At 45.1% G+C, this 144179-nt stretch overlaps 1 protein-coding gene across 2 annotated transcripts; it reads left to right on the plus strand.

Annotated features, from left to right (window-relative positions):
* Window positions 1-10592: 10592 nt before the first annotated feature.
* LOC145359219 (SH3 and cysteine-rich domain-containing protein 2-like) lies at window positions 10593-118157 on the plus strand. 2 transcript variants are annotated; one of them, XM_080213699.1, is made up of 11 exons: window positions 10593-10795; window positions 71213-71513; window positions 77481-77578; window positions 81647-81731; window positions 85263-85375; window positions 86937-87015; window positions 88052-88113; window positions 92729-92826; window positions 96158-96209; window positions 106599-106736; window positions 114695-118157. In XM_080213699.1, exons 1-11 carry the CDS (start codon window positions 10706-10708, stop codon window positions 114791-114793), a joined length of 1215 nt encoding a protein of 404 aa, XP_080069825.1. In that variant the 5' UTR covers window positions 10593-10705; the 3' UTR covers window positions 114794-118157. The 2 variants fall into 2 exon arrangements, with proteins under 2 accessions (XP_080069825.1, XP_080069826.1); XM_080213700.1 differs by lacking the exon at window positions 96158-96209 and having other exon boundaries at window positions 114695-114797.
* Window positions 118158-144179: the final 26022 nt, after the last annotated feature.

Here is a 144179-nt window from a genome sequence, read left to right on the forward strand (position 1 = left end):
TGTTTCTAGTTCTATGGGCCCTATTTTACCAGTTTGATTCTAAGTGTTGGGCGGATTTGAAACTGGGAGTGTTTCAGATCTGACTTTTAGATCTGTTCTCAGGCGCCCCCATACACACTCTGCCTGAAAATATATCAGAAATTCCGAATCGCACTGCAGAAGTCTATGGGTGGGGCTTAACGTGCCTGAAATCCTGCAGCTGCGATCAGCATTTCCAACTGCACACGCGCAGACAAAAGACGCACTGGATAGGTGCATCGGCCATGCGAAATTCTCCCTCAGTGTACCTGAACAGGCACCAGACTGTGGCGACGAGGGGATTTTCACAGTAATTTCATTGCAGTGTTAATGGAAGCCTACTTGTGAAACTAATAAATAACCTTAAACTTAAGAACTCTGGAATTCTCTCCCTAAACCTATCTCTTCCCTTCATTAAGTTGCTCCTTAAAATCAATCATTTGACTAAACCTTTAGCCGGCTACCCAATTATCTCCTCATGTGGCTTGAGGTCAAACGTTGCTTGGTGAAAAGCCTTTTATTACATGAAAGAATTATATCAATACAATTGTTTTCCCTGCTACGGTCCATTACCTCAAACCAGAGGGAGGGTGGATGGAAACTGAGCATGGGAAGAATATATATTATTAAACTCTATTTTGAGCCATTTGTGGGAAGCCTCTTTAACTGGCCTTTGCTTTTAAATTAGCACATTATAAAATGTGACTAAGCTACATTATCATCCATAGAGGACAGAAGGTCATAGAAACACACATCCAAATTTTTCATGTACGTTGCTGCTAAACCAATCCCAGTGTTGGGTCTTTTTAAAACGTAGAGCCCGATTTTACCATTGCATTGCACCCGATTTTGGCTCTCTGCTTGAGATCAGTGAGGGGGAAGGAGGGTCCATTGCCACTCTGCCTGTGATCACTGAGGGGGAAGTGGGGGACAGGCCCATGGTTGGTCTGGGTGGTGGAGATGGTGGGGGGATAAGGGGATCAGTAATGTTGTGGAGCTGGGTCAGTGTCTGTTGGGGCCAGGCATTATTCAGCCCGGGAGCGATGTGGCAGGGGAGCCGCATTCTATCTTTTCTTTCTCTGCGCGTGCGCAATTGGAGGTGCCGAGCGGAGCTGCAGGATTTCAGGCACGTTTAGCCCCACCCACAGGCTTCTGCAGCACAGTTCGGAATAGCCGATATTTTTTCAAGCAGAGTGCGCATGAGGGCGCCTGAGAGCGGGTCTAAAAGTCGTATCTGAAACACTCCCAGTTTCAAGTCCGCTCAGTACTTAGAATCAAAATGGCCAAATAGGGCCCATAGAAACCAGAAGTAGGAGTAGGCCATTCGGCCCTTCAAGCCTGCTCCGCCATTCATTCTGATCATGGCTGATCATCAAATTCACTATCCTGATCCTGTCTTCCCACCATATGCCTTGATCCTTTTAGCCCCAAGAGCTATATCTAATTTCTTCTTGTAATCAGACAGCATTTTGGCCTCAACTACATCCCGTGGCAGATTCCACACATTCACTACCCTCTGGGTGAAGAAATTTCTCCTCACCTCATTCTAAAAGGTTTACCCCTTATCCTCAAACGAAGACCCCTAGTTCTGAACGTCCCCGCCATTGGGAACATTCTTTCTGAATATCTGTCATAGAAACATAGAAAATAGGTGCTGGAGTAGGCCATCCAGCCCTTTGAGCCTGCAACACCATTCAATATGATCATGGTTGATCATGCACTTTCAGTATCCCGCTCCCATTTTCTCTCCATACCCCTTGATCCCTTTAGGCGCAAGCGCCACGTCCAGTTCCCTCTTGAACATATCTAACCGACTGGCCCCAGCAGCTTCCTGTGATAGAGAATTTCACAGGTTCACAACTCTCTGAGTGAAGAAGTTCCTCCTCATCTCAGCCCTGAATGACTTACCCCTTATTCTTAGACTGTGACCCCTAGCTCTGCAATTCCCTAACACCAGGACCATTCTTCCCACATCTAACCTGTCCAGTCCCATCAGGATTTTAGCGATGGGATTCTCCAGCACTGTTCACCACAAAACCGGAGAATCCCACCCGAGATCAATGGACCTTTACATGGCCTGCGCCCCACCTCCTCCCCCACCCCCAGCCCTACAATTCCTATGGTGGGCAGGTTGGAAGAATTCCAGCCTATGTGTTTCGGTGAGATATAGATAGCCCCTATCAGCAGGCACTTGGCTAAAAAGGAATTTTAAAAACTTTTATTTAGACACAAGAAGTGACCTACAAAGTGTCCCTTATTTCATAAGCGCATCAACTCTGTGCATTCAGCACGCAGACACTGACTTTCAGCTCCAGCCCTCTTTCTTGGTAATCGACTGTGGATTAGCACTCAATAAACCCACTGCGATTACACCATAATCAATAATCCTTCATTGTGGTCCTTGTCAGGCACTGACTTCACAGAGCTCAGCACTCCCATTGCACTGACTCCTGCAAAAAATAAAAGATCCAGCATGAGATACAACCCGTTCAATCAATTACACTGCAGATAGCATCCTCCCCACTTGTGCTAGGCTTATCATAGACAAATGGCTATATCAGGCAAATCAGACAAACCAATTGCCTTTACCATAGGTGTCAATTACAAAAGCACCAGCTATTAACATATTAAGTGTGACATCTATTTTTGGGCCATTCAGTAAGCTCTTCACATCTGTGAATCGCCTGTAGTCACTGATGTAATGATACATTCCATGCTTTTCTTTGCATAAGAGAGGGTCTGTATAAAATGTTGGACGGCCTGGTTTGCGCAGGTGGTTTCCTGGTAATGAACATGCTGAGCTCAGAGATGGAATGACATCCCAGCATCAATAAAAGTATTGTAATCATCTATATTGCCAGTGTTATCTCTGAGAATGCAGCAAGGGTGAACATCCCCAGCTCAGATCAAGAGTTCACCTCATGTTTCTCAAAGTGAAAGAGTTTGAGACATAAACGGCAACAAATGGAAAAAACAACAAGTGCATTGTTCAAAGCCAGCAGGAACTGAGATTACCAGCTACACTCATTAAGTGTGCGGTTCTTTCATCATTGCAACCTTTTACTGTTTACCATCCATCCCGTAGAGCAGGCAAATGGTACGGCTGCCAACGTACCTGTTTTCTGCAGTGGAAACCGTCCATGAAACACAGTTGGTATAATTTAAAAGGAAATGTGAGTGTCTCTGGCAAGGCTGGATATTGTTGCCCTGACTTAATTGCCTTTCAGGAGGTAGCGATGGTGAGCTGCTTGATTGAGTGGTTACAGTCTCTGTGGTGTGGGTGCACCCACGGTGCAGTTGGGTGGTGGGGATGGGCAGGGGGAGGGGTGGAAATTTCAGGGTATTCAACCAGCCACAGTGAAGGAACTGCGATAGGTTTCCAAGACAAGATGGTGTGAGACTTGGAGGGGAAGCTGCAGGTGGCGGTGATGTTCCCATGCATCTTTTGTCCTTCTAACTGGTAGAAGCCACAGGCTTGGAAGATGCTGTTGAAGGAGCCTCGATGAGATGCCCGTGTTGATCGTGGGGTTGGGGTGGTGCTGCTGGCTTTGAGTTTGAAGGAGGTAGGCCATTGAGATCTCCCTGGTGGGATTGGAGGGGGGGGGTGGGGTGGGGAGCAGTGGTGAGGGAGGCTTTTTTTTCCTGATTGGAGGTGCAACCTGATGTCAGGTCCACTAGCTTTACCAATGTATTTAGGCCCCACCCCTTAACACGACACCATGAAATACGTCCCCTGTTTCTTTTTGACAAAGTGGCATAAGATCTGGAGAGAAACCTGCTTGTTTCTCTGGGAAAAAAACATACCGGTTTTCAGTCAGACCTTGACACTTTATAAGGGGGAATTTTCTCATCCCACCCTCCATGGGAACTATAGCAGGCTGGGGGAAGGGATGGTGGGGGGGAGGTGGGGGGGGTGGGTGGTGAACCATGCAAAGGTCCATTGACCTTGGGTGGGATTTTCTGGATTTGGGGTCAGCATGGCCTGAAAATCCCACCCTTTGTCATGTTTTTGGTAACATTTCTCCCTGAGTGTACAAGTCATGGTGTTAGCGTTGAACCTTGAGCTCAGTTGGCTGGATGGTTGGTTTGTGATGCAGGGCGATGCCAACAGCATAGGTTCAATTCCTGTACTGGCTAAGGTTATTCATGAACCTTCTCAACCTTGCCCCTCGCCTAGGGTGTGGTCATCCTCAGGTTAAATTATCACCAGTTAATTCTCCCTCCTCAAAGGGTGTTAGGTACCAGACTAGAAACTCCTAGGTATATTAGCCTAGACCCCAACTTTTCCCTTTGCTTTTGGCATTAGGGTCAGCATAAGATGTTTCACTCCAGGTATGATTCCAATGACCCACTAGGAAGCTTTTATCAAAACAAACTATTTAAGATCAAAGTTAGAATGTAGCAAAAAGAATTAGAATTATTTTTACCAATTAAAATACTTAAACATGATAAAGTATAATTCTTAACAGCTATCTATCTCTATTGTTCCAACTTAGCAAATCCCCTGTAGATATAAACACTTCTTCAGAATTACTTAGCACAAAAAACGAGTATGCTCACATGCTGCTAGATTTTCAGCCTTTTAACACCTCGGGACAGAGATCTAGACAGCAGTTTCCAGAGAATGATATATCCTCAAAACAGCAAAGATTCAGAGAAGTAAACCTAATCTCTGGCAGCTCCCAGTCTCCAGACATCAGAGGCAGAAAGAGACACTATTCTATCTGCAGATTCCAAAACAGCAACCCACAGAGAAAGATGCGCAGCCTTCCATCCATTGACTCTGTCTACATTTCCCACTGCCTCGGCAAAGCAGCCAGCATAATTAAGGAACCCACGCATCCTTGACATTCTCTCTTCCACCTTCTTCCATCAGGAAAAAGATACAAAAGTTTGAGATCACTTATCAATCAACTCAAGAACAGCTTCTTCCCTGCTGCTGTCAGACTTTTGAATGTCAGATTTTGATTTCCCTTGCATTAAGTTGATCTTCCACTACACCCTAGCTATGACTGTAACACTACATTCTACACTCTCTCCTTTCGTTCTCTATGAACAGTATGCTTTGTCTGCATAGCGTGCAAGAAACAATACCTTTCACTGTATACTAATATATGTGACAATAATAAATAAAATCTCTGAGAAAGTGACTTATCGCTTGACAGATTACAGTCTCTAACTTCAGAGAAGGGAAAGAGAGATAATGCTCTCCCTCAACTCAAAAGCGGCATCTCAAACCCAACTAAGCCGAATTTTTTTTTGTAAGCCTAGCTTCACCCCAAAACATGACCGTACCTGAAAATCATCCTAATCAAGCCCCACTCTGCAAAACCCCAGGAGAACATCAAGAGCAGCAGAACAGCATCAGTTCAGATTATAGCAAACATTCTAGCAATTAGAAGCAATTATGCTGCTGCAGCAACAGTACAGGATGCTAGTTGGAGACAGAATGGCTCCAAGTGTGTTGAACTGCTACAACAGATCCTGCACAGGAATTTGGCTCAAATACATTTCACAAAGGCACAATATATGGGGCGAGAAGTCAATGGTCATCTGGGACTATAGTGACTTTATCTTTGCCTTTTGACTTGGGGCAAGAGCAATACCAACGGAGCTGCGACTGTTAATTTGCAAACAAAAATCTCCCCCTTTCCTCTGTTGAACTGTGGGTGGCACCCTGGCACAGTGGTTAGTACTGATGCCTCACAGTATCAGGGACCCGGGTTCAATTCTGGCCTCGGGTCACTGCCTGGGTGGAATCTGCATGTTCTCCCCGTGGCTGCATGGGTTTACTTTGGTTTCCTTCCACAATCCAAAGATGTGCATTGGACGTGTTGAATTGACCCTTTGTGTCGAGGGATTAGCAGGATAAATGTGTGGAGTTATGGGGAGTAAAGTAAAGTTTATTTATTAGTCACAAGTAAGGCTTACATTAACACTGCAATGAAATTACTGTGAAATTCCCTTGGTCATCACACTCCAGCACCTTTTCAGGTCAGTGCACCTAACCAGCACATCTTTCAGACTGTGGGGGGAAACTGGAGCACCCGGACGAAACCTGCACAGACATGAGGAGAACGTGCAAACTCCACACAGATGGTGACCCAAGCCGGAAATCGAACCCAGGTCCCTGGCGCTGTGAGGCAGAAGTGCTAACTACTGTGCCACTGTACTGCCCACAGGGATAGGGCTTGGGTGGGATTGCAAGCAGTACAGCTTCCTTCTGTGCTGTAGGGATTTTATGATTCTATAACTCCCTTTGTGCTATGGCCAGCCATAGTTTAAAAGAAGTTGGCTTCACCCTATCCCTTTGCTAATGTTTAACTGAGCTGCCAAGGACTGAGTCATGAAGTGCAAGATTACTCTAACTTCTAAGTTTCACACCGCTCTGTAGGAAACTCGATGTTTTACTTATCCCCACATCTACAGCCAGATTATATAAATCAACCAGTGGAATCTTGTGTTTCATGGCTCCCCAAAGTAATAATCCCATCCCAGGGTTTGGATGAAGATTAATGAAGGCATTTGCAATGCCCATTGAAGTTATTGTCTTCTGTTTTCTTCCCATTTTAAAAAAAATCACAAAATGTTCTATAATTCTCTTAATCATTGTGCTCACAAAATGTTATTTTAAAATATATAATTGGGTTGATGACTATACTAGGATTAAAGATGGGAAAGAAATATTTATGAATCATAGAATCCCTACAGTGCAGAAAGAGACCATTTGGCCCATGTGTCTGTACTGAGAACGGTCCCACCCAGGCCTTATACTTGTAACCCCATGTATTCACCCTGCTAATCCCCCTCACACTAAGGGACAATTTACCAAGGCCAATCAACCTAACCTGCACATATTTTGGAGTGTGGGAGGAAAGCGGAATATCTGGAGGAAACCCACGCAGACACGGGGAGAATGTGCAAACTCCACACAGCCAATGACCCAAGCCAGGAATCGAACCCAGGTCCCTAGCACTGTGAGGCAGCAGTGCTAACCACTGTGCCACCATGCCATGTTACAGTACGATTCATGTATGATTGCACACTCCAGTTACACGTGCAAACCCTTGAGGTCTTTTGGGAGGTTGCCACATTGTTGAATTTATATAGGAATTGATGTTAAATATATCAGCATTGACAGAAATATAAATATTTGTTGCATTTTATTGCTATATTTTGCTCTGATGTCAACATCTTTAATCAAACACTGGAGAGGCTACAGATTAAATCTGAAATGTCAATCAGCTGATGCAAAAAAGAGACAAGTATGAAATGAAGGACAGAAAATGTAGGAATTTATTCAGCACATACATCAACATTTCAAAAAGGCAAAATGTAAGCATCATAACTTACTGGATCCAAAATATTAATGTCTGTCTGTTTTCAGATGCTGGGAAATCCCGTAATATGTTTCAGGCTTTTGTATCGATCAACAATTATTTTTCTCTTTTATCATAGAATCTCTCAGTGAAGGAGGCCATTCAGTCAGTCTGCATCAACTCTCCGACAGAGATTTGATTTGATTTATTATTGTCACAGGCATTAATATACAGAGAAAAGTATTGTTTCTTGTGTGCTATACAGACAAAGCATACCATTCATCAAGTACAAAGGGAGAAGGAAAGGAGAGGGCGCAAATTATAGCGTTGCAGTCATAGCCAGGAATGTCTTACCCCGTAACCCTGCATTTACCCCGCTAATCCTCCTAACCTACACACTTTAGGACGCTAAGAGGCAACTTACCATGACTAATCCCCTTAATCTATACATCTTGGGTTACTAAGGGTGGCATGGCAGTGCAGTGGTTAGCACTGCTACCTCACAGTGCCATAGACCCAGGTTCAATTCCCAGCTTGGGTCACTGTCTGTGTGGAGTCTGCACATTCTCCCCATGTCTGTGTGGGTTTCCTTCTGGTTTCCTCCCACAGTACAAAGATGTATGGGTTAGGTGGATTGGCTATGCTAAATTGGTCTTTAGTGTCAGGGGGACTAGCTACAATAAATACGTGGGGTTATAGGGATGGAGCCTGCGTGGGATTGTGGTTGGCGCAAACTCGGGCTGAGTGGCATCCTTCTGCACTGTGGGATTCTATGAATTTTATGGCCAATCCACTTAACTTGCACCCCTTTTGGACTCTTTTCTTCATCTCCCACAGAAGGCGCTGGTCCCAGGTAAATTCCAGGATTGACAGCTTCCCCTCCTGTATCTCATCCAAGTTATCACTCTTTAAGCGTGGGCCAGAAGAGTGTTGGCAGCCTGGTTGAGTGTGGAGTCAGCTGATGATTTTTTCCAGCTATGTCCACTCGCAAACATCTTTCCCCTCTGAATAGTGATGAGACTCAGGACCCACTGAATTTAGAAGATCAGAGGGCAATTATCCAGTCGGATTATTACGATCAAAGGTTGCATTGAAGTATTAAGCCTCCACCAGTTCAGGTTAGTTTAATTGGCCTTGCTAAATTGCCCCATATCATTAGGGGGATTAGCAGGGTAAATATGCGGGGTTATGGGGATAGGTCCTGGGTGAGGTTATTGTCGGTGCAGGTTTGATGGGCTAAATGATCTCATTCTGCACTATAGGGATTTTATGATTCTGTTATATGGCTTCAGTGTGAGGAAAAAAAGTTTAATTATCTCATTAGTGTTAGAATAGAATCATTAGAATCCCTACAGTGCAGAAGGATACCATTCAGCCCATCTAGTCTGCACTGACAACAATCCCACCTAGGCCCTATTCCCACATATTTACCCTGCCAGCCTACACATCCCGGGACACTAAGGGGCAATTTAGCATGGCCAAAGCACCTTACTCACACATCTTTGGACTGTGGGAGGAAACCAGAGCACTGGTGGAAACCCACGCAGACATGGGGAGAATGTGCAGACAACGCACAGACAGTGACCCCAGCCAGCAGTCGAACCCATGTCCCTGGAGCTGTGAGGCAGCAGTACTAACCACTGTGCCGCCATGCCCCCTATATCAAGGTAAGAATTTGATCTCTCAATTCCCTTCTCTTCACATTTGCATCTCTACTATACCCCCTTCCACCAATTTCTAAACTCTCCTCCAATCACCCCAGACACTTTTCTCCCTCTCTTAGGACTCATATTTTAAAGTCAATGTCATATTCTGAGCACTCAGTGCAATACTTGTGGCACAGGACATCATATTGAACTCTGGGAGTGCACGTTTTGCATCAGTAATGCAGCCAAAACATGACCATATTTCAAATAAAATGAATGTCCTCAGAAGGCCATTGAAAGAAGGTTATCAATAGGTTAAAAGATAATGAGTGACATTCATAGCGAGAAATGATAATCAAACATTAAGGCTAAACTATGGGGGTGACATGGCCAGGTTTGTTAGGCCGAATGCACAGATGTTATATAGATTATTCAACAACAAAAACAGAAAATGCTGGAAAATCTCAGCATCCGTGGAGAGAGAACAGAGCCAATGCGTGGGATTTTCCAGCCCTGCTCGCCCCGAAGCTGGAAAATCCCGCCCAAGGTCAACGGACCTTTGCATGGTCCACCCCGCCCGCCTGCTACATGGCAGGTGGGAAGAGAAATTTCCCCCCAGTGTTTCGAGTCTGGATGAGCCTTCGTCAGAGCGCCCTTTGTCATCCAGACTTGAAACACTGGGGTTATTCTCTCTTCACAGATGCTGTCAGACCTGCTGAGATTTTCCAGCATTTTCTGTTTCTGTTTCAGATTCCAGCATTAGCAGTGGTTTACCTTTATCTTATCTCTGATGTTTAATTGAAAGACTTGGTCTTCTCCTGAATGTGCTACATCACAGTGATATACCCTCATTGTGTATTAGAGGTACAATAAGTAGTCCCACAACTCCAGGTTAAAATCCAGCAGGTTTATTTGGTGGCACGAGCTTTCAGAGTGCTGCTCCTTCAGGTGAATGAAGAGTTTGGTTCACAAACAGGGCATGTATAGACACAAACTCAATTACAAGATAATGATTGGAAAGCGAGTCTTAACAGGTAATCAAGTCTTTACAGGTGCAGGCAATGTGAGCGGAGAGATGGTTAAGCACAAGTTAAAAGGTGTGAATTGTCTCTCGCTAGGACAGTTAGTGAGATTTTGCAAGCCCAGGCGAGTCGTGGAGGTTACAGATCGTGTGACATGAACATGACATGAGGTGAAAGAGTAACCTTTCCCTATTCAGTTAATGAATCCATCACAGGCAGCTTTACTCAGTGCAATACTTTCACAGTGTGGTGGGGGCACATATCCCAGTGGAGGTCAGTGAAGGAAAAGTGGGATCCAGGGGCAATTCCCACCCCCTCTACGTGGTAGTTCAGGGGGCAGTGAGGCTATAGACCCTCCCTCCCTGTCCCCCTCGCCTAAAAGAGAAGCCCCAGTTCACAAGGCAAGGATCAGCCCCAAGAGGACAAAATACAACCGAAATAACATTGGACACGCCCACAACCCTGCCGTGCCCAATCACCGGCCTCCCTCTGCATGTCACGTGGGGGCAGAGGCGTATGCTAAATGGGTGGTGACCAATCAGCGGTGGAGGGGTGTGGCTCGGAGGCTGGTTTGTTACATTGGGAAATGTAGCAAAGTTGTAGAGTTGGTCAGAGCGCACTGGCCGCTTGTACACAAACCCACTCAGTAACTGGGCTTGAGAGCGGGGGGGGAATTTAAAGCCCTGAATTCAGCGGGAACATGACAGAAAACAACGAGACAGAAAGCGAGCCACAGAACACAGAACTCCAGAGATCACCCGGTTCTGTGTGCAGCCACCAAGAAACCAAGGTGAGGCAATTTAACAGCAGGTCTTGAGGGGGCAGGAATCCAAAAAGCCCTGTCTTTGGGTTGGAGTTGTCAAATTGGACAGCTCTTTTAAAGAGGAGGAATGGGCTGCTGAGTAATACGAGTCCAGGTTTAAAGTGTGTGTGCGTGTACAAAATAACCCTTTCCATAAATAAGATTCTGAACTTAAAACTACATCTTTTTTCCCCCCGGGTAAAAGCAATGACTGTATCAGATGCAGTAGCAAAGTGTGTGGGGAAATGTGTTCTTTTATTTTGAAAGTGACACGTTACCCAGCTGTAAGGGGTCGGTTGACTTTTTGCAACGTCGCTGATCTGAAACTGAGGTGAAGTGGAGGGACCACCCAAATAAACTACTCTTCCCCCACCACCCTCTCAATATTGCAATGAGAGCTAAAGAGAAATAAAGACTCGAGGGCAAGATGTGCATCTGTCCCTCCCAGTTTGCGATATCTACAGCTGCAGAAATTCGCACATGAGATGTGCGATTAACTAATGTGCAAAGGGAGGATGGCTGGAAAGATTTATTTTACACTAGTCGCTGCCGTCTCTTGTGCTGATGTCTTTCTCAGAGTGAATGAAAATAGGGACGGGCAGGGATGACATTCATCCCTGTAGCCACTCACTCACTCGCCCCTCAAGCTTGTTACAATGTGTTATATTGTGGACCGAGTCAGGCTCCGCATTATTCCACCCCCCCCCATTCAAACCGGATTGCGGTCAGTAATTGCTTACCTCGCACTTGCTATCTTTGTCCGGTTGCTGCCCCCGCATAGTTGGCGAAAGTGTGCACCCCTTCTCGACCTTTAGGCTAAGAGCTAGCCCAAAGATGGTGTGCAGGGTCTCATCTTGTCAGCTTGGATCTGGTTTGTGTCTCTTGTGGGGGGACCATGAATTGGATTCAATTTAGTTTTTTGGAGCAAGCAAGGGATGGGACTTGGGTTTGCCCAGTCCACTCTGAGTATTGGCTTTAAGAGTGGAGTAAAACATGTTCTTTTTTTCAGAAAGTGGCTGAATTTCTCCCAGTTCAGTCTCACTTCTGAGGAGTTAGGTGGATTGGTCATGCTAAATTGCCCTTTGGTGTCCCAAGATGTGTTGGTTAAAGGATTAGTGGGGTAAATACTTGGGGATATGGGAAACAGGTCTGGGTGGGATTGCCCTTTAGTGTCGGGGGATTATGTGGGGTTACCAGGATAGAGCCTGGGTGGGGTTGTTGTCAGTGCAGACTCGATGGACCGAATGGCCTCCTGCACTGTAGAGATTCTATGATTATTATTCTTAAATTGTATGATTTGGAATTAATCTGTGCATTTCCATGGTCTTGGCTGTTTTAAGTAGCTGAATGTATTCAGAAAGATGTATTTGAGTTAAAGATGAAAATTACTGGGGGGAAAACCACAGCAGATCTGGCAGCATCTGTGGAGAGAGAATCAGAGTTCACTGGTGAGAGAATCATGTTAGACTTAGTCAGCATTTATTTCAGATTTCCAGCTTCCACAGAACTTGGATACGGTCCAGATGCTGCGATGGCGGGCATCAAATACTAGATATTATTTTGGTTTGAAGTTATTTTTATGTAGGACATGGACTGATCATGTGACATCAATTGATGAAGTCATCATCACGTGCGACAAACTATCGATGCCCAATTTTGAAATCTGCTTGGAACTTTGTCTTTGCTTTTTAAAGTGTGACTTTTAATGCGTGGCTTTACTCCACATCATCATCTCTGTTGCTTGAAATAAATAAATATTTGTTATTTTAACATGCTGGTGTTTATATTCATCGCCAGTTCTGTTAAAAAGCTTGCAAGTGCTGAACTGTTGAGGACATTAGTGACTGTGAGTGTTATGTATTAAATTACATCTTGCAGATATAAATGTGATGTTACAAGAGATTTTTCTTAATCTTTATGCTGCCAGTATTAGGATTGCCAACCTCCTCGCGATTGGTCTTGAGTAAAGGCACTGCCATGAGCAGCCCATGAGAAGGATCATTAGACCATCCAACTTTTTTCTCATCATTTTCTTTGCCATTTGTTTAAAATATAGGGGAGGGCAGGGTAAAGGAGAGCGTGTACCTGGGAATGGCAATGGAGGTTTACAATGGAACCACCAGGTACATGTCAAACTAGAGAACATAGACCATTGAGTCTGCTCAACCATCCATAAGATATGGGAACATAATTTGGCCCATTGAGTCTGTCCTGCCATTCAATCATGGCTGATATGATTCTCATTCCCGTTCTCCTGCCTTCTCCCCATAACCTTTGATTCCCTCATTGATCAAGAACCTATCCATCTGTCTTAAAGACACTCAGTGACCTGGCCTCCATAGCCCTCTCACTGTGGCAGTGAGTTCCACAGATTCACCATTCTCTGGTTGAAGAACTTCCCCCTTATCTCAGTTTTAAAGGAATGTCTCTTCATTCTGAGGCTGTGCCCTTGAGTTATAGTCTCTCCCGCAAGTGGAAATATCCTCTCCACATCCACTTTATCTAGGTCTCTCAGTATTCTGTAAGTTTCAACTAAACCCCCTCTCATCTGAATTCCGTTGAATATTCGATGGAGGCAGAAGTGATAACCATTGTGCCTGCCCAAATAGAGCAGCATTGTGGTACAGTGAATAGCACTGCTGCCTCACAGCGCCAGGGACCCAGGTTCAATTCTGGCCTTGGATAACTGTCGATGTGCAACTTGCACATTCTCCCTGTGTCTGCGTGGATTTCCTTTGGGTGCTCTGGTTTCCTCCCTCAGTCCAAAGATGTGCAGGTTAGGCCATGCTGGATTAGCAGGTTAAATATGTCAGGTTACGGGGATGGGTGGGATTGTGGTCGGTGCAGTCTCGATGGGCTGAATGGCTGCCTTCTGCACTGTAGGGATTCGATGATTCTGTGAATGTAAACTTGCACTCCTCAACTGATTCTTTTATGACAAACCCTTTATTCCTAGTAACATTCTCGTGAACCTCCACTGGACCCCTTCCAAGACCAGTGCATCTGTTCAATGAAATTATGACTGATGTGATGTGATCCTCAACTCCACTTTCCTGTCTTATCCTTAAACCTCGATTCCCTTGAACCAAGGAATCCCTGGTGCAGAAAGGGACCATTCAGCCTATTGTATCTGCAACCAATTCTCCAAAAGAGTATCACCACCAGCAGCAAAACAACGCCCACCTCCACACATTTGTCATGGCTAATCCAGTCTACATATCTTTGGACACTGGCCACAGTGAATTGTTCCTTAATCTTCTTACCCTCCACATATTTGGAGCGTGGGAGGAAAAACGTGCAAACATGGGGAGAACGTGCAGACCCCACACAGACAGTCATCCAAGGCCAGAATCAAACCAGGATCCTGCACACTGTGAGGCAGCGGTGCTAACCAGTGCCAACATGCCATCTTTACTGATTAAAAATCTGTCTGAGCCTTGAATATATCTAATGACCCAGCCTCTGCAGCCCTCTGTGGTAAATAATTCCACAGATTCACTATCCTCTGAGTCCTAGACTTTCTCACAAGGGGATACAATTTTTCCAAACTCTGTCAAGCCCCCTCAGAACCCTACATGTCTCATTCTTCTAAACGCCAGTGAGCACAGGCCCAGCCTACTCAATCTCTCGTCATGAAATGACAACCCGATGCAGCGTACACCACACTATCTACACAGGTTAATGGGGTCCCTGATGAAACAAAGGAAGGCATCTCGATACAAACATTTGAATATGGTGGTGGAACATTTGAGGCCCGTGGAAAAGATAAGAATAATTACAAACTTTCCAAGTATTGATCAATGAGTGGTAAAAGTGGGCGGCACAGTGGTTAGCACTACTGCCTCACAGTGCCAGGGACCTTGATTTGATTCCTGGCTGGGGGCACTGTCTGTGTGGAGTCTACAAGTTCTCCCTGTACCTGCGTGGGTTTCTTCCAGGTGCTCGGGTTTTCTCCCACAGTCCAAAGATGTCTGGGTTAGGTGGATTGGAAATGCTAAATTGCCCCTTAGTGTTGGGGGGACTAGCTAGGGTAAAGGCATGAGGCTATAGGGATAGGGTTTGGGTGGGATAGTGGTCAGTGCAGGCTTGATGGGCCAAATGGCTGCCTCCTGCACTGTAGGATTCTAGGACAAAATATGCATCATTGTTTAAAATAGAATATATTTGCACGTACCACATTCGTGTGTGTGTGTGTGTGTGTGTGTGTGTGTGAAATATAAATGTGTATTACAAATACATTCCTCCTCCCCCCCTCCTCTTATCACATCATCTTTAACAGGGCTAGCTGTCCTCTAGTGACATTTTCCAAGTGAGCCCTGATGTGAGGCAGCATGGTGGCACAATCGTAAGCACTGCTGTCTCAGCGCCAGGGACCCAGGTTCAATTCCAGCTTCAGGTGACTGTCTGTGTGGAGTTTTCACATTCTCCCCGAGTCTGCATGGGTTTCCTCCGGATGCTCTGGTTTCCTCCCACAGACCAAAGATGTGCAGATTAGGTTGATTGGCCATGCTAAGTTGATCCCAGCGTCAGGAGGATTAGTAGCAGGGTACATATGTTGGGTTACAGGAATAGGGCTTGTGTGGAATTGTGGTCAGTGCAGATCTGATGGGCTGAATGGCTGCCTTCTACGTTGTAGTGATTCTGTTCTATGGATTCTATGTGAGCCTCAGCAGATTGTCAAGTGTAGAGGACACTACAGCTAAGCTTGATTCTGTTCTGAGCTGATAATAACACACACACACCTCCCAGTTGTAGCGAGAGGTACCAGATCAGAAGTGAGAACCCTGATTTTTGTTTTGCTTTCTTAGCCATGGAGCTTCAAGACCAATTGTGAAAGCTAACCTGAAATGAGTTAATTCCGATGTGACCTGGAACCCAGGTGGTTTTGTGCTAAGCTGCACCCACTCAAAGGGACTACATTTTTCATTCTTAACTTATTGAGACATGTATTTAATTTTTCAATACAATCTTGCCTAAGCTGTGTTCACCCACTTCATAAAGATGCCCGAAGATAAAATCCTCTAGTCGCTGCACTCCAGCACCTGCTGGGGTATACTGAGGGAGAATTTGGCCAAAACACCTAACCAGCACGTCTTTTGGACTGTGCTAGGAAACCGGAGCACCCGGAGGAGACCCACACAGACAAGGGAAGAATGTGCAGAGTCCGCACAGACAGTGACCCAAGGCCGGAATCGAACCCGGGTACCTGGTACTGACAGGCAGCAGTGCTAACCGCTATGCCATCGTGCCTTGGATTAGGTTGACTGGCCATATTAATTGGCCTCTTGGTGTCAGGGGGATTAGCAAGGAAAATACATGAGGTTACGGGAATATGATCTGGGTGGGATTGTTGGTGCAGACTCGATGGGCTGAATGGCCTCTTTCTGTACTGCAAGGATTCTGATTCATCACGTTGTAGTTTGGTTGCTATAACCGGTCTCTCTTCCTGAGCAAGCAAGACGTAAAATCAGTTAGTTTTACCACTTTCTATCTCTGATTCTGCTGGAAAACTGTACACATGGATGTCAGTAGTGTTGCCATCTTCTCCCTCTACTTCACTATCCCAACACCACTCCCTTGCCAGTCTGTCCAACTCAACATTGACTATCCTCAATGACCCAGCCTCCCGCACTCTGGGGAAGAGAATTCCAAAGTCTAAGGACCACTTGAAAGAAGACATTCCTCCTTATCTCCGACTTGTACTGCACACCCTAGTTCTGGAATTCCCCTTGAGAGCCCCTGTCGAGTCCCTTCAGTAAGATCACCTTTCATTCTCCAGCCTTCGATGGGTATAAAGCCCAATCTCAACCTTTCCCCAAAAGACAACACTAGTATGGATGTTCTGCGGTTCACAATGTTTCTTCCAAGGATGGGAGAGTGAGATTGTAGAAAGTATCCAGGATCTTTCCTCAGAAGATTTAGGAATTAGAGCAAGCCATTCAGGGCTTTGAGTCCATCCTGCCTTGGCTGGTCAGCACTTCAATTCCAATCATCTGCTTTATCTGAAGGGCTTTAGATATGAGGAGAGGTTGGATAAACTCGGATTGTTTGCATTGCAAAGACGGGACGTGGGGGGAACTAATAGAGGTCTACAAAATTATGAAAGGCATCGACAGGGTGGATAGTTAGGGGCTTTCTCCCAGAATAGGAAGCTCAACCAGAAGAGGTCACAGCTTTAAGGTGAGACGGAGTAAGTTTGATGGAGATGTGCAGGCAAAGTTTTTCACACAGGGTGGAGGATGCCTCAAATGCACTGCCAGTGGAGATGATGGAAGTAGGCATATTAGTAATGTTTAAGGTGTATCTTGATAGACTCATTAACGGGATGCGATCAGAGGGATAATGTATTGGCCCAGGTGTGGGCTGAAGGGCCTGTTTGTGTGCTGTATTGTTCCTTATTCTTTATTTCTATATTCGTTTTATCATAGAATCTACAGTGCAGAAGGAGGCCATTTGGCCCATCGAGCCTGCACCGGCCACAATCCCACCAGGTCCTCTCCTATCCCCTGGAACCCCACATATTTACCCTCCTAATCCCCCTGACATTAAGGTGCAATTTATCATGGCCCAATCAACCTAACCCTCACATTTTTGGATTCTGGGAGTACTCGGAGGAAACCCACACAAACATGGGGAGAGCGTACAAACTCCACAATGACAGTCACCTGAGGCCGGAATTCAACGCTGGTCCTTGACGCTGTGAGGCAGCAGTGCTAACCGCTGAGCCACTGTGTTGCCCACACAATTACCTAACCAAAAAAACCCCTCAAGCTAGGATTTCACCATCCATACCCATCACAGGAATCGGAGTGGACGAGGGCCGGAACGTGGACCATTGACCTTGGGTGGGACTTTACTGTTTTGGGGGGGTGGGGGCGGGGGGTTGAGCGTGGCTGGAACGTCCTGTCCTCAATCTTAGCCTTGAAAGCTTCAATTGTCCCAACACGCTCAAACTTTTGGATCTGATTAATTCCAAATTCCGACTAGGCCTCTGTGAGGAGAAACCCACCGTGATTTAGCTGCTAAATGGCTTACCCGTAAATTTAAGATGATGTCCCCTCACTTATACGGGTTGGACAAATGATTGGTGGAATGAACAGCACTGCTGTGTTGAACAGTCTTATTGCATTCACAGGAAGGTGATTGGGGCCTGCTTATTGGCAACGCAGAATGGCTTTTGCAATCTGGCACGTTTTCGACAGGGAATTAGAAAAAAAAAACACTTCAAAACGAAAAATATCAAATGCAAGAAAATCGGATTATAGAGCTCCAGCTAAACTAGAGCATTGGCAAGAGCGCACCTTCCTCTTTGCTGGAGAGTCTATGATGCTGTAATGAGAAACGCAGTTCCATTTACTTGAATGTTTTTAATACAGTGACACTGCAATAATCCAATCGGAAAATAAGTTATGTGCAAATGACATCATGGTGTAAAATCACTAGGCAAAGTAAAAATGAAGAGATTTTATGTGTTGGGAAAGCTAGCTTTAAAAACACAGAATTGTAATTGGCTTTACTCCCTCGGTCAAAAATAAATGACTTAAAGGGGAGGTTTCGTTAGATCAACTTAAGAATTAGGAACAGTAGTTGGCCATTTGATCTCTGGAGCCTGCTCTACCATTTAATGGCTGGATCGCTCTCACCTTGCCCACCATGGAATCAGAGTGGGCAGGGATCCAACAATGGAAATCTCCGATGACCTCAAGCACGAATTTCCAGTCTCGTCTGAGCGAGGCTGTAAAATCCCACCCATTAAGTCTTTTTTAATTCATTTGTGGGACATGGGCATTGCTGGCTGGGCCAACATTTATTGCCCATCACTAGTTGCCCTTGGAGGGCAGTTGAGAGTCAACCACATTGCTGTGGCCCTGGAGTCACATGTAGGCCAGACCAGGTAAGGATGCTAGATGTCCTTCCCTGAAGGATATTGGTGAACCAGGTGGGGTTTTTTTTGACAGTGGTTTCATGGTCATCACTAACTTCTTAATTTTTTTGTTGAATTCAAATTCCACCATCTGCTGTGGTGGAATTTGAACACGGGTCCCTAGAACGTTAGCTGAGTTTCGGGATTAATAATCTAGTGATAATACCACTAGGTCATCGCCCCTGCAGATTGTGGCTGATTTAATTAAAGTCATAAATATATAGAGCACGGAAACAGGCCCTTCAGCCCAACTCATCCATGCCGACATGGTTTTCTAGGCTGAACTAGTCCCATGTGCAGTTTAAACATAGAAGCTAGAAGCAGAAGTAGGCCATTTGGCCCTCTGAGCCTGCTCTGTCATTTATTGTGATCAAGGCTGATCATCAGGTTCAATATCCTGATTCCCTTTTCCTCCCATATCCCTTGATCCCTTCATCCAATATCTAATTTCTTCTGCCAGTCCCAGTGACATCCTTGTAAATCTTTTTTGCAGTACTCCAAATGTGGCCTTATCAATGTCTTGTACACTTGTAACATAATATCCCCAACTCCTGTACTCAGTGCTCTGACCGATGAAGGCAAGTGTGCCAAATGCCTTCTTCACTACACCTGTGATAACGTTTTCAAGAATTGTCGCCTTAACTCCACTTTCCTGCCCGTAACTTCTCTTTTTGTAGGTCAAAAATCTGTCTAACTCAGCCTTGAATAGATTCAATGGCTCGGCCTCCACTGTTCTCTGGGGTGGAGAATTATAAAAATTAGTGATCCTCCGAGAGGAAAAAAAAACCTCCTCATCTTCATCTTAAACTGGAGATGTACGAGGCAAATTTTTTTAGAGGGTAGTGGGTGCCTGGAACTTGCTGCTGGGGGAGGTAGTAGAAGCAGATAAGATAGTGAGCCATGTCCAAGTTTTTTATTCGTTCATGGGACATGGGTGTCACTGGCTGGGCCAGCATTTATTGCCCATCCCTAGCTGCCTGAGTGCAGTTGAGAGTCGACTACATTGCTGTGCCACTGGTGTAACATATAGGCCCGATCAGGCAAGGACAGCAGATTTCCTTTCCTAAAGGACATTGAGGTGTCTGGGCAAATACATGAATAGGATGGGAGTAGAGAGATATGGTCCCTGGAAGGGTAGGGGGTTTTAGTTCCGTTCTGCAGCGTGGCCAATGCAGGCTTGGAGGGCCGAAGGACCTGTTCCTGTGCTGTAATTTTCTTCTTTGTCTTTGGAGATACAAGGGGCACACTTGCTAAACAGGTTTTAGATTCCCCCATGAGGGAAAGCATCCTTTCAGTTTCTACCTTGTTAAACCGTCTCAGAAACTTCTCTGACGCAGAGTTATCCAGACTCAATGTTGGCTCTATTTTTTTCTCCACAGATGCTGTCAGACCTGCTGAGATTTTTCCAACATTTTTTGTTTCAGATACCACCATCTTCACAGTGCCAAAGACCCAGGTTCAGTTCCCGGCTTGGGTCACATATCTGCGTGGGTTTCCTCCCACAGTCCAGAAATGTGTGGGTTAAGTGTATTGGTCATGTTAAGTTGCCCCTTGGTATCAGGGGAAATAGCTAGGGTAAATGCATGGGGTTATGGGAATAGGTCCTGGATGGGATTGTGGTTGGTGCAGACTTGATGGGCTGAATGGCCTTCTGCGCTGTAGGGATTCTGTGTATTCTGTGAAATGAAGAATGTTGCTCCTTCCTTTCTGCTTCACCTCGGAGGAGTGCCTCTGCCTCCCATTCTTGCCTCTGAGTGAGAATGCCAACCACAAGCAATCTTGTGCTATGGTCTTGGGTTATTCTTGTGTTATTCAAGGGGCTGAAAAGAGACAACCTGAGCTGGGGAGGCGATGGCTCAGTGGTATTATCGTGAGGTTATTAATCCAGAAAACCAGCTAATGTTCTGGGGACTTGGGTTCGAATCCCACCACAGCAGATGGTGGGATTTGAATCCAATAAAAAAACTGGAATTAAGAATCTACTGATGACCATGAATGAAACCATTGTTGATTAGTGAACCAGATGGGCTTTTCCAACAGTGTCCTTTAGGGAGGGAAATCTGCTGTCCTTACCTGGTCTGGCTGACATGTGACTCCAAAGCCACAGCAGTAGATGTACGAGGCAGATTTTGTACACAGTGGTGGGTGCCTGGAATTCGTTGCCAGGAGAGCAAATGGAAGCAGATACAGTAGTGACTTTTAAGGAGCATCTTGACAAATACATGAATAGAATAGAAATAGAGGGATATGGTCCCCAGATGGGTAGGGTGTTTTAGTTAAGTCAGGCAGCATGGTTGGTGCAGGCTTGGAGGGCCGAAGGGCCTGTTTCTGTGCTGTAATTTTTTTTTTTGTTCAATGTGGTTGGCTCTCAACTGCCCTCTGAACAAGGGCAACTAGGGATGGGCAAAAAGTGCTGGCCAGCCAGTGACACCACGTGGGAATTGTGGAGCTAACATGTGACTTTCACACCTATCTGCGTTAAAAACCTGATTCCCAGTCAGTCACTTACCCATTAGCTAATCTCTTTATCCACAGATCACTTAAGAGAAGTGATAGTTAGTGATCCTGGGTGTTGACATTTCATTGTCACTGTCAATGTCCATAGCACCAGCTTTTGTAATGTGGGTGGCGACAAACAAATATAGGCCACCATTTTCTGGGCCCGTTTGCTGCAAGTGCCGATCCTGTTATAACAGCTGACTCTCACGGCCAGCAAAGACGTGAATTCGATTACTGTCAATCTGCATACATTACAATGCACTTAAACTGTTTAATGCCGCTACCTTCCAGGTCGTCAGACGTGACGTCACATTGACAGGAATCAGTACTGGTTTCCCAAAACAGAAGCCAGTTGTAATGACCACGCTGGGGGCTTGGAGGTGGTGATAGCCCCCTGGGTGGTGACGGACTGGCTCCTTGGCAGTGGCATTGCCAGGGGACAGTGCCTATTTGGCACCATCGGGGATGGTGCCCCTAGAGAACTCCAGTGAGGGAGGGTGGTGATGGTGGAAGAGGATAGTTCCCACCTGCATTGTGGTGGGGGTATGGACACTGATGCCATGATGGGGGGTTGTGGGGTCATTCTAATGCCTGCATAGTGTAATGGGGATGGGTGGGGGAAAGGGGGGGTGGCCCAAACATTGAGTAGTGAGGGATAGGTTGGGCATCTGTTGAGGGTTGGAGGTGTTCCCCATGTCTGCCAGGATCCTAATGGCCGTGTTGTGGGGGGAAGCAGGCTGGGTGCTTTCACTTTCACCCTGAGATCAAGGTACCCTGATCTCTGTGGAGCTGGCCTCATGTTTAGTATCCTCCCCTCCTTGAGAACAATAACACAAAACCCCTCCTCTGCTCTTTGTTGATCAAGGCCCTGATTTTCACTGGCATGACTGCCCTGAAATTGGGGTAGGTGAGGTTCGCAGACAGCATTACCCATTGGACTTGGGTGCGAGCCTTGGGCGGACGTGCCAGTAAAACTCCAGCCCAAGTGTCTGAAGATCTGACTGTGTTTCTGGGGAGAAATGCACCAATTTTCCTTCAGAACCTGACATTTCGCCATCTTTTAGGAGAATTCCGCACATAACTTTTCCACCCCCTCAATCAGAAATACTTCTCTTTTGTGTCGTAGAACCCCAAAGATTTCAGGGAACGGGTTCACAGATTCTGCTTCTCCTCCTTTTAAAAAGTAGATTTGTACCCTGTAATTTACATTTTTCAAAATCATTCGAGTCTATGACCAGCATCAAGTGCTGGCTTGAAATAAATTTTGAACAGAGGAATTGTCTCTCACAATCAACCGAATTGGTGTAATGTGTCTTAATTTGTATATTGGGGGATTAAGACATTGGATTTATCTATAAGTTAATAGTTTATTTATTAGTGTCACAAGTAGGCTTACATTAACACTGTAATGAAGTTACTGTGAAAATCCCCTGGTTGCCTCACTCTGGCGCCTGCTTGTGTACACTGAGGGAGAAATTAGCACAGCCGATGTAGCTAACCAGCACGTTTTTTGGACTGTGGGAAGAACCCAGAGCACCCGGAGGAAACACATGCAGACACGGGGAGAACGTGCAAACTCTGCACGGATACTGATCGAAGCCTGGAATCAAATGGGGTCCCATTTGTGTAGGGGACCATATTATGCTTAATACAGTTAGGGGGACTGAGAGATTGGACAATCTCAACGTCACACATAAATCTGCACTGGTCACAGTTTTACACATCAGTGAGGACTTTGAAGCTTTACTTAAACACAAAAATCTCAATCAAGACACGTGTAATTTGCAAGACCCAAAGTGGAATACACTTTGTTTTTACAAAGTTTTATGTGAGATTCGCATTTACATGCTGAATGGAAGCATATCTGCAATTAGGAGACAGTCAGTAGGATGGAATTCAAAAATACACATTTAACCAGAGACATTGATTATGGAGAAATTTCCTGCTTTTATTTGTGAATTTTGGGCCTTTGATTCCATTTCCCAGCAAATACGAATGAGGCAATGCAGCAAACAGGATTAAACACATTAGATAATCTGAGCAAGAGAAACATTAAATTTATTTGTGATAAGTAGAAATCTTAGAATCCCTACAGTGCAAAAGGAGGCCATTTGGCCCATCGAGACTGCACCAACAACAATCCCATCCGGGTCCTATCCCTGTAATTCTATATATTTACTCTTGTTAGTTCCCCCTGACACTAAGGAACAACTTAGTATGGCCAATCCACCTAACCCACACATCTTTGGAGTGTTGTAGGAAACTAGAGCATCTGCGGGAAACCCACGCAGACACGGGGATTCACACTAAATTATTGGGGTGTGCTGCACAGACTACATCACACATAACCCACATCGTACAGTATTTGATCAAAGTTAAAAGGATGGTGTAAAACTGACATGTCACCCCCATTAGGAAAGTGCAGTAAGAAGTCTCCATCAGGTTAAAGTTCAATAGGTTCATTTGGTATCCCGCGCTTCCAGAGCGCTGCTCCTTCATCAGGTCAGTGACCGGGAACTTGGATTCATGTCACACTACGTGTAATCCCTACCATTTGGCCTGGGCTTGCAAAATCCTACTAACTGTCCTAGTTTGAGGCAATTCGCACCTCTTTAACGTGTGATTGAGCCTCTCTCCACTTGCATTGTCTGTAATTGTAAAGACTTGATTACCAGTAAAGACTCGCATTCCAACCATTGTCTTGCAATTTTATCACTATACGTTGAACTCTCCACTCACCTGATGAAGGAGCAGTGCTCTGAAAGCTCGTGATTCCAAATGAACTTTTTGGACTTTAACCTGGTGTTGTGAAACTTCTTGCTGTGCCCACCCCAGTCCAACACCGGCATCACCACATCATTAGGAAAGCAAAAAGGGGGGAAAAAAAGTCAATTGAGCTCCTTCGTTTGCAGTTGGACCGAGGGAAACAGTATGGTGGCACAGTGGTTAGCACTGCTGCCTCACAGTGCCAGGAATCTGGGTTCAATTCCGGCCTTGGGTCACTGTCTGTGTGGAGTTTGCACATTCTCCCCGTTTCTGCATGGGTTTCCTCTGGGTGCTCCAGTTTCTTCCCACAGCCCAAAGATGTGCAGGTTAGGTTCATTGGCCATGCTAAATTGCCCCTTAATGTCAAGGAGATTCACAGGGTAAATGTGGGGATAGGGCCTGGATGGGATTGTTGTTGGTGGAAGCTTGATGGGCCAAATGGCCTGTTACTTGACTGTAGGGATTCAATAATCTTAATTCTGAGAATCAACTTTTGGATTGGGTGGGGATAAGGTGCTAATGGTGTCCTGTGTGTTTAATTTGCTTAACATCAAATGCACCTGAATACAGGAGGAGGGAAGTTTGAACTTTGAAGAAGAACAAGAGAACTAAATCATGATAATAGTTTAGGGCCTGGGGGCTTGCGTCAAGAAATGAGATTTGTGAAGCTGGCTTTGCAGCTGCCTGCTTGCAATCTGGCCAAATTCCTAAAGCAATTAACTCTTTAATTTTTAATGTCTGACCTTGTGAAACGCTGCGTCGTTCTGATCCCAGAGGAATTCCTCCTGTTAAAATGTTGGCTGAAGTGCATTAAAAAATCCTTCACTTCTTCTGCGTGCTGATTTGTCAAGAATCATTGGCTACTTCCTCGGAGCGTTGGTAAAAAAGAATAAACACTCGCATCTACATAACACCGTTCCCAGCGCTGGGATGTCCCAAAGCACTTTATAGCCACTGAAACGTTTTTGAAGTGTTGTCACAGTTTGAACATGAGAAATGTGGTAGCCAGTATATGAACAGCAAGGCTCTACACGCTGCAATGTGATGGTAGCCAGACTTTACTCAATGCTTTTGACTAAGGGATAAATATTGGCTAGGACACTAAGGAACACTCCCCTGCTCTTTGGAATAGTGCCATGAAGTCTTTAGCATCCATCTGAGCAAGGGTATAGGACTTTGGTTTAAAGCCTTCTTCACCTCAGACAGTGCAGCAGTTCATAAGATATAGGAGCAGAGTTAGGCCACTCAGCCCATTGAGTCTGCTCCACACTCACTCATGGCTGATATTTTTCTTAACCACGTTCTCCTGCCTTCTTCCCCATAACCTTTGATCCCCTTATCAATCAAGAACTATCTAATCCTGACGTAAATACACAATGACCCGGCCTCCACAGCCTTCTGAGGCGATGAATTCCACAGAGTCACCACCCTCCCGCTGAAGAAATTTCTCTTCAACTTGGTTCTAAAGGGTCATCCATTTACTCTGAGATTGTACCCTCAGATCCTAGCCTCTGCGACTAATGGAAACATCTTCTCCACATCCACTCTATCCAGGCCTTTCAGCATTAGTAAGTTTTAATGAGATTCCCCCCCTTGTTCTTCAAACCCCCAACAAGTACAGACCTAGAGTCCTCAAACACTCCTCATGCATCAAGGATGGTACAGTGGTTAGCATAGCTGCTTCACAGCACCAGGCATCCAGGTTCAATTCCTGACTTGGGTCACTATCTGTGTGTGGAGTTTGCACGTTCTCCCTGTGCCTGCATGGGTTTCCTCTGGATGCTCCGGTTTCCTCCCACAGTGTCAAAGACCTGCTGGTTAGGTGCATTGGCCACGCTAACTTCTCCCTCAATATACCCAAACAGGTGCTGGAGAGTGGCAACTAGGGGATTTTCACAGTAACTTCACTGCCGTGTTAATGTACACCTACTTGTGACACTAACAAATGAACTTAAGTCTCTCTTCGTTGTACTGGGGTGTCGGCTAGTCTTTTGGAGTGGAGCTTGAACCAAAGATCTTTGGACTCTGAGGCAAGAATGCTATCCACTGAGCTATGGCAGACAATAGGTAGTGAGACTGAGAACTGGAATAAGTTGAATGTGAGTCGCCAGTATTAATTGGCGAGCTAAATCACGACATGGGATGAGTCACAAGCAGCCAGATGCAGAGAAAACTCCCATAAATTAGAGATTAATTCTGCTCTGCATAAGGATTTTTTTTTGTTCAGGATTTCAAATCTTGTTTATTAGGATTAGAGAGGCAAGATTTATAGGCTTAATTGTCCAAACGTAGAACCGCAAACCAGTTGTTTTCTTATTAAATTACAGTACATGATGTTTATAATTAGTTGGTATGTTACTAGACCAATAATCCAAAAAATCAGTCCACTATCCTAGCATGGAAGTTTTAGTTTTTTTTGTTCCATTTATTTGAAAATAGAAAAATAAAATCTCAACAATTTTATGCACTTTATTTTTAGAGAAATAAAATCTGATTCTGCTGGCTCTACATCTGACTGTGGTTCCATCATGGAAGGGTTAACGCTTTTCTGTCTCCTGAAGTGACCTAGCAAGCCACTCAATTGCTTTAAATTGCTAAGGAGACGATGACCGAGTGGTATAATTCCGCAGTATTAATCCAGAAACTCGGCTAATATTCTGGGGACCTGGGTTCAAATCCTGCCACGGCAAATGGTGGAATTTGAATTCAATAAAAAATTAAGAATCAACTGATTGTCAGAAAATCCCATCTGGTCCTTTAGGGCAGGAAATCTGCCATCCTTGTCTGATCTGACCTACAGCAATGCGGTTAATTCTCAACTGCTGCCTAAGGGCAACAAGGGATGGGCAATAAATACTGATGTGGAGATGCCAGCGTTGGACTGGACAGTAAGTAGTCTGACAACACAAGGTTTAAGTCCAACCGATTTACTATCAAATAAATCGGTTGGAGTTAAACCTGGTGTCGTCAGACTTCTTACAATAAATACTGGCCAGTGAGCGATGCCCATGTTCCACAAATGATTAAATAAAATTTGGGGGTAAGCATTATGAACCTACTTTCCTCTTGATACCCCTGTCATGGTACCCGTACAGCGCAGAAGGAGGCCATTTGACCCATTGAGCCTGCACTGACTCTCTAAAAATAATCTCACCTCGACCTTATCCCGCACCCTCATGTTTACCCCACTAATCTCCCAACCTACACACCTTTGGACACTAAGGGAGGATTTACCACGGCTAATCCACCTAACCCACACATCTTTGGAGTGCGAGAGGAAACTGGAGCACCTGGTGGAAACCCACGCAGACCCGAGGCAAACATGCAATCTCCACACGGACAGTGACCTGAGACTGGAATTGAACCCAGTGCAGTGCGAGCTAGCAGTGCTGACCACTGGGCCACCGTGCTCCCTGAGCTATCCAGAGAATGAATAAAGGAACAATTGTTTAAAGCAACTTTAAACTTACTACTTTTCAGTTTTCAGCTGACTCACTCCACTGCTTGCCAGGTGCTGGGGTAAATTCCTGGCTACATCACCCAAGTGGCAATTCATAAATGCTCAAGTCTATGATTAGACTTTTCTGTCATCTTGAGAAGCAGTACTGAGCGTGAGACCACCCACGCTGTACGGACTAGCAGAAAACAATGTCGTACAATCACTGACAAAGCCACTAGGGAGCCTTCAGTGTACGTTACTGATGAGATATTGCCACAAAGTTTTGATCCTTATGTTCCCCATAGCTCTTTAAAATGAGCTACCTTCCTTATAATTTAATCTGGGTTGAATCATGACATGCAAAACCCAAAACGAAATTAAAAATGCCAGAATCCTACAGTTAAAGTTTGACTGACTTGTCCTGATATGAATATCTTTAATAAGAAAATAATCACAAGGTGGTGGGTGTCTGGGATTTGCTACTGGGGTAGGCAGTGGAAGCAGATGCAATAGTGACCATGAAGGGGCGTCTGGACAAAGGCATGAATATGATGGGAATAGAGGGAATAGGTCCCCGGAAGGGTTTTAGTTCAGATGGGCAGCATGGTCGGTGCAGTGATGAAGATGATTACGGGTAGGGCAGTGGATGTTGTTTATATGGACTTCAGTAAGGCCTTGACAAGGTCCCTCATGGCAGGCTGGTACAGAAGGTGAAGAGTCAATGCAAGGTGGTGCTGGAGCGAGGAGACTTCTTGCAAGCTGTGCTCAGCATACCTTTTAATTCTGTCTTTTACTTTTGTTCTATGCTTCTAAAACTTTAATCTAACTCTTTTAAAACTCTTTAACAATGCTTTAATTCCCTATTACCATCAGAGTTTTGAATGGTCCTATCTTACATTAAGTTGATCTTTCTCTACACCCTAGCTATAACTGTAACACTACATTCTGCACTCTCTCGTTTCCTTCCTGGATGTAAATTGTCCCATTGGTAAGACGCAGCATGCATTCATGAAGGGCAGGTCATATTTGGCTAATTTGGTGGAACTCCTTGAGAATATTACACGTGCAGTGGACAATGGGGAACCTATGGGTGTGGTGTATCTGGATTTCCAGAAGGCATTTGACAAGGTGCCGCATCAAAGACTGCTACGTAAGATAAAGGTGCACAGTGTTACGGTAATGTATTAGCATGGATAGAGGATTAGTTAACTAACAGAACGCAAAGAGTGGGGGTAAATGGGTGTTTTTCTGGTGTGCCTCAGGGATCAGTGTTGGGACTGCAACTGTTTACAATTTACATAGATGATTTGGAATGTAGCGTGTCAAAATTCGCAAGATGACACTAAGATGGGTAGAAAAGCAAAGTGTGCAGAGGATGCTGAAAGTCTGCAAAGGGATATAGATAGTCTAAGTGAGGGGGCGAGGGCCTGGCAAATGGAGTACAACGTTGGTAAATGTGAGGTCATCCATTTTGGTAGGAATAACTGCAAAATAGGCTATTTTTTAAATGGTAAAGAAATTGCAGCATGCTGCTGTGCAGAGGGACCTGGGTGTCCTTGTGTAGGAATTTCAAGGAGTTGGTTTGCAGGTACAGAGGTAATTAAGAAGGCAAATGAAATTTTGTCCGTCATTGCTAGAGGGATGGAGTTTTAAAAACAGCGAGATTATGTTGCTGCTGTAAAAGGTGTTGGTGTGGTCACACCTGGAATACTGTGCACAGTTTTGGTCTCCTTACCTGAGAAAGGAGATACTGGCACTGGAGGGGATGCAGAGGAGATTCACTGGGTTGATTCCAGAGTTGAGAGGGTTGGCCTATGAGGAGAGACTGAGTAGACTGGAGCTATACTCGTTGGAATTCAGAAAAATGAGGGGCGATCTTATAGAACCTATAAGATTATGAAGGGAATAGATAGCAGGGAAGATGTTTCCACTGGTGGGTGAAACCAGTACTTGGGGGCATAGCCTCACAATAAGGGGGAGCAGATAGAGGACTGAGTTGAGGAGGAACTTCTTCACACAAAGGGTTGTGAGTCTGTAGAATTCCCTGCCTAGTGAAGCAGTTGAGTCTACCTCATTGAATGTTTTTAAGGCAAGGATAGATAAGTTTTTGAACAGTAAAGGAAGTAAGGGTTATGGTGAGTGGGCGGGTAAGTGGAGCTGAGTCCACAAGAAGATCAGCCATGACCTTATTGAATGGTGGAGCAGGCTCGAGGGGCCAGATGCCCTACTCCTGCTCCTAGTGCTTATGTTCTTCTCTATGAATGGTATGCTTTTGTCTGTATAGCATGCAAGAAACAATACTTTTCACTGTATGCTGATACATGTGACAATAAATCAAATAGAAAAAGAGGCTTGGAGGGTCGAAGGGCCTGTTGCTGTGCTGTAATTTTCTTTGTTCTAAACATTTATATTACAGGAGTGCCCAAAAACCGCCTTTCTTGTCATGGGGCGACTTGAGATAATATTACAAATCATCAATATGTGATTACATAATTGTAGCAGTTTTCCCAACAACTTGACAGGGCCCCCTTTAATTGTAATTGCTTGAATTTTATTCTGAATATTTATATGATTCCTGCAGCCAAATGATGAGTAAACAAGCAGCACGCACTGCAGGAGAGGTCCCGCCCCATCTCCCACATCTTCAACATATAAGAAGCTGTGGTGCTTCACAGTCTTGTTACCTTTCACTTGAACCTGATTGACTTTGAAGTCACAGCTCTTCATTTAAGGGCACGATTTGATCTGATTTTGACCGGGTGGGACAGTGGTTAGCGCTGCTGCCTGACAGTGCCAGGGACCCGGGTTCAATTCCAGCTTTGGGTGACTGTCTGTGCTGAGTTTGCACATTCTCCCCGAGTCTGTGTGGGTTTCCTCCCACGTTCCAAAGGTGTGCGGGTTAGTTTGGCCGTGCTAAATTGCCCCTTAGTGTCCTAAAATGTGTACGTTAGTGGGTTGAATTAGTAGGGTAAATATGTGGGGTTACAGGATAGGGCCTGGCTTGGATTGTTGCTGATACAGACTCAATGGCCAGATTAGTCTCTTACCACACTGTAGTGATTCTGTGATTGATTTGATTTATTATTCCCATGTATTGGGATACAGAGAAAGGTATTGTTTCTTGCCTGTTCTACCGATCAGTGTCGGTTCCCTCTATGCAGCAGGGCAAAGCAAAATCAAATACCAGGAGCGGACGTACAATATCGCTACACGGTGCACTGCGAGCGCTGAACGTCTGCACCTCACTCACTTCGGAGTGATGTGAGATTAAAAAAGCAACCATAGCTCGTCAACATTGCTGCGATTAACTATTTCACCTGTGGTGAAACTGAATCGGGGGAAATTGTACAACTAGGAATGTTTGGATATATTTCTCTTGTCGCATTTAATTATATACAAAATTTTCACAACTGATTATTGCAACATGCGTATGAATCAGTTATTCTTAATTAAGATAAAGCTAGTTGTTGATACCAATATTTGGAACATAGTGAAGCACGGTGGTTAGCACTGCTGCCTCACCGAACCAGGAACCCTGGCTCGATTCCGGCCTCGGGTCACTGTCATTCTGGAGTCTGCACGTTATCCCATTGTCTGCCCGGATTTCTTCCGGGCGCCTCCCACGGTCCAAAGATGTGCAGGTTAGGTTGATTGGCCATGTTAAGTTGCCTCTTAGTTTCAGGGAGACTAACTAGGCTCACACGTGGGGTTACGAGGTCAGGGCCTGGGTGGGATTGTTGTCGGTGCAGGCTTGATGGGCTGAATGGCCTCCTTCTGCACTGCAGAGATTCTGTCCTGTAGAGAGGGAACACTTCCTTAAGCGATAGAATTTTTAAAATTTTAACAGGTATCGGTAAATCATCACACGACAGGAGAAGGAGCCAACAATTTCATCCCAGTTTTGGATCTGAAACCACACAAGTGATTAAGCTCTAATTATCCCTTCTCATCATTCTCATATCAAATAATTAAACCTTTTGATGTAGGATTGTACTTCAAGCAATGATGGTCTTGCCAAGACAAGCCACCTCAAACAAAGTTCCACCATTACAGCAGAATTGTGCATTAAATGATAAAGCAGCCATGACATTATGCTACATAGTCACACCATTGGTGGCACAGTGGTTAGCACTGCTGCCTCACTGTGCTAGGGACCTGGGTTCGATTCCTGACTTGGGTCACTGTTTGTATGAAGTTTGCATGGTTCTGCGTGGGTTTCCTCCGGGTGCTCCGGTTTCCTCCCACAGTCCAAAGGTGTGCGGGTTAATTGGATTGGCCGTGCTAAATTGCCCCTTAGTATCAGGGGGACTGGCTAGGGTAAATGAAGGGGTTACGGGAATAAGGCCTGGGTGGGATTGTGGTCGGTGTGAACTCAATGGGCTGAATGACCTCCTCCTATAATGTAGGATTCTATCATTACAAAATAACACATTATTCAGTTCAACTAGGGGCATATCAAAGTCAGTACACACAGCATGAGAGCACTCATATTCTCTTTGTATCTCACACGGATGCAAAACAATCTTACGATCCTCTGAACTGCAGCTTGAAACAGAGGAGCGCGTTTCAATTGGCAAATTTCCCTCACGATTGAGAAATTTACACCCGAAGTGATCGTGAGCTGGTTTCATGTATTGTATTTAGACTTTGTGCCCTTAGTAAGACAGCAACTTTGTGGCAGTGTAGCAGGTTATGGACTGTATGGTACAATACTCCTGTCAGTATGAAGTAGTGATGTGGATGTGCTGGCGTTGGACTGGGGTAAACACAGTAAAAAATCTGACAACACCAGGTTTTAGTCCAACTGACTTATTTGATAGTAAACTCACAAGCTTTCGAGGGGACTCCCTCTTCATCAGGTGAATGGAGAGTTCTGGCCTTGGACAGAGCGTATAAAGCACAGACAATACTGTTGTCAGACTTTTTACAGTATGAAGTAGTACATAATTAAGTTGACTAGAAGCAATAACAAGGGAGTGAGCTAGAAATGTATTAAAGCAGGCAGGAATTTTCCAGTCTCGCAGACCCTGCTACTGATGCCAGCGAGAAAAGAGCCAAATCTCCATTCACTGCAGCAGGACTGGAGAATCCCAATTGCCGATGAGGTTAGAAAATCCCACTCAAAGTATATACACTGAGTGCATGTATCAGTCTGTTTCAGATGGAGAACAGTTTTAAGTTTATTGATTTGTGTCACAAGTAGGCTTGCATTAACACTGCAATGAAGTTACTACAAAAATCCCCCAGTCACCACACTCCGGCACCTGTTCGGGTACACCGAGGGAGAATTTAGCACGGCCAATGCACCTAACCATGCCTTCGGACTGTGGGAGGAAACCAGAATACCCAGAGGAAACCCACGCAGACGGAAACCCATTCAGGAATTGAACCCGGGTCCCTGGCGCTGTGAAGCAGCAGTGCTAACCACAGTGCCAACATGCCGTGCCGTCTTAATACACATACTTAACTGCAAGTTCCCTAATCAATCGATGAATTTAAAGTGCTTGGGTTTAATAACTGATGGTTTGACTTTAGGGTGTCAAGAAACTCCACTTCACTCAGGATCACGGGGAAGTGATGGCCTAGTGGTATTATCGCTAGACTATTAATCCAGAAACTCAACTAATGTCCTGGGGGACCCGCATTCGAATCCCACCACGGCAGCTGGTGGAATTTGTATTCAATAAAAAATATCTGGAATTAAGAATCTACCGATGACCACAAAACCACTGTCGATTGTAGGAAAAACCCATCTGGTTCACTACTTCCCTTTAGGGAAGGAAATCTGCCGTCCTTACCTGGTCTGGCCTTCATGTGATTCCAGAGCCACATGTAGTTGTGGTTGACTCTCAGCTGCCCTTGTGCAACTAGGGATGGGTAATAAATGCTGGCCAGCCAGCAACGTCCATGTCCCATGAATGAATTTTTAAAAATCGGAATAAGAGATCACGTTAAATGGCAGAACACACACGTCCATAATGCTTTGTAAAATTGTGAAGTTTGAGATGCTGAGCTGAAGGGAATATAGGGGAATGGTGACCAAGAGCACGGCAAACTGCTGAACTTTTTGGTGCAGAGTTGCAGGAAGGGGAATCGTGGACTTGGAGGCATCTACAGCCGAAGCTGTGACTACCAACCATCGGCTGAAAGGAGGGGGAGGGGAGAGGGTGCTCGGGACACGCGAGTGAAAGGAACCGAGATTTTCCAGAGGCTGTACAGTCAGAAGAGGCTTTCAAAACTAAAAGGCAAGAGCACAAAGTGATTCTTGAGCAGAGGATGAGGAATTTCAATGGGAAGGATTAAGGGTCTGGAAGTGAATGTAGGTCAACAAGAAGAGGAATAATGCATGAGCAGGACTGGGTGTAGGAGAGGACATTGACAGTTTCAGATGAGCTGATGGGGGAATAGGAGAATGTTGGACAATGCAGAATTGTGACAAAAGTGTGAATGAGGTTTTTGGCAGGACATCAGTAGATGCCAGGCAGAAGTGGAGATGTAAATGAACAGTTTTAGTGATGGGGTAAAATGGGGTTAGAAATTCAGATCGGGTCAGATAGGCCAGGATTATGAACCTTATGCAGAGAACTATGTACAATCCACTTCACAATAGTTATAGGTTTTGGTCTTAAACAGGTCTCGGCAATAGGCACATTTTAGGATGTAAATAATATTGTAAGTCACTAAATACACTGGGTGGGGTTTTCCAGCTCCTCTGCGGCATGTTTTCTGACAGCAAGATTTTCCAGTCCCATCAGTTTCGCCTGTCTCGCTGCTGGAGAACCCACCGTGGGGATCACCTCTGGCAAGACCAGAAAATCCTGCTGGAGGGAAGGGCTGGAAAATTCCTGCCACTATTTATGATGGTGTTACGTTGTGTCACTCAGTGGTTGATACAATGAGGGATTGACTTGATATGCTTTGGTCTGATCTGTTGGATAGGCATTAATTTAATGTTCACTGTCACTGAATGCGATCGACTAAGACAACCAGAGCTACCTCATTATTTCTTTCATCCAATTGGAAATGCGTGCTTTGATATCCAGTTATTGTAGCTGTATTGTCAATGCCAATTAAAAGTTCGTTCTTTGAAACAAAAATTTGGACAGTCAATCCTGATCCCAGTGGACATCAGCTGGTGGTGTGGAATTGCCCTAGTGATTAGCACTAATTTGGCATTTAAACACACAATTCTGTGCGATTGCTGCCCCTCTGTTAACTGGGAAGATCTCCATTTATAAATGGTTAATAGATATTGCAATTAATTCCACTCCTTAGTTTTGCAAATAAAGATAACTAATACTGGAAAGATTGTAGCTCTCCTCCTCTGCTCAGCGGTTAGCACTGCTGCCTCACAGCACTGGAGACCTGGGTTCAAGTGATGTCTGTCTGTGTGGAGTCTGCACGCTGTCTGTGAATGCATGGGGCACTCCAGATTCCTCCCACAGTCCAAAGATGTGCAGTTTAAACATAAAAACTAGAAGCAGAAGTAGGCCATTCAGCCCTTCGAGCCTGCTCCATCATTCATTATGACCATGGCTGATCATCAAATAATTCAATATCCTGATCCCCCTTCCACCCCCCCCTTCCCCCGCAAATCCCTTTAGCCTCAAGAGCTATATCTAATTTCTTCTCGAAATCAGGCAACGTTTTGGCCTCAACTATTTTCTGTGGTAGTGAATTCAACACATTCACCACTCTCTGGCTGAAGAAATGTCTCTTCAACTCAGTTCTAAAAGGTTTACCTCTTATCCTCAAACTATGACCCCTGGTTCTGGACTCCCCTATCATTGGGAACATTATTTCTGAATCTCCCCAGTCTAACCCTGTTAGATCCCCTCTCGCTTTTCTAAACTCTAATGAATATAATCCTAACTGACTTAGCTAGTCTGTCATATGAGGAGAGACTATCTCAAAAATCAGTCTGGTGATTGGCCATGCTAAGTTGCTCCTTGGCATCCCAAGGTATGATGGAGGTGGTGGATTAGCCGTGGTAAATGCCGGGGGGTCGGGAGGGGGATGGACCTGGGTAAAATGCAGAGTTGGTGCAGACTGTATGGAAATATTTTAGGAGTAAAAAAATCTGTCAATGCTGTCATGTTAGCGAGGCCCGTAGTGTCAGAGTAACAGGCCATTCAGCCAGACATGAGATTTTCTAAAGACTTTAAATAATCTGTGTGGCCATTTTCTCTGACTCTGAACATGTTTCAGGAAAGACGCAACTTTGACATTGAAAACCAGACAATATGAATCTCCAACATTAATTAGCATCGATTCCGGTGATATCATCCCAAACATTGACATAACAACAGTAATTGAAGTGAGATGATACTGCTGGCTCCAGACAGACTGAAAGACTCAGGTTTGTGTAGTACCATTCACCACTTCAGGACTCCCTCACAGCCAATGAAGAACCTTTGAAAAGTGGCCATAGTTGTAACATAATATTTCCCTCCTATCAACAGGTTCTGTCCTAGCATGCAGTTAAAGTTTAAGTTTTAGTGTCACAAGTAGGCTTACATTGACACTGCAATGAAGTTACTGTGAAAATCCCCTAATCGCCACACTTCGGTGCCTGTTCGGGTACACTTAGAGAGTATTTAACACAGCCAATGCACCTAACCAGCACGTCTTTTGGACTGTGGGAGGAAACCCATGCAGACACAGGGAGAACGTGCAGACTCTGCACAGACAGTGACCCACGGTCTGAAAGGTGCATTTGCCTTGCTAAATGCTCCCTCAGTGTCCCATGCAGACATGGGGAGAATGTGCAGACTCTGCACAGACAGTGACCCATGCTGGGAATTGAACCCAGATCCCTGGTGCTGAGAAGCAGTAGTGCTAACCATTGTGCCACCATGCCCCTGAAATATGAGCACAAAATGTGGGTGGACTCACTGAGGGTCTCCCTGCCATCTCTCTCTCGTGGCTGTAAAGGATCCCTGTAAAAGAGCACTGAATATTCTCGAGTGTCCTGGCTGATAGTTACCCTCAGCCAACATCATTGAAATGAATTATTAGGTTAGTATCACATTCCTATTTGTGGCGTCTTACTGCCTGCCAGTTTTACTGCTGCGTTCCCAACAATATAATTCTTTGTTAACTGAAAACATTTTGGGACATCCTGCAGTTGTAAAAGGTACTATATAAATGCAAGTCCTTTTTTATTCCTCTAGGTGGGAACAGTGGCCTTTTTTAAATTCATTTGTGGGACATGGGCGCTGCTGGCTGGCCAGCACGGTGACAGTGGTTAGCACTGCTGCCTCGCAGCGCCAGGGACCGGGGTTCCAATTCCCAGCTTGGGTCACTGTCTGTGTGGAGTCTGCATGTTCTCCCTGTGTCTCCGTGGGTCTCCTCCAGGTGCTCCAGTTTACTCCCATAGTCTGAAAGACGTGCTGGTTAGGTGCATTGACCCAACCAGGCACTGGAATGTAGCGACTAAAGGAACTTAACAGTAAGTTTATTGTAGTGTTAATGTAAGCCTTACTTGTGACTAATGAATAAACTTTACTTTAGTTATTGCCCATCCCTAGTTGCCTTGAGAAGGTGGTGGTGAGCTGCCTTCTTGAATCGCTGTAGTCCATATTCTGTGGGTCGACCACAATGCCGTTAGGGAGGGAATTCCAGGATTTTGACCCAGAGACTGTGAAGGAATGGCAATGTATTTCCAAGTCTTAAATAGATTAAAATTGTAAAGAATAAGGAGATAATCTGTGGGGAAAAGAAGTGTTGGATGTGATAGAAAAAAGACTGAGCTTCTTGAAGGGCGGCATGGTTTCACTGTGGTTAACACTGCTGCCTCATAGTGGCAGGGACCTGGGTTCAATTCCAGCCTTGGGTGACTGTCTATGTGGAGTTTGCACATTCTCCCCATGTCTGTGTGGGTTTCCTCCAGGTTCCTACCACAGTCCAAAGATGTGCGGGTTAGGTTTATTGGCCATGCTAAATTGCCCCTTAGCGTCTGGGGGATATAAAGGGTAAATAGGTAGGGTTAAGGAGATAGAGCCTGTGTAGGATTTGTGTCAGCACAGACACAGTGGGTCGAATCTCAATGGGCTGAATGGTCTCCTTCTGCGCTGTAGGATTTCTATGATCCAGCACTGTGCTTGTTAAGTCGGAATGGCTTTTCATTTGCTAGTGCAAAGCTAATATTGACAGTTCTCAAATGTATAAACAAAAATACAAAAGGCAGAAAGAAAGGAATGTTAACTTCAAAACACGTCAACTTGTCTCATTTATATGGTCTGCCTCACTGATTTCTCCTGGTAATATATTCCACAAACCCTCTTTGTTTAAGAGTTCCAACTGGCTTCTCTTCACAATTCTGCTCATTAATTTCCAACATGTGTCTCTGACATTTGAAACCTTTGATGTGGTCAACAATTTACCCAGATAATTCCTCTCGCCCTCCTTGCTCATTCCTCATTGAGAATGGCATAAAATTTACTGCACAGATAACTGTTCATTTCTGGGCATGAACCTGGGGCTATGGTGATGTGGTGGCACTGCTGCCTCAGCGCCAGGGTCCCAGGTTTGATTCCCGGCTTGAATCACTGTCTGTGCGGAGTCTGCACATTCTCCCCATGTCTGTGTGGGTTTCCTCGTGGTGCTCCTGTTTCCGAAAGTTGTGTTGGTTAGTGCATTGGCTGTGCTAAATTCACCTGTACCCAAACAGGTGCCAGTGTGTGGTGACTTGGGGATTTTCACAGTAACTTCATTACTGTGTTAATGTAAGCCTACTTGTGACACTAATAAATAAACCTAAATTTATGGGGCGCAGATGGCAAAACGAGGCTGTACTTTTTTCAGAATGTGGGCATCCAGGTCAGCATTTACTGCCCATCCTTAATTGCCATTGATAGGATGGTGGTGAGCTGGCTTCTTAACGCTGCATTTAGCATGGCCAATGTATCTAACCAGCACATCTATCAGAAACTGGAGCATCCAGAGGAAGCCCAGGCAGACACAGGGAGAATGTGCAAACTCTACACAGACAGTGACCCAAGCCAGCAATCGTCCCTGGAGCTGTGAGGCAGTAGTGCTTACCACTGTACCACCATGCTGCAATATCCCTACATTCATGTCCAAAAATGAGCAGTTGTCTGTGCAGTGAATTTTACGTCATCCTCAACATGAGGAATGAGTAAGGAGGGCAAGAGGAATTATCTGGCAAATTGTTGACTGTAGAAAAGGTTTCAAAGTGGTGTAGGTACACTCACAGTGCTGTTAGGGAGGGAGTTCTGGGATTTTGAAACAGCAACAGTGAAGGAATGGTTGATGCACTTCCAGGTCAGGATAGTGAGTGGCTTGGAGGGGAGTTTGCATTGGTGGTGTTCCCACATATCTGCTACCCTTGCCCTTTGAGGTGGTAGAGGTTGCGGGATTGGAAGTTGAGGGGACATTGATCAATTATGACCTTATTGAATGTTGAAGCAGATTCTCGGGGTTTTCTAAGGATCCATCACATTCTTTCTTCTGATAATTTGTTAATCTCCTTCATAACCTTAATCTTCTCAGAGTCCTCATTTGGGGAAAAATGTGCTCAGTTTTCTCATTTTCCTTATCTGGACCCATCCTCTCAACCACAAGAAACACCACCTGATGAAGGAGCAGCTCTCTGAAAGTTTATGATTCCAAATAAGCCTGTTGGACTTTAACCTAGTGTTATGAGACTTCTTGTGACACAGTAATATAAAAATAATAAAGTTTATTTATTGGTGTCACAAGTAGGCTTACATTAACACTGCAGTGAAGTTACTGTGAGAATCCCCTAGTTGCCACACTCCAGGGACTGATCGGGTACGCTGAGGGAGAATTTAGCATGACCAATGCACCTAACCAGCACATCTTTTGGACTGGTGGGAGGAAACCCACATCAACACGGGGAGAACGTGCAGACTCCGCACAGACAATGACCCAAGCTGGGAATCAAACCCGGTTTCAAAAAAAACTTACATGGTTCCATGGGTAAGATGGGTATAGAGGAATGTGGGCCACATGTAGGCAATTGGGACTAGCTTGATGGTTAAAAACTGGGTGGCATGGACAAGTTGGGCCAAAGGGCCTGGTTCCATTCTGTAAACTTCTATGATGCTATGCACAGGTTAGGTTGATTGGCCATACTAAATTGCCCTTCGAGTCCAAAGATGTGTAGGTTAAGAGGATTAGCCATGATAAACATGGGGATAGGACAGGTTTGGCACGGATAAGATGTTCTTTCAGAATGGATCCAGACTCAATGGGCTGAATGGCCTCCTGCACCGTGGGGATTTTGTGGTTCTAAAGATGACCTTACTGGAAGGCCCCACTCGCCATCCATGCTCACCTTGTGTAAATGTAGCACAGAAATTCTGCCCAACTAGTTCCTACTGCACGGAAGTTTTCTTTCACTATCACTTCATTGTCTTCTTAGCTGTTCCTTTTTCTATCCATGTACTTTTCCAACTGTCCCTAAATGCTGTTTTCTACAACCACTGCATGTGGCAGCAAGTTCAGTGGCAAAAGATTTGCTGCAATATTGATGCACAGATTGATGTTTAATGATCTTGTTGCTGCCTGAATGCAGCCTAAATTACTGGGAGGTATTGAAGGTGAAACCTGTTCCAATCCCAAGTGGACTGGAGGAAGTCTTGAGCTGTCTGCCTGAGTGTAGACAGGGTCGATAGATGAGCTGAAGGTTTTGTTATCTAACTAGGTTTTTCTGAGAATTGATGCTACATATCATTCGCAGCTTCCTGTCAGGAACACCTAACATTTGTTGAAAGCAAACCAGCTTTTTTTTTTGTGCGTGTATTAGATGGTATATCAGTTTTCTTTCCTAGCTCAGTGACAGTATCATTTTTTTTGCCTTTGTGGATAATGTGTGGCAATAGCTTTCATGAGTGCCAGGCAATGACCATCTCCAACAAGAATTACTATGACCATTTCCCCTTGACGTTCAATGGCATTACCATCACCGAATCCTCCCACCAACACTATGGCTACAAGAGAAGGTCAGAGGCTGAGAATCCTGTGTAACTCACCTCCTGACTCTCCAAAGCCTGTCCACCATCTAGTTAGGAGTGTGGTGGAATTGTTAACACCCAGGCCAGAAATTCCAAGTTGTTTTGTGAAGTTAGCCGAAACCCTAAGTCCGTCTTTTGATTTTTGGTGTTGGTAAACATGAGATCTTTCACTTCAGGTATGATTCAAGTGACCCACTAGGGAGCTTTTATGAAACAAAGTTTATTTAAGAACACAGAATATAACAAAGAATCAGCATAACTTTTATCAATTACAAGACTTAAACATGACAGGGTATAACTTTTAAAAACTTGCTGTCTCTGTTGTTAAACACCATCCCACAGATATATACCCATTCTGAGACCTAGCGCAGAAACAATTATGCTCAAGTGATGCTGATATGCAGCTTTTTAACACCTGCTGTGAATGGTCCTTTGAATGTTGGATCAAATCTGAGACTCCCAGTCTTGGAATTTTCAGAAAGCCTCTTGAGAGAGAGAGAGAGAGAGAGATGCTGCTTTCTTTCACCAGCTCCTGGTAACAACTGAGAAATGAGACTAAAACTTGGAATGCTCTGTGGAGGGAGGGAAAAAAGTGCTATCCCCAGGCATATCACCCAACCTGTCTATTAGCCCCAAACCAAGCTCTATTCAGCAATCCCAGGGGACATTAAAACCACAGGATACTGCATTAGTTCAGATCAAAATCAACATGATATCAATTATATCGCCTCAGTAACAAAGGACACTGGTTTAGACAACACGATGCTGACAAAATATCCTGCAGGGAAACATGATTAAAGTACATTTCTTAAAGGTACAGTATTATCATAGAATACTCCTCGCTTGTATGGTTGAGTACAGCTCCAACAACACCATCCAGACAATGCAGTCCTGCTTTTCAAAAGCCCACCCCTCACCTTAAACTTTCACACTCTCTATCCTCACAGAAGCTGCAGTGTGCGCTATCTACGTGATGCACTGCAGAAACTCACCAAGCTTCCTCTAATAGCAGCTTCCAAACCTGCAAACTTTTCCACCTTATTGAAGTCAGGGGCTGCAGACGCACGGGAACATCACCAGCTCCCCTCCTAGTTCCCCTCCTAGTCTCACACCATTCCTGATGTAAGACTATGGGCCCAATTTTTACCGTCAAGTTGCGCTGCGAAGCTGGTGCTGAGTGGTTTGTAGTGTAGATGCACCCCCAATGGTGTTGGAAAGGGAGTTCCAGGTTTTTAACTCAGGTAGGAATAGTGATATAGGGCCTGATTTTTACCAGTTGAACTCAAGTCTGCTCAGCACTTTGAAACTGGGAGCATTTCAGATCCGAATTTTAGGCCCGTTTTCAGATAACAAAGACACCGATGTCAACTCCAATTCATAGGCCACAGCTCAGTCTTCAACACCATTATTTCTACAAGACTCATCTCCAAACTTTGTGGCCTGGGACTCAGCTCCTCCCTCTGTGACCTTGATCCAAACTTCCTAACCCACAGTAAGGATAGGCAACAACACCACCTTCACAATCATCCTCTACACTGGTGCCCCACAAGATTGTATTTTCAGACCCTTACCATACTACTTATACACCTCTAACTGTGTGGCCAAATTCCCCCCCCCAACTCAATTTTTAGGTTTGCTGATGACACCACCATCTTGCCCAGGATCCTGACCTTTGCCTGCCCTGTAGATATAAAGGAAATCCACCCTTTTGTTTTCTTAATTCATTCATGGGATAAGGGTGTCACTTTCAAGGTAGGCATTTATTGCCCATCCCTAATTGCCCTTGAACAGAATGGCTTGCTCAGCCATTTCAGAGGGTAGTTGAGAGTCAGCCACATTGCTGTGGCTCTGGAGTCATTTGTAGGCCAGACAGTGTAAGGATGGCAGATTTCCTTCCCTGAAGAACATCAGTGAACCAGAGGGGTTCTTACAACAATCGACAATGGTTTCATTAAATGTTCAATCCCAGATTTATATTGAATTCAGATTTCACTATCTGTCACGGTAGGATTTGAACCTGGGTCTCCAGAGCCGTCTCCCGTGTCCCTGGGTTACTAGCCCAGTGACAATACCACTATGCCATGGCATGCCCTAAAACAAAGCCTCAGTTTCATGCACTTGAGGTTAGACAGTTGATCATATTTCTGTGATCCAGAAATGACTTAGTCCCAAGCAGTTCAGACTGGAGAGGTTACAGTAATTCTTCAAGAGTGCAGCAGAGATCAGGAAGTTTCAGAAATCCACATTAATAGGAACAATAACACATTCTAAGTGATGCTTTGTGTATTGTATTTGAGCACTCTTTTTTTTATTTATTCTTTATTAGGGTGGCACAGTGGTTAGCACTGCTTCCTCAGGGAACTGGGTTTGTTTCCTGGCTTGGATCACTGTCTGTGTGGAGTTTGCACATTCTCCCCGTGTCTGCGTGGGTTTCCTCTGGCTGCTCCGGTTTTCTTCCACAGTCCAAAGATGTGCTGGTTAGGTGGATTGGCTGTGCTAAATTGTCCCTTAGTGTCAGAGGGACTAGTTGGGGATGTGGGGATAGAGTTGGGGTGGGGGTTGTGGTCAGTGTAGATTCTATGGGCCGAATGCCCTCCTTCTGCATGATAGAGTTTTATGTTCAAAAGTAAACTGGGAAAGATTCATATGCACTGAAAATAGGAAATGTTAAAGTTGTTAACTAGAGATTATCTCACCAAAGGAGAGTGAGTTGTGGAGGATGAGTGGATTACCCACTTAAAATCTAGTGCTTGAATGCAGCGGGGAGGGTTGAGGCCTGGGGTGGGAATTTTTGGCCGCGCTCACCCCAAAACTGGAAAATTCCACCCGATGTCAACGGACCTTTGTGCAGTCTGGCCCTCTGTGCTCCCGCCCCCCCCAGGAGTTCTATCGTAGTGAGTTTATCTCATGAATCAGCAGTGTGATATTTCCTTATGACTCAGTAAAAATTGGGCATAGACGGGTGGTGCGAGGAACAGAATCCTGACTTAGTCTCAGAAATCCACCCAGTACTATCAAGAGCAGGCTTGGATGGGACTGTGTAAAAACAAAGCAAGAACTCTCTCAACACCAAGGTAAAGTCCAACAGGTTTATTTGGTAGCAAAATAATGGTTTGTGAATTGAGTTTGTGTCTTTATATGCCCTGTTTGTGAACAGAACTCCCATTCGCCTGACGAAGGAGCAGTGCTCTGAAAGCTACAGGCTTTTGCTACCAAATAAACCTGTTGGACTTTAACCTGGTGTTGTGAGGCTTCTTCCTGTGTTTACCCCAGTCCAACGCCAGCATCTCCACATATAAATAGAGCAGCAGACCATGCTCTGGAATGTCTGGTGCCTCCAAAGATTTTGAAACAATCTCTATTAACATGAGGTTAATATGTGGTATGGCAAGCACAGTGGTTAGCACTGCTGCTTCACGGGTTCGATTCCCGACGTGGGTCACTGTCTGTGCAGAGTCTGCACGTTCTCTCCGTGTCTGCGTGGGTTTCTTCCGGGTCCCCCGGTTTCCTCCCGTAGTCTGAAAGACGTGCTGGTTAGGTGCATTGGCCGTGCTAAATTCTTCCTCAGGTGCCGGAGTGTGGCGAATTTCACAGTAACTTCATTGCAGCGTTAATGTAAGCCTCTTTGTGACATTAATAAATAAACTTTTACTTTTCCATTCTACAACAAAACATTCTCAGCAAACCCCGGAAAGACAGAGCTCCGGGCAGACAGCATCCAAACAGAGAGATAGTGTGACCTTGATCCCTGTATTGCTGTAAGCTCTGCCAGTCCACATTGTATTCCTCTGTTTATGGTCACTTGTACATCCCAATGTTCATTGCTCCACCGTTAGTGGTCTTGCCTTCAGCTGGCTTAGCCCTCAGCTCTGGAATTTTGTCCTCTTCCCCCTTTCTGCTCCTTTTAAAACCCTCTTTAAGATCTACATCTTGGATGCTGTCCTAATCTCTCTCCTTACACATAGCATGGTGGCAGGTTTCATTTGATGATGTTCCATAAAATGGCTCGTTAATGCTGCTAAATAAACGCAAGTTGATTAATGTGCTGAACCTTTACAATCGAATCCCTACAGAGCAGAAGGAGGCCATATTCAAAATTTAATCAAGATTTAATAGGGTGGCACAGTTGTTAGCCCTGCTGCTTTACAGCTCCAGGGACCTGGGCTCAATTCCCAACTTGGGTCAATGTCTATGTAGAGTTTGCATGTTCTCCCCGTGTCTGCGTGAGTTTCCTCCCACAGTCCAAAGCTTCATAGAATTCTACAGTGCAGAGGGAGACCATTTAGTCCATCGAGTCTGCGCTGACCACAATCTCACCCAGGTCCTACCCCCATAACTGCATGCATTTACCTTAGCTAGTCTCCCTGACACTATAGGGTAATTTAGCATGGCCGATCCACCTAACCCGCACATTTTTGGACTGTGGGAGGAAACCGGAGCACCTGGAGGAAACCCACACAGACGATGTGTAAACTTCACACAGGCAGTGACCCAAGCTGGGAATTGAACCTGAGCCTCTGGTGCTGAGACAGCAGTGCTAACCACTGTGCCACTGGTCTGCCCTTATGTGCAGCTTTGGTGCATTGGCCTGGCTAAATTGTCCCGGGATGCGTAGGTTAGAGGGATTTGTGGGTAAATATATGGGGTTATGAGGACAGGGCCTAGGTGGTATTGTTGTTGCAGACTCAATGGGCCAAATGGCTTCCTTTTGCACTGTAACGTTTCTATGAGAATCCTTTGAAGTGCTAGAGAGTGTTGGTGAGTATACCAGGTGGGTTGCCCAGATGAGATTTGAACCCACGTCCCCAGAGGATAAGCTTGGAGCTCTGCATGACTAGCCCAGTGATGTTACCACCATCACTCCCCTGCTTAATCTAGCACCTTTGAAGTCCTGATGATGAACTGTGCTTGGAGGCAGTCTGGCCCACAAGCAGCAAAGAGTCATAAAAGTTTGCAGCATGGAACCAGGCCCTTTGGCCCATCTTGCCCATGCTATTCTTTTTTTTTGTTAAACCCCTAAGCCAGTCCCAATTGCCCGCATTTGGCCCATATCCCTCTATACCCATCTTACCCATGTAACTGTCTAAATGCTTTTTAAAAGACAAAATTGTACCCGCCTCAAATGAGGCTGGGGTTGCAAACCTTAGAGCGGAGAAGGCTGAGGGGGACCCTCAAGTTAGATGGGAAGGAATTTTTTTCCCCTGAGAAGTGGGGTCAAATAACCAGGGGGCATAGATTTAAGATAAGGGGCAGGGGATTTGAGGAAAAGCTTTTTCACCCAGAAGGTGGTGGGAATCTGGAACTTGCCGCATGAAAGAAACGGGAACCCTCATAACATTCAAGAAACATTTGGATGAACGCTTGAAATGCCGTAGCATAAAGGGCTACGGGCCAAGTGCTGAGAATTGGGATTAGGTGTTTGATTGCTGGTGGAGGCATGATGGGCTGAAGGACTTTTTTCTACGCTGTAAATGGGATTTTCAGCTGCCGTCAAAATCAGTCAACTTTTGAATCACTTTGTCCATCCGTTTGTGACAGGGCCATAAGATTTGACCCTAGGACTCAATATCAAAAGGACTCATTCTAGCACCAGCTGGGTTTTCCAGTCAACGTGTAAGCAACATGCATCCAGATCAATGTGGTAGTCTCGGTTTGGAAAAGGGGTGTGTCCACCACACTTGAATCTGTGGGATACTTCTCCACCACGTCCGGACCATTGCCTCGGTCACCTCCATCTCGCTTCCAGGAGAGCATTCAATTCTTCCCAAAGGCTTTGGCCTTTTTAACGAAGCAATTGTGACTCATTTAAGACTGGATTTTGGGCATGCACCTTGACATCACAGAGCTAGGGGGTCAAGAGAAATATTGGAAAAGCAAAGTTGATGTCAGCATGCCTGTGAAAGCTGATACCAAGCCTTTGGATGAAGCTGGGCAAAAGGAATAGGTTTTAAAGAGCATTGGAAAGGAGGGTGGAAAGGCGCTACAGCATCACCAGTGGCAGGAGGTTGCAATTACAGTGTGACAAATTTCCATAATCAGTTTTCAATATAAATGTATGCTTAAAGATTTACAATACAAAAAATACACACAAGTAACAAGTGACAACAGGAGGTAATATTTTTTAGCCAGGAAATGCATGCAAGCATATGATTCTAAATACAATATTTTCTTTAAACAGCATAATTGCTGAGTCAGACGATTTTGCATTTCTTGAGAATCATTTGGACTTTGAGTTATCATGTGAAGCAGGCAATATCAGTTCAGATACCCATTTCCTCCCGATTCTTACTTGTTGTGTACTCGGGGCCTTGATAGGGAGTTTGGAGGATTGTCCAATCTCCAAAGCGGTTTCTTGAAACCATGGGCAGCATTTTCAGCTCACCGCACCACCACCCCCCCCGCCCCAGGACTGGAAATTCCTGCTAGAGATCCATGGACCTTTAAATGGTTGTCAGATTCCCTGTCCCACCTGTGATGAGGACAGGTCAGAAAAATGTATCCCCATTAGTGGGCAGCACAGTGGTTAGCGCTGCTGCTTCTCGGTGCCAGAGACCCAGGTTCGACTCCTGGCTTAGGTCACTCTGTGTGGAGTTTGCACATTTGTCCCTGTGTCTACGCAGGTTTCCACCAAGTGCTCAGGTTTCCTCCCAAAGGTGTGCTGGTAAGGTGGATTGGCCGCGCTAAATTGCCGCTTAATGTCAGGGAGACTAGCTAGGGTAAATGCATGGGGTTACGAGGATAGGAACTGGATGATATTATGTTTGGTGCAGACTCAATGGGCTGAATGGCCTCCTGCACTGTAGGATTCTACAATTATTACTCTTTATTAATAGGGTGGCACAGTGGTTAGCACTGCTGCCTCATAGTGACGGGACCTGGGTTCAATTCCGGCTTTGGGTCACTATATGTGTAGAATTTGCATGTTCTCCCCGTGTTTGTGTAGGTTTCCTTCCACACTCCAAAAATGTCCAGGTTGGGTTGATTTGGCCATGCTCAGTTGCCCCTTAGTGCTGGGAGGATTGGAGGGGCGAATGCATGGGGTCGCGGGGACAGGGCCTGGGTGAGATTGTGGTCAGTGTGGACTCAATGGGCTGAATGGCCTCTTTCTGTAGGGATTCTATGATAATTCTGTTTACACTTTTGGACCTCTGCAAGTGATTGTAGTTTCCTGTCCTTCTAGATCTCTCTTACTTCACAGTCATGTTATCTGACTTTATTATTATGTACGCTTCCAATGTTAACTCACTACCCTTCACTTCCTCTTCCCATTGTACATCTCTCTCACAGTCAATGTGTGGCCTATCAGATATTTCCATTATACACAATGATCAAGGTTAGGTGGTCTATTTGCATCATTAGAAATTGTTGCTTTCAAACTTTGACATTTCCAGACTTCAGACAGTGGAATCACTTCATAAAACACCAACTATCTCTTTTTTTTGTAAATTCAGTAAGCTCTGAGCTGTTTGTTTGCTAACCCTATATTATCGTGAGGGGGTTACACAACTTTACATATGTTTGTGTGGGAGTCTGTTATGACAGGTCTGTTTTTTTTCAATAAAAATGTAGTTCTCTGTGAAATGTAGAAAGAATAACATTAACCGCTATTAACTTCTTGTCCTGTGGGTTAGTTCAATTTTATTGTTTCAGATTGTAAGCCCTTCCTATTAAACAGCGTGATGCAGTGTTTACTTTGAAGCTGACAAAATTATTCTGCCTTGGGGACACTAAATATTTCCAATATCTGAGGAGGTTTCTTCCCCCGACCTTGATCTTCCCTTCTCTCCTAAAACGGTCATTATGTAGGTGTGAATCTTGAGTATGGATTGTTAACTTGCTAATTGCATGTGGCAGGCATCACAACTGGATCTTGTCCTAGAAAGTGTTCCACCATTAACCCATGAGACTGGCTTGACCTCTGTCCTGTTATTACTGTCCAATTTTATCTCTGCCCATCTGTCTAATGTAATGTCAGCTACTTAAGTGAAATTTAATGTGATTGTCTGCCTTTATTTCATAGACCTTTGGTGTGTGACAAGCCAAAGAGATCTAAGAATTACTGTGTGTATACACTTCAATCTTTTGTAATACCAGGTGGCACTATGAGAAAAGGGAAGATTATCTAACTTCTGACAGTGCAGTTGAAAAGAGACAGTGCCACTGACTCTTGCCTGGAGCTGAAGGGCTCTTGAGCCTTCTCCCTTTTTCATTTGAAAGCTCACTGGCTCCTTTTTAACCATCTTAAAAGTGTGTGTTCCTTGATGTCAAGGCTTTCAGGAGCAATATTGAAAAGAGCTGTCATCTCACATGAGTGGTTTCAATTCAAACACTGCCAGATTTAGCATCGCAGCTACCTGGAGCGAGATCAGTGCTATGCTGTTCCAGATCTCTGTTAACCACACACTGTGAACCATCTCAAACTCAACCGAACCAAAACTTGCGTTGAATTGCTTGTTTTAAATCAGAGTCAATACACAACATAGATTGCACGCTGTTGCTTAAACAGCTGAGACCAATGGTGAGAAAACAGACCTTTTATTAACCAGCTATGTCGAGCAAACAATGCTTCAGCACTCATGTTCAGATGCACCACAGAGTCAAGCAGACGCCTAGCGTGTAGTGTGTTGTATAAGTCTGTTAAGCAGCAACTCAAGTCTTGTGCGCCTGCCGAGATCACATCACTGTGCAAGTACTTCCCTGCTTTGCTTCTCAGAAGCAGCAAAGACATCCATTTTGCTTTCACAATGAAGCCACTGGTGAAAAGTCAGTTTGCTCTTCTGGCATAATTCCTGCACGTAGAGAACAAATTCAGATTTCCGTTGCACCTTCCATCACCGTAGGACATCCCAAAGGGCTTTACAGCCAAAGGAGTACATTTGGATTTGTACTCACTGTTGCAACAGAGGAAACATGACAACTAATTTGGATCCAGAAAATCCCACCAATAACAAATTAAATAACAACCAGATAATCTGTTCTGTAGGTTTTAGTTGAGGGATAAATATTGGCAAATTTACCATGGATAACTTCCCCGCTCTTCTGAAAAAGCAACATCATGAACCTCTGATACCCACCTGAGAGGATAGAACAGGCATTGACTTAACATCTTAGCTACAAGAGCGTAGGCGCGATCTTACTAGCCGTTCACACCACGTTCCCACTGCAGCGCGGTCAGAGAATTTGGCACCCGGCCAAATCCCAGTTCATTGCAGCGGGGTGGGAAAATCCTGCCAGCATAAATGGCCGTAACAATCCGTCCAGCATCCCTAGTGGAGGAGCACTCCCTCCAATACTGCAGTGGAGTGTCTGCCTGGATTATAAACTCGTGTCTGGCATGAGGTTTCACTCCAGTGTTCTGACAGAGACACGACAGTATTACCAACCTGAACCTTGGATGACTCCATGCAGCGCTTCTGCGTTGGAGTGCTATGGGGCGGCATTGTAGTTAGCGCTCAGTGCGCCAGGGACCCAAGTTCAATTCTGGCCTTGGGTGACTATGTGTGGATTCTTCCCGTGTCTGTGTGGTTTTCCTCCCGTTATCCAAAGATGAGCAGATTAGGTGGATTGGACATGGTAAATGCACAGGATTATGGGAATGTGTGGGCCTGGGTGGGATACTCTTGCAGAGAGTTAGTGCAAACTCCAGACGCCCTAATGGCCTCTCCTTGCACTGTAGGGATTCGATGATTCTGTGCAGGTTGTTTTTGCCCTGGTTTCATTGCAATGTTGAGGTAAATTAGATTTTGCTGTTTGTCGTCTTTTATTTACTGATGGCCAAGTCATGAGATGGTGTTCCACAGGGAGCTGTGCCATGGTAACGACTCCAATTACCTTTATTCATCACTGCAATAATCAACATCCTGGGGGTTACCATTGACCTGAAATTGAACTGAACTAACCACATACATACTGCAGCTACAGGCGCAGATGAGAAATCCTGCGGAGAGTAACTCATCCCCTGACTCCCCTAAGTCTGTCCAATATCTCCAAGACACAAGTCAGGAGTGTGATGGAACACTCTCTCCACTTGGCTGAGTACAGTTCAAACAACACTCAAGGAGCTTGACACCAGCCAGCTTGGTTGGCACCCCATCCACAAACATTCACACGCTCCATCACCAGCACACGGTGGCAGTGAATGTATTAAATGCATTGCTGGAACTCACCAAGGTTCCTTAGACAGCTCCTTCCAACCTTACACCAGCAATGACTAGGACTGCAGATTCCTCGACAGTCCCCGCCAAGCCACTCAGCATCCCAAAGGTTTAAAGTTTATTTTATTAGTGTCACATTATAGGTTTACATTGGTGAAATTGGTGAAAATCCCTTTGTTGCCACACTCTGGTGCTTGGTTGGGTACACTGAGGGAGAATTTAACACGGCCAGTGCATCTAACCAATACGTTTTTGGAATGTGGAAGGAAATCGGAGTACGCGGAGAAACCCATGCAGACATGGGAAGAACATGCAGACTCTGCACAGACAGTGACTCAAGCCAGAATCGAATCTGGGTCCCTGACGCTGTGAGGCAGCAGTGCAAACCACTGTGCCAGCTTGGAAATATATCACCATTCCTTCACTGTCACTGGGTCAAAATCCTGGAACACCCTCCCTAACAGCACAATGGGTGTGCCTACACCACGTGGACTGCAGAGGCTCAAGCAAGCAGCTCACCATCACCTTCTCGAGGGCAATAAGTGCTAGCCTAGCCAGCGACACCCATATCCCATTCATAAATAAAGTCAGCACTTCTATTGGCGATTTATTTCAGTAGGTATCTCCAGAAGTGGAAAGAATCAGCTAATTCAGCCTTCCTGGTCTGTGTAACCATTTGCTCTGTTAGTGAACGACTCTAATTCTCTTCAACGTTGAAGGCAGATTTTGGTCCATTTCTATAGCTAGTAATTCCCGGAACAGGTTGCTGTCATCAGGGCTTATAGACTGAGGGATATCACTCCACATCAAGCGTGGCTGACTGAGTCTCTCCTGCTCTTACCGCCAGCCACTGGGGTGTTTGGAAGGATTTACACGTTGACACTCAACCTGTTTGGCTGCATTATGTATGTAGAGGTGGCACAGTGGTTAGCATTGCTGTCGCACGGTACCAGGGATATATGTTCAATTCCTGGTTTGTGTCACTGTCTGGGTCTTCCCCCCCACCACCCAGGAATTTCACAGTAACTTCATTGCAGTGTTAATATAAGCCTTACTTGTGACTAATAAATAATACTTTATGTTCCTTGGCCATCAGTCCTTGGGTGGAACATTGAACCCGCAGCTCAGAGACAGGGATGCTAGCCCAGTGTGCCACAGGACTGCCATATTAATGTATGATTGGTGTAACCTAATTAGAAACCCGAATTATAAACACAGATTTGCCCTCTGAATGTTTTAAATCACAATATTTGAAAGGATGCCAATACTTCAAAGATAATCTTATTACAACTAATGTTATAGATGTCTTTTAAAATCACTTTGATTAGCAGGGATCCAAAATTTAAATTCTTCTGCATTGGAATTAGTCATTCCACTAATTCCTTAATATTAGAACGGAGCCTAAATATTCATTCATAAATATTCAAATATGATTGTGCATATTCATGTTGTATGTTTTATTTAGTTGCAGCTGATGGTAGTGGGACAAACTTTATGTTGGATCCAAATTCAACCTATTTGTCAATTTGATTCAATTCAGATTAAACTCTGATTTTCTTTTTCAAAAAAAAGGGAAATTTAATCCTGTTGAAAGAACAACTTCATAGAATCCCTACAGTGCAGAAGGAGGCCATTTGGCCTATTGAGTCTGCACCCTCAACAATCCCATCCAGGCCCTATCTCTGTATCCCCATGTATCTACCCTGCCAATCCTCCTGACACCTAGGGGCAATTTATCATGGCCAATCCACCTGACCTGCACATCTTTGGAGGGTGGGAGGAAACCGGGGCACCTGAAGGAAACCCACAAAGACATGGGGAGAATGTGCAAACTCCATATGGTGACCCGAGGCCAGCATTGAACCCAGGTCCCTGGCGCTGAGAGGCAGCATTACAAACCATTGTGCCATACAACTTGGGAAGAATATTTTGAGTCCTCAAGGATCGGTTTGCAATCGATCAGTTTTTAACCAGTGTTATCACCGAAATGTGGGCAGTGCGCGCACAGCAAGATCCCGCAAATGAGATGAATAACTGGAAATGCTCATCAGTCTCGGCAGTATCTATGAAGCTGGTGTTGTGTGCATGTGTGTGAGTGCATGCATTGTGCACGTGTGTGGTGCTGAGTGAGGGAGGAATGTTGGACAAAGCACCAGGAGATTATATTGTTATCCTGGGATCAGCCAATCGAATTGAATGGTGTTCTGCTCATTACACAGACTGTAATTCTCCAGGATGTATAAATGGCCCAACTGGTGACGTTTAGGACGGGATTCTTCACCAGAAGCAGATTGTTTAGACTGACTGGAACACAGGTTAAAAATAAGAGGCCTCCCATTCAAGATGGAGATGAGGAGAATATTTCTTTTCATAGAGTGGTGAATCTTTGGAACTCTCTTCCCTGGACAATGGTGGAGGCAGGCTCATTGAATCTTTATAAGGCAGCTGTAGATGCACTCCTTTGTTAGTCAGGAATCTAAAGGTTAGCAGGGATCTGCAGAATGTGGAGTTAAGGCACAATCAGCCATGTAGGCCAGCAGATTTCCTTCCCTAAAGGAAGTGAACCTGATGGGTTTTTCCAACAACGGTTTCGTGGTCATCAGATTCTTAATTCCAGATTTTTTTTATTGAATTCAAATTCCACCATCTGCTGTGGCGGGATTCAAACCCAAGTCCCCAGGACATTAGCTGAGTTTCTGGATTAATAGGCTAGTGATAATACCACCAGGCCATTGCCTCCCTTAATTGAGAGTTTAGATTTGCTAAGCACTTCCACAATTCAAGGATTGACTCTATTGCTTTATTATGGGCTCATTCCTTCTTGTCTTCCAAATGAAAGAAGACTGTGCATAAAATTTAAATGTCCCTAATCTTCCTGCCTCATTTGGAGCCTTTTGAATGTGCGTGAAAGACGTGGAGCAGGTTCTTGCAATCTGGGTTCAAGTTCACTGCACTCTTTTTTTGTATAATGCAATCACGCCATTGGCCTTTACTTGTAATTATCATTAGATATTGAATTCCCAAGTTAGATCAAGTTTAAAATCATTTACCTTGATGATTAACAGTAATCTGCAGGGCTCATAAACAAATTTTAAGTGGCAATGTAGTAAGAAAACCGAGAAACAAAGTCGAGGGTTTTAAAACAAAAAAATACAAGACCCACGTATTAATAATTTTCAATCTCTTTCTCCCACTAACAATGTGGCAACTTGCATTTATATTGCACCTTTTAACAAGGGGGAGGGTGGGTGGCACTCCCCCCTGCCACCAAACCAATGACATGTTTTGTAGCAGTGGAGATGGGTCTGCATTTAGCTGGCAGCAAAATCTTCCAGTCCCGTAAACGTCAATGACTTTTTCTGTGGCCTGCACTCTCCACGTCCACGGTGGGGTTGGGTGTGGCTCCGATCAGCAGGACCTGAAAATCCCACCAGCAGGAAGGGCTGGAAAATTGCAGCGAGGAGCCGCCTCAAGGGTGATTTATCAAATCGAGCTCAGCACAGGGTCACATCAGGTGATAATAGAACCGGTGACCAAAAGTTTGGTCAAGACAACAATCTTTTGAGGAGCAGCATAGAGAGAGAGAGAGAGAGGAGGAGGAACGGAGAGATTCACAGAGGGGATTCCAGAGCTTGGGGCCTAAGCTGTTTGAAGACTCAGTGGCCAATGATGGAGGGTAGAGGAATTGGGAATGCACCAGACAGACGCACCAATCTCTTGCTATAATTTTCAAACGCTCTCACATCACACTACAAGTCACTCTGATCTGACACTGCCTTTAATAGGCATTCCTTTTTGGCCAAATCAAATAAACTTAGAGACAAAACAAGAAAGGCAGGCCCTTAGAAAGAAGGGAACCGCCCAAAAAAAACCAGAAAGGAAACTTAAAACATTAATCAAAATGTGATTAAGGGGCTGGATAATATACCCCAGTCCCTGTGGTGCCCAACGGGCATGGAAGGACTCAATGATGCCCTTAGATACTGCATGCTCCCTCCCCAGGGACACCTGGCCACGAATCTAGCTGTGGTAGAGGGGTAGATAGTCGGGTTAGATACTTCCTCAATCGCCTGGACTGTTTATAGCTCGTTCAGTTAGGCTCAGGAGCAGGTTCACGAGGAAGTCCCCCCCGCCTTCCCTGCCCATCTCCACACCGGGTGACTTTGACCTGACATTGCATTTAGTAGGCAAAGAACATTCACTGGATTTTCAGAGAGAGGCACATTAATGTGTAATTGAGAACTTTGTACCGATACTGTACATTTTGTTGAATTATACAGAGTGATCACTTGCTGCAATTCGAGTCGGCTCATAGTTAATCTCCTTTGCATTGTATAAATATGCAAGCGTGCTCTCTTGCTCTTTCCCATGTCTGGGTGTCGCGGAAGTGTCAGGGCTTGTATTGTGTGGTGTGAAAATTCAATTTAATGTGTGACTCAAAAGAATTGGGAGAGTCATGCATCTGGAAATGTCAAAAAAGTGAATGTAGGGATGGAAGGTATACTCTGGAGTATGTGCTACTTAATCCCAGGATGTGCACACAGCTCGTGTCTGGAATATGAAAGAGAATTATTCCCTTCTGCTGGTGACAGTTCCAACTGGCTGCAATGAAATTACAGCTGAGACCCATGTGTACAAGACATTGGACAGCACAAGGTCATTGACCCAGTGATTGAAAGGTTAATGGGAGAGATGATTGCTGCGTGCCGTCCTGGTGCTGACACTTACTCTGATTGCTTATTTGAGTTTCACTAATATTTTTTTCACTCAGTCTGATTCAGCCCAATCTGCTGCATTCAAAACTATTGTTAATCCTGATTTACTCTAGTTAATGGGAACTGCTTCCTGCTGTGACCCTGAGCTCCAGCTGCTTTCTGACGCTCCATATTGCATAGCTTATTTCTGTTGACCATCTATTATAGAAAAAAGAATGAGAAAAGATGAAGGTTGAAAATATGTGCAGACTCCATACTCGAACAGTATATCTGTATCCTTGCATATGAGAGCAGCACTGTCGGACCTCCTTCTGAGTGAGGAGAGTTCAGGTTGATTGAGATGAACACCTTTTGAAGTTGTGACAACAATAATGTAATGATTTTGACCTTCAAATAGAAAGGGGAGACATTAACACAAAATCCAAGACCAAAAGGCTAGAATAGGTGGACTTCAGAACAGTAAAGCCTTGCAAGAGTTTAGTTTATTTATTATTAGTCGCAAGTAAAGCTTACATTAACACTGCAATGAAGTTACTGTTTAGAGGTGAGGAAGGGGGCAGGCATCCATGAGAATTGGCAAAATACTGTGGTACAGTAGTTCACACTCGCAGTGCCAGGGACTCTGATTCATTTGGGTGGCTGTCTGTGTGGAGTCTGCACATTCTCCCCGTGTCTGTGTGGGTTTCCTCATGGGTGCTCTGGTTTCCCCCCTCATTCCAAAGAGATGCAGGGTAAGTTGATTGGCATGCTAAATTGCCCCTTAGTGTCAGGGGGATTAGCAGGATAAATATATGGGGTTATGGGGCTAGGGCCTTAGTGGGATTGTTGTCGGTACAGACTCGATGGGCCAATTAGTCTTTTTCTGCAATGTAAGCATTCTATGATTCAGGTCCTAAGCAACTCCGGTGATTGGGAATGTTAGTGTAATTGTTGAAGACAAGTATGTATTTACCACTTGTCATTCCTGGGGACGTTATGGCCCACCACATTTTTTTATTTGCCTTAACTTTGCACATTTTGACAGTGAATTATCAGTACAAATGATTTCTCTTTTAGACCGTTCAACTATATATTTTGTTTCTAATCTGTGGTATTTAGAAATTGGTGAAATAAGTATTTTCATGATGCTAAAATCTTCTGGTATTGCATCTCCTACCTTCTCACCCATATTGGATAATAGATCCCTCCCCTCCACCAGTCCCTAATATTGAAATCCATTTTTTCATCTATTAAAGTTAACTGAAGGAGATTAAGAACAAGGACAGCAACTTCTAGGCCCCTCTGAGCTTTGCTTCTTACTTTACAATTAATTAGAACTACTTGATTGAATTTCTGCCTTATCCATTTTTACCAGGCTCCATATGATCTGACATTTACACTGTCTTACATGTGACCTTGTCCTTGTGTAAAATGTCCTCTGTGTCCTGCCGATTGATGAAGATCAGAAATTGCACTTGCCAACAGGTGGCTGATTGGGAGAGAAGTGCGTGAGGAATGGAGAGCACTTAAGAGAAGGAAATTGCACCACTGTACAGGTGGACAAATTGAGATTATTACAACGTGGGACGTCTTGGCCACTGTTGTATTTCCCGACTTGGGTAAAGTTGAGTCACTGGCGCTCGGAGTGAGGCATGGTTACGTAAAAATTTTGAGTTCCATTTCCTTCTGTCCGTCCAATTAACGCTGACAAAGAGAATGTATGTTCAGGCTGAGAAGCTCCTTAGATGTATGCTAATAATAGATTGTCAGCAATATTGACTCTTACCTCACTCTGGATCCTGTGACATTTAACTTAATGCAACAACCTACCATGTGGTACCTTGTCAAAGGCCTTGCTAAAGTCTACATAGAAAACATCAACTGCACTGCCCTCATCTATCTTCTTGGTTACCCCTTCAAAAAAACTCAACTAAATTCGTGAGACATGATTTTCCACACAAAGCCATGCTGACTGACCCTAATCAGTCCTTGCGTCTCCATATGCCTGTAGATCCTGTCTCTCAAAATACCTTCCAACAATTTTGACTGCTTTATTTCCCTGCGTGACGGCAAACACATTTGAAAACTTGGGAACTCTTGTTTCTCAGTGGGTTGTGATCCAGCCTCTGAGTCTGAACTTGCAGGTTGAAGCCCCATTCCAGGGCTTTTGAGCCACAGGAATGATACAGCCAAATAGGTCAACAACCAGCCAGTTAATCCTCCCACTGTACCCATGGCAAGCAGAAAGAGCAGGTGAGATTCCTGGTCAGCCATGATTTAGTAAGAAGTCTGACAACGCCAGGTTTAAGTCCAACCAGGACTTAAACCTGGTGTTGTCAGACATACTGTGTTTACCCCATCCAACGCTGGCATCTCTACATCATGACAGCCATGATTGAGGCACTGCTCTGCATAAATCAGTTAAGAAAGCCCACCAATGCCTCTACTTTCTCAGGAAATTTGGCATGTCCGCTACAACTCTCACCAATTTTTACAGATGCACCATAGAGAGTATTCTTACTAGTTGTATCACAGCTTAGTATGGCTCCTGCTCTGTCCAAGGCCTCAAGAAACTACAAACAGTTGTGAACAAAGCCCAGTCCATCATGCAAACCAGTCTCCCATCCATTGACTCCATTTACAGTTCCCGCTGCCTTGGAAAAGCAGCCAGAATAATTAAGGACCCTTTGCGCTCTGAACATTCTCACTTTCACCTTCTTCCGTCAGGAAAAAGATACAAAAGTCTGAGGTAATGTACCAACCAACTCAAGAACAGCTTCTTCCTTGCTGCCATCAGACTTCTGAATAAAGTTGATCTTTCTCTACACCCCAGCTATGACCGTAACACTGGGACGATTAGCAGGCTTGTTTGAGTTTAAAATGGAGATGAGAAGGAATTTCTTCAGCCAGAGAGTGGTGAGTTTGTGGTCTTCACCACAGAAGACTGTGGAGGCCAGGTCATTGAGTGTCTTTACTATTGAGATAGGTTCTTTATTTAGAAGGGGATCAGGAGTTATGGGAAAAGGCAGGAAACTGGGGCTGAGAAAAGAAATGGGACATGATTGAATGGTGGAGCAGACTTGATGGACCGATTTGGCCTGGTCCTGCTCCTATGACTTATGGTCTTATGATTGTTAACCTGTTTGGCTGTAGCACTCCCATCGCTTAAAAAGCCCTGGAATGGGACTTCAACCTGAAGGTTCTGACTCAGAAGCAGGGTCATAACCCAGTGAGAAACAAGCCATTTTGCACCCTCTCCTTTTCTTCTCTGTGAACGGTATACTTTGTATAGCGCACAAGAAACAATAGTTTTCACTGTACATTAATACATGTGACAATAATAAATCAAGTCAAAAATCTATATCTACTTCTTGCTTTCTCTCTCTCTCTCTCATTCTCTGTTTGTAGAGAGAGAAATACTTACTGACCCTGGTGGCTGCAGCTAATTACAGCCAGATGCACAGACTTTTATTGATCTGAAGCCTTTTGGGTTGTCGTGTAAGGTGCTAATTAAATTAAAGTCTCTACCTATGAAAGCTTCCAGGTGTCACAGGCGATGCTGAAATTCCTGCAGAAGGACATTAGTCTTTTCTGTGCTTTTGGGCAATTTCTAGCCTTGTTCTGGGTTTCTCCCCTCACAGCAGAGGTGAACATTCCAACAATAAGCTGCATGTGGTCGGGAGAGGGAAATTATTTTTGGTGTAAATTGGGCATGAATAATTGGCTGTAAAGCATCTATTTGTAATTTTGCGGAATGGTGCCGCAGTTACAATGTTTCCATTCCATTCCTTTTAAACTTTGGGCTGTACGCAGGAAGATATTTAAAGCTACACAAACAGGACTGATCAAGAGCTGAGCCGTTTGAATTTTGAATAAGCAGTGTTTATTCAGTTGTCCCGAGCACAGGAGCTGAGAGCATACTGGAATGGTCTGTGGTTTGTCCCTGAATTGCGTACATTGGAATAGTCTTGTACGTCAGTGGTCGTATATCAGCAACTCCCAAGGCTGTTTCAGATGGAAACTGTACACTTATGTCCTGATCTGTGATTAAATTAAATCAGATCGAGTGGGTAAGTATTAGATAAGCTCATTATTACTAATGGATCAACCCAAGAGGATCAAACTTGCAATGAGTTATCCGATGATTACTAATCCTTTAGTGGAATCCATAGAATCGTAGAAGCCCCAAAGTGCAGAAAGAGGCCATTTGGCCCATTGAGTCTGCACTGACTCTCAAAGGGCATCTTACCCGGGCCCATACCCCCACCCTATCTCCACACATTTACCATGACTAATCTGCCTAACCTACACACCTTTGTACACTTTCAAGGACAATTTAGCATGGCCAATCCACCGAAGCTTGGGCAGCATAGTGGTCAGCACTGCTGCCTCACAGTGCCGCAGACCCAGGTTCAATTCCTGGCTTGGGTCACTGTGCAGAGTCTGCATGTTCTCCCCACGTCTGCGTGGGTTTCCTCCAGGTGCTCCAGTTTCCCCCCGTCAGTCTGAAAAACGTGCTGGTTAGGTGAATTGACCCGAACAGGTGCCGCAGTTTGGTGACTAGGGGAATTTTGCAGTAACTTCATTGCAATGTTAATGTAAGCCTTACTTGTGACTAATAAATAAACTTCAAAAACTTTAAGCTTTGGGTTGTGGGAGGAAACCTCCGCAGTCTCAACAAGAATGTGCAAACCTCACATATCACACTGCATGGAATGTGTGCCACCGATGATTGCCCCAATTGCCATAGTGATGGAGAAAAGAGGTTAAAATTTCTCATTAACTGAGGAGGGCAGTCCTGTCTCAGTAACAGACTTGCCTCTGAGGGACCCTGGAGATTTGAGTCAATCCTGACCGACATACCTGGTACATGTGTGTGTGTGTAAGATCCCATACAACACTCTTCAATGAAGAGGCGGGGAGTTCTGCTGGTCACCCTGGCCATTATTTACCCTTAACCAGCATCACCAGAGCAGCCTGTCTAGTCTTTATCCCACTATTATTTGTGGGATCTTGCTGTATAAATCTGCCTCATTTTCTCTAGTTCAAAATTGGCCATGGAGCACCTTGACCTGTAGCAAGGTGTTGAAGAACACAGAATAAGTACAATTTTTTTTCTTTCCTGCTCTACCACGTCTATCAGAACCAATAAATGATTTGATTTATTATTCTCGCATGTATTAACATACAGTGAAAAGCATTGTTCCTTGCGCGCTTTACAGACAATGCAAGCCACTCAGAAGGAAACGAGAGTGCAGAATGTAGTAATAAAGTTTTAGAAGCATAGAACGAGAGTAAAAGATAGAATTAGAAGGTATGCTGGGTACAACTTGCAAGAAGTCACCTTGCTTCAGCCTCGCCTTGACGTGTATCATTGAGATGATTAGATTTCTATATATATGTGTATACGTGGTGACATTGTAAACAATTGTGCAATGGTGCCGCTGGCTAGCTTGACATTAAGAATAACATTCAAAAGAGTGCCCTCAGGTAAAGAGAAATATCTCAATGGGTGAGAGACTAATTTCTCTCTGTAGGTCTAATTCTTCTGTGGGATGTGGGTGGAAGTGGCTGGGCCAGCGTTTATTGTCCCTCACTGAATGGTTTGCTAGGCCATTTTAGGGGGCATTTAAGAGTCAGCCGCATTGCCGTGGGTCTGGAGTCATATGTGGGTAAGGATGGCAGATTTCCTTCCCTTATTGACGTTGGTCCAGAGGTGTGCGGGTTAGGTTGAACGGCCGTACTAAATTGTCCCTTAGTGTCATGGGAACTAGCTATGGTTGGTATATGGGGATAGGGCCTAGGTGGTTGGTGCTGACTCGATGAGCCGAACAGCCTCTATCTGCACTGTAGGATTCTACAATTCTAGTGAACCAGATGGGTTTTTACAAACATCGATAATGATTTCATGATCATCACTAGACTCTTAATTCCAGATTTTTAAAAAAATATCAAAATTGTACCCCTGGTCTCAATGGGATTCGAAGCCAGGGCTCAGAGCATTACCCTGAGTCTTTGGATTGCTGGGCTAATGGTAATACCATCTCTCTGTTATTGGAGAGAGAATTCTTCTCAGAAGTGTGACAAATGAAGAAGAGAAAGTTTCCTCTTCATACCTCTATCATCCCTTGCTGAGGGGATTGGGGGTCATTTGTAATTTAACCACTCACTTATGCCCCTCCATTCCCCACCACCAAACGATCAAATCATCATCTGGCTCCACGAGTTAAGAAAAGGTGCTTGAGGAGGCACCATTGGCCAGCTGCAATCTCCCTTTTCCCAAGTAAGTCACTCTCACAGTAGAGAAGTAGAACAAGGAACAAAGAAAATTACAGCACAGGAACAGGCCCTTCGGCCCTCCAAGCCTGCACCAACCATGCTGTCCATCTGAACTGAAACCCCCTACCCTTCCGGGCACCATATCCCTCTATTCCCATCCTATTCATGTATTTGTCAAGAAGCCCCTTAAAAGCTACTATTGTATCTGCTTCCACTACCTCCCCTGACAGTGAGCTCCAGGCCCACCACCCTCTTTTTATATATATATAAAAAAAAACTTGCCTTGTACATCTTAAGCCTATGCCCCTGGTAATTGACTTCCACCCTGGGGAAAAACGGAGGGGGATTTTTTTTTTCCCTTTAAAAATGCAGTTTCCCAGTGTCTGGGTTACCAACCGCGATTATAGCTCTGCTACCCAGCAACTATTTTTAATGCAACACGTTGGCCAAATGATATTGGATACTGTGGATGTGTTCATTTCTGGAACCAGGAAAGCACTTTAATGGAGAAAGCAACATTCAACTAGAGGCAAGTTTATTCTCAATGCTGTCGATCCTATTTTATTTAACGTTTTTCCACCCAGCCAATTAATTCTGATCTGTGGGATCACTTTAAGATTGCACGATTGGGACCATTTGGCCAATTCAGACCCTGGGTCACCTTACTGATAAATGTTGTGAAAGGGACCCTGAGATTGACTCTTGTGGTATTGCTACAGTTCATAGTTATCCAATTATAGGGCTATTATCATGGATCATTGCCTTTGTTTACAATTATGTAGCTATTGATCTAATTTAGCGTTTCCTCCCTTATCTCCAGAGTTTTTAAGCTAAATCGATGATTCACCCAGCTCAATGTTCATTTTGGATGCAATGGATGAACCCCTGTACCAGGCATTGCCACAATCCAATAGTGATACTGTCGCCCACAACACGTGTTGTTCTGATTTAATTGGACAGTTAGCTATCTTTGGGAATTCGAGGGTCAGTGCATTTGATGTTAAATTGCCAGTCCCAATCTTATTCTACAGTGGAAGAATCAGCTATGCACCCATTTACATTTGCTTCCCTGTACCCTTTGTCCACTCTTTTTTCTTCTCCACTCTGAATTCCTGTCTTTCTTAAGAAAGCTGATGTCTTGGCCCCTGTGTCCTGGCCTATAAATAGAATAGAATAAAATAGAATTCCTAGAGTCCAGAAGAAGACCACTTGGCTCATTGCTTTTGTACCATCTCTCCAACAGAACATCCCCCCCAGAAATATCTATCCCCCATGTATTTACCCTGCTACTTATCCTAATCTACACACCCGAGGTCACTAGGGAACAAGTTAGCATGGCCAATCAACATTACAATAGCCCTCACATCCCTCAACCAACATCACATTGGGGAGGCAATGGCCTACTGGTATTACCGCTAGACTATTAAAACAGAAACTCAGCTAATGTTCTGAGGACCCAGGTTCAAATCCCATCAGGACAGCCGCTGGAATTTGAATTCAAAAAATAATATCTAGAATGAAGAATCTACTGATGACCATGAAGCCATTGTCAATTGTCAGAGAAACCCATCTGATTCACTAATGTCCTTTAGGGAAGGAAATCTGCCATCCTTGCCTGGTCTGGCCTACATGTGACTCCAGAGCCACAGCAATGTGGTTGACTTTCAATTCCCCTTCAAGGGTAACTAGTGATGGGCAATAAATGCTGGCCCAGCCAGTGACCCCCATGTCCCATGAATGAATAAAAAAAAAATAAAGACAGATTGGGTGGGATTTTATGGCTTTGCTCATCCCGGAACTATAAAATCCTGCCCATGGTCAATAGGCCTTCCCATTGTCTGCTCCTCGCCTGCTCCGGTTCCTGTGATGGGCAGCGGTAAAATTCCAGCCATCATCATCTTGTTATCACCCTCTAAGGCCATTCACTGTATGAAAATCAGCTGCTGCGTTTCCTACATTACAGTAGCTGCCTGTGTGGAGTTTACACATTCTCCCTGTGTCTGCGTGGGTTTCCTCCGGTTTCCTCCCACAGTCTGAAAGACGTGATGGTTAGGTGCATTGACCATGCTTAGTCCTCCCTCAGTGTACCCGAACAGGTGCCAAAGTGTGGCAACTAGGGGATTTTCACAGTAACTTCATTGCAGTGTTAATGTAAGCCTACTTGTGACACTAATAAATACACTTTACACGTATTAATGCTGACAGACAAGTTACCAAATTGTTGTGCTTGAAGTGACAAAGAATCATAGAATCATACAGTGCAGAAGGAGGCCATCCTGCCCATCGAGTCTGCACTGACCACAATTCCTCCCAGGCCCTACTCCCCATAAACCCATGCATTTACCCTAGTTATTCACCCTGACTCTAAGGGACAATTTAGCAGACCAATCCACCTAACCCGCACATCTTTGGACTGTGGGAAGAAATCGTGGCACCTGGAGGAAACCCACGCAGACACGGGGAGAATGTGCAGACTCTGCACAGACATTGACCCAAGCTGGGAATCTAACCCAGGTCCCTGGCACTGTGAGGCAGCAGTGCTAACCACTGTGACACTCTTTTGTTCTGGTTTACTTGCATGGGCACAAGGTCAGCAAGTTAGCAAGCAAGATACAAATGGCTTACAACTGCACTTCCTAATGCCCTTGGCATCGACACAGTGAGGTGTCAGGTCTAATTGTACTCTAAGGAAAGGCCAAAACACACACTGCTGTGGATTGAGTTTGAGTCTCTTGATCAACAAGCTGACGAGTGGTGCCTGCATCTCTCTCTTTTATTTTCATGTTACCAGCTCCAATTCCACAACCATCTCTTGTCAATTTTCTGCAGTAGCCCTGAAATTAATCTAACCCTTCCGTCTGAAAGCTCACAGGCCAAGCAGTTGGTTAACTGTGCCAAGTACCAGGGCGTCACTATCTTGTATTTATTATACGTTAGTACTGCTGCACCTAAAAAAAGATATTTAGCACCAATATCAACCTAACTCACCAGGTGAGAACAGGCCCCATTGGAGATCTGATCCTTGAGTTACACCGGGTGCAATTTCTCCCTGAGAGGGAGTGGGTGGAGAACAAAATCAGACACGCTGTGGAACTGGCTCCCAACCTCAACACCCAAGTATTTGCATCATTAGGCAGCACAGTGGTTAGCACTGCTCACAGTGCCAGGGATCCGGGCTCAATTCCTGGCTTGGGTCCCTGTCTGTGTGGAGTTTGCATGTTCTCCCCATGTCTGCGTGGGTTTCCTCCTGGGTGCTCCGGTTTCCTCCTCCAGTCCAAAGATGTGCTGGTTATGTTGATTGGCCATATTAAATTGACCCTAGTTTTAGGGGGATTTGCAGGATAGATGTATATCGGCTTAGGAGGATGGCGTGGCATTATTTCAGTGCAGGCTCAATGGTCTGAATGGCCTCCTTCTGTACTGTAGGAATTCTAGATTAGTCCTGTTAGGTTAAAGTTAAGGCTGTATTCCTACTATACTTGATCTGTTTAAAAATAAGTACATAGGCCAGAACTTTGATCCACCAGCTTGGTTGTTCAGAGTCAGTTAGCACTGCTGCTTCACAGCACCAGGGACCTGGGTTCAAGTCTGGCCTTGGGTCACTGTCTGTGGGGAGTTTGTACATTCCCCCCGTGTCTGCTTGTGTTTCCTCCGGGTGCTCTGGTTTCCTCCCACAGCCCAAGGATGTGCGGGTTAGGTTGATCAGCCATGATAAATTGACCCTTAATGTCGGGGGATTTGCAGAGTAAATATATGGGGTAGTGCCTGGGTGGAATTGTTGTTAGTGCAGGCTTGATGGGCCAAATGGTCTCCTTCTGCACTGTAGGGATTCTATGATTCTAAACCTGACTTTTAGAAGTGACTACCCTGGATGTCTGATTTTTCAGCCCTGGGAGATGAGCTACATTAGAAGTCAGAGTTGGCAAGGAGCAAGTAGTGACTAGTGCACAGGCACTGGGCAGAAGGCCAAACCCAGAGCTCTGATACTTTATTCAAACATTTTAAAGGAGAATAAAACATAAAACACCCCTCCAGTCCTCAATGCCCCCCCATGGATATGCCCCATGCCCCATTCATGCTAACCTAAGCTGCCCCAAGGTCCCTTACCCTCTATGCCAGCTTATGCCCCTGTACATACCCCATGGCACTTTATAGGCTGATGTAACTTAGTGTCAACTCATGCCAAGCCATGCCTCGCTCACCACCCATTACCCTTACACCCACCATGCCAACTCAGCCAGTAACCACCATGAGCAGACCTCAGGATTCATGCAAAGATTAAAAATTAAGTTCTATAAATTAAAATTCTAAGTGTCTAGTGGCAGACTTCACTATATTGAAAAAAAAAACTCTGGGTAATAATGTTTGCATTCCTTCAACAGCATAAAACCTTATAACAAACATTTCATTCAACTGCATAGACCCTATAACAAGAAGCGTCGGAAATCATAGTACCCCTTCAAAGAGTATTACCACTTGTATTTGTAAGTGAAATGTTAGCACCCTATTGTGATAATGGATGGCTGTGAAATCAGTCGTGCAGCACTAATCCAATAATGGAAACTCTCAGGCTATGTCAATAGACAAAGCAAAGTAGCACAATCTTTTTTAATATAATTGCAGACAATTTTTTCAGAGAATTAAAGAGCAGGAATTTTAAATGACTTGACATCTTGAGAGCTCCTTTTGACATATACTTTAGACAAGTCCGCTTGAAACTTTTGATGGGTCCCCTTGACAGTTGCTTTTGATAAGTGTACATTGCTGCCTACTTTCTCCGATTCCAAAGGGCACCTTACCTCCCCCAAAGGGATTCCTATTTCCAGGGACAAGATCCAATTGGGTGCCCTAGATATACAAAGAAATGCACAAAGTTCAGACCCGCTCTTATTCAGCCAACTTTCGATTTCAAACTCCTAAGCTACCAAAATCCGATTTGAGTGGCGGCAACTAATAATCTAAGTGGCCTCTGTGAACCTTAAATGTGTGAAATGTGAACTGCCCTGATTCTGCAAAAATGTTCAAAGATAGGACTTGCAATTTCTGAACTCATCTGCTTTTTTTTTAACCAAGACCGACAAGTGAAAATTCAAGCTATTCATTCAATTCTGGATTAAAATCGAGCAGAATAGAAAAATGTGTCTCTCTGCAAGAAGCCAGTATTATTCTGCAAACTCATGAGAACCTCATATCTGGCCTCCAGGTGTGAAACCTGTGAGATTTTACAGCCTAAAATAGTTGAATGGTGGTTTGTCAACAGAACTGCGCTTAATATTTCTCATGTTTCATACTGTGAAGCCCTTGAGACATTCAGCATGATAAATTACTATATAAATAAATGCATACATTGTTATTTTTGTGTTTTACTTTCCTTCTCATTACTCTGTCTTGTGTGGCATGCCAGAAGGAAAGGATAGTATGTTATGGTTCCATTCAGAAACTCCAGAGTGTTTTATGGAGCTCGCCTAGATCATAAGTTTTGCACCTTGAATTTGACTTGGATAAACCATGAGATGTTTCACGTTGGGTACAATTGAAATGACCCACTAGGGAGCTTTTATCAAACAAAATTTATTTAAGAATATAGTTAACATGTATAGTAAGAAAATTAGCAAGAACTTTTATCAATTACAAACAAGAAATAAAACAACCACTATAATGTACAACCCTAACAAAGATATCTAATGTGTTCCAATCAAACCAAAACCCTTGCCATAGACAAAACCCTTTAAACAGTCTCAGTATAGCAGTCTATTGATCACGTGATAATTGAAATTGAGGCCTTTGGCTGAAGTTTGCAATTCTCCGGATTTACTCCAAACAGTTTGAGGGCAAGATAGCTTCCCAAAACAGCAGAGATGCTCTGGTCCAGCTCCCAACAACGGCAGATTTTCACCCTTCAGGAAAACAAGATCTTGTTTTCAGCTAACCCACAGAATTTTCGAGACAACAGGGAGAGAGGGAAAACATTTCTTTTTAGTTTGCTGCCCCTTCTAAAACTGAGCTCTAACTATAGCCAAACAGAAACTGAAATCTTAAACTCACTGAAAAAAAAACTGTCCAAAAACACATGACTGTCCTCCTAACAATGATGTAGAGATGCTGGCATTGGACTGGGGTAAACACAGAAGTCTCACAACACCAGGTTAGAGTCCAACCAGTTTATTTGATAGTAATTCCACAAGCTTTTGGAAACGGTGTTCCTTCATCAGGAAGGTTCTGATCAGAGAAGGATGTATAAAGTCACACACAGTTTACAGAATGCTGAATAGAATGCAAGTCCTCCTAACAATGCAGGATTGTAAAACTAATCCCAGAGTAAACACACACAACCATTTAAGGAGCTATAAAAGGACACTTTGTAGTCAGCCTGTCACCGATGACATCACTGAAACTGTGAGTTGCAGAAATCATGCTTTTCAAAAAAAAACCTTTCTTAAAGCTACACTAATGTCACAAGTGTCACTCATGAACCTCTTCAACAGGGAAGAATCCAATCACCCCCCTATGAAACTCAACAGGGTTGGCATTGCTGGAGTTTCCCATCAATATTGTGGGAGTCACCATTGACCAAAAATTTAACTGGACCAGCCACATAGGTCAGAGAATGTGAATTCTGCAGCAGATCACTCACCTCCTGATTTCCCAGAGCCTGTGCATATTTGTAAGGCATAAATCAAGAATGCGATGGAATATTCTTCACTAGCTTGGATGAGTGCAACTCCCACAACACTCAAGAAGCTCGACACCATTTAGCACAAGCAGCCCTGCTCAATGGGCTCCCCATGCATCACCTTAAACATTTGCTCTCTCTGACTGATTCACAGTGGCAGCAGTGTGTACCATCTACAAGATATCCTGCAGCAATTCACCAAGATTCTTTCAAACCAACAAACCCTATGGTCCAGAACAGCTAAAGCAGCAGACACGTGGGAACACCAACACCTCCGAGCTTCCCTCTGAATCAACTTGGAACTATTCTTTCAGTGTCACTTGGTCAAAATCCTGAAACCCTCGCTAACAATATTGAGGGCGTGTATGAACACCATGTGATTGTGATGGTTCAAGAAGGTTGCTCACCGTTACATTCCTAGACCAATTAGAGATAAGCAACAAATACAGCCTTTGCTAATTTATTTATTAGTGTCACAGGCTCACATTAACACTGCAATGAAATTATTGTGAAAATCCTCTAGTCGCCACACTCCGGTGCCTGTCCGTGTACAGTGAGGGAGAATTTAGCATAGCCAATGCACCCAACCAGCACCTCTTTCAGACTGTGGGAGGAAACCAGGGCACACAGACACAGAGTGAATGTGCAGACTCCACACGGACGGTGACCCAAGCTAGGAATCGAACCCAGATTCCTGGTGCTGTGAGCAGGCAGCAGTGCTAACGACTGTGCCATTGAATGTGATGGAATACACCCCCGTTGCCTGGATGGGTGCAGCCCCAGCAACTCTCGAGAATGAACCCTAATCCCTGGCACTGTCGTTGTAACATCTGTTGAACACAGTTTTTAAAAAAATGTAATTCCTCCTCCTTGTCTATTCTCCAGGTACAATCCACCTGAAGTCCCTGTTAAGATTATTTAAGTTCTCTATTGACCCATACATAACCCATTCAAATCCCCTACTTCAAGTTAGTGCCTTGTGATTAATATTGATGATTGATTGTTCTTTCTTTTGCTCAGAGTATTTTGTCTTGTAACTCTGTTCAGTGCTTCACCTGATTTATTCATCCATGTGACGTGGCAGTTGGTATCAGTAGTGGCACTCGATTGGCATCACATCCACTTCCTCCATCACCAACGCTCAGTAGCAGCAGTGTGTACTATCTACAAGATGCACTGCAGCAATTCACCAAAGATCCTTAGACAGCACCTTCCAAAACCACAACGACTTCCACCTAGAAGGACAGGGCAGCAGATACATGGGAACACCACCCCCCTCCAAATTCCCTTCCAAGCCGCTCACCATTCTGACTTGGAAATATATCGCCATTCCCTCGCAGTCACTGGGTCAAAATCTTGGAACTTCCTGCCTAATGGCATGGTGGGTCATCTTACTGAACACTGAATGCAGTGATTCAAGAAGACAGCTCACCACCATCTTCTCAAGGGCAACTAGGGATGGGCAATAAATGCTGGCCAGCGAGCAATGTCCATGTCCCACAAATAAATTTTTAAAAATCATTGTGAAGCTTGTTATCCAAACGGGTACACAGAACCAGGGTAAGTCAGGGGCAGAACCCTTCTCCAATTCCTGCGTCTTCCTCCTTCAGAGTTGCTGAGGCCAATTATTTTCTCCTAGTTAAAAGCCGGTAACTCAGCGCAGACCAAGGATTGAATCTGGAACCTTCTTAACCATGTGTCTCAGCTCCTGATCTTCCAAACTACCGGAGGTTTGAAAATGATGCAGGGGTTTGAAAGGTAAAGAGAGGGGAATGATTCCCACTGGCAGGAGAGTCAGTAACTGAGGACAGTTGCTTAAAGAACAGATGTATGATGAGTGTTTTTTATTTTTACACAGTGACTTGTGGTCTAGAATGTACTGACTCAAAGGGTGATGGAAGCAGATTTAATAGAACTTTCATGTTGGATAAATAGAATCTAGAATCCCTACGGTGCAGAAGAGGATATTCACCCATCAAGTCTGTCCTGACCCTCTGATAGAGCATCTTACCCAGGCCAACTCCATCACCTTATCCGCATAACCCCACACACTTGCCATAGTTAATCCATCTAAGCTACACATCTTTGGACTGTGGGAGGAAACTGGAGCACCAGGAGGAGACTCACACAACCGTGGGGAGAACATGCAAACTCCACACAGATAGTGACTCAAGGTTGGAATGGAACCTGGGTTCCTGGAGCTGTGAGGCAGCAGTTATTGAACCCGGGTTCCTGGAGCTGTGAGGCAATAGGGCTTAAAATTGTACCCCTGTGCTGCCCTATCATAGAATCTCTACAGTGCAGAAGGAGGCCATTTGGTCCATCAAGCCTGCACTGACTCTTTGACAGAGCATCCTACCCAGGCCCTATCCCCGTTACCCCATATATTAAGCTAATTCCCCTATTCTATCCATTTTGGGCCACCCAAAGGGCAATTTAGCACTGTCAGTCTGCTTAATCTGCACATCTTTGGGCTGCAGGAGGAAACTGGAGCATCCGGACGCACCATCGCAGACGCGGGGAGAATATGCAAACTCCGGACAGCCAGCCACCTGAGATTTGGAATCGAACCCGGGTCCTTGCACTGTGAGGCAGCAGTGCTAAGCACTGTGCCACTGTGTAGAGGGAAAAGTTTGCAGAGCTAAGAGTATGGGGCTAATTGAATGGTTCTAATGAAGAATAGGCATAGATCTGATGGGCTGAATGGCTTCCTCCAGTGTGATTCTACTCACTACAAACCATTTTGAGCTGAAGAGGGAGAATTTTTATTGTCTATGTAAATCAGTACCTAGTAACTGCAGGAACAGAGGACATCCTGTCAGTCTTGTTTGTTGTATTTTGTAGATTAGCCTGACCTTAAAAAAACATGATTGTTAACCCATGTGTAGAGTGGTTTTGCTTATTGACATTTACCAGAGTTATCAGAAGCCTGATTCAGTAAAAATAAATAATGCCCGTTCCATTTCCATTCTGCAGCTTCAACGGTTGAAGAGGTCTCTATCCTTCAAGACCATCCTCAGAAGCAAGAGTGTTGAGAATTTCTTTCAGCGGTCGAACAGTGAGGTAAAATTTCCAGCAGAGATCCTGCCGCCTCCACCTACTCCGCCGCCAACTCCACCCACTTCCTTCCTGCCAGAGGATCCACCCATCAATGAACCGCCCGCCAGGAAGCCCCACCAAGCCTCTTTACCTCTCAAACCAGTAAGGACGCACAACTTTCAAGAATTTGTCTTCAAAAAGCCTACATTTTGTGACATCTGCCATCACATGATTGTAGGTATGTTTTTTCATGTTAGTTGGGACATGCACCACCTCAGTGGTGCTCACTAACTGGTAGCTGGACTTTTGAGATTCCATGCAACATTTCTGGTCCACCAATGAACCATCATTGCATCTACAATTCATCATTGACATCAATAGTTACTCAGTAACCACTCTCTTGCTTATCATTTGAGACCACGATATGATCCAGGTTTATATTAACTCTAATATCAGGATGAATCTTGCTGTAATGCTGTGATGTTGCAATCTTAAATATACAAATATGAATGATGCACCTCCCCCCCCCAATGATATGTATTCTTGGATTAGGCCTGATAATTGAGTACCATTTTTCTATTTATTTTTCCCATCTCCTGGACCTTTATAGGAAACACGTTACTGGTAATTGTACTTGCATTGAGATGACAGCAGAAAAATAGGCCATTCACTCTCAACTGGTTTTTGCTAGTGATTAAGTTTCACATAAGTCTTTCCCCACCCCACTTCATCTAACCCGAACCTCAGGAGGCTAAGGAAATTTGGCTTGTCCAAATTCTCGCCAATTTTACAGATGCACCATGAAAAGCATCCTTTCTGGATGCATCACAGCTTGGTATGGCTCCTGCTCTGTCCAAGACGGCAAGAAACAACAAAGGGTTGTGAATGTAGCCCAGTTCGTCATGCAAACCAGCATCCCATTCATTAATTCTGTCTGCACTCCCCGCTGCCTCAGGAAAGCAGCCAATGTAATCAAGGATCCCACGCACTCGGGCATATTCTCTTGCACTTTCTTCCACTGGGGAAAAAGATACAAAAGCCTAAAAACGCACACCAAATGACTCAACATCATCTTCCCTGCTGCCATCAGGCTTTTGAATGCTCCTATCACATATTAAGCTGATCTTTCTCTACATCCGATAATATAACTGTAATATTATATTTTGCACCCTCTCCTTTGCTTCTCCCCAATGTACTCTATGAACAGTATGTTCTGTGTAGCACACAATAAATAACACTTTTCACTGTATCTCAATACATGTGACAATAATAATTCAATTTCTATTCCCTTGTGTGATTGTCCAACCTTTCCCTTAAATGCATCTATGCTATTCACATCAATCCTTGTGGTAGCAAGTCCCACATTCTAACCACACTCTGGGTTTAAAAACAAAAAGTTTCTTTTGGATTCTTATGTAAAATCAAAATACTGTGGATTCTAGACTGTGAAACAAAAACAGAAAATGCTGGAAAATCTCAGCAGGTCTGACATTGCAGGTGTGCAGGTTAGGTGGATTGCCCATGCTACATTGGCCCTTAGTGTCCCAGGATGTGTAGGTTAGGGGGTTAGCAGGGTAAATACTTGGGATTATGGGGAACAGGTGTAGTTGGATTGCTGCTCAATGTCAGGGGTGTTATGTGGGGGTTACAAGGATAAGGTCTCGGTGGGATTGCTGTTGGTGTAAACTGGGGTAAAGGTTTAACCTGGTGTTGTGAGACTTCTTACTGTAGTAATTCCTGGAACAGGCCACTAGTCTGTCACCAGAGACTTATAGCTTGAAGGGCATCACTCCATGTCAAATGTGGCTGACCATGAGTCACTCCCTCTGACAGCCATTGCCGTGTTTGGAAAGATTTGCAGGTTGACACTCAACCTGTTTGACTGCCTTGTGAACGCACCTTCCTTGGCCACCAAGTGCTGGGGTGGGACTTGAATCCGGAGCATTGACTCAGAGACAAGGACACTACACACTGTGCCACAAGACCTCCTAAGGACAATTAAAGATGGGCAATAAAAGCCAGTGATGCCAACATCCCATAAAAGTTTGACAAGGAAGATTGGTGGATATTGAGGGTATGACGTGAAAGGAAGGAAGCGTAGGGTTGTTGTAATAAGTCCTGGGGCCTGAACTGACATCTCTCCTCTGTAGTGTTATGAGTTTGAGTATGTACAACACAGAAACAGGCCATTCAGCCCACCAGGTTTATGTCAGTGTTTATATACTTCATGTAAGCTCCTTCCCCTTCATTGGATGAGATGTTTCAGTTCTGCCCGCCCTGGGATTGAAAAGTCTATAGAATCCCAACCGTGCAGGAGGAGGCCATTTAGCCCATTGCGTCTGCATCAACCCACCCAGACCCTAGTCCCATAACCCCACATATTTACCCTGCTAATCCCCCTGACACTAAGTGGTAATTTAACATGACCAGTCAACCTAGCCCGCACATCTTTGGAGTGTGGGACTCGTTGAACATGTTTAAGTCATGGGTAGGTAGATTTCTGATCAATAAGGGAGTTAAGGGTTATGGGGAGCAGGCGGGTAAATGGAAGTCATCCACTTCAGAGCAGCCATGATCTTATTGAATGGCGGGGCAGGCTCGAGGGGCTAGATGGCCTACTCCTGCTCCTATTTCTTACGGCCTCATGTATGTTCTAAACCCATGCAGACACTGGGAGAACGTGCAAACTCCACACAGTGACCTGAGGTCAAATTGAACCCAGGCCCCAGGCGCTGTGAGACAGCAATGCTAGCCACCGTGCCGTCCTATTGATTCCCGCTGAGGTGAAAGGACCTTTCCAGTGTTCCATCAAATTATCTGTCCCATCTGCAACAATTCCTGTGGCAGGCATTCTGGGAAAATTTACACTGTTACCTAACCTTGTCAACCCATCCATTTCTTACCCTCTCATAGGATTTTTCACCCTTTTTCTTCAATGTGTCTATACAACTGCTCCTTAAGGTATTAACTTCCACATTCAAACCACTCTTTGGTTAAAGACATTTCTCCTGAATTCTTTTCCTGGATTAATGAGTGACTATCTTGTGATTATGATGCCATGTTGTGGTGTAGCTAGCAAGTAGAAATATCTCGCTGTCTACCCTATCAAACTCTTCCATCGTTCTAAAGATCTTCCCCTGGCCATTTACCAAACTTCTTATTTCCATACAAATGACTCAGAAAAAGCAGCCCAATTGCCCCAGTTTTTTAATATGCAGATGGTAGCGAGATAATGCACACTCTGGACTCAAAACCCTGCAGCCAAGAGTTTGCAAAGCTCAACTAGGTTTACACTTGGGATAATTAATGACAAATGACCTTCACTCATTTAGGGCAGCACGGTAGCACAGTGGTTAGCACTGCTGCCTCACAGCGCCAGGGACCCAGGTGCAATTCTGGCCTCAGGTCACTGTCTGTGTGGAGTTTGCACGTTCTCCCCGTGTCTGCGAGGGTTTCCTCTGGATGCTCCGATTTCCTCCCACATTTAAAAGATGTGCGGGTTGGGTTGATTAGCCATGATAAAATGACCCTAGTGTCAGGGGGATTAGCAGGGTAAATATGTGGGGTTGCGGGAGTGGGGCCTGTGTGGGGTTGTGATTACTGCAGGCTCGACGGGCCAATTGGCCGCCTTCTGCCCTGTAGAAAGTCTATCGTTCAAACAATAGAGTGTAACAGGCAAGTGCACTGAGACATGGCAAGGGGTACTGTGAAAGATGCCCAAGATAAAAGCAAATTACTGCAGATGAGGGAATCTGAAACCAAAAGAGAAAATGCTGGAAAATCTCAGCAGATCTGGCAGCATCTGTAAGGAGAGAAAAGAGCTGATGTTTCGAGTCCAGATGAACCTCTGTCAAAGCTAATATGCCTTTTGGCTTTGACAAAGGGTCACCTGGACTCAACGTCAGCTCTTTTCTCTCCTTACAGATGCTGCCAGACCTGAGATTTGAGCTGATTTTACTTCTGGAAGAAAGTGAACAGGAGCAGATGGTGGCCCCATGTGATCCGTGCAATACCATGGGAGATGTGGCAGGTTTTAATTGCTCAGTGTGTTCGCTTCAGCCCCCCAAAATCGCCAGCACTAAAATGGGCAAATCCAAGGGAACAGAGTGGAAAATGAGGAAGCTGTGATTTAATAGCTCTCTCACTGCTTTCCCATTGATCTGCTAAGAGCTTAAAAACTTCCCCCCCACTCTGGCGACACATAATCTATTCACCTGTATCTAAACGCTGGTTCAGTCTCAGCTGGAGGATTGTGTGCAGTTCTGGGCCTTGCACCTTGGGAAAGATGTGAGGGCATTAGAGAGGGACAGAATGATTCTGAGGGATGAGGCAATTCGGTGATGTAGAAAATTTGGAGAAGCTAAGGCTGCTTACCATTGAGAAGAAAAGAGGAGATTTGACCGAGGGATTCAAAATCATGAGGACTTCTGGACAGAGTTGGGAGGGAGAAAGACTGTCCCTATTGGGAGAATGATCAAGAAGCAGAAGACACAGGTTTAAAATAATTGGCAAAAGAAGTAATGGTAAAATGTGGAAAAGCTTTTTGCATGCAGTGAGTGGTTAGGTTCTGGAGTGCACTGCCTGAGTGTGTGATGGAGGCAGATCCACACAGCGAGTGGTTAGGATCTGGAATATACTATCTGAGTGTGTGGTGGAGACAGATCCACACAGCGAGTGGTTAGGATCTGGAGTGCACTGCCTGAGTGTGTGATGGAGGCAGATCCACACAGCGAGTGGTTAGGATCTGGAGTGCACTGCCTGAGTGTGTGGTGGAGACAGATCCACACAGCGAATGGTTAGGTTCTGGAATGCACTATCTGAGTGTGTGGTGGAGACAGATCCACACAGCGAGTGGTGAGGATCTGGAATGCACTATCTGAGTGTGTGGTGGAGACAGATCCACACAGCGAGTGGTTAGGTTCTGGAATGCACTATCTGAGTATGTGGTGGAGACAGATCCACACAGCGAGTGGTTAGGATCTGGAATGCACTATCTGAGTGTGTGGCGGAGACAGATTCACGCAGTGAGTGGTGAGGATCTGGAATGCACTGCCTGTGGTGGAGGCAGGGTCAGTTGAGTCTCTTAAGGGAATATGATCATTATCTGAAAAGGAAGAATGTGCAGGGTTATGGGGTGAAGGAGCAGGAGTGGCACTAAGTAAATTGCACCTTGAGAGAGTCATCACAGGCACAACAGCTGAACTCCCCCTGTGCTCTAATCACTCTGTGATCCTGTAAACAGCAAGAAGCAGCAACAAAACTTCAAGGTCATTAAGCTCCATTCCCTGACGTTGTGCTGACGGTGCACAATGCCCTAATCAATTTGCGCGTGAAGTATTTTCACAGCCCTTGTACACAAGCCCTGAAGACTCTGTAGAGGAGAACAACCTCCTTGATGGCGAGCTAACAGGAGTCAGCTTCTGCCTTGAAAAGAAGCGCGATGTGTGGGAACAATTTTTGCTGCTGAAGCAGTGAAATAAGATAGGAACTGGATTAGTTTCCAAAACAGTTGTAACAGGAAGACGGACAGCACTGGTATTTTAAAAGGAGAAGAAAAAAATCTTGAAGGAGTTTTTTTAAATCCCAGCTGATCTTTTGACATCATGAGAGTTCACCCTATGACTCCTCACATTACCCTGACCCTGCCCAGTGTAAACTTAATAAGAGGTGATATCAAAATCTCATTTAAGGGATGCAAAGTTGGATTGTAATTAATTTAATGGTCAATGGACCAGCCTTGCTGAAGATAAACTAAGTATTGTGCTGGAATTTGGGCCATTTTCATTTAAAATTTAAACGTGCCGCCCCAGTCTTGGGCAAAACTACACCAATTTCACATCTTGTCCTGATCTAGCAACATCAATACAGCATCAACACGTCCCAGTGTGATCCAGGAAGTCGGGAGGGGATCAGAGCCATGCAGGTGGAGGGTGCTGAGACAGGGTTCATGACAGGAGAAGATGATTTAAAAGGAGCTTTTGATTTTGGAGAGAGAGGCAGGGAGCGGGAAGACTAGGTAAGCATATTTGCAACTGAATGATCGACACGTGCTAATGGCAATGATCAGGGGAACAGGAGAACGGAAAATCAACCGGAGACTGGAGTAAACAGGTAGAGATGCAAGGTGGCCAGGCAGTTGCAGGGATAAACCAAGGACAGTGCTGATACTATTGCTTATTTTCCTGTTTTTTTTTTGCATTCGCAGGATATTCTAAGCGAGGCTGGCGATGCAAACTCTGCAAAATCAATGCCCACCCACAATGCGGAGAAGACGCCTCCCAGCAACAGTGTGTCGGAAAACTGGTGAGTGTCGTTCAGGAACTCTGTCAGCTCGGCTGCTGAATCACAGGACTAACCCAGTGGGCAGCAGATGCAAGTTTGATGCATCAAAACTTAATGACTTGGCAGAGGAAACTTTCCACTCTTCCAAAAAGATTTGTGGTGCTGCTTTTTATTGTCATATCCTTAGAGGATTTTCATTGCAAATGTACCCATTCTGTATAGTGTCCCACCAGTGAGAAAAGGATAACAGAACAAACTTCAGTATTTACAAATATTTAAATCTTATCACGGCCATAATTCTCCAACTATAGCAGCCAATATGTGCACAGCAAGCTTCCACAAAGAGTAAAGAAAAAACCTATTTATTGGTGTCACAAATGAGGCTTACATTAACACTGCAATGACGTTACTGTGAAATTCCCCTAGTCACCACACGCTGGCACCTGTTTGGGTCAATGCACCTAACCAGCACGTCTTTCAGATTGTGGGAGGAAACCGGAGCACTTGGGGAAAACTCGCACAGACACGGGGAGAATGTGTAGATCCTACATAGATGGTGACCTAAGCCGGGAATCAAACCCGGATCCCTGGCGCTGAGAGGCAGCAGTGCTAACCGCTGACACCCCAGCTTTCTGTTAATAAGCAGATCTGTGTATTTTTTAGTGAGTGTTGCTTCAGAAATGTATTCTACCCCTGACTGAGGAATGTTTTGTGTCAATCTGGAAAAAGGAGAGTGTGTTTTACTCTCCAGTGTCACTCTTCCTTGCATTAACAAACCACATTCATCCTTTGTCAAAGAATTAAAGACAGTAAAGAAGGCAAATGGCATGTTGGCCTTCATTGCGAGAGGTTTCGAGTACAGGAACAGGGATGTGTCATTGCTGTTATACAGGGCTGAGGTGAGGCCACACCTAGAGTATTGTGTGCAGCTTTGATCTCCTTTTCTGAGGAAGGATGTTCTTGCTCTCGAGGGAGTGCAGCGAAGATTTACCAGGCTGATTCTGGGGATGGCGGGACTGATGTACGAGGAGAAATAGAACTGTTTTCGCTGGAGTTCAGACGAATGAGGGGAGATCTTATAGACACTGATAAAATTCTGACTGGGCTAAACAGGGTAGATGCAGGGAGGATATTCCAGCTAGTGGGTGAGCCCAGAACCACAGGTCACAGTCTGAGGATTCAGGGTAGACCATTGAGGACAGAGGTGAGGAGACATTTCTTCACCCCAAAGAGTGGTGAGCCGGTGGAATTCATTACCACAGGAAGTAGTTGATGCCAAAACATTGAATGTATTCAAGAGGCGGCTGGATATAGCACTTGGAGTGAATGGAATCAAAGTTAATGGGGAGAAAGCAGGATTAGGCTATCGAATTGGACAATCAACCATAATCATGATGAATGGCAGAGCAGGCTCGAAGGGCCAAATGGCCTCCTCCTGCTCCTATCTTCTATGTTTGTTGAAGAATAAAGAGTAATATCAGCTTTGGCTAGGACACAGCCTGAATTCTCAGAATCGGAAAATGTTTGAGTCAAATGGCATGAGATGCTAAAGGAATCTTTAGAGTTTAAGTATCTGTTCACAAGATGTTGCTGCCTCCGCCTGCAGTAAATACTCATTGACAAAACCGACCATTCTAAGTATGCAATATGAATGAACGACCTTGTAAATCAGAGGATTAAATATATCTGTCACAAACCTGTTGCATAAACAATAGTAGAAATATTTCAGTGAAACGCCAGTCCAGTACTGAGGCGTCAATTCTAACACAACAGATTTACTCGCGTGTTGGAGATGCCTTTGTTCAGATTCAATGAGAAAACAGAGCCATAGATCTCTGACAATGCAAAAAGAGGCCATTTGGCCCATCGAGTCTGCACCGACAACAATCCCACCCAGGCCCTCTCCCTGTATCCCTACATATTTACCTGCTAATCCCTCTAACCTACGCATCCCAGGACACTAAGGGGCAATTTAGCTTGGCCAAACCACCTAACCTGCACATCTTTGGACTGTGGGAGGAAACCGGAGTACCCGGAGGAAACTCATGCAGACACGGGGAGAATGTGCAAACTCCACACAGTGACCCGAGCCGGGAATCGAACCTGGGTCCCTGGAGCTGTGAAGCAACAGTGCTAATTGCTATGCTACCATGCCACCCTGGGATTAGGGATTAGTGTCAGCTGACTTGGTCTGGGCCAAGTCCTGGTGTTGCCTGTTGGTGAATCGTTCAATGTAGGAGCTCGAGGCGCTGTCTCTCCATTCTGTTGTAATCATTACGCTACCCAGGGACATTTATAAATCATGCCACTTCTAATCATTATGTAAGACCTTTTATTATGGGCTTCTTTCCTTTTACTTAAAGCGACACCAATCTCAGTTTTGACCTTTTTGTAGGGCGCATTCATTTTCTCAGCAATTCTGCCTGTGGCAGAAGAGAGTTGCGTGACTGGTGTGAAGGATGAGGCAAAGCTGTTACAAACTGACGTGCTCTTTTACGTTGGGTCAGCCTTGTTTAAGGCAGCAAAACAAATGGACCCAGTGGCAGTGCCTCCAGCCAAGTCGGTGGGGAATGTAGACAGCATTCATCAAGGAGTGAAAGGATAAATTAGATCTTAACAGCTTGCGCTAGCTTCAGCCAGCTAACTGACACAATGAATTTATTTGTGAGGGGACGTGTAGAGGTGATGTTTGGCTATCTCTCTATTTCCACTTCTATAGAATTCACCCCACTTCAGCTTATCTGCCGCTGGAACCCTCATTCAAGCCTTCATCACCTCTAGACTGGACCATTTCAGTGCACCCTGACTGGTCTCCCATATTAATTGGTCTGATCTGTTATTTTTTCGGCAAGACCACAAATTTAATGTTACCCTACTTAGTGCGTAATATTATGCACAATCTGAATCCCATCAGCAGGAAGAAGGGCAGGGCCTAAGCTCACACGCAAGCCAGCTGCTCACACTAGAGAGCGCTATCACACATGCGCAGATCTCTGTTCTGTGCAACAAAATAAAGACAGATCTGTCAGTCTCCCCACACCACGCCCCTCTCCCCTGGATATTGTGCTTTTCCCTCCCAAATCGCTGACCTCCCTGGCCAATTACCACCCACTGCGGCTACTCATCAGCTCAATACCTGCCCAGGTTGATCACTCCTCCAAACCTCACCCCAGTCTAGCCAGTCACCACCCTGGCCGATCCCCGGTTGCAGAGCGCGCAGCTCCCCCACCTGCCTGCCTCCCCTTAGACCCTGCCATATCATGGTCCTCCCCTTCCTTTAAACCCTGCCCCATCATGGCCCCACCCCTTGGCACTGCCTGGGTGCCAAGCTGGCACTGCTAGGGTCCCAGTCTAGCAGAGCAAGGCTGGCACTGCCCCCCCCATCCCTCAACCACCCAGGAGGCCTTAATGGCCCCAGTCCCACCAGCAAGACCATCACATCAAGTCCTCATTGATGGGAACCATACGTGATCCTCACCAGTGCGCTCCCTCACCAATTATATTAAAATGGTGATTTAAATATTTAAATCAGCCTCGTGCCCTTCCCAGTAAGATCATGAGAAGTGAGAAACCACGCGCAAACCTGATATTTTTCGGCTGACCCTAACCCTTCGACCTGCGAGCCGAGCCAGTAAGATCACCCTGCAGTCCCAATAGATCTCAACGCACAGGAGGTAGGATTCAATCTTGATGCCACGTGGCTGGTGCTGAATTCATCGTCTGTGTGACTCCGTCTGGGTGGTGTGGGGGGGGGATATAATTTCTCTTTCTCAGTTTGCTTCCCTTACCCCACCCTCCCCTTCAGGGTCAAAGTTGAATTTTGTCCTTGTAAAGGACAGAGAGAGAGAACTGAAGCTGGTCTGTGATCTCCTTACAAAATCATCAGTTCACAGAGATAATAGAAGCAGCGAGTATGATGGTACGTAGCAAGATGATTAAAGTTGATAGCTTTCATCCAGGATCTATCAGTTGTCTGTACATTCTTCACACTGAGGGTCAGTTGGACATTTGATGTCAAAATTCCTAATCTAATAATCTCTGTCCGCTCTGACGACCCTGTTCTTCCTCATTTCATATCACGACTGAAAGCCAATGGGGTTCCGGCGGAATTTCAGCTCTCCGCTTCTCATCCACGAACAGTATGGAAGCCATATTAAAGAAGCCATGCCAATGGGTGAGTAACTCGACATATTAAACACATCCAAACTATTCGATGTCTCACGATCATTTACAGCCTGTCTTGGGAGTGTTAAGATTGCGATAAATACTGTAAGGAGAGAATGATTGATATTCTGTGTAACAACTTTAATCAGGCAATTGAGGTAGGCCTGTTAGAATATGAGCTCCCTGATTAAGAACCAAATTGATGGGACAATCAGGGACAACCTTGCTTTGTATTTAACCAGGCGTGTCAGTTCCTCTGGGACTCTGAGTATAGATCGTAAACTGAAAGCACTCTGCGTGCTGCTGTCAGACTTGTAAATAAAGGGATTTTGGTGAAGGGACTTCGGCCTCCCAGGACTTATTACATGTTGGAAGGAATATTCTAGAATTATCTTGTAACATATTCTTCATGTTTCCTATTTCACCCCCTTTACATAGAATCATTGAACGCTACAGGGCAGAAGGAGGCCATTCAGCCCATTCAAGTCTGCACAGACAATAATCCCACCTGGGCCCTATCCCCGTGACCCACATATTTACCCTGCTAAGGGGCAATTTATCATGGCTAACCCACATTCTAAATTTTCTTTGGTCCAAGGTGAATGGTACACCAGTGTCAACATTGCTGCTCCTTTTGCCAGGGTCTGAGCAGGAATGATACAAGGCTAGGTTTGTTAGTGGGGTAATGATTATATAAGTGGAGGCCAGAAGGATACCTCCTCTTCCTAAATTTTACCTCTGTTTCCCCCCCAGTTCTCCCTCCTCCCCAACTTCTTCTTCTGTTACAGCTTACCAAGTGATTTTAACAAATCTGCTGTTTGGCCGTTCACACACACTTTATTCTCTCTATGGACAGCCATCGGCAGCCTTTCCCCTTGTTTCTGTGGCTTTGACTCATCTTTTCTTCCCTCCCCTTGCAGTCTAAATATCTCCCACTTTCTATGCCTTTTAGCTTTGGCACGTGGACTCGAAACGTCAGCTCTTTTCTCACCTTACAGATGCTGCCAGACCTGCTAAGATTTTCCAGCATTTTCTCTTTTGGGTAAAAGTGAAGGCTTTAGAATATGCTTTCACCTGACCTCTTTCCAGTTTGCGATGAGCGACCTCCATGTGTCACGCTCTCTACATTTGTCGTTCTGTTGTCTCTTCAGTCCTTCTGGGCCCCAGTGGGAGGTAGGGAATTTTGCCGGTCAAGTGTGTGAGATCAGTTCCAAGCATTCAGGCCAAGTGGGTCATTTTCCACTTTCAAGAGCGGACATCAGAGGAGAGCCAGGTGCTTGCAGTTAGTTTCTCTCCCCGATATAAAAGTGATGAGATGGACTAGATGGCCTCTCCACGTGGAACAAGACAGTTGCAGGAACGAGGAGGCTGGGGATTGCAGTTGGCACTGCGGGAATGACTGCCTGGATTGAAAGCTCATCAAATATAAATGAAATTCGGATTGCAGGTTACAAAGGAAGCTTTTACGAGCTTGACATCAAAGGCAGTATCAGAACACAGGATATTCATAAACATAAACCTGCCGGGATAATTCACAGATTTTCTTTTATAGCAAGATCTAATCGTTGCAGTTTGATTTTGATGTGCTGCTTTTTCGGCCTGTCAGGTCTCTGTCATCACCGAGGGATCGGAAAGACATTCAACAATTTCAAAAGGCAGAGAATAGAGGGAGAAATGGTTTTCATTGGCAGTACAGTCAGTACCCAGGGGATAATTGGCAGAGGAAACAGAGTTGGGGGGAAAAGGAGAAGTTTTGTTTTACACAATGAGTTATGAAATGGAATGTATTGAAAGGACGGTGGAAGCCGATTTAATAGTAAGTTTCAATTGAATAAATACTTTAAAATTGCAGGAGGAGCCCCAAGGAGCCTTAGAGTGAGATTCATAGAATCCCTACAGTGCAGAAGGAGGCCATTCGGCCCATCGAGCCTGCACCAACAACAATTCCATCCAGGCACTATCTCTGCAATCCCTGTAACCTACGCATCTCAGGACACTAAGAAGCAATTTAGCATGGCCAATGCACCTAATGCACACGTCTTTGGACTGTGGGAGGAAACCGGAGCACCCGGGGGAAACCCACGCAGACATGGGGGGAGCATGCAAACTCCACAAAGACAGTGGCCCAAGAGGGAATCAAACCGGGTCCCTGGCGCTGTGAGGCTCTTTTACAAAGCTAGCACAGGTACAATGGGCCAAATGGCCTCTTTGTGTGACATGATTACACAAACGAGGTTAATTGGCAGTGCTAAATTGACCTTAGTGTCATGGGATTAGCAGGGTAAATACGTGAAGGATAAGATAGGGCCTGGGTGGTGTTGGTTTAGGCTTGATAGGTCAAATGGCCTCTTTCTGCACTGTAGGGATTTTCTATCATCAAAGTTTATATCCAAAAACCAGGGTTGTACTCCCTGGAATTTGGAGAGTTAAAGGGAGATTTGCGGAGAGCTTTGATGCCTTTTAAGAAGAACTGCAAGGGCAGATTGGGAGCAACAATTTTTACTGACTGGGGACTCTGTGGAATTCTCTGGTCTTGTATGCCCCGCTACCACTGTCAGTGAGAATAGAGAATACGACGCTCAGCTGAATCCCCATTGAGTGCAGCAGGACTGGAGAATCCCAGCCGTGGGTGAGATCCGAGAATTCTAGCCCAGGACTTGAAGGGTGGGGGGCGGGAGGGGGGGGGGGGGCGCACGTATAGAACCAAGAAAATTAAAGCTAGATCTTTCAGGAGTGAAATTAGGAAATATTTCTGCACACAGAATGATAGAAGAGAGTTTGGAACTTCTACAAGAAGCAACTGATGCTGGATCAATTATTAATTTGAAATTTCACTGATAGATTTTTACTAGTCTAAGATATTAAAGGATATGGGGAAAATATGATTTGATTTATTATTGTCACATTTATTAGCATGTAGTGAAAAGTATTGATTTTTGCACGCTATACAGACAAGGCATACCATCCATAGAGAAGGAAAGGAGAGGGCGCACAACGTAGTCATAGTTGGGGTATAGAGAAAGATCAACTTAATGCAAGATAAGTCCATTCACAAGTCTGATGACAGCAGGGAAAAAGCTGTTTTTGCGTCGGTTGGAAGGTACCCTCAGATGTTGATGTTGTGTTATAGATGTTGTGCATCTATAAAAGATGGTGAGATTTGTAGTGGACATGCCAAATTTCCTTAGTCTTCTGAGAAAGTAGAGGTGTTGGTGGGCTTTCTTAATTATAGTGTCAGCATGGGGGGACCAGGGTAGGTTGTTGATGATCTGGACACCTAAAAACCTGAAGCTCTCGACCATTTCTACTAATTTCTAAGGCAGGTTTGTGGAGTTAGTTTAAAAATCAGCCAAAATCTCATTGAATGGTGGAACAGGTTGGAAGATTGAATATTCTCCTCCTGTTCCTATGATGCTAATAAAGATCTGAATAAAAGGTGACTGAAGATGCGCTAATTTGTCAAGCATTCGAGGAAAAGTGCAGATGTTTCCTGTGCCTCTGATATTTTCTGATTGCCATTGTCTTTCCCTCTCTGTTGAAGCCACGAGCAGTAAGGTGGACCCCGTGTATGAAGCGCTCCGATTTGGGACATCTCTCGCCCAGATGAGCCGGTCGAGTTTTGGCAGTTTTTCGGAATCCCCGACCAAACATTTGGTAAATATGAAACCTCTTACCAGAATGTGGGCGCCACCCGGAACCACAGCGAAGGACAAGGCTCCAAAATATCCACTCACTTTGTCTCCAAGATCTTTGACCCGTCAAAGGTGTTCCATACCAGAATGAGGATCACCCTCTATCACCGTCAGTTACTGTATTGTCCCAGATGGCTTCAGCTGATGGTGTCAAAAGGAGGACCAGAAAGTGGATCTCAGCATTGTGCTGATAAGCTCTTTTTGGGTTTCACAATTGGGTTTAAAATCAGAATGGGGGACTAGCACTGAGTTTGCAAACAAGTCGCTGGTTCAGTTCCATCCAGGATAAGTGAAAAGTTTAAAGTTTATTTATTATTATCACAAGTAGGCTTACATTAACGCTGCAATGAAGTTACTGTGAAAATCCCCTAGTTGCCGCACTCCCGCCTGTTCGGGTACACTGAGGGAGAATTTAGCACGGCCAATGCACCTAACCAGCATGTCTTTCAGACGGTGGGAGGAAACCAGAGCACCCAGAGGAAGCCCATGCAGACATGGGGAGAATGTGCAGACTCCGCACAGATAGCCTCCGCTACCTGGTGCTGTGAGGCAGCAGTGCTAACCACTGTGCCATCTGAATACTGCAGATGCTGGAATCTGAAACCAAAACAGAAAATGCTGGAAGATCTCAGCAGGTCTGACAGCATCTGTGGAGAGAGAATAGAGTCAATGCTTCAAGTCCAGATGACCCTTCATCAGAGCTGTCACAATGAAGCCGTGTGACAAAGGGCCATCCAGACCCAAAGTGCTGGCTCTATTCTCTCTCCACAGACACTGTCAGGCTTGTTGGGCGGGAGTTTCCAGCTGTGCTAGCCCCAAGGCCAGAAATCCCTACGCGGGGTCAATGGATTTTTTGCACGGTCTGCCCACTTGCCCACTATGATTCCCATGGAAGGAGAGGCGGGAAAACCACCCCACCCCGAGTTTCTCCAGCATTTTCTGTAAATGAATGACCCTCTATCTTAATGTAAACCACATTTACATATTTAGAATCTGCACTGGAGCTTCTCTTGAGTTCTCATAGAATAGAATCCCGACAGTGCAGAAGGAGGCCATTGGGCCCATCGACACTGGACTGACAACAATCCCATTCATGCCCTATCCATGAAACCCTGTGTAACCCCCTTGACACTGAGGGGCAATCCCACCCAGACCTGTTCCCCGTAACCCCAAGTATTTACCCTGCTAATCCCCCTAACCTACATATCTTGAGGCACTGAGGGGCAATTTACTTCAGCCAATCCACCTAACCTGCACATCTTTGGAGTCCTGCACTGTCAGCGGATCCCATATCCCTGTGATTCAGAGTTTGTCTTTACTGTTTATACTAAGATCTGGTCACATCTGAGCTGCATGGGATGACTGGCCACTGTGTTGTGATTAGAATCCAGTTCTGTAGCATGGGATTGTACAGATTGATTGGCATCCCAATGTCCCTCAATCCAACACTCTGGTATCAGAGCTTGGGCAATGAGTAAATGTGCGTGTGCTCGGTGATCATTGTCTGCTTTTGTTCAATGCAGGGTGAAAATGGAGACATTGCTGAGGAACCAGATCTTAGCACAATCTCTTCCGAAAACACTGATAGCAAGAAAGACACCAGTGAGTTAACAACCCAATTAAGTACTTTTGTCATGTAACCAGTTTTAAAGTTTATTTATTAGTGTCGCAAATAAGGCTTACATTAACACTGCAATGAAGTCGGTGTGAAATTCCCCTAGTAGCCACACTCTGGCGCCTGTTCGGGGCACACTGAGGGAGAATTTAGCATGGCCAATGCAACTAACCAGCACATCTTTCGAAGGAAACCGGAGCAGCTGGAAAAACCCACGCAGACACAGGGAGAATGTGCAGACTCCGCATACACCACGATTTGAGGCCAGGGAATCAAACCCGGGTCCCCGGCACTGTGAGGCAGCAGTGCTAACCAGTGTGCCACACCACTTTTTTTAATGTAAGACAGAAGCCTCACAACACCAGGTTAAAATCCAACAGTTTTATTTGAAATCACAAGCTTTCAGAGCGCTGCTCCTTCATCAGGTGGGTAGGCTCATCAAAATATGGCTGTTGGACTTTGAGGTCCCACAACACCAGGTTACTGTGTGCACCCCCAGTCTAACACCGGCATCTCCACATTAATATAAACAGGCCAGGTTGGGAGAGCTCTACATGCACAATCAGTGATGTGATAATGCCCCGATAATAATCCTTTATTAATGATGGTTGAGGACTGCCTGACTTGGGAGAACACTCGTACTCTTTATCAAACTAGTGGCATGGAACTTTTTTGATTTCTCTTAAGACAGACAGGACCTTGGTTTAATGCATCATTTGAAAGACGAGGTGCAGTTCTGCACTGTGTCAGCCCAGATATTGCCCTTAAACCTCTGGAGTGGGACTTCAAACTCACAACTATCTGAGTCAGAGCGTTACTCAGTGAGGTGTGGCTGATACCCAGTGGTGTGTGAGATGTCAAATACCCCAATAGTATAATTGATGAAGACTTTAGCCACTGGTCAAATGTAAGACAGGTTAAAGATTAAGCTGCCTGAAATAGCTCATTTTGTTCATGCCTCTCTGCCTCTCTATATTATTCCCTGGCACTAACTATTTTTACAATTTTTTTCCCCTTGTCAAGCGCCTTTGGAGAATGGAGCAGTTGAGACAGAGGAAAAGAAAGACAGTGCCATTCCTGTTCAGGTAATGATGGGAGAAGCTGGAGTAGTGGTAATGTTAGTGGTAATCCTCAGGGGACATGGCTTCAAATCCCACCATGGCAGCTGATGAAACTTAAGTTCAATGAGTAATTCTAGAAAGCTGGTCATGTTATCAAACGTGGTGACCATGACAACCAAGATCAAAGAACAAAGAACAACCCAGCATGGGAAACAGGCCCTTCGGCCCAACGAGCCCGCGCCGCCGCATCACCCTACACCTATTCTACCCTGCATGTCTACGAATGGGACCCTACTCAGTCAGATTCAGGGAAGAAATAGTGTCAATTTGGTAGAAACCGATTAGCCTAAGAGCACATCTTTGGGGTGTGGGAGGAAACCGGAGCGCCCAGAGGAAACCCACGCATCCACAGGGAGAATGCGCAAACTCCCACAGACACAGGCCCAAATCCATGTGTCTGCACAGCCAGCAGTGCTAGTCACTGAGCTGTTGTGGCGCCCGTCTATCAGTTGTTGTAAAAACCCAAGTAGGCCATTCCTGTCTCTCCAGCTGGAGTCAGCTGTAGGCCAGACCAGGTAAGGAAAGCAGATTTCCGTTAGTTACCTGGCCTGGCCTATAGCTGACTCCAGACCCACAGCAATGTGGTTGACTCTTAACTGCCCTCTGAAATGGTCCAGCAGGTCACTCATTTGAAAGGCAATTAGGGATGAGCCTTGCCAGCGATGTCCACACCCAATCAAAGAAAGAAAGATCCAAGTGACTGTTAAAAGAGGAAGGAGCTGTTAGAATGGGGATGCTAAATGAGGTACCTGTGGAAGGCAGATTGGTCATCACTCAGCAAGCACAATCACAACAGAGGAGTGAGGAACCATGGGCATTGGTTCCCATGGGCCAGGATTGGGGATGAATTCTGCTTCTATGGCTTCCCTCTGTGAATGACTGGCAGAATACTTGGCCTCACCAGACTGCAGTGAACAGAGAGGTCATGACCAAGCTTATACCATGGGGCCGGCCTTCAAACTGAGAGCCCTTCTCCAGCAAGATGCCCAGGAACAAGAAGAATACAAATGAGATTATTACCCATTATCAGCTTGTCAAGGTCTTGTGTCAGCAGACTGCTATTTGTCTGTTGCTAATTAGAGCTTCTCGCTGCATACACAGAAATTAGTTATGGTCTGTCCAAGGGACAAATTTACTTCCAATCAAAATTATAGTTAGTGAGAAACCCTTAGTTTGCTTCTTTAGGAGTCCGTAAGAATTTTCCTGGGCCTGGGGAATCTTAGACCGTAAGGCAATAAGATATAGGAACAGAATTAGGCCATTCAGCCCATCAAGTCTGCTCCACCATTTTGATATGATTCTCATCCTCAATGTCCTGCCTTCTCCCCATAACGTTTGATCCCCTTATTAATCAAGAACCTATCTATCTCTAACTTAAAGACACTCAATGACCTCCACAGTCCTCTTGCAGCGTTGTCCCCCGATTCAGAATTGTTTTCAACATTTTGCGCCAGAAACAGCTGGAATTAAGAGCTGGTAACAGGGCGATGAGGGTAGGAGGGCATGTGGAATGTTACTCAATGATGGGACCATCCCATATACCTCCCAGGTCAAGAGAATGTAAAAATAGAGAAAGAAAGCGAAGGTGATGGAAACAGGGAGAATTAGAATGAAATCGGGAACAGGAAAGAAAGAATAATTAGAAGAGACAGAAAGAGGGAGAGGAACGACAGTGAAATATGAACACTTGTGGTGTTCTCAGTTCTCTAGTGGGGATATGCCAAACAATCCTGACCTCAGATGGACTTGCGGAACAATTGGAACTGGGTGGCACGGTAGCACAGTGGTTAACACTGCTGCTTCACAGCTCCAGTGTCCTGGGTGTTTGATTCCCGGCTCGGGTCACTGTCTGTGTGGAGTTTGCACATTCTCCTTGTGTCTGCGTGGGTTTCCTCTGGGTACTCCGGTTTCCTCCCACAGTCCAAAGATGGGTTAGGCTGATTGGCCATGCTAAGAAATTGCCCCTTAGTGCCTAGTGATGCGTAGGTTAGAGGGATTAGTGGGTATAATATGTAGGGATATTGGGATAGGGCCTGGGTGGGATTGTGTTCAGTGGGCTGAAGGGCCTCTTTCTGCACTGTAGGGTTCTATGATTCGGAGCCACTGGGTAGAGAGTTTGGGATCTCCCAGCAGGCTGGATTGGGGGAAATAAGCAAATGGGACATGCCATGCCAGGGAGATCTCCCACTAGTGGACAACAGAAGTATCAGCTGCACTTTACACCTAACCAGTGAAATACAAACTCAATCATGAAGCCCACCCACCCAGCCCACCTCAGACTGATGAGTGATTCTAATTGCAGAGGGAGGGATATGATGTTGTTTGTTTTATGTTGCTGTGAGACTGATGTACAGGTGCAATATTGGAATGGTAATACATTGGCTGGGTTACTCGACCAGTAATCCAAGGACCTATGTTAATGAGTTCAAACTCCTCCACCACAGCTGGGGAATTAAAATTAAATTCATTAAGTAAGTAAAACCAATCTGGTTTTATTTATCTGACAAAAAGCTAACATCGGTGACAGTGACCATGAAACCATTGCATTCTCATAACAACCCATCTGCCTCACTAATCTTCTGTAGAGAAGGAAATTGTACCTGATCTGGCCTCTATAGGGACCAGGCCCACAGCAGTGTGATTGAAGCCTAACTTCCCTCTGAAATTGCCTGACAAGTCACTCAGTCATTTCATTGAAATACTTGCAATATGGTGGCACAGTGATTAGCACTGCTATCTCAGAGGGATCTGGTTCGATTCCCAGCTTGGGTCACTCTCTGTGCGGAGTCTGCATATTCTCCCCGTGTCTGCGTGGGTTTCCTACGGGCACTCTGGTTTCCTCCCACAGTCCGAAAGACGGGCTGGTTGGATGCATTGGCTGTGCTAAATTCTCCCTCAGTGTACCTGAACAGGTATCGGAGCGTGGCAACTAGGGGAATTTCACACTAACTTCATTGCAGTGTTAATGTAAGCCTACATGTGACACTAATAAATAATCTTCAAGCAGGGGAATGGCACTCGGTATATTGCTCATTCTGTAAGCCAGTACAGACACGATGGTTCAAATTACCTCTGAGGTGTCACAATTTTGTGAATCTAAGAGGTGCTTATTTTTGAGGATTTTTTAGTGAAGTATATGATTAAGCAGGAAGCTCTATGCTTACTGTGGCACAGCTTATCTGCAATAATACAACTTCACTCAGCCACTTCCCCATGGACTTATTTGAAAGTAAAACAATATATAGAGAACGAACAGGGGAATTGGGATTATGAAGATAAACAGTTACTATGGTTAATGAAATTCCAGAGAGGGCTTTATGTGTCAAAACACCTCTTCCTATGTTGCAGTCAAACTAATGCAGTAATCAGGTGCCCCCAGAGGATAGTATTCCCAGGGAAATAGCAATCCGGAATATGGATGAGGAAACGTTGAATGAAATCTTCTAGGCTGACCTACAAAGTTAAGGAAGCAAGTATGTCCTATGGAATAACAATGTAGCTTTTAGTCATGAAGGAGGGGCAGCTCGATGGCACAGTGGTTAGCACTGCTGCCTCACGGCGTCAGAGACCTTGGGTTCAATCCTGGCTTGGGTCACTGTCTGTGGGGAGTCTGCACGTTCTCCTCGTGTCTGCTTGGGTTTCCTCCCACAGTCTGAAAGACACGCGGGTTAGGTGCATTGGCCGAGCTAAATTCTCCCTCAGTGTACCTGAACAGGCACTGGAGTGTGGCGACCAGGGGATTTTCATAGTAACTTCAATGCAGGACGGATGTCAGAGGTAGGTTCTTTACCCAGAGGGTGGTGAGGGATTGGAATGCCTTGCCTGCTGCAGTTGTAAATGCGCCTAGTTTGGGGGCGTTTAAGAGATCCGTGGATAGGTTTATGGATGGAAAGGGATTGGTTTAGGTTAGAAGGTCATTGCTTTTTAATTGGTCGGCGCAACATCGTGGGCCGAAGGGCCTGTTCTGCGCTGTAATGTTCTATGTTCAATATGTTCTAACCCTACTTGTGACAAGTAAATAAAATTTAATTTTTTAATGCGTTCCCCCCACCATGTGCTGCTGGTGAGGAGAACCCGCTGGCGGCGTGGGGGGGTCATGCCAGGCAGTATCCTGGTACTTCCCCTGGCACTGCCTGGGCTGGGGGCAGTGCTAGGGGGGCAATTGTGTTGGGTGGGTGTTCCCTGTGGGGTGCGGTGGGGTTGTTCATGGGAGGAGGTTTCTGTTTTAAATTTCTTGTAACAAGATGCCCTTTTTGCTGGCGTGGCTAGCTTTGCCAGTGTGACGTTGTGGGATCCTCCCATTCACTTTTTCCAGCCTTGTGTTGAATAATATTCTGGGGAAGGCAGCCTTTGGGGCTGGCAGCTTCCTCACACTTTTTCCACTTACTGTGTGCTATTCTGCCTGTTTTGTTTTTAAGAGAATTCTATCTGGTGGAAGATTGAGCAGGGTGTGTTTCCTACCCTACTGTCTGTGCCTGAACAGAAAGAACCTTTCTGTTCTTTGTTGCAACAATGGGGAACCAAACATTTTGACTGTTCCTCAAAATCTCTCAGCCTGAAAGCCTGTCTTGTCTTGCAGGTCAGGAAGCCTTCGATGCGCAAGGACATGTTGCAGATGCACACGTACGTGGCACTCTACAAGTTTATACCGCAGGAACATAATGACCTTGGGCTACAGTAAGTACATCTTTAGCTGTATGTGTGATGACCTGCTCAATAATGCATCAAAAACTGATTGTCTTCTCACCGCAGGAAAAGCTCGGTGACTTGTGATATAATCCATCCAATTTTCTCACTTCCCCAGGCTCTGTTGTACCAGACACCATCAGAACTTCATTCCATTCACTCCCCTGCATTGTTGAAGATGTACAAGGCATTAATAAAGCCACACTTGCAATGCTGTGTACAGTTCTGGTCCCCCTATTATAAAAAGGATATTATTAAAGTGGAAAGAGTGCAGAGAAGATTTACTAGGATGCTACTGGACCTTGATGGTTTGAGTTATAAAGATAGACTGAATAAACTGGGACATTTTTTCCTGGAGTGTCAGGAGGCTTAGGGGTGATCTTGTAGAGGTCTACAAAATAATGAGGGGCTTAGATGAGAGAGATTATCAACATTTCTTCGCAAAGGTAGTTGAATCTAAAACTAGTGGCATAGGTTTAAGGTGAGAGGGGAGAGATACAAAAGCGTCCACAGGGTCAATGATTTCACACAGTGCATGGTGAGTGTCTGGAATGAGTTGCCAGAGACTATTGCCTTGCAATTCTCACAGGCCAGAACCCTCCTTTTAACTAACATCCAATTAGGTACCAGACGGAGAGGACAATGCGCCTTGTTCAGAAAGTTTAGTAGAAAAGGAAACGTGAAGATAGAATTGATTTCCTGTTCAGCTTTGTTGGAAATCAATGGGCTGGAAATTCTGAGTGTGGTGCTCAACTTTGAGAGCAATTTGGCATTGTCTTCATCTTAACTCCGGAACGTGTAAACCTACAACCACTCATAAAAGATTGGATGGGATGGGGATTTCCGAGTTTGTGAATCAGTGGCAGGGGAGAAGGAGGGAGTAGCAGTATGGCAATGTCATTGTAGATAAGGTGGCACAGTGGTTGGCACTGCTGGTTCACAGCGCCAGGAACCTGGGTTCAATTCCAGCCTTGGGTCACTGTCTGTGTGGAGTCTGCACACTCTCCCCGTGTCTATGTGGGTTTCCTCTGGGTCCTCCTGTTTCCTCCCACAGTCCACAGATGTGCAGCTTAGGTGGATTGGCCAGGCTAAATTGCCCCTTAGTGTCCCAGGATGTGTGGGTATTTGGGGTTACAGGGATAGGACAGGGGGTCGGCATGGGTAAGATACTCTGTCAGAGAGTTGGTGTAGATTTGATGGGCCGAATGTCTTCCTTTTACACCAGAGGGATTCTGTGATTCTAGATTATAAGGGGATGTAACATTGCAAATGTAACATTCCTGGACTTAAGCATGCACAGCAAACCTGTATTTATACAGTATCCCTGTCACAAACAGGAAGCAAATGGGAAGGAAAGGTTTGAACTAAAGCCAAGCATTGGGGAATGAGGAAGAGACAGAGAGGTTCAGTTTGGAATCCAAAAACATGGTCAAAGAGGGGAGGTTTTAAAGTGAGGAGGAAGGGCAAAAAAAGAACAGCTGGCAAAATAGCTGAATAAGTAACAACTGTGAGAGGAATGGAGGGAGAAAGGATTGAGAAGAATCTTGTGTTCGAGGAGGAAGAGAGTGGCTTCAGGTCTCATTGGAACGCGGGAATTAGGAGCAGAAGTCAGAAAATTCAACCTTTCGGGCCTGCTCCGCCATTCAATAAGATCATGGCTGATCTCTCACTGATCTCAAATCCACCTGTCCCCCATATCCCTCTTTCCATTTTTAAAATTAGAAATATCTCTATCTCCTTATAACCGTTCAACGATTCAGACTCCACCACGCTACAGGGCAGCGAGTTCCACAAATTCACCAACCTCTGCGAGAAGTAGTTCCTCCTCATCTCAGTTTTAAATCTACCACCTCTCAGCCTACACTGGTGACCTCTTGTTCTAGATTTCCCCACAAGAGGAAACATTTGGTCTACATTTACTTTATCAATCCCTTTTAGCATTTTATATTCCTCGATCAGATCCGTCTCATTTCCAGCGAGCATAAGCCCAAACTGTTTAATCTCCTCATACGTCAACCCTTTCATTCCCGCAATCAATCTGGTGAACCTTTTTATGCCAAGATAACCTCCACCAGCGGACGATGCCAGGCTCATTACTTTTATTGGGGGGTAGCACGACAGCACAGTGGTTAGCACTCACAGTGCCAGGGACCCGGGTTCGACTCCTGTCTTGGGTCACTGTCTGTGCGGAGTCTGCACATTCTCCCCATGTCTGTCAGTTTCCTCCGGGTGCTCCAGTTTCCTCCCACAGTCCAAAAGATGTGTTGGTTGGGTGCATTGGCCATGATAAATTCTCCCTCAGTGTACCTGAAAAGGCAGCAGAATTTGGTAATTAGGGGATTTTCACCGTAACTTCATTGTAGTGTTAATGTAAACCTATTTGTGACACTAATAAATAAACTTTAAAACTTAATTGATGGAGATTCACAGTTGCCTCGTGCTAGAATCCCAGGATAGCATGGCGTACAGTGATGGGATTGCCACATGATAAGCTCCTGATCTTGGCTATTTAGTAAGAAGTCTCACAATACCAGGTTAAAGTCCAACAGATTTATTTGGAACCACGAGCTTTCGGAGTGCTGCTCCTTTGTCAGGTGGGTCACTTTGGAGCAGCGCTCTGAAAGCTTGTGATTCCAAATAAACCTGTTGGACTTCAACCTGATGTTGTGAGACTTCTTACTGTGCCCACCCCAGTCCAACGCCGACATCTCCACATCATGACCTAATGAAGGAGCAGCACTCCGAGAGCTCATGATATCAAATAAACCTGTTGGACTTTAACCTGGGGTGTTGTGAGACTTCTACCGTGCCCACCTCAGTCCAACGCCAGCATCTCCACATCTCGGCTATTTAGCTCATTAACCAGACTGTCAGCCCAAAGACCCCAGGCAACCGTAACCCGGCAACTGTGGCTGAATAACTGAGGAATTGTGGATTTGCTCAGAAAAATCTTCGAAAGTGGTTTCAGCTGTAAACAGAACTCGAGCAATAACAGACAGCGGGCAACAGGAACTTCTCCGCTAATGAGCTGTCAGTTTTGGTGACTGCACCACCGCTGTCACAGCCCGCTGTCATCAGGCATTTTTGCAGGTGAATTGCCCCCTCCCTAAATCTTTCTTTTGCCCGTCTTCGCATAAAGACGTCTGCTTTCGAAACCACTGACGTGTTAACACCTACATTACGGATGAAGTCTCTTGATGCCTTGTTCAATTACTTTAACGGGCCGGCAAGAATGAATCATTTCTCGAGGCAAGCTTGCAGTAAGCTCAAAACCACCCAGGGTGAACAATTTTTTTTAATAATCTCATTATTATTTTACTAGGCAAGGAGACAGAATTGTGGTCACAGACGACTCCAATGAAGATTGGTGGAAGGTAAATATCAGTCTTGTCAGTCGTTTGGTTAAAGTGTCAGCGGCTCCTACGAAAACAAGCTTGCAAATGAGATCAGAGGCAGAATAAGGTGAACTTTCTCAACCTCATTGATTGCCAGCCTGACTCTGGACCACTTCATTACAAATACCAACTTCCTATTATGGTGGTTTAAAATAAAACGCTCTTGATTTTTTTTACCCTTAGTCATTTGTAAGTCTCGACAGGTTTGCAAACTTCCAAGACCAGATTCTGCGCTAATAGCGGGATAGAACTATAGCCATAGATTTCAATCGTAGAATAGAACCATACGGCACAGGAGGGGACCATTCGGCCCATCATACCTGTGACTGACTCTCTGAAAAGACCATGCCTCTGATCGTGGAATCCCTACAACACAGAGAGGCCATTTGGCCCATCTGCTGGAATTGTACCAGCCATGCTGCCATGGGAATCAGAGCAGGCGAGGGGTGAAGCACGGGAAGGTTCATTACCCTTGAGCAGGGTTTTACAGTTTGAGGACGAGTGAGGCTGTAAAATCCAACCCATTGAGTCTGCACTGACACTCTGTATCCTACCCAAGCTCACACCCTGTCCTATCCCTGTAACCCCACACATTTACCATCTAACCTACACGGCTTGGGACACTCAGGGGTAACAATCCATCTAACCTGCACATGTTTGGACTGTGGGAGGAAACTGGAGCACCCAAAGGAAACTCACACACAGGCAGGGAGAACGTGCAAACTCCACACAGATACTCACTAAGCCTGAGTCCCTGTTGCTGTAAGGCAGCAGTGCTAACCACTATACCATTGTTTCACCATATTTTTGCAAAGCTTTTCCTTTTTTTGGTAGACACCTAATTCCCTAATGACATTTGCTGTTGTATTTGCTTCCACTAACCTTCCAGACAGTACATTCGCAATCATCATAACTTGTTGCATAAATTTAAAAAAAATCTTATCTCCCCTCTCACTTGTTTTTCATAATCACTTTAAATCCACGTCCCCAGGTTACTTTTTAAAATGTCTTTCATGGAAATAGGGTGCTGCTGGCTATCTCTAATTGCCCTTGAGGCATTTATGAGTCAACCACATTGCTGTGGCACTGTAGTCACATGTAGGCCAGACCAGCTAAGGGTGGCAGATTTCCTTCCCTAAAGGAAGGGCATTAATGGAACAGATGGGTTTTTACACCAATCGACAATGATTTCATGGTCATCATTGGACTTTTAAATCCAGATTTTTATTGGATTTAAATTTCACCCTTTGCCATGGTGGGATTTCAACCCAGGCCCACCAGGAGTTACCCTGTGTCTTTTGGTTATTAGTTCAGTGACAATACCATTGTGCCAATTTATTTTGACCTGTCTTCAAGTTTAAACAGTTTCTCCCTATCTGCTCCACCAAAAGCCCTCAGGATTTTGAACACCACTGTTACATCTTCTGAAAGCCTTCCTTTCTCGAATGAGAATTCTCCCAGTTTCTGTAGCCTCTCCACATAATTGCAAATGCCTTCTTCCCAATGTGTTATCAAAGTCTTTAGATTGAAAAAGAAAGCACACATTTGGCCGTCTTCCTATTTAATGCAGCATACTCTGTATTTGCAGAGCTATCATTTGGTTTATTCATTGTACTTGTGACAAAAGACACTGAGGTGGTTATGCACAAAGCAACGTGACGCTTTTACGAGGCTCTTTATTCACCTCCTTAAATTGCTCCCACTGCTGTCACCACCAGTGACAGACCCGTAACGACCAGTACTTCACCTCTCTCCAAATGCAATCAGGTTTGGAGAACCTAGTTCTGTAATTAGGCCCTTTTTTATTTATAGTGAGAGCCCGCTTTAATTATGTAAGATTCTAGCGTTTTCTCCCAGCGGCTGGAGCATCACAATCTGTGATTCTATTTGCTTTGGATCAGATTTGCAGCGTCTGAATGAGTCACTCTCATTTTGTTTCGTGGGACTGCAGCATTTTTACCTCTTTTGATGATCAAGTATTAACCCCCACCCCCTGCACACAAACACACCAGAAACCTGTGAATCTCTCTGCATAACTGCAAAGCAAGCTGAAAATGTCCTGGCTTTCACAGCTACAATTCCATCGTCAGCAACTGTCTCCATCTTTGGTTTACCCCACATGGATTCTAACTCAAGTTTCGTCCTTCATGTTTCGAATCCATGTTTCTGGTGTCTCCGGGATACACAATGTTCCTCGGACTTCTGTTCTTGCTGGATTCTGAGATCGACACACTGCCATGTGTAGACACTCGACCTATCTCTCCAGCAGCATAGACTCCCCTATCTCAAAGTGTCTTTGTCCCCAGTTTCATTTCATTCTTTGTTTCATTCAACGCAAAATTAAAAAAATTCTCTCCTTTTCAGGTGTTAAGGAAGCAAGCTTCAACAACTAATGTTCCTCTGGAACCTTTCTTCCCTCCAGAATCTTCTCTTGTCTTCTCTCTGACCTCATACCTTCTTTCAATCTTGTATTCCCCATCCATTCTAACCTTCCCCTCTCTGATATTGAACATTCTATACTCAGCAAAGCACCAATTTCATCCCATAACATCCTCATCTCAATGAATTTTGGGCTCAGCACGATGTTGAACTCTTCTCCCGTCTCCTCTGTCTCTGTGCTCACTTCATTGTAAGAAGTCTCAGAGCACCAGGTTAAAGTCCAACAGGTTTATTTGGTCGCAAATGCCACTAGCTTTCGAAGTGCCTGCTGCTCCTTCATCAGGTGAGTGGGAGTTCTGTTCACAAACTGTTCTTTGAGGCCCAGTCCTGTTTGTGAACAGAACTCCCACTCACCTGACAAAGGAACAGCAAGCGCTCCGAAAGCTAGTGACGTTTGCTACCAAATAAACCTGTTGGACTTTTAACCTGGTGTTGTGAGACTTCTTACTGTGTTTACCCCAGTCCAACGTCAGCATCTCCACATCCTCAATTCTTAGGGCAGGAGTCTTTTTCCTGTTCAATGTATCCTTTCACTTCCCTCCAGTATCCTCTGTCTACCTGGACCCCTCTCTCCAGCCTCCTATCTCTTGATCTCTTCATTGAGAGCTGTCAGCGTGACATCAGCCCTTTCGATTACTCTGCTCCTCTCACCCACTCTAACCTGTCTCCCCCCAACTTGCTGCACTCTGTTCTTTCAGGCCCAACCCTGACTTTGTTGTCAAACCTGCTGACAAGGATGGCACTATCGTTGTCTGTCGTACTGACATAAGAACTAGGAGCAGGAGGATTCTCCTCAGCTCAGTCCTAAATCATCTAAATAAATTGTAAACAAACTGACCTCTACCTCGCAGAGACTGAACATCAATTTCTGACCTTTCCCTGGACCGTGGCCCCAACATCGAACACCAAAGCTTTGTTTCAGTGACTGTCACTGCCCTTCACAGCCTCCAGCTTCATAGTTCCCCAACTCTGCCCAACCTGCTTCTACCTCCTTCTCAAAGCCCACAAACGGGGCTGCTCTGCTAGACCTATCGTATCAGCCTGTTCCTGCTCCACGGAACTCATTCCTTCCAATCGTGGCTCCATCCTCTCTCCCCTTGCCCTGTCCCTTCCCACCTCATTTTGTGATTCCTCTGATGCCTGCAACACATCAACTATTTCCAGTTTCCTGACCCTAAACGCCACCTCCTTCATTGCGGACGCTCAATCCCTCTACACCCCTATCCCCCACCACGATGGTCCAGCTAATTTCTGCATCTTTCTTGAGCAGAAGTCCGAACAATCCCCATCCACAATGACCCTCTGGTCAAACTTGTCCTCTCACTCAACAATTTCTCATTTAACTTGTCCCACTTCCTCCAAATAAAAGGTGTGCCCATGACTATCCCTATCTCTTTGTTCCATCTCCTTGTTCTAGTCCTACTCTGCGCTCTCCACCCAACCGCCCCACTCCCCGCCAACTCTTTTATTGGTACATCGACAACTGTATCCCTGCTACTTCAAGCTCTTGTCTGGACCTGGAAATTTCTACCCCTGCCTCATCTTAACATTCTCCATCTCTGATACTTCCCTTCCTTCATCTCTCTCCTTCCATTTCTAAGTATAGACTGTCCACCGATATTTACCACAAGCCCACTGACGCCCACAGTGACCTCAACTCCACCTCATGATATTCTGCTTCTCATGGGGACTCCGTTCTGTTCTCCTGGTTTCTCTGTCTCAGTTGTATCTGTCCTGATGATGCTCCCTTCCACAATGGCACCCCGAGATATCTTCCTTTTCCCTCAGTCAGTATTCCCCCCGCTGTGGATGACTGGGCCCTCAGTTATGTCCAACCCATCTCCCGCACTATCACTCTGTCCCCTCCCACCCAGACCAGATAAAGATTCCTTTGTTCTCACTTTCCACCCCACCAGCCTCCACATTCATAGGATGACTGTCTCCCATTTCCTCCATTTTCAGCAAGATGCCAAGATGTATCTTCCTCTTATTCCCCTGTGTCAGCTTTCTGAAGGACCATTCCCTCTGACACCCTGGTCTACCCCTGTGTAATCCCAGTACTGACGTTTATTCTGCTATTAACAACTACTCTGGACCAAAGCTTTAGTCTTTAATACAGTCATTACCATTCCTTCTGTCTTGTGTTCAATGACATCCTTGTCATTTAGAATCCCTACAGTACAGAATGGGCCATTCAACCCATCAAGTCTGTACCCACCACAACCCAATCCAGGCCCTATTCCCGGAACCTCGCATGTTCCCCCTGCTAATCCCCCTGACGCTAGACTCAATTTAGTATGGCCAATCACTCGCATATCTTGAATTGTGGGAGGAAACCCATGCAGACACGGGGAGATTGTGCAAACTCCAGACAGACAGTTACCCAAAGCCGGACCTATCCCTGACCTTCTACTTGGCTTCAACAGCATCACATTTTCAAAAACCCTTCACATTTCAACCCCATCCCCTCCCCCAAGTTTCAAAGAAGTCAGATTAGACTCAAAATGTTAACTCTGTTTACATTTTGTTACAGAGTCCACAGATGCTGCCAAATTGGCTGAGTGTTTTGAATGTTTTTTCTGTTTTTATCACTGAGAACTGCATCCATCCGATTCCAGAAGTTCTCGTCTGGGATAAACAGATTTTTGGGGAGTGGGCAGCAAAGTGGATCCCAAGACCTGCCATGATATTGAATGGGGCAGCAGGATGGCACAGTGGTTAGCACTGCTGCCTCTCAGCTCCAGGGACCTGGGTTCGATTCCTGGCTTGGGTGACTGTATCTGTGTGGAGTCTGCATGTTCTCCCCATGTCGGCGTGGGTTTCCTCTGGGTGCTCCAGTTTGCTTCCACAGTCCAAAACGTGTGGGTTAGGTCGATGGGCCAAGCTAAATTGCCCCTTGGTGTCAGAGGGATTAGCAGGGTAAATACATGGGGTTATGGGGATGGGGCCTGGGTAGGATTGTGGTCAGTGCAGGCTCAATCGACCTGCGTGGATTCTGTGCTTCTATGAATGGAGAAAAGGCTTGAAAGACCATAACGTCCATTTGTACTCCTATTTCTTCTTTCTGATTAAATGCTAAAGCAAGACCCCTTTTGTCCTCTTGGCCAGATGTAAAGGATCCTCATTTCAAAGAGATTTTCCAGCACTTTTTCTTTTGGTTTCAGATCCCAGCATCCGCAGTATTTTGCCTTTCCCAAAATACTTCAAAGTTCCTCAAGACAACCAGTAGTCATGAATGTAAATGCAAGATCTTTTTGCACTCTAAACACTGGTTACGTAGTTACTTAGCCCACTGCCCCTGCCCTAGATTTTGGCTGCCTGTTGCCATGTCTTCATTTTAACCTGTTTTTCTTTGAACAGTCAAGAATGCCGCAAATTCCTGATTTAACTATGCAGGCCAGATTTGATCATGTGAGTCTCCTGAGGTGGCACAGCCACCCTGGCGCCAACATGGGTGGCACGGTAGCACAGTGGTTAGCACTGCTGCTTCACAGCTCCAGGGTCCTGGGTTCGATTGCCGGCTCGGGTCACTGTCTGTGTGGAGTTTGTACATTCTCCTCGTGTCTGCGTGGGTTTCCTCCGGGTGCTCTGGTTTACTCCCACAGTCCAAAGATGTGTGGGCTAGGTTGATTGGCCATGCTAAAATTGCCCCGTGGTGTCCTGGGATGCGTAGGTTAGAGGGATTAGTGGGTAAATGTGCAGGGATATGGGGTAGGGCCTGGATGGGATTGTGTTTGGTGCAGACTCGATGGGCTGAAGGACCTTTTTCTGCACTGTAGGGTTCTATGACTCTGTGCTATGTCAGTCGGAGCCTGACCCTCACCCACATCCCAGTCCAGCCACTAAGATTGGCCGGTGCTCCATGTTTTCAAGCGAGTATTGCCTGTTTAATGGGTTGCGCCCTTCTCTCTTTCGAGTTCCCAGCCCACCAGGAATTAAAGATTAATCTTGTGCTCTGTTTTGAATAACCCAGCAGATGAATACAGGGAGACGATGGCCTAGTGGTATTATCACTAGACTACTAACCCAGAAACTCCACTGATGTTCTGGGGACCCGGGTTCGAATCCTGCCATGGCAGGTGGTGAAATTTGAATACAATAAAAAAAAAATCTGGAACTAAGAATCTTCTGATAACCGTGAAACCATTGTTAGAAAGACCCATCTGGTTCACTAATGTCTTTTAGGGAAGGAAATCTGCTGTCCTTACCTGGTCTGGCCTGCATGTGACTCCAGATTCACAGCAATGTGGCTAACTCACGTCTGCCTTCTAGTTAGGTGCATTGACCCAAACAGGCGCCGGTGGCGACTCAGGGAATTTCACAGTAAAACTTCATTGCAGTGTTAATGTAAGCCTTACTTGTGAGTAATAAATAAACTTTAGCATGGGATGGGCAGTAAATGCTGGCCAGCCAGCAACGTTCGTGTCCCATGAATGAATAAAAAAAGCTGGATGTTCAGATGATCCAAGGTGGAGATTTGATGGTGGATTGTTGGAGTCAAGCGATGAATCTTGCAAGGAATCTGTCTGATCAGAGCTGACAACCCTATCCATCACCGCCAATCCTCCTCCTTCACTTGATTATAATTTCTAACTTATTTGTCCTGTTCTTTTTTGGAATTCCGGGGAGCTGTTAGTTGGGATGCTAACAGTGACTGTTTATGTGATGCCTAATTAATCCTACAGGAAGCATGAGGCTATGGCCTGATATTTATTTCAAATTATTCACAGCGGGAGATGTACAGACAAGTCGAGGCATCCACTGCTAGCATGAATAAGTATTGTTCTGATTTACACGGAGCCCATTAGTTCTGATGACAATACGAAAAGCAGGCTGGACTTTTTTTTTTCTCTCTCTTCCCCTTCACTGTGTGTGTGTTATATTGCTTTAGCTTTGGATTGGCCAATAATTCAGTATCGCTGAATTCATCATCCCTCTTACAAGCTACTCTGCACCTTCACGATTAGGTCACGCAAACCATATCCTGCCGGACTACCTCACTGGCCTTGTCTGCATTTAATTGGTTACTTCTCTTAACTGCAGTCAATGTTTGACTGAAAGGCTCTAAACGTTCACACTCTGGCCGATATTGTACAACATCTGTCAGCTGCTGGTGTGAGTAAGAGGGTTTTTTTGGTAGCTTCCCTAGGATATTGGCATTGAGTGTCTTCAAGATAGATATAGACAGATTCTTGATTGATAAAGGGGATCAAGGGCTATGGGGAAAAGGCAGGAAATGGGGATGAGAAAAATATCAGCCATGATTGAATGGCAGAACGGACTCGATGGGCTGAGTGGCCTAATTCTGCTCCTGTGTCTCATGGCCTAGAATCGGGAATGTTCCTCCAGGAAGAGATTCCTCAATTTCTACTGTCCCAGCTCTCAGTACAACAGCATCTTTTTGGGAACCTTCTATTTTCCGCCCCCCAGAAGCCAAGCCATTGTTTTATGCTGAGCACCATTACATTGGGTCCCCAACGGGGACTATCCCATGTGGGGTGGCACAGCAGTTAGCACTGCTGCGTCGCAGGACGAGGGAGCTGTTTTGATTCCCAGCTTGGGGCACTGTCTGTGCGGATTTAGCATACATTCTCCCCGTATCTGCATGGGTTTCCTCCGTGTGCTTCGGGTTTCCTCCCACAGTCCGAATGATGTTAGGTGCATTGACCATACTGAATTCTCCTTCAGTGTACCTGAACAGGCGCTGGAGTGTGGTGACTAGGGGATTTTCACAGTAACTTCATTGCAGTGTTAATGTAAGCCTACTTGTGACACCGATAAATAAACTTTCAACCTCCTACCCTGACTCACTCCAGCCACCAGCCTGAACCTTATCCCTGTGAGCTTTGGACAGAGCAACTGTTTTCAGGTACTGAAACCAGCCTTGTGAGATTTCTGAATTCAACTTCTCTGAGAATTCCTATACGCCAGTTCTGCCCAGGATTGAAATCGATGCAGAGGTGACTGTGCCTCTTTGAGCCTTTATTTTTCAGACACTTTCAGAGGGAGTAGAGTCAGAGTATTGGTTGCAAGAATGTGGCTTAAATGTTCAGCGTCCTTTCCTGGATAATTCTTCCTGATCCTTAATTAAAAGTGGATTTGTAAAGATAGGGGAATATGACTGGCAATTAACTTCAGCGATTATAGCCCCACGGAGATAATACACCCAGCTTCTACATCTAATACTCATATATAGAGTGCCGCTTATCCATAGTGTCTCCATGATGCCTCAACATGAAGATGGTCATAACTGAGTGAAGCTTTTAATTCTTTCTCATACCATTTTCTTATAATGTTTAGTTAATGCAAAGTTCAATGTTTTCTTATTATTTTATGACCCTTAAACCATTGAACAAATTGTTGGACAACAGTAGATGATCTTGTGTCCAATTATGCTGTCACTTTGCTTCCTATCTTTGCTGTTCTGAAATATGCACTTTATTGTACAAGTGTTTCATGTCCTATCTCTTGCAATCCCTATAGTAAAAGCAATATATCTCCCACCTATACCACAGCAATTTCTTCTTATAATACTACCCTGCTGTGATAAGAAGCCTTTCAGAAAAAGCTGGGTGTTTTAGCCTAATAACTATTTCAGCCTCATTGATTTCAACTCGCTTCTGAATCACTGGCCTAGATACTGAGGAAATAATTAAACATATACTTCCATTTACATGGTGCGGTTCACAAACCTCAAAACCTCCCCCGTGAAGTACCTTTCGAATCATTAATCACTCTTGTAATGTATGAAACGGAATGGCCAATTTCCGCACAGCAAGATCCCACAAACAGCAGTGGGATAATGACCAGCTAGCCTGTTCCAATGAGTTTGACTGTAGGATAATTATTGGCCTTGGCCAATTGGAAGGCAGTGGCCTAGTGCTATTATCGCTAGACTATTAATCCAGAAACTCAGCTAATATTCTGCGGACGCGGGTTCGAATCCTGCTATGGCAGATGGTGGAATTTGAATTCAATAAAAAGTATCTGGAATTGAGAATCTATTGATGACCGTGAAACCATTGTCAATCGTAGGAAACCCCACTGGATCACTGATGTCCTTTAGAGAAGGAAATCTGCCGTCTTTCCCTGGTCCAGAGCCACAGCAATGAGTATTATTCTCAACTACCCTGAGGCAATTAGAGGTGGGCAATAAATGCTGTCAGCCAGTGACACCCATGTCCCACGAATTAATAAAAAAACACATTGAGGAAAACTCCTCTGCTCCTCTTTGCAGTTGTGCCATGGGATCTTTTACATACATCTTTGCCTAATGCCTCACTGGAAGGATGGCACCTCCTGACTGTGCAGCATTCCCTCTGTACTGCACTTGACCATCAACACCAATGAAGTGCTCGAGTCTTTAGGGCGAGAATTGAACCCGTGAGCTTCCGAACCAGAGGCAAGCCTGATGCCCGGTGGGTCGAGGCCAAACAGGAGGCGGGAACTGTATTTTTTTTCAGCAATTGTTCGATTTCCGTTATTCTTCTGTCGCTGTGGGTTCTGTAACATCTGCCCCTCAGAGTAAATGTACTGAATGCCACAGCAAAAAGAAGCTGAGGTCCAAAGATCTCCTACTTCAAACAGTTTTATCATATCAAGGAAGTGGCAGAAGCTTTTGGACATTCGCTGTTGCAAAGCGATTTTTCACAGTGGCACCTAATTGCCTACATGTTAGATGATGCAGTGATTGTGGGAGCTCTGTAATTAGACCCCATCTTACTCTGATGTTATATTAAAGGAAAAACCACATGTAGCACCTGGTCTATAAGATGCTGCCTGCTGTTTAATGATTCATTTTCATCCGTCCCCCTCAAGGACAGGTTGGGGGGAAAATCACGACCCACGTTGTTTGGGACCTGCCCAGCCGGTGTGTTTTGGGTAGAGAATTGCCGAGTTCTTACCCAGCTCTCTTCTGCTTTGTTCCAGGGTAAAATTGGCGACAGAGTTGGCTTCTTCCCAGCAAATTTTGTTCAACGTGTCCGGCCTGGAGAAAGGGTTTGGCAATGCAGCAGAACGTTCCAGGGTAGCAAAGAGCAGGGACAGTTGCCTCTAAAAGAATTACAGGTCAGTAAAAGCTTGAGAAAACAAATGAAATTGGAACTCTCTGATTGAAAGAGTAGGCAGATGTGTCTCCTTGGGAGGCACGGGGACACAATGTTTAGCACTGCTGCCTCACAACACCAGGGACCCATGTTCGATTCCTGGCTTGGTTCAGTGTCTGTGCAAAGTCTGCACGTTCTCCCTGTGTCTGCATGGGTTTCCTCCAGGTGCTCCGGTTTCCTCCTACAATCAGAAAGACGTGCATTGGCAATGCTAAATTCTCTCTGTGTACCTGAACAGACGCCAGAGTGTGGCAACTGGGGAATTTTCACAGTAACTTCATTGCAGTGTTAATGTAAGCCTACTTGTACATAAGAACATAAGAACATAAGAAATAGGAGCAGGAGTAGGCCATTTAGCCCTTCGAGCCTGCCCCGCCGTTCAATAAGATCATGGCTGATCTGTCGTGGCTCAGTTCCACATTCCCGCCCTCTCCCCATAACTCTTAATCCCCTCTCTTATCAAAAACCCATCAACCCGCGTCTTAAAAATATTTAGCGAGGTAGCCTCCACCACTTCAACGGGCAGAGAATTCCAGAGATTCACCACCCTTTGAGTGAAGAAGTTCTTCCTCAACTCCGTTCTAAACCGCCCCCCCATTATCTTGAGGCTGTGCCCCCTAGTCCTACTGTCCTTTCTGAGTGGGAAGAGTCTCTCCACCTCTATCCTATCCATCCCATTCATCATCTTATACGTCTCAATGAGATCTCCCCTCATTCTTCTAAACTCTAACGAGTACAAGCCTAGTTTATTCAGCCTCTCCTCATAGCTCAACCCCCTCAACTCCGGCATCAGCCTAGTAAACCTCCTCTGCACTCCTTCCAAGGCCAAAATATCCTTGGGTAAGTACGGCGCCCAAAACTGCACACAGTACTCCAGCTGCGGCCTCACCAATGTCCTATACAGCCACAGCAAGACCTCCCTACTTTTATATTCAATCCCCTTCGCTATGAAGGCCAGCATCCCATTAGCCTTCCTGACCACCTGCTGCACCTGCAAGCTGGGTTTTTGCGACTCATGCACAAGGACCCCGAGGTCCCTCTGCACCGTCGCCTGCTGCAGTTTTTCGCCACGTAAGTAATAATCCTTCCTACCATTATTCCTACCAAAGTGGACCACCTCGCACTTGCCAACATTAAAATTCCATTTGCCAGTTCCTGGCCCATTCGCCCAGCCTATCTAGGTCCTTCTGCAGACTCTCCACACCCTCCGTGCAATTTGCCGTTCCACCAATCTTGGTGTCATCAGCAAATTTCGACACCATACACTCGGTTCCCTCCTCCAGATCAAGTGACACTAATAAACTTCAAATGAATGCAGTATGCAGCCCATGAGTGTTACTGTTGAACTCCTGGTGAATGGAAATGTCCCGGTTGAGTTGACCCCAGCTGAGAAAGAACAAGAGCAGTGTCATTGCATTCAGCAGGTGAGGGGAGGAGAGAGAGTTGTGGGGATCTGCTGATTGGGATCTGTGGACTTCTGTTGCCAGCTGTCAATATTGACAAATGCATCAGGCGACAGTATGATTTAACATGTCCTACCTTGTCAAACTGCTGCTGTTAAATGTAATGGCTGAGCATTAGCAAGGCATAGACTACAAAAGCAGGATAGTCATGTTGGAGTTGGGTAGAACTTTGGTGAGGCCACAGCTAGTACTGTGTGCAGTTCTTTGATTTGGTTTGATTTATTATTGTCATGTGTATTAACATACAGTGATCAGTATTGTTTCTTGCGCGCTATACAGGCAAAACATTCCCTTCATAGAAAAGGAAAAGAGAGAGTGCAAATGGAGTTTACAGTCGTAGCTAGGGCGTAGAGAAAGATCAACTTAATGCAAGGTAAGTTCATTCAAAAGTCTGACAGCGGCAGGGGAGAAGCTCTTCTTGAGACGGTTGGTACATGACTTCAGACTTTTGTATCTTTTCCTGAAGGAAGAAGGTGGAAGAGAATGTCTGGGAGCGTGGGGTCCTTAATTATGCTGGCTGTTTTGCCAAAGGGGTGGGAAGTGTAGATAGAGTCAATGGATGGGAAGCTGGTTTGCGTGATGGATTGGGCTACATTCACGACCTTTTGTTGTACCTTGTGGTCTTGGGCAGAGCAGGAGCCCAGACCAAGCTGTGATACAACCAGAAATAATGCTTTCTATGGGGCATCTTTAAAAGTTGGTGAGAGTCATAGCTGACATGCCAAATTTCCTTATTTCTGGTTGCTACATTATCAAAAGGAGGTGATTGCACTGGAGGGGGTGCGGAGGAGGTTCACCAGGATGCTGCCTGGGATGGAGCATGTAAGTTATGAAGTGAGGTCGGGTAGGGCTGTTTTTGTTGGAGCAGAGAAGACTGAGGGGCGACCTAATCAAGGTGTACAAGATTATGAGGTCCACAGACAGAGTGGATAGGGAACGGCTATTCCCCTTAGTTGAAGGGTCAGTCACAAGGAGAACAGCACTCAATGGGCCAAATGGCTTCTTCTGCACTGTATCATTCTACGATTCTATGATCTCTGTCCCAGTGGACTGCACGTTCCAGCACCCGCAACATCAGGGCTGGGGGTAGGCGAGTATTTAGAGGGTGAAGAGGGTTTGAGGGATGAGGGCTGAATCCTCGTTTACACTGGGATGAAATCCCACAGCACGAAGGGCAGGTCTTTTGAAAGCTCACCGTCCCTCCCAGCAGTCCCTGCAGCTGCCTCCGCACTTCCTCCCATGCCAGCTGGCCTGACTCCAACCCGCACCCAACCGCCCACATCAGTGAAGATCCCGCTTTGGTGGGCACTTTCCCTCAGGCAGACTGGCCGGGCTTGGAATTTCCCTGACGCCTCTCCCCATCTTTAATGATGATCATTCTCGGCTTTGAGGTCCGGTACAGAAGGATGAAATTTGGCCCTTTAGATCATGTTGGTTCTCTTTTAAAATAATCAGTCAATTCCAAGCCCTCACTGTAGCCCTGCATGTTTCAGTCCTTTGTGTTCATCCAATTTCCTTTTAAAATCAAGGATCCCACTGCCCTCAGAGGCAATGAGTTCCTGGCCATTCTCACTCTATGTTCTAAACAGGTCCTTCCTCACATTCTCCTTCCCCAAAACTGTAAATCTTGTGTCCACTAGTCCCGGGACCATCAGCTGATGCAACACTCTTGCTCTGCCCACCTAATCTAAACCTCAAGATCCATCTTTCTGTCATGGACGGTTAAAACTAAAGCAAAAGATCCTCAAGCATTCTTCAGACAAACTCAACAGCACAAGGCTGGATCCCAGTCATTACATGAATGTGATTTATAAAATAGGATATCATAGAATCCTTAAGAGTACAGAAGAGATCATTTGGCCCATTGATTCTGCACCGATCCTCTGAAGGGGCACTCTACCCATGCCCAACTCAGCACCCTAACCCCATCCCCAGCGCATCGATTGTGGCCAATCCACCTAACCTGCCCATCTTTGGACTGTGGGAGGAAACCGGAGCACTCGGAGGAAACCCACGCCGATATGGGGAGAATGTGCAAACCTCGCACAGACAGTGACCCAAGCTGGGAATTGAACCTGGATCCCTGGCGCTGAGGCAGTAGTGCTAACCACTGTGCCACCGTGAAGCCCCAGCATCTGCAAAAAAAACAAATTTCCACTTGCTTTTCGATTAATATTAGTAAAAAGAGATTTTTCTGAAGATTTGCCTTAAACCTCCAAAGATTAAATCAAAATGACTGCCAAGTGAGAAAGAAGCCAATCAAATCTTCAAGCCCAAATAGAGGAAATTCATTAGAATTTTCCTTTTAATTTTCTTCAAGAAAATACAAAATACGTATCCAAATGGATTCATTTTGTAATGTTTGTAAGATGAGTAATGGTGGTTCAGAGGGAGGGGAGGGTTGTCACAATCCATGGTCTATTAATAAGCAGACAGAGGTTGAGCCATATTGTAAGGTCATTACTGTAACACAGAGATTACATTTTTAATTTATATGCTGAAGCAGTAACTCTGGGTAAGAAGCTGTGTTTAACAGGACACTGCAGCAGATGGTCCATTGCTGTTTTATGTAAATGCTCCTGGTTCCCTGCCAGTTTCAACTATATGGTGATAGCAGAGTCGAACACTGATACTGACCCCAGGTCCCACTGTAAGCACAACTGGATCTGTGTAAAAGCTCAAGACACAAAATGTATCTCCTGCTCTCAGCTTTCAGTCCCAATGGAGTTGGAGCAGGAAGACTGCTGATCTTCACTGGTGTAAAGATTATTAAATAACCGTGTAGAACGCTAAATGAGAAGGATTGATGCACTGGCGCTCTGAGCTTTTCTTCTATCCCCGGGAGCTCCTGCCTAGCAACATTTGTTGGATGCAAAGTTTCCTGCTGTGGGTACTGTTTAGGAGGGGAAGGTTGATGTCCTCTCTGAGAACTAATACTCAACTACTCAAAGACAAATACCTCCCTTCATAATCTGTTAAAGTGCATGAGAGAAGGGGGATTATCTGCGCTTTAGCAACATTGTGGTTAAATCAAAATATCTACCTGACACTGTAAAATCAACAAGTATCTAACTAGCTGTGAACAGGTTAACTAAACTATTAACCAATGGAATAAAATGCTATTCTAATGGAATGCTGTTTAGATAAATACAATTCCCATTTATTCACAAAAATAATAGAACTTTTAGTCACACAATATACAGCCAGGTTGTCTCCCGCGCCGTCTCCCGTGCGCTTTGACAAAGGGTTGTCTGTACTCGAAGCGTCAGCTCTTTTCTCTCCTTACAGATGCTGCCAGACCTGCTGAGATTTTCCAGCATTTTCTCTTTTGGTTTCAGATTTCAGCGCAATTTGCTCTTAGACAATACAAACTTACAACTCTTAACATTTTACCATTTTTACAATCTTACAAACACCAACTTCACACCAGTACTGATCACTGAGGCCTCCCAAGAGTTGCTGTAGGAACTATGATGAGACATTAAAAAAAGTGTAATTTCATCTTCTTCAAGCTATCTTTTTAGTTATTGGAGGTAGGAAGGGTGACAGGGTGGGGGAGGTGGGGAGGGGTGAAGGCCATTTGGATTGTTCTGGGCTCTTCAAAAGTGAGCAGTGCAGAGATGGATGTGTTGGTGAACCAGTCAATCAATGGCAAGAGAGCGTGGAATCGGGGAGGTTGGAGTTTAAAGATTAATTATTAGCATCACAATGAAATTGCTGTGAAAATCCTCTAGATGCCACACTCTGGTGCCTGTTCGGGTACACTGAGGCAAAACATAGCACAGTCAATGCACCTAACCAGCACATAGAATCCCTGCACTGCAGAAGGAGGTCATTCAGCCCATCGAACCCACACTGACAATACTCCCAGCCAGGCACTATCCCTGTAACCCCACATGTTTACTCTGTTAGTTCCCCTGTCACTAATGGACAATTTATCATGGCCAATCCACTCAACTGTCACATCTTTGTAGGAGGAAACTGAAGCGCTCGGAGGAAACCCACTCAGACATGGGGAGAACGCGCAGCACAGTCACCCAAGCCAGGAATCGAACCCAGGTCCCCGGTGCTGTGAGGCAGCAGTGCTAACCACTGTGCCACGATGTGGAGATGCTGGCGTTGGACTGGGGTAAAAACAGTAAGATGCCTCACAACACCAAGTTAAAGTCCAACAGGTTTATTAAAATAAACCTGTTGAACTTTAACCTGGCATTGTGAGACTTCCCACTGTGCCACCCCAGGTTGGAGGGAGGATCTCAGTAATTAGCGCTCGAGGTATGTATCCAACTGTAGCCAGAATCTTTATCCACATCCCAAAACCTTTAGCCCACTTCCAAAATTCCCCACGTTGCAGCTGTGTTTCTGTATTTGGAATGATGTGTAAGCTTGGTGGGGGTGCGGGTGCGACATCATGTGCTGCTAAGGATTGGCTGGGTAAGGAAGAAATAAATTGGTGTTAACTATGATCTGATTCCCCGGAGAGATCAAACCTACAATTTTCAGCACTATCTGCTTGACTTGTTTGCTCAAAATCAAGAGCAGCAAAACAGATGTAAAACCGCAGGATAAGAGAGGCGTGTATTTCAGATTCTACACTAATGCTTAGTTCCTCCATAAGCCCTATTTATAGAACCAATCTGTCTATATCCTCCTGCAGTCTGTTACTATCATCCTCATTGTTTACTACATCTGACTTATACACAATTTGCAAACTTTTGGAGTTATGCCCTCAAAACCCAAGTGCGGGCTATTAATGCATGTCAGAGAGCGCAGTGGTCACAACAGCACTGTGATTAGCACTGCTGCCCCACAGCTCCAGGGACCAGGGTTCAATTCCAGCCTCGGGTGATTGCCTATGTGAAGTTTGCACGTTCGCCCCATGTCTGCGTGGGTTTCCTCCAGGTGCCTCCCACACTCCAGAGATGTGGAGGCTAGATCGATTGGCCATGCTAAGCTGCCCCTTAGTGTTGTGAGCCTCACCTGCCTTGAATCTGGGGCAGGCAAGGTGGTAAAATTCTGGCCAACATCTCCATTTTAACATTTAATTGCCCCCACCTGAAAAATCGCCTCTTTGAAGGTCTCCCAATCGTTCGGTTGTTTTGCTGACCACAATCCACCACAAAGCATTTTGGGACATTTGCTGCACTGAATCACGGTGCAGAAGAGGCCCTTCGGCCCATCGAGTCTGCACCAACGCTTGAAATGCCTTGATTTGCCCACCTAATCGGTTTCGAGTGGTGTGCCTCAGGGATCTGTTTTGGGGCCACTGCTGTTTGTAATTTTTATTAATGATCTGGATGAGGGTATAGTTGGGTGGATTAGCAAGTTTGCTGATGACACCAAAGTCGGAGGTGTGGTAGATAGTGATGAAGGGTGTCATAGTTTGCAGGAAGACTTAGACAGGTTGCAGAGCTGGGCCGAGAGGTGGCAGATGGAGTTTAATGCGGAGAAGTGTGAGGTAATTCACTTTGGTAGGAATAACAGATGTGTCGAGTATAGGGCTAATGGGAGGACTTTGAATAGTGTGGATGAGCAGAGGGATCTAGGTGTATGTGTACATAGATCCCTGAAAGTTGGGAGTCAAGTAGATAAGGTTGTTAAGAAGGCATACGGTGTCTTGGCGTTTATTGGTAGGGGGATTGAATTTAGGAGTCGCAGCGTCATGTTGCAACTGTACACAACTCTGGTGCGGCCGCACTTGGAGTACTGTGTGCAGTTCTGGTCCCCACATTATAGGAAGGATGTGGAGGCTTTGGAGAGGGTGCAGAGGAGGTTTACCAGGATGTTGCCTGGTATGGAGGGGAGGTCCTATGAGGAGAGGCTGAGGGATTTGGGGTTGTTTTCGCTGGAAAGAAGGCGGCTAAGAGAGGACCTTATTGAAACATATAAGATGATTAGAGGTTTAGATAGGGTGGATAGTAATAGCCTTTTTCCTCTGATGGAGAAATCTAGCACGAGGGGGCATGGCTTTAAATTAAGGGGTGGTAGTTATAGGACGGATGTCAGGGGTAGGTTCTTTACCCAGAGGGTGGTGAGGGATTGGAATGCCCTGCCTGCTGCAGTTGTAAATGCGCCTAGTTTGGGGGCGTTTAAGAGATCCGTGGATAGGTTTATGGATGAGAAGGGATTGGTTTAGGTTAGTGGGTCACTGTTTTGTAACTGGTCGGCGCAACATCGTGGGCCGAAGGGCCTGTTCTGCGCTGTAATGTTCTATGTTCTATGTTCTAATCCCATTTGCCACCACTTGGCCCACAGCATTGAATGTTGCGGCGTGCCAAATACTCATCCAGTTACTTTTTAAAGGATGCGAGGCATTCCGCCCCCCTCCACCACCTTCCCAGGCAGCGCATTCCAGACCATCACCACTCTCTGAGTAAGAAAAGGTTTCCCTCAAATCCCCCCTAACCCTCCCAGTGAAGATGCTGAGTAAATGTTCTGTGATTTTCCCCATTTTCAGATCTGTGTCGGGCGAGGCGAGGAGACCAACGGCTTTGTCAAGGTTTGCAGTGGGAAGAAGCGAGGAGTCGTGCCGGCGGACATTCTCCAGGAAATTTGACTTTATTTTTTAAACTTCCAAGGCCGTGACCTCCTCTTTGAAACAGCAGAGAATATACAGACGGTTATAGACTGAACATTTAGCTCCTTTCTAGCACCTGTGTCCCACGTTGTCTTGTCACCACTGCGCCACGTTGAAATGCCGGAGATGGGTGGGTCCAGAACGTGCTGTGTATAAAACACTCTTGTTGTCGCTATATTGATAAACACGCAGCACAAAGCTGAACACTCTCCTTGGATTGCAGTTAAGCAATGATCAGAAGACATTTTACAGCAACCTTCACTCTGTTGTCCACTCTGCTCACCTTTGTATTTTTAAAAAGCACAAATATAGTCCCCCACGCTCACCTCTTTCCCCTCCACACCCCCAGTTCACCATTAGCACAGTTTGGGTCCCATTTGGCTTGGCTCCATTTCTTCCCACCCAAGATGAAACTTATTTCATTGGCAACGGGCCCATTTTGCTGGGACTTTGCTATTGCCACGGACATGGGCCAGGATATCTTGAGTGATTTTGATTTGCGCCAGGGACCCAGGTTCAATTCCAGCCTTGAGTCACTGTCTGTGTGGAGTTTGCACTGCCTCCCTGTGTCTGTGTCTGGGTTTCCTCCGGGTGCTTCAGATTGCTCCTACAGTCCAAAGATGTGCAGCTTTGATGGATTGGCCAAGCTAAATTGCCCGTTTAGTGTCCCAGGATGTGTGGGTATTTGGGGTTACAGGGATAGGACAAGGGGTGGGCATGGGTAAGATACTCTGTCAGAGAGTTGGTGCAGATTCAATAGGTTGAATGTCCTCATACACTGTAGGGATTCTGTGATTCTAGATTGTACAGGGATGTAACATTGCAAATGGATGTTCCTGGACCTAAACATTCACAGCAAACCTGTATTTATACAGTATCCCTATCACAAGCAGGAAGCAAATGGGAAGGAAAGGTTTGAACTAAAGCCAAGCATTGGAGAATGAGGAAGAGACAGAGAGGCTCAGTTTGGCATCCAAAAACATGGTCAGAGAGGGGAGGTTTTAAAGTGAGGAGGAAGGGCAAAAAAAAGAACAGCTGGTAAAATAGCTGAATAAGTAACAACTGAGAGAGGACTGGAGGGAGAAATGATTGAGAAGAATCTTGTGTTCGAGAAAGAGAGTGGCTTCAGGTCTCATTGGAACATTTCTGATTTGATTTATTGTCATATGTATTAATGTACGGTGAATATATTGTTTCTTGCACGCTAAACAAACAAAACATACCATGCATAGAGAAGGAAATGAGAGTGCAGCATGTAGTGTTACAGTCATCCCATTCACAGAGAAGGAAAGCAGGAAGTGCAGAATGTATTGTTACAGTCATAGCTAGGATGTAGAGAAAGATCAACTCAACATGAGGTATTCAAAAATCTGACAGTAACAGGGAAGAAGCTGTTCTTGAGTCGGTTGGTACACGATCACAGATTTTTGTATCTTTTTTCCTAAGGAAGACGGTGGAAGAGAGAATGTCTGAGGTGCAGGGTGTCCTTAATTATGCTGGCTGCTTTTCTGAGCAGTAGGAAGTGTGGACAGAGTCAATGGATGGGAGGCTAGTTTGAGTGATGGACTGGGCTTCGTTCACAACCCTTTATAGTTTCTTGCAGTCTTGGGCAGGGCAGGAGCCATACCAAGCTGTGATACAAATAGAAAGAATGTTTTCCTTGTGCGTCTGTAAAAGTTGGTGAGAGTCACAGCTGACATGCCAAATTTCCTTTGTCTTCTGAGGAAGTAGAGACATGGGTGGCTTTTCTTAACTATAGTGTCGGCATGGGGGACCAGGACAGGCTGTTGGTGATCTGAACACCTGAAGTTCTCGACCATTTCTACTTCTTCCCCATTGATGTAGACAGGGGCTTGTTCTCCACTACGCCTCCTAAAGTCGATGACAGTCTCCTTCATTTTGTTGACATTGAGGGAGAGATTATTGTCGCCGGACCAGTTCACCAGGTTCTCTATCTCATTCCTGTGCTCTGTCTCGTCATTTTTGAGACCTGGCTCACTGCTGTGGTGTCATCGGCAAACTTGAAAATCGAGTTGGAGGGGAATTTGGCCACACAGTCATGGGTGTAGAAGGAGTATGGTAGGGGCTGAGGACACAGCTTTGTGGGGCAGCGGTGTTGAGGATGATTGTGAGGTGTTGTTGCCTGTCCTTACGGACTGTGGTTTAGAAAGCTCCTCCCTCTGCCACTGAGTCCCACCTCCAGCTCCCCATTGCCTGAAAAAGCTGTTGAAACTGGGGGATTCATTGAAAAGTTCAAGAACAAGGCTGATAGACTTTTGTTTTAAGTGGTATGGAACCAAGGCAAGTAATTGGAATTAAGATAAAGATTCCCGTACTCTGTACTCTGTCTCATCATTATTTGAGATCCGACCCAATACGGTACGCTGGTGTCATCTGCAAACTTGAAGATGGAGTTGGAGGGGAGTTTGGCCATACAGTCATAGTTGCATAACGAGTATAGTTGGCCGTGTTTTCTGTCAACAGTGCCTGTTCAGCAGATTTTTCCCACTCCAATGTGTGAGAATTTGGCTGCAGGCGGAACTTCTGCCCCTTACTCGGGAGGAGATCCTGCCCCGGGACTTTAGCACGTGAATCAAGGCTGACTCTCCAGTGCTCTAAGGAGAGAGTGCTACAGTGTCGGAGCTGCCATTTTCGAACGTGATGGTCAGCAAAGGCTCCACCTTCCTTTTCAGATAAGCGTAAATGATCACATTGGCATTTTGAAAAAAAACAGTAAGTTATCCCGGTGTTCTTGTCAATAATTACCTGGCCATTATCACATTGCTGCTTGTGGGAGCTTGCTGTGCACAAATTGGCTGCTGCACTTCCTACATTACTACAGTGACCAGATCTCAAGTCCTTCACTGCCTGTGAAGTGCTTTGGACAATTGGGCCAGAATTTCCTTTGATGGCTGTGGGACCAGCGAACCCCGCTACTGGCAAACAACGCTTCACCTTCCGTCGGCAAGAAACATGTGGCCGAGAGGCTGGAGAATCTCACCCCTGAGTGCTGTGAAGGCGCTAGATAAATGCAACGAAAAGAAAAAACGCTGGAAAATTTCAGCCGGTCTGGTATCCCAGCAAAGAGCTGACATTTCGAGTCTAGATGACCCTTTGCCAAAGCTCAAAGGTATGGAAAGTGGGAGGTATTTATACTGTAGGATAAGGGAATGAAAGATGAGTCATAGCCATTCCTTTGGTTTCTGTGGCTAAGGGGTGCTAATGGCAGCCCATAGAGAGAAGAGAAGGTGTGAATGGCCAAACAGCAGAGAAACTGAAATCATTCATATTCACACTTTTATTCTCCCTATGGACTGCCATTAGTATTTCTTGAACTCCCCCCGGAATCACGGTCAGTATATTCAGGCTATCAGGACTAGGGGGCACAGCCTCAAGATAAAGGGGAGGCGGTTTAGAACGGAGTTGAGGAGGAACTTCTTCACTCAAAGGGTGGTGAATCTCTGGAATTCTCTGCCCGTTGAAGTGGTGGAGGCTGCCTCGCTAAATATTTTTAAGAAGCGGGTTGATGGGTTCTTGATAAGAGAGGGGATTAAGGGTTATGGGGAGAGGGCGGGAAAGTGGAACTGAGCCACAACAGATCAGCCATGATCTTATTGAATGGCGGGGCAGGCTCGAAGGGCTAGATGGCCTACTCCTGCTCCTATTTCTTATGTTTCTTATGTTCTTATCATAGAATCCCTACAGTGCAGAAAGAGGCCATTCAGCCCATTGAGCTTCCACCGATCCCATCCAGGTCCTATCCCTGTAACCACATGTATTTTCCTTGCTAATCTCTCTGGCACTACTGGGCAATTTATCATGGCCAATCAATATAACCTGCACATCTTTGTGACTGGGAGGAAACTGGAGCACCTGGAGGAACCTACACAGCCGTGGAGAACTTTCAAACTCCACACAGCCAGTCATCTGAAATCAGAATTAAACCTGGGTCCCTGGCACTGTAAGGCAACAGTGCTAACAACTGTGGCGCCTATCTAATACAGTGTTTATTTCTTGTTGTTCTAACTGTGACGGGTTCAAATACAACACCAGGCTTGTATATCACTCACATTTAGAATTCACTGTGATACCACTGAAATAGTTTCTTACCCCCCACATGCTTATGGATTGTCCAAGAAGGAGCAGCTCCGAACAACTGGGTTTGGATTTCCCAAGACTCAATTTGATGATGTCCCTAAGTGCATTTAAATCTGAGCCATAGATCCAAAATAGCACTGCTGTCACTGACATGGTCTTTGGTTTCTCCTTCTCTCTGAAACAGAACCTGTCGGCCTTGGGACAGCGGGCATAGCATTTTTCACCTGTCTTTACCAAGGAGGATGCTACTCGGACCATGGTGACAGAGAAGGTGGTTCAAACACTAGAACGGTTTTCAATTAATATGGGAGGGGTTATTGAATAGGTTGCCTGTTCTTGAAGTGGGTAAGGCACCAGGACCAGATAAGTTGAGGTGATGGCCTAGTGGTATTGTCTCTTAGACTATTAATCCAGAAAACTCAGCAAATGTTCTGGGGACCTGGATTCAAATCCCACCACTGCAGGTGGTTGAATTTGAATTCAATAAAAGGAACCCGGAATTAAAAATCTACTGATGACAGTGAAACCATTATTGATTGTTGGAAATGTCCTTTAGGGAAGGAAATCTGCCGTCCTTACCTGGTCTGGCCTACATGTGACTCCAGTGCCACAGCAATGTGGTTGACTCTCAACTGCCCTCGGGCAACTAGGGGAGGGCAATAAATGCTGGCCGGGCAGTGATGCCGGTGTCCCATGAATGAATAAAAAGAGTTGAAAGTGCCAGGAAAATTAGTACAAAATTGGTCTTTGATTATGCTTGGCTGCTTTTGCGAGGCAGTGGGAAGTCTAGACGGTGTCAATAGATGGAAGGCTGGTTTGCACCTACATCACATTCCTATGTAGTTTCTTGTGGTCTTGGTCAGAGCAGAAGCCATGCCAACCTGTGTTATATCCAGAACGGATGCTCTCTATGATGCATCTGTAAAAATTGGTGAGAGACTTGGGGTACAGAATAGTTAGAGAGAAACCATCCCCACTCGCAAAAGGATTGAGAATGAGAGGACACAGATTTAAATAATTATCAAAAGAAGCAAAAGTGATTTGAGAGAAAGCATGTCATGCAAAGAGTGGTTAAAGTCTGGAATGCGTTGCCTGAGAGTGTGGTGGAGACAGATGCACACAGCGAGCAGTTAGGGTCTGGAATGAGCTGTCTGGGAGTGTGGTGGACACAGATTCAATCGAGCTATTCAGAAAGAAATTAGACTGTTATCTGAAAAGAAAGAACATGCAGAGTTAGGGGGAGAAGCAGGACAAAAGCACTAGGTGAATCGCTCATTTGGAGAGCAGGTGCAGATATGATGGGCTGAATGGGCTCATTCTGTGCTGTAACAATCCTGGCACTGTGTGAAATGCCTAATCATTCAACTTAATGCAAAAAAACTTGGGCCAGGCTTATTTTGCTTCTCAAAATGGTAATCTGCCTCCAGAATCTCAAATCCTCAATGGTCTAAATTCCCTTTATTTTTAATCCAGGTACGAGATCCTGTTGGATGTTTTTGACTCACAAACAACATTGCCGTCTCTGGATGCTTCAAGCCTGGGACTCATTGTGAACACTTAACACACGCTCTTGCCTCTCTGCCACATTAACATTTCAAATGAAATCTTGGTAGAGATATGAGAGAGGAGAATTTGATGAAGTCTCGTTAAGCATCAATTTGTTCGTACAGCTCGCAATAAGTTCCAGACTTGAGACACTTAACTTAATGAGAGAATTACCACCTGAGAAAGGAAATGGGTTATTCACTGAAACATGACAAATTTCATAACACATTAGAAAGCAGTTTCAACAATTTAAAGCGGAAGGTTTTAAATATCACTGGATTTCCCTAATTAGCATTTCAGTTGTCTGACAGGATGAAGATTAGTACTTTCAAATTTGTCTGCATCTGTAACACAGGCCATTTAACTGGGAGTTGGCAGTAAACACCCAAACCTGAGATCAGTTTTCATCTAACTCCTTCCTGCCAAAGAATCTTATACTGTTTACCTTCCACTTTACATAAAACCATTCACCAGTCTCTATATAAAGAGACAGTTACAATTAAGTAAAGTTTATTTATTAGTCACAAGTAAGGCTTACATTAACACTGCAATGAAGTTACTGTGAAATTCCCCTACCACGCTTTGGTGCCAACATGTCTTTCAGACTGTGGGAGGAAACTGGAGCACTTGGAGGGAACCCACACAGTCACAGGGAGAATGTGCAGAGTCTGCACAGACAGTAACCCAAGCTGGGAATTGAACCCAGGTCTCTGGCACTGTGAGGCAGCAGCGCTAACCATTGTGCCACAGTGCGCCCTGACAGTTTCTATGTGTGATGTGGATGTGCCGGCGTTGGACTGGGGTAAACACAGTAAAAAGTCTGACAACACCAGGTTTTAGTCCAACCGATTTATTTGATAGTAAACGCACAAGCTTTCGAGGTTTCCCTCTTCGTCAGGTGAATGGAGAGTTCTGGCCTCGGACAGAGCATATAAAGCACAGACAGTTTAGAGATTACTGATTAGAATGCGAATCTTTACACCTAACCTGCTGTTCAAGTCCTAAAGTGGCTGAGTACCCAGTTTCTATGTACTCGACAATGAAAAAAAAAGTTGTGATGTTGAAATGTGCTGGCATTAAGTCAGTGTTTCTGGTGAGTGTTCACAAGAGCAGAGCGGAAACATTTTGCTTCACTCCAAATGACACAAACTCCTCCCAAAAAAAGATGTTTGAAGGTCAGTCCATAAGATTAGGGCAGCACTTGGTTAGCACTACTGCCTCACAGTACCAGGGACCTGGGTTCAGTTCCTGGCTTGGGTCACTATCTGAGCGGAGTTTGCACATTCTCCCCGTGTCTGCATGGGTTTCCTCCAGGTGCTCCGGTTTCCTCCCACAGTCCAAAGATGTGTGGGTTAGGGCAATTGACAATGTCAAATTGCCCCTTAGTGACCCAAGATGTGTAGGTAGGGGGACTAGAGGGGTAAATATGTGGGGTTCTGGGGATAGCTCGGGGGGTTGATCGGGGAGGGGGCCTGGGTAAGATGCTTTGTTGGAGAGTCGGTGCAGACTCAATGGGCCGAATGGCCTCTTTCTGCACAGTATGGATTCTACAAATAAGGTCAGAGCATCTGATCAATGGCCCTTAGCCTCTAGTGAAACAGACTTCACAAAACTTCAGTGATTGTTGTTGAAATGGGGAGATTTTGCTATAGAAATCTCAACGTAAGGTATGAGAATATGGCAATAAGTAATCATTTGACTTATTTCCTACAGCATGGATGGTAATGAGGTTACTTACGACACCTGGTAGCTTTCAAAAACAGATCAATGTTCCAAATTTCAGTCACAGACTGAAGAAAGACTTGAAACTTTGCTGAAATATTGGTGATGAAAGCCCTAATGTATTCATACAAAAAGCCTCTGTCTGCTAACCTGAAAAGGGCACGAAAATAAATAGGTTAGGACCCTTAATACAACTGCGGCCTAATAAACATTCTGGGGAACTACTGTCATGTTCACTGTTAATATTCCCCAATTTAGTTTCAAACACAAGAAATCAGGAGAACCGCATATTGAAGTGTTCAGGCTGTGTAGAATTGTACTACCATATAACAGCTTGGATTATATCAATGCTAAGAGAGAGCTTCCTCCCAGGGCCCTTTGCCAAAGCGAGAGATGTAAAATGGGTGACGAGGAAGATTTGATTTGATTTATTATTGTCATATATATCAGTACACAGTGAAAAATATTGTTTCTTGCACGCTATACCGACAAAGCATACTGTTTGTAGAGAAGAAAGGAGTGTTATAGTCATAGCTAGGGTATAAAGAAAGATCATCTTAATGCAAGGTAGGTCCATTCAAAAGTCTGATGGCAGCAGGGAAGAAACTGTCCTTGAGTTGGCTGGTACGTGACCTCAGACTTTAGTATCTTTTTCCCAATGGAAGAAGGTGGAAGAGAGAATGTGCGTGGGGTCCTTAATTATGCTGGCTGCTTTGCCGAGGCAGCAGGAAATGTAGACAGAGTCAATTGATGGGGGGCTGGTTTGCGTGATGAATTGGGCTACGTTCATGACCTTGTTAGATGTTAGCACAAGTGCCCAAATGCTTAGTCAAAATCATGGATGTGAGGGAAGGGAGGGAATTTGAAAAAAAAGACGGGATGTGAGGAGGGAATTCCAGAGTCTGGGGCCTCTGCCTGCCCAATATTTGCAAGTATAGACCCTGAAAAATGTTGTGAAAGCAATGAATTAGAGCTTAAGTGGCTGAAGTGGGTAGACTATTTCAAAGCCGCAGTCATTGTCACTATGGCATGATTTCATACGTGTGTGTGTTTTAAAAGTTAGACCAGGCAATTCCCAAGTTATTTTGAAAGCTCTACTGCTGACTTAACACTTAAGCCTCAGTGAAACAGTTTATATTATATATAAACAAGCAATACCCAGCATTTTATCTCTCCCATCTATTCTTCGGTGAAATTAAGGATAATTGTTCCTATTGCAGAGGTGCCAGGAAAAATTAATTTGCCTGTTCCCATTTCACTGTTACGCTTGGTAGAAAATCATTAAGTCTGGTGTCACACTGTTTTCTGTCTGCTCGATTAGCCCTGAAAGCTCACTTTTGGCTGCCCTCTATCCATCTCTCGGAACATTGGATGATGTTTATACCAGTATTTTTCTAAGTATCGATCAAATGCAAGGATAGGAAAAAGCAGGATAGAAAGACACGCAATGCCTACAAATGGAAAAACTACAATTAGCACCCTTGAAGAGAAGGATTTGAAACGTGACTATATTGGCATGATACCTGGGGAGGGGGGCTACAGAAATGTCTAGATAACTGGTGTCTAAATTTCAAGGGTGCACAGTCGGGGAAAGAAAGTGCAGGCAGGCAGGATCTGAGCAAATGTCCAAATGAAGGTTAGGCCTTTGGTTTCACAAGGGTGGCGATGGCCTAGTTGTGTTATCGCTAAACTATTAATCCAGAAACTCAACTAATACTTTGAGGACTGGTGTTCGAAACCTGCCATGGCAGATGGTGGAATTTGAATTCAATAAAATATATCTGGAATTAAGAATCTACTAATGACCATGAAACCATTGTCGATTGTCGGAAAAACCCATCTGGTTCACTAATGTCCTTTAGGGAAGGAAACCTGCCGTCCTTACCCAGCCTGGCCTACATGTGACTCTGGAGCCACAGCAATGTGGTTGACATTCAACTGCCCTCAGGCAACTTGGGATGGGCAATAAATGCTGGCCAGCCAGTGACACCCATTTCCTGTAAAAAGAATTGAAAGTGTCAGGAAAATTGGTACAAAGGATTACAGGGAATAGCAAAAAAAAACCATGACCCGGTGCAGCGGGCAATTCTTGTAACTCTGCTGCCTATAAGGATTGCTCTGACTGTTGTTACAGAACCTAATTACAACGCAGGATAGAATAGGTGACAAATGTGGAGGCAAACCCAGCTTCAAGACAGCCTGGTCCTCCCAGAAAGAGAACCTGTGACGAGGAATGGCCAGCAAGAAGGGAAACAAAAAGCAGGAGGGGAAAGTCAAATGTCATCATTTCAACAATCACTATTCCAGAACAGAACTCCGTACCAGAATATATATATATATATGTAAAAAGAGGTTCTTTACTGTGTGGTTATAATTACTGATCTCACAAAAGCAATAAAGACGAAGAAAACTGAAAGTGGCCTGGAAATGCTGTTGTAAGTTGATATCTAATTGCTGCATTGCTACAGACAGCGCAGATTTGATGGCATCTTTTAAAAGTATTAAAAATTTAAAGTGTTATCTGCATGTTGACATTGAACATGAACGCAACCCATATCCCTCAGACTTTAGCTTTTTCCTGTAAAGCCACATGATATTCAAAATTTGCATGTCCTCTCACCCCATCCTCCTTTACTACCTCCTAACAATCATTTGGAATGAATGACCTAATGAAGGGTATTGGAGTGCTCAGAACATGGAAAGAGGAAAAGGCCATTCAGCCCCTTGAACCTGTTCCATCAGGATCATCTTAAAGAATCTACTCCTGATTCCTTTACTGTCCCTTTAATCACCCCTATCCATGCCTTCACTGTTGCTAACCATGAATAATGTGAACCCATTATTGAAAGGATGTGAGCGCACTGGAGGGGATGCAGAGGAGGTTCACCAGGATGCTGTCTGGAATGAAACAAGAACAAAGAAAATTACAGCACAGGAACAGGCCCTTCAGCTCTCCAAGCCTGCACTGACCATGCTGCCCAACTGGACTAAAGCCCCCTATCCTTCTGGGGACCATATCCCTCTATTCCCATCCTATTCATGTATTTGTCAAGACGCAACTTAAAAGTCACTATCGTATCTGATTGTGAGAGGCAAGAACAGAGTGGATAGGAAGCATCTGTTCCTTTTATTTGAGGGGTCAGTCACGAGGGACACAAGTTCAAGGTGAGGGGGCAGGAAGTTTAGGGGAGATGTGAGGAAAATATTTTACCCAGAGGGTGGTGATGGCCTGGAATGCATGACCGGGGAGGGTCGAGGAGACGAGTTGCCTCACATGGATGGGCACTTGGTACATCATAACATTCAAGGCTATGGGCCAAGTGCTGGTGAATGGGGTTAGGTGGGAGTTCAAGTATTTCACATGCATCAGTGCAGGTTTGATGGGCTGAAGGGGCTCCTCTGCATTGCATAATTCTACGATTCTATAAACCCAGTAATTTGAGCCCACCAACCTCACTTTAATTCTCAATCCTTGCTTGATGTGTTTGGCTTAATTCATGCAGATCCTACAGCTGGCTCCTGAGTAGAATTTCAGAATGCCTTTCCCATTGACCTTCCTATTTTCTTTTATACAAAGATCCCTGCTTGATCACAGTTTCCGTAACAGATCTCGTTTCTTAGGAACAATAATCTGAATATTTTACCCAGGGCATATGTTGCCCATGCCTAATAATAAGTCCCAGTCACTGAAGGATATGTGGGATGATCAATACCTCCCTTGACCATCAAGAAGACAGAACTAATTATCATTGTACAGGCTAAAGTAAATGACATTTCACAGAAGCAGAAGCATAGCCAAGGCAGCTCACAATATAATCTGCAATTTACTCTACTTCCACCTTTGTTATTTGTTTAAAGAAATGTTCTTTGGTCACCCATCACTTTTGAGTAAGCTTTCTAAAAGATGCCAGCACCTGTGGTATGTTTAAATCCTGTGTTTGGGATTCCAATGGGCAAAATGTCCAGAGATGTGCAGGTTATGTGGATTGGCCATGCTAAATTGCTGCTTAGTGTCCCAAGTCGTGGGGGCAGCATGGTGGCACAGTGGTTAGCCCTGCTGCCTTATAGCACCAGGGACCCAGGTTCAATTCTGGCCTCGGGTCACTGTCTGTGTGGAGTTTACATGTTCTCCCCGTGTCTACGTGAGCTTCCTCCGGATGCTCCGGTTTCCTCCCTCAATCCAAAGATGTGTGAGTTAGATTGATTGGCCACACTAAATTGTCCCTTAGCATCAGGGCATTAGAATGAGCTTTCACAGATAGGGCCTGGGTAAGATTGTTGTCAGTGCAGACTCGATGGGCCAAAAGGCCTCCTTCTGTGCTGTAGGGATTCTATGATGTAGGTTAGGGGGATTAGAGGGTAAATACATGGGGTTACAGGGACAGGGATGGATAAGGTGTTTTTTCAGAGATTAGGTGCAGACTCAATGGACCAAATGGTCTCCTTCTGCACTGTAGGGAGTCTATAAAAAAGCAGTAGTAGATGGAGATTAATGTTGCCAGGGCTTACAAATTGCACAATGAGGACAGATTGGCTAGCCTGGGGTTGTTTTCCTTAGAACAGAGTGGGCTGAGGTGACCTAATTGAAATGCACAAAATCATTGGAGGAGGGCTTAGATAGGAAAGACTTGTTTCCTCTAGCCAGGGGTCAGTCACCAGGAGACATGGAAGGATTAGAGGGGGCATGAGGATTTTGTTTTTCATCCAGAGGGTGGTGGGCACCTGGAATTCAATATCTCAACTGGTGGTTGGGGATGAAACACTCAACTCATTTAAGCAGCAGCTGGATCTGCACTTAAAGTGCTGGAACCTGTGAGGTTATAGACCTGGTGCAGGTAAGTGGGAATGAAATGAACTGCTAGTTCTTTTTCTCTCTTATCTGGGTCAGTGAAAACACGATGGGCTGAATGGCCTCTTCCTGTGCTGCAATTTTCCTGTGGTTCCAATGTGTGAAAATGTGAAGTTATTCACTTTGGACCAGGACAGTCACAACAAAATGATCAGAGAGTAGGGCCTGGATGTTTACGGAGTTGGATGATCGGCAGAGCTATTTAAAAATTTAAAGAGGTGAGAAGCTTAAAGCTTCTGTTATTGACATTTTAATGGCCTGGGTTACATTTTTATAGGGTAGTAGGAATATGAGTTTTGTTTCAAGATTTATGAATTCTGTTTTCTAAACAGTTCCACACATGCCATTATTACTTTACGGTTCATTAGTTGTGTACATTCCGTAAACTGGGCAAATGGGCATAGAAGGCCGTAAGTTGGTATGATTCCAGCATTTTCACCCCTCCCCCATTCTCAGCTCTCCCAATTTTTGCTGACATGGGATAAGGGTAGCCAATTCAGCATCCAAGACTCGTGATCTGGCTGGCTCCATTGCAGGATTAAGCACTGCCTAGCCTGCCACAACTTTTCTGGAGTCGGGCCAGTTTCTCTGCGGATCTGAGGAATTGTGAGCTACTGTCTGGATTTGGCTATGTTTTAAAAGATAAGTTCAAAAGGCCTTATTGATGCCCCATGCCAAAATAGCCTTACTCAATTTCAGCTCATGCCCCACTCACCCCAAATTACCCCCTCATACCCTTCATGCCAACTTATGGTCCTTCCATGCCCATTTCCCAGTTTACAGTATCTACACAGCCCATTAACCCTATAGCAACGGTGGCATGTGTGGATCTGCTTAGAAAATAAAATTTTTATAGAGCCGGGCCAGTTTCTCCACGGACCTGAGGAATCGTGACCTACGTTCTAGATTTGGGGGTGTGGCAAATGGATAGCACCAGGGACCCCCGGGTTTGATTGCCGGCTTGGGTCACTGTCTGTGCAGAGTCTACACGTTCTCCCCGTCTCTGTGTAGGTTTCCCCTGGGTGCTCCGGTTTCTTCCCACAGTCCGAAAGATGTGCTAGTGAGGTGCATTGGCAATGCTAAATTCTCCCTCAGTGTACCCAAACAGGTGCCGGAGTGTGGCGACTGGGGGATTTTCACAGTAACTTCATTGCGGTATTAATGTAAGAGTACTTGTCACACTAATAAATAAACTTAATCTTTAGAAAGAGTTCCCTTCATATGTGTAAACAGGGTAATGCATTAATGAGTCTGGACTGTCAGCCAAACATGGGCGATGAAGAAGAGCATCACTTGGCAAATTAGAGTCAGCCTGCCTGGTTCGAATTTGAGCAGTTAACTGTTCCATGCTGCATTCTCCATGGCAACGCCTTGACCAATCAGAGTCCACTTGCCAACCAGTCAGCAGTCTTTTCTCATGCAGTAAAAATTGTTGTTTCCTTTGCTATTCCTGTGATCTGCCCTGGTGAATGCAAGGTGAAAATTGTCTCTTTTTTTCAACAATATTCAAGACCTGTACGAGCAAACGACCATTTTATTTTATTCCAGTGTACTAACAAGGTGACTGATCTTGCGAATCGAAGGAAATGTTGTAACTGAGAATCAGAAACACTGTCAATTATTTTCCAGTAAAACAATAGGCGACCATTCCTGAAACAGGCTGCTACCACTTTTGTAAGACATGGTCATCCAACAGCCAAACAGGATGAGAATTCTATTTTCATTACAATCTTGTTAAAAGCCAAAGAAAAACGTTTGTCGTAAATGAAAGGGTTTGTAATAATTTGACCTGCACATTGCCGGCATTGATTGTTACACGACACAGATGCAAATTGTTGCCGAATCCCATCTTCCTTCTTTCTGTGTGTGTGTGTGTGTGTGTGTGTGTGTGTGTGTGTGTGGGGGGGGGGGGTGGAGTGTGTATGTGGGTGTGTGGGTGTGTGTGAGTGTGTGTGTATGTGTGGGTCGAGTGTGTATGTGGGGGGTGTGTGTGTGGGTGTGAGTGTGTGTGTGAGTGTGTGTGTATGTGTGGGTCGAGTGTGTATGTGGGGGGTGTGTGTGTGGGTGTGAGTGTGTGTGTGTGTGTGTGTGTATGTGGGGGTGTGTGTGTGAGTGTGTGAGTGAGTGAGGGAGAGGGCAAGGTGGGCAAACACTCCTATTGGTTGGGATTTTATGTCCTCACTCAGGCGAGACCAGAAATTCCCGCCCGATGTCAACGGAGATTTCTGTTGTCGGATTCTCGCCCGCTCCGATTCCGTAGCAGGCAATGTGGTAGAGTCTCGGCCATTACGTTGATATTTCAAATTCCTTCTCAGTAACAAGGGCTGAGAATGATCCGACTGGACCCTCAGCAGACAATAATGACTTTGAGGCAAATTTAAATTCTGTTCATGCAACCTTTTAGCTTTCTCATGCTTGCAGAGAGAGCCCACAGCCCAGCAAACCAGAAGTGAACTCTTGGTACAGAACTGACAATGGCAGAGACTTCAGTGCTCCTGCAGGGCCCGGCTAGAAAATTACCTTTGAGGGATGCAGCAGTCAGTTAAAGCGCACCTGACAAAAGTGTTTTCCTTAACAACATCCTGTATTTACATAGCACCTTTCATAGCAGTCAATCATCCCAAGGCACTGTGACACAGTGGTTAGCACTGCTGCCTCACTGCACTAGGGTTATGGTTAAATTCTGGCCTCAAGTGACTGTCTGTGTGGAGACTGCATGTTCTCCCCATATCTGCATGGGTTTCCTCTGGGTGCTGTGGTTTCATCCCACAGGCTGAAAGGTGTGCTGTTAGGTGCATTGGCCACGTTAAATCCTCCCTCAGTGTACCCGCACAGGCACCGGAGTGTGGCGACTAGGGGATTTTCACTGTAACTTCATTGCACTGTTAATGTCAGCCTACTTAAAGTAAAAGTAAAGTTTATTTAATAGTTGCAAGTAAGCTTACATTAATACTGCAATGAAGTTACTGTGAAAGTCCCCTAGCTGTCACACTACGGCACAGGTTCGGGTACACTGCGGAAGAGTTTAGTATGGTCAAAGCAAACCCTCGGTCACCATGAGTGACCAGTCTATGTTATAGACTCCCCAGGAAGACAATGAAAGCAAATAATATTGATTTATTGAAATGCAAATTAGATTTCTTCCAAAAAATATATCTTTGAATGACAGTATATGGCGAATTTGAAAGATGGCATGTTACATGGAGCGTGCATGCGAAGAAAAAGACTTTGGATCAATGTTTTCAAAACTTCCTTACCATTGGGTTTTTCCTCATCGTGATTGGTAAGGGATCAAAGGTTACAGGGAAAAGGTGGGAGAATGGGGTTGAGAAACTTACTAGCCATGGCAGAACAGACTTGATGGGCCGAATGGCCTAATTCTGCTCCTATATATATCAATGGGGAGGTGATGGACTCATGGTATTATCGCTAGACTATTAATCCAGAAACTCACCTAATGTTCTGGGGATCCGCATTTGAATTCCACCACCGCCGATTCCCATTTACTTTAACACATTAACAATGTTGCTTTGGTTTCTGGGTAATTTACAGTCAAACCTTTCAAGATTTTCAAAAAAAATCTGGAATTCAGAATCTACTGATGGCCTTGAAACCATTGTTAATTATCAGAAAAACCCATCTGGTTCACTAATGTCCTTTAGGGAAGGAAATCTGCCGTCCTTACCCAGTCTGGCCTACATGTGACTCCAGAGCCGTAGCAATGTGGTTGACTCTCGACTGCCCTCCAAGGGCAACTAGGGATGGGCAATAAATGCTGGTAGGCCAGCGGTGTCCATGTTCAGTGAATGAATTAAAAAAATCTTATGTCTGGGTCTATAGTTACTAAATGGAAGCAATTAGTGTGTACAGTTCTGGTCACCCTATTATAGAAAGGATATTATTAAACTAGAAAGAGTGCAGAAGAGATTTACTAGGATGCTACGGGAACTTGATGGTTTAAGTTATAAGGAGAAGCTGGATAGACTGGAACTTTTTTCTCTGGAGCATAGAAAGCTGAGGGGTGATCTTATAGAGGTGTATAAAATAATGAGGGGCATAGATCAGCTAGATAGTCAATATCTTTTCCCAAAGGTAGTGGAGTCTAAAACTAGAGGGCATAGGTTTAAGGTGAGAGGGGAGAGATACAAAAGGGCCCAGTGGGGCAATTTTTTCATACAGAGGGTAGAGAGTGTCTGGAACAAGCTGCCCGAGGTAATAGTATAGGTGGGTAAATTTTGTCTTTTAAAAAGCGTTTAGACAGTTACATGGGTAAAGTGGGTATAGAGGGATATGGGCCAAATGTGAGCAATTGGGATTAGCTTAGAGGTTTAAAGAAAAAGGGCAGCATGGACAAGTTGGGCTGAAGGGCCTGTTTCCTTGCTGTAAACCTCTATGACTCTAATTGATATGTCACGTCAATAGCTCCCATTTCCCTGGATCGTGCCACTGCCAGGGTGGTGAAAAATGAAACAGACGGACTTTGATCTTACCTGTTTTTCCCAACTTCCCAAAACATGTAACCCACCTGACCTCACCTTCACCCAACAAGTGGAAATGTTGCCTTTTTACCAATACTGTTGACAAGCAAAATGATTTTTTAATTATAAGTATGGCAGGAAATCCCGTTTAAATATTTCCTTAAGTCTCAGTAAATGAAAGTTTATGTTCAGTGAACAGTTTTGAGTTTGAAAAACTGAATGCCGTCTTTATCTATGTTACACTATGTAATGACAAATAGGGTTGAAAAGCTTGACTGTAAATTACCCAGAAGCAACAGTGTTAACGCGTTAAAGTAAGTAGGAGTCTGAAAGGCAAAAAGGAATCTAAGTATACAGATCCACAAACTATTAAGAGTAATAGTGCAGGTTAAACCTCACCTCAAGTGGCATGGCCACTTAGCCTCAAAATGGGAGCATCAGGCCCTCTGTGTCTCGATTGGTCACTTAGGCCATGTGACCCTTACTCTGCTGTGTTGCCCTCAAAGAGACAATGACCACAACAGCGATAGTGGATGTTTCCCCGTGTTGGACATTTTGAATGAGGGCGATACTTTGAAGCTAAGGCGTGGCTGATTTAAAAAATAAATGAGGAGGAATTACTTCACTGAAAGGTTCATGAGCCCGTGGAATTCTCTATCCCAGTGTGTAGTGAGCACCGGAACACTAAGCAAAGTGAAGGAGGGCACAGTGGTTAGCACTGCTCCCTCACAGCGCCAGGAACCCGGGTTCAATTCTCGGTTTGGGTCACTGTCTGTCTGGAGTTTGCACGTTCTCCCCATGTCTGCATGGGTTTCCTTGGGTCCTCTGGTTTCCTCCCACAGTCCAAAGATATGCATGGATTAGGTAGATTAGCCATGCTAAACTGTCCCTTAGTATCAGGAGACTAGCCAGGGTAAATGCATGGGGCTATGGGGATAGGACCTGAGATTGTGGTAGGTGTGGACCCGATGGGCTGAATGGCCCCCTTCTGCACTGTATAATTCTATGAGGAGATAGATAGGTTTTTAATCAGTAGTGGGATGAGGGGTTAAGGGGAGAGGGCTGGAGGGTGGAGATGAGGCTGGGATGAGACCAGCCATTGTCGTATTGAGGTGGAAGCTGGCTCGAGGGGCTGAACTTCCTGCTTCTAGTTCTTGCCTTCTTATGAATTTAGGTGAAATTCCCAGAGAGCGATAGAATCTGCTGTTTGCTACCACATTAAAGTGTATGAAAAGGGAATTTAGGCATCTAAGTGTGAAAGTAAGGTACAGGAGGATAGCATTGGTGAAGTAAAATGGGAAGAGAGTTGTGAGGAGCATAAATACTGTTGAGTTGAATACTGAGCTGCAAATTCCATTGTCACATGAAGTCACATCTCACTGACAAACCTGAGAGTAGCACTTCCCTTTGGGGGCAGTTTTGAAACATTATAGATTCACCTCAGTGCAGAAGGTGACCATTTGGCCCATCGAGTCCCTGCTGACCACATAACTCCATCCAGGCCCTATCCCCTCGACCCTGTGTATTTACCCTGCTAGTCCTCCTGACAGAAAGGGACAATTTAGCATGGTCAATCAACCTAACCCTTACAGCCTTTGGATTGTAGGAGGAAATGAAAGCACCAGAAGAAACCCATGCAGACATGGGGAGAACGTGCAAACTCTGCACAGACAGTGACCCAAGGCGGGAATCGAACCCGGATCCCTGGTGCTGTGAGGCAGCAGTGCTAACCACTGTGCCACCAGGCTGTCATGCTCTCCTTCCCAGATTCTCTGACTCTTTATTTTCCTTCTTTTCCCCAAGAAAGTCTGTTTGCGTTAGAATTTACAATCACTGGTGCCATTTAAGTCCAAAGCTTTCCATTTCACCCCCTTGCTCTCGCCATTACAAACACTGATCTATTTGTTTATCTCCTGGAGTTCCGCCAATGGAAATATCATGTGTTAAACACTTCAAGCTGTCCCAGAATTTAAACTCTGAAACAACATCTTTCTAAATAAGTTCAAGGTTATGCTGCTGTGGAAAATCAATTACACCCCAAGTAGAAAGAAGAGGAAAGGAACTTGCATTTCTATAGCGCAATTTCTTTGTGACTTCAAGTTGATCCAAATTGTCTTTCTTTTATTCATTCGTGGGACAAGAGTGTCACTGGCTGGCCAGCATTTATTGTCCATCCTTACTTGCCCTTGGAGGGCTGTTAAGAGTCAACATTGCTGTGGATCTGGACTCACAAGTAGACCAGACCAAGAAAGGTGGCACTCAGGGGTCGGTGCTGGGGCCTCAGCCATTTACCATTTATATATAGATGATCTGGAGGAGGGAACCGAGTGTACGGTGTCGAAATTTGCTGATGACACCAAGATTGGAGGAAAGGCAAATTGTGCGGAGGGTGTGGAGAGTCTGCAGAAGGATCTAGATAGGCTGGGCGAATGGGCCAGGAAATGGCAAATGGAATTTAATGTTGGCAAGTGCGAGGTGGCCCACTTTGGTAGGAATAATGGTAGGAAGGATTATCACTTACGGGGCGGAAAACTGCAGCAGGCGACGGTGCAGAGGGACCTCGGGGTCCTTGTGCATGAGTCGCAAAAACCCAGCTTGCAGGTGCAGCAGGTGGTCAGGAAGGCAAATGGGATGCTGGCCTTCATAGCGAGGGGGATTGAATATAAAAGTAGGGAGGTCTTGCTGCGACTGTATAGGGCATTGGTGAGGCCGCAGCTGGAGTACTGTGTGCAGTTTTGGGCGCCGTACTTACGCAAGGATATTTTGGCCTTGGAGGGAGTGCAGAGGAGGTTTACTAGGCTGATGCCGGAGTTGAGGGGGTTGAGCTATAAGGAGAGGCTGAATAAACTAGGCTTGTACTCGTTAGAGTTTAGAAGAATGAGGGGTGATCTCATTGAGACGTATAAGATGATGAATGGGATGTATAGGATAGAGGTGGAGAGGCTCTTCCCACTCAGAAAGGACAGTAGGACTAGGGGGCACAGCCTCAAGATAAAGGGGGGGCGGTTTAGAACAGAGTTGAGGAGGAACTTCTTCACTCAAAGGGTGGTGAATCTCTGGAATTCTCTGCCCGTTGAAGTGGTGGAGGCTACCTCGCTAAATATTTTTAAGACGCGGATTGATGGGTTTTTGATAAGAGAGGGGATTAAGGGTTATGGAGAGAGGGCAGGAAAGTGGAACTGAGCCACGACAGATCAGCCATGATCTTATTGAATGGCGGGGCAGGCTCGAAGGGCTAGATGGCCTACTCCTGCTCCTATTTCTTATGTTCTTATATTAATGAACCAGGTGGGTTTTCCGACAATCGACAATTGTTTCATTACAGAATCATAGAAATTCTACAGTGCAGAAGGAGGCCCATTGAGTCTGCACCAACAACAACTCCACCCCCGGCCCTATCCCTACACATTTACCCTGCTAATCCCTCTAACCTACACATTCCAGGACACTAAGAGCAATTTTGCACGGCCAATCAACCTAACCTGCATATCGAATTAAGAACCAACTGATGGTCATCAATAGATTCTTAATTACAGATTTTTTTAATCAGATTCAAACTCCACCATCTGCCATGGCAAGATTCGAGCCCAGGTCTCCAGAACATTAGCTGAGTTTCTGGATTTGTAGTCGAGTGATAATATCACTCAGCCATTGCTTCCCCCCAGTGAAGTGCTTTTGAAGTGTAGTTACTGTTATAATTTGTGGATGGCAAGGTCCAACAAACAGCAGTGAGATAAGTAACCAATGACATGGGTACAATGTCACAGTGAATTTCACTATGGTGTCCTGTCAATTCTTACAGATACTGAGCAGTTGTAGTTAATCAATGCAAATAAGAAATGAACAACTTTCTAATGCTTCATTTGCATACTTAGTCCACCAATCATAGTTTTTGCCCTTTCTTATCCAATAGAAAACCATTTCCTTCATTAGCGTAATGGGTTAACTATCTTGTTTTTTGGGATTTGTCATATAACTTGTCTTTGTTTTCTTCCTGTGGCCAAGTCCTAGAATACAGTGTTTATGAAACTGACACAAGGCTAGATTAGTCTATTACCCTGAGTACACAAGCGCTGGCCTCGCTAAAGGCCTTGTTTGCTAATAAGCATTTTCCATTACTTGACAAAGTTGTTTGTCATAACTTAATTCCCACAACTGTTGGAACTTAATTTCCACAAACATAGGGGTGGACACGAAGTTGATGGGGTGGGCACCTATCCCGTTTTACCTGGCCTCCATCTGCCACAGGGAGCACGCACATCGGCAGAATGTAAAATCTAGCCCGTTGACGGAGGAGCCACAATTGTTTGTAGACGAAATCCAATTTAGAATTATAGAATCTACAATTATACAGAAATACACAGAATGTCCAGCAGAGATACCAATCATTTGCTGCAGCTGCTGCCTGCCAGAGTTTATCGCTTCCTTCCACCCTACCTCATCTAACCCCAGCAACGTATCTTTCTACTCTTCCTCCCTCATACATTCATCTATCTATCGGTGGAGAGGTGGTAGATTTGAAACTGAGATGTGGAGGAGCTATTTCTCACAGCGGGTGGTGAATTTGTGGAATTCACCGCCCCATAGCCCAGTGGAGTCTGAATCATTAAATGGTTTCAAGAAGGAGACAGATATATTTCTGATCGAAAAATAGATTAAAGGGAAATGGGGAGCAGATGGATTTGGGAACAGAGAGAGACCTTAGATTTGATTTGATTTATTATTGTTACATGTATTAACATACAGATCAGCCATGATCCGATTGAATGGCGGAGCAGGCTCGATGGGCTGAATTGCCTACTTTTGCTCCTAATTCCTATGTTCCTATCTTCTCCCTTAGTACAACTATGCTATTCATTTGAGCTATTCCCTGTGGTAGCAAGTTCCATATTCTAACCCATCTCCAGGTTGTTCCTGAAAATCTTATTGGTGGTCTGTGGCTCCTATTTTGACACCTTCCCCACCGATCAAACCACTTCATAATTTTAAAAACCTCCTGAACCCTCTCTTGTACCATCTGTGAGGCAGCAGGGCTAACGACTGTGCCACTATGGGGCGGTGCGTAGGATTCTATGATTCTGTGAGCAGAGTTCCCTGTTGTGAGATCTCAATGTTGCTATTTTCCTGCAAGTTTATCTCCAACACTTCAATTTCATTTTCATTATAATCCCACGTTGTGTGCACAATGTACTCCAGGTATAAATTGTAACAGAGAAAGAGCTTTCTCAGGTAACAGCTCTCTGCCTGAATCTCTCACATCGGATTTAGTTTGTCTGCTTACAACACTGCCATGAATGTTCTTGTGGTGTCGGGGATCCAGAATGGGGTTCCTGTTTCCAGGGATGAGGAATTTTTGAAGTTAAAGTTCAGTTACTAGTCACAAGTTGGCTTATATTAACACAGCAATGAAATTACTGTGAAAATCTCCAAATTGATGCATTCCAGCGCCTGTTCAGATGCACTGAAGGAGAATTTAGCATGGCCAATGCATCTAATCAGCATGTCTCTCGGACTGTGTTGGAGGAAGCCAGAGCACCTGGATGAAATCCAAGCAAACGCAAGGAGAATGTGTAAACTCTGCACAGGCAGTGACCCAAGCTGGGAATCAATCCTGGCTCCCTGACACTGTGAGGCAGAAGTGCTAACTACTGTGCCACCGTGCCACCCTCGTTCCCCAGGAGGAACACAAACATAAGTTCCCTTGCTTCCTATAAACTAGGAACAGCATAAATTTTGGTTGAAACCTCTTAGCTTCCTAAGATTCTGAATGGGATCTGCCGAGGAAGGAGACAGGAATGTACAACATAAATGTTCACATTCACGATCTAAAATAATTTTTCAGTTAGTTTTGTGATTTTTGGGATTAAAGGAGCAGCAAGGTAGCACAGTGATTAGCTCTTTTGCTTCACAGTCCCAGGGACCTCAATTCAATTCTGGCCTTGGGTCACTGTGTGTGTGGAGTTTGCACATTCTCCCCATGTCTGCGTGGGCTTCCTCCGGGTGATCTAGTTTCCTCCCACAATCCAAAGATGTGCAGATTAGGTGGATTGGCCTTGCTAAGTATATGGGGTTGGGGGATAGGGCTAAAGGGACAGCCTGAGTGAGATGCTGTTTCCGAGAGTCAGTGCAGACTCGATGGGCCAAATGACCTCCTTCTACACTGCAGGGATTCTACGATCGCCTCTCCCAATCTCGTTAATTTTCATGACGTCCTAAACACTGGTCTTGATGTTTCAACTTCTGCCTAAAAATAGTTTGACGTGGGAACAAAATCTCGACGATGAACCATTCCCCGACCAAGATATTGCAATTGCTTTATTATGTTAGAGGGATTGTTTTGAACATTTTCTATTCAGAAGTCTCTTCTTAAACATGTAGCATCTATTGGTCAACTCCAGGGCTGCTGATAGGTTGACATTCAGGCAGCAATTATACCTGCAGGTGATGTGTTAGGCTGACAAAGCATTAATTGGGACTGTGTAAGGAACTGTTCGCTTCAGGAGCCAACGAGTGGAGTTTAATGAGCTTCTGTCAGCAAGAACGGAGAGAAAAAAAAATAGCTCATACTGTAGTTATTGTCTCCATCCATTTCCAGGGGGCTGACACATCACAAACCGCAGGTACCTTTTACACTTTGTGCTGCTGTCTTAGCAGGAGAGGAGATGAAAAGGAAAGGCCCCGGATGTGCTTTGGAACTTTCTTTTATTTACCAATGTGAACGAACGTGGGAAGGGCCTCGTCCCGTCCAGCTATTGTAACAAGAGCAAAGAGCGAGGATAATTTTCTTCTTGCTTCTCAGCTTAAACCTTGTGAGGGAAAATTCCTCATACAAACCCTTCCTTTCACTTGCAGCAACATTTTATTCTCAGTCCTGTGAATGTTTTCTTTTCACCTCCTTTAGCCACAGCTGAGACTGGTGCGTAGTTTCATAGTCCCGGCTTCCCAATAATAATGAGTAAAAATATCTTGATGCAACTGTGTTGAGCCTTGGTGAGACCGCACTTAGATTGTTTACAGTTATAAAAGTTAAAAGTTTATTCATTGGTCACAAGTAAGGCTTACATTAACACTGCGATGAAGTTACTGTGAAATTTTTCGTAATCGCCACACTCTAGTGCCTGTTCAGGTCAATGGTCTTAACCAGCATGTCTTTCAGACTGTGGGGGTAAAACAGACCAGCCGGAGGAAACCCATGCAGATACGGGGAGAACGTGCAATTTCCACACACACACACACACACACACACACACACACACACACACACACACACACACACACACACACACAGTAACCCAAGCCAGGAATCGAATCCAGGTCCCTGGCGCTGTGAGGCAGCAGTGCTAACCACTGTGCCACTGTGCCGCCCCTTGGTCTCCTTTACCCAAGGAAGGGCATACTTGACAGAGAAAGAGTGAAACAAAGGTTCGCCAGGCTATTCTCTGGGATGGCTGGATTGTCTTATGAGGAGCGATTAAGGAAACTGGGCATATATTCTCTAAAGTTTTGAAGAATGAGAGGTGATCTCATTGAAACCTACAAAATTCTTACAGGGCGTGATAGGTTAAAGTTTTTTAAAGTTTAAAGTTTATTTTTTGTATCACAATCAGGCTTACATAGTTCGTCCATCATCATCGATGAGGACCTCGACACCATTAGTCATTTTGAGGCTGGATGTGGTGTGTCCGAAGATGACTGATCAGGTCAATTTGGGCACGGAATGTCCTGGCACATATTGGACAGACTTGTGTAGACACTGTAGTTGTTGTGTTGGTGGCTCTGGACTTGTGCAGCTCGCGCTTAAGTTGTGCTTCAGCAATACACCTTGCTTCGTGAGCTTGACAGCCCTTGTGGATGAGGCAGTGCCAGGTAGGGCGGCTTTGTGCCAGCATTTCCCAGGTGGTCGTATTAATGTCAAGTGACTTCAAGGAGGCCTTGAGTGTGTCTTTGTAATGTTTCTCCTGCCCTCCATGCGAGCGTCTTCCAGCAGAGAGTTCCCCAAAAAGGAGCTGCTTGGGTATGCGCTCGTCTGACATACGGCTGACATGACCTGCCCACCGGGTCTGCGCTCTCGTCAGCAGTGTGTGGACCGATGATAGACTTGCTCTAGAGAGCAGTTCAGTGTCTGGTACTTTGTCTTACCATCTGATGCGTAATATTCCGCAAAGACAAGTCATGTGGAAATGATAGAAGCTTGCATAAATAATGCAATGAAGCCCACTCCATCTCTCAAACCAGCCTCCCACCCATTGACTCTGTCTACATTTCCTGCTGCCTCAGAAAAGCAGCCATCGTAATTAAGACCCCACGCATCCTGGGGGACATGCTCTCTTCCACTTCTCTCTGTTGGGAAAATGGTACAAAAGCCTGAGGTCACGTACCAACCAACTCAAGAACAGCTTCTTCCGTGCTGCCTTCAGACTTTTGAATGCACCTACCTTGCATTAAGTTGACCTTTCTCTACACTTTAGCTAGGATTGTATCAGTACGTTCTGCATCCTTACAGAAAGATTGATGTAATAAATGAAAGTATGTTTCCCTAATGTAGGGGCAGAGCAGTGGGAGCTTTACGATCAGACAAACGAGGAGTGGGGTTAGGCCTTTCAGCATCTCTTGCCTCCTTCACCAAAGCAGCAAACCATTTCAGCTGCATCTGTTTGATTCTGGCATCAGGAGATTAAAATAGGAAAATATTGCCATTTTCCAACGCCAATTCTCTGATAGAGTTTCTTGCCCAGGCCCACCCCCCCAAACCTATCCCCATAATCCCACACATTTAGGTCACTTTTCACGCACAACAACTTGGTAAAGTCAGGCATGAGGTGAGTAGTGCAATCCGTGCCCACCTTCACGCCGGTTCCCCCTATACAAAATACCAGGGATCGGGGCATTGCCCGAAACAGGCCCGACAGCCATTTAAATTTATTTGCATGTATTTAAATTGACTTGATGGGTTGCACGGCCAACTTCACTGGCACTTCCCCCTTTACCAACGTGTTCTCCTCTCCAGAATCAGCGCCGAACAGACATGTTCCATGAAAGTCCAATTCGGGTGCTCCAGTTAGTGAGGAGGTAGTTGCCGAGTGTCCGACGGCTCGCTGCTTGAGATCGGTGGTGGGACAGGGTGACGGTGAAAAGGGGGGGGGTCTGCTGCCACTCTGCTTGAGCTCAGCAGAGGGGGGGAAGGGGGGGAAGGGGGGGAGGGGCCCGCGATTGGTCTGGGTGGGGGCAGTGGTGGGGGGATAAGGGTGTCAGTAATGTTGTGGGGGTGGGCCAATGTCTGTCGGGGCCAGGGGAAGCCATTATCCGGCCCGGGAACGACGTGGCAGGGGAGCTGCTTTTATTTTCTGGGCATGTGCAGTTGGAGGCGTCAGTTGGATCTGCAGGGTTTCGGGTGCATTAAACCCCCTCCACAGGCTGGTGCAGCGCGATTCGGAATCGCCGATAGTTTTCAGGCAGAGTGCGTATGGAGGTGCCTGAAAATGAGTCTAAAAGTCGGATCTGAAACACTCCCAGTTTCAAGTCGGCCCAGCACTTAGAATCAAAACGATGAAATCGGGCCCTCAGGGGCAATTTATCATGGTCAATCCACCTCGAATTTAAAAAAACTAGACAGTTAATTTGCATCTATCAAAAGGGCTGAGAATTGCCCAATGTCATGATTGATGAGGGTAGGGGAGTGGATGTTGTCTACATGGACTTCAGTAAGGCCTTGGACAAGGTCCCTCATTGCAAACTGGTGCAGAAGGTGGAGTCGCATGGGATCAGAGGTGATCAGATAAGGTGGATACAAAACTGGCTCGGTTGAAGAAGACAGAGGGTAGCAGTGGAAGGGTGCGTTTTGGAATGGAGGGCTGTGACCGGTGGCGTTCCTCAGGAATCAGTGCTGGAATCTTTGCTGTTTGTAACACATATATAAATGACTTGGAGGAAAATGTAACTGGACTGATTAGTAAGTTTGTGGATGACACAAAGGTTAGTGGATTTGCAGATAGCGATGAGCACCATTAGAGGATACAGCAGGATATAGATCAGTTGAAAAATTGGGTGGAGAGATGGCAGATGGAGTTTAATCCGGACAAATGTGAGATAACGCATTTTGGAAGGTCTAATACGGATAGGAAATATACAGTAAATGGCAGAACCCTTAGGAATATTGATAAGTAAAGGGGTCTGAATGTACAGGTACTCAGGTCACTGAAAGTGGCAATGCAGGGTGGAGAAAGTAGTCCAGAAGGCATACAGCATGCTTGCCTTCATTAGCTGAGGTATTGAGTTTAAAAATTGGCAAGTCATGTTGATGCTTTATAGAACATTAGTTAGGCCGCACATGGAATAGAGTGTTTATTTCTCATCGCCACATTACAAAAAGGATGTGGAGGCTTTGGAGAGGATACAGAAAAGATTTACCAGGATGTTGCCTGGTATGGAGGGCATTAGCTATGAGGGGAGGTTGGAGAAACTTGGTTTGTTCTCACTGGAGTGACAGAGGCTGAGGGGAGACCCTGCTAGAAGTCTACAAGATTATGAGAGGCATGGACAGAGTGGATAGTCAGAAGCTTTTTCCCCAGGATGGAAGAGTCAATTACTAGGGGGCATAGGTTTAAGGTGCGAGGGGCAAGGTTTAAAGGAGATGTATGAGGCAGATTTTTGACACAGAGAGTGGTGGGTGCATGGAATTCATTGCCAGGGGAGGTAATGGAAGCAGATGCAGTAGTGACTTTTAAGGAGCATCTTGACAAGTACATGAATGAGATGGGAATAGAGGGATACGGTCCCCAGAAGCGTAGGGGGTTTTAGTTAAGTCAGGCAGCATGGTCAGTGTAGGCTTGGAGGGCCGAAGGGCCTGTTCCTGTACTGTAATGTTCTTTGTTCTTTGTTCAGTTTTGTGAGATTTTATTTCGGAATTTTTTTTATTCATTCATGGGACATGGGCGTCGCTATCTGGCCAACATTCGTTGCCCATCCGTAGTTGCCCTTGGAGAGCAGTTGAGGGGCAATCACATTGCTGTGGCTCTGGAGTCACATGTAGGCCAGATCAGGTAAGGACAGCAGATTTCCTTCCCTAAAGGACATTAGTGAACCAGATGGGTTTTTACAACAATCGACGATGGTTCCATGGTTATCAATAGATTCTTAATTCCAGCCCCTCTCCCTGTAACCCCATGCATTTATCCTGCTAATCTTCCTGACACTAAAGGCAGGATTTAATGGCCTCACTCGAGTGAGATCAGAAATCCCAACCTGAGGTTAATGGGTATATCTGTTATCTGCCCCTCATCCGCTCTGCTGGGCAGGGCGATAGAATTCCAGCAGGGCCAATCAACATAACCTGCATGTCTTTGGAGTATGGGTGGAAACCGGAGCACCTGGAGGAAACCCATGCAGACATGGGGAGAATGTGCAAACTTCAGACAGACAGTCACCCGAGGCTGGAATCAAACCTGGGTCCCTGCTAACCACTGTGCCACCCAAATGCTAAATTCAGAGTCATTCACGGGCATTTGGTAAACCAGAAAGCCACTATTCTAGCCATGCAATCTGAAATCCATTTGAATCATCAGGAAGGTGCATTCAAACGGAACACAATGTCAAGTCGATCATTTTCACAGATAATACAGTGATTGGAACTGTGTTCCGGTTCATGAATGGGCAACAGAGTGCCCATTGAACAAATTGGAGCCAGAGTGCACTGCAGAAAACATTTGTTCCAATAACTCAACGCCATTGAGGGGGGAATCTGCCAGGTTGTTTCTCCAACTATAATAACGTAATTCACATTTGCCGTTAGTGGAAATATTGGTTGTTCCTCACGTTTGCATACTTCAGAGTAAAAGAGATAAAGTGTTATAACCTATTCTTACTCAAAGTGACAGGGTCTCCTGAGAACTGAGAACACAACCAATTATTACACTCAGCAAATCTCATGTAATAATCAGCTAGAAGCAAGCATATTATTTGCTGGCATCTCTTTTACAATTGCAAGTGTGTTTGCTGTTTAATTCAGCAGAAATGAAAGCTGATTACGTTGCTTAAAAAGATGACTAGTTTGGACAATCAATTTTCCAATGATGATCAGCAGCAATGAACTCTGAACTTGGAGAGACAAACTGGGATCTTAGCCTTGATTGATTGAGCTAGGCAGCCGTGGAGCAACCGCAGCGATTGGTTTGTTGCAATGATAAGGATTTTATGGCTTCATTCGCCACAAAACCGTAAAATCCTGTCCGACCTCAACGGACCTTTCCATGGTCCGCCCCTCACTTGCTCTGCATCCCGTGGTGGGAAGGATGGTAAAGTTCCAGCCTTTGTGTATAAAGCACTCTTCAAGATGCTCCAGAAGAACTTCCCAGCCAAATCATTACTTTTGAAATACAGCCACTGCTGTTATGTGGCAATATGCAGTCAGCCAATTCACAAAACAGCAAGATTCGAAAACAATTAGCAAATGTATTTGAATGGTAGCACTTGCCCAAGTTTAAATATTGACCAATACGCCAAGATATTTGTCCAATTCAAAAAGTGCAATGGGGGACTGTGCACATTGAGGCTGGAATTTTACTACCCCATTCTCTTCAGCTATGAGGTTTTAAAAAAAATGTTGTGTTTCCAAAGGGTCGTGAATGAAGCCCAGTCCATCCATTGACTCTGTCTACACTTCCCGATGGTGAAATTT

Source organism: Carcharhinus amblyrhynchos, chromosome 27 (assembly GCF_965287045.1).
Source record: "Carcharhinus amblyrhynchos chromosome 27, sCarAmb.v2.hapA, whole genome shotgun sequence".
Classification (NCBI taxonomy): domain Eukaryota; kingdom Metazoa; phylum Chordata; class Chondrichthyes; order Carcharhiniformes; family Carcharhinidae; genus Carcharhinus; species Carcharhinus amblyrhynchos.

Excerpts from the sequence above, each read along its gene's own strand:
- LOC145359219 (XM_080213699.1), top strand. The coding sequence starts at position 10,706 with ATGACAGAAAACAACGAGACAGAAAGCGAGCCACAGAACACAGAACTC. Across the intron at positions 77,579-81,646 it reads AACAGTGTGTCGGAAAACTG|CCAATGGGGTTCCGGCGGAA; the intron begins GTGAGTGTCGTT and ends CACGACTGAAAG. Across the intron at positions 88,114-92,728 it reads ACAGTGCCATTCCTGTTCAG|GTCAGGAAGCCTTCGATGCG; the intron begins GTAATGATGGGA and ends CTTGTCTTGCAG.